General features: G+C 52.3%; 7 protein-coding genes across 20 annotated transcripts in view; 4 read left to right on the forward strand and 3 right to left on the reverse strand.

Moving 5' to 3' along the window:
• The first annotated feature begins 498 nt into the window (after positions 1–498).
• ADAMTS10 (ADAM metallopeptidase with thrombospondin type 1 motif 10) lies at positions 499–19,719 on the forward strand. Of its 3 annotated transcripts, XM_082650470.1 has the most exons (26): positions 499–553; positions 2,778–2,856; positions 4,170–4,356; positions 4,595–4,941; positions 5,292–5,448; positions 6,446–6,663; positions 8,133–8,216; positions 8,315–8,460; positions 8,866–8,909; positions 9,058–9,163; positions 9,249–9,395; positions 9,592–9,733; positions 12,570–12,677; positions 13,086–13,231; positions 13,329–13,392; positions 14,121–14,223; positions 14,455–14,588; positions 14,687–14,810; positions 15,819–15,899; positions 15,988–16,151; positions 16,247–16,373; positions 16,469–16,598; positions 16,944–17,148; positions 17,388–17,564; positions 17,658–17,817; positions 18,976–19,719. In XM_082650470.1, the coding sequence occupies exons 3-26, from the start codon at positions 4,269–4,271 to the stop codon at positions 19,083–19,085; spliced, it is 3,312 nt and encodes a 1,103-aa protein (XP_082506596.1). In that variant the 5' UTR covers positions 499–553; positions 2,778–2,856; positions 4,170–4,268; the 3' UTR covers positions 19,086–19,719. The 3 variants fall into 3 exon arrangements, with proteins under 3 accessions (XP_082506596.1, XP_082506597.1, XP_082506598.1); XM_082650471.1 differs by lacking the exons at positions 499–553; positions 2,778–2,856; positions 4,170–4,356; ... (6 more) ...; positions 9,058–9,163; positions 9,249–9,395 and having other exon boundaries at positions 9,466–9,722; XM_082650472.1 differs by lacking the exons at positions 499–553; positions 2,778–2,856; positions 4,170–4,356; ... (6 more) ...; positions 9,058–9,163; positions 9,249–9,395 and having other exon boundaries at positions 9,466–9,716.
• A 1,403-nt stretch (positions 19,720–21,122) lies between these two features.
• Positions 21,123–53,254, forward strand: MYO1F (myosin IF). The gene is made up of 28 exons (XM_082650984.1): positions 21,123–21,218; positions 29,925–30,062; positions 30,463–30,552; positions 30,636–30,730; positions 31,120–31,207; positions 31,334–31,423; positions 33,418–33,549; positions 33,715–33,849; positions 34,089–34,221; positions 34,428–34,624; positions 35,484–35,564; positions 35,673–35,759; positions 36,588–36,674; positions 37,148–37,315; positions 38,484–38,569; positions 41,895–41,976; positions 43,466–43,572; positions 44,004–44,102; positions 44,191–44,335; positions 48,485–48,599; positions 48,693–48,862; positions 49,516–49,661; positions 50,023–50,169; positions 50,356–50,504; positions 51,028–51,111; positions 51,705–51,900; positions 51,978–52,147; positions 52,870–53,254. The coding sequence occupies exons 1-28, from the start codon at positions 21,216–21,218 to the stop codon at positions 52,944–52,946; spliced, it is 3,297 nt and encodes a 1,098-aa protein (XP_082507110.1). The 5' UTR covers positions 21,123–21,215; the 3' UTR covers positions 52,947–53,254.
• Positions 53,255–57,428: 4,174 nt separating this feature from the next.
• ZNF414 (zinc finger protein 414) lies at positions 57,429–61,069 on the forward strand (the record flags this gene model as incomplete). 3 transcript variants are annotated; one of them, XM_082651063.1, is made up of 7 exons in its annotated part: positions 57,429–57,543; positions 58,251–58,560; positions 58,872–58,979; positions 59,084–59,189; positions 59,725–60,068; positions 60,149–60,199; positions 60,631–61,069. In XM_082651063.1, the coding sequence occupies exons 1-7, from the start codon at positions 57,541–57,543 to the stop codon at positions 60,969–60,971; spliced, it is 1,263 nt and encodes a 420-aa protein (XP_082507189.1). In that variant the 5' UTR covers positions 57,429–57,540. The 3 variants fall into 3 exon arrangements, with proteins under 3 accessions (XP_082507189.1, XP_082507191.1, XP_082507190.1); XM_082651064.1 differs by lacking the exon at positions 57,429–57,543 and having other exon boundaries at positions 57,657–58,560; positions 60,631–60,804; positions 60,898–61,069; XM_082651065.1 differs by lacking the exon at positions 60,631–61,069 and having other exon boundaries at positions 60,149–60,213.
• A 3,952-nt stretch (positions 61,070–65,021) lies between these two features.
• PRAM1 (PML-RARA regulated adaptor molecule 1) lies at positions 65,022–72,779 on the forward strand (the record flags this gene model as incomplete). Its single annotated transcript, XM_082650399.1, has 11 exons — positions 65,022–65,026; positions 65,203–65,311; positions 67,740–68,856; positions 68,946–69,003; positions 69,077–69,153; positions 71,658–71,715; positions 71,831–71,939; positions 72,089–72,251; positions 72,340–72,373; positions 72,458–72,492; positions 72,633–72,779. The coding sequence occupies 11 exons, from the start codon at positions 65,022–65,024 to the stop codon at positions 72,668–72,670; spliced, it is 1,803 nt and encodes a 600-aa protein (XP_082506525.1). The 3' UTR covers positions 72,671–72,779.
• A 1,268-nt stretch (positions 72,780–74,047) lies between these two features.
• Positions 74,048–139,051, reverse strand: part of HNRNPM (heterogeneous nuclear ribonucleoprotein M) — a 174,766-nt gene continuing 109,762 nt past the window's right edge. Inside the window, exons 1-17 of one of the 10 annotated variants that reach the window (XM_082650129.1) lie at positions 112,986–113,144; positions 104,258–104,427; positions 96,798–96,850; positions 95,888–95,895; positions 95,709–95,802; positions 94,553–94,591; positions 94,400–94,435; positions 93,584–93,737; positions 92,669–92,718; positions 91,726–91,786; positions 89,051–89,152; positions 87,741–87,785; positions 87,209–87,286; positions 79,632–79,685; positions 76,779–77,581; positions 76,066–76,117; positions 74,048–74,474 (exon numbers count right to left, since the gene is read on the reverse strand). In XM_082650129.1, coding sequence (XP_082506255.1) covers positions 74,311–74,474; positions 76,066–76,117; positions 76,779–77,581; positions 79,632–79,685; positions 87,209–87,286; positions 87,741–87,785; positions 89,051–89,152; positions 91,726–91,786; positions 92,669–92,718; positions 93,584–93,737; positions 94,400–94,435; positions 94,553–94,591; positions 95,709–95,802; positions 95,888–95,895; positions 96,798–96,850; positions 104,258–104,427; positions 112,986–113,098 — 2,076 coding nt within the window. In that variant the 5' untranslated portion in view covers positions 113,099–113,144 and the 3' untranslated portion in view covers positions 74,048–74,310. Of the gene's footprint in view, positions 74,475–76,065; positions 76,118–76,778; positions 77,582–79,631; positions 79,686–83,110; positions 83,210–87,208; positions 87,287–87,740; positions 87,786–89,050; positions 89,153–91,725; positions 91,787–92,668; positions 92,719–93,583; positions 93,738–94,399; positions 94,592–95,708; positions 95,803–95,887; positions 95,896–96,797; positions 96,851–104,257; positions 104,428–112,985; positions 113,145–139,051 lie in introns of those variants that run through there. The other 9 variants (XM_082650137.1, XM_082650132.1, XM_082650136.1 and 6 more) reach the window with 9 other exon arrangements.
• Positions 115,451–129,961, reverse strand: MARCHF2 (membrane associated ring-CH-type finger 2). Its single transcript, XM_082652338.1, has 5 exons — positions 129,823–129,961; positions 125,778–126,005; positions 120,180–120,375; positions 118,504–118,713; positions 115,451–116,254 (listed from the first exon to the last, which is right to left on the reverse strand). The coding sequence occupies exons 2-5, from the start codon at positions 125,951–125,953 to the stop codon at positions 116,096–116,098; spliced, it is 741 nt and encodes a 246-aa protein (XP_082508464.1). The 5' UTR covers positions 125,954–126,005; positions 129,823–129,961; the 3' UTR covers positions 115,451–116,095.
• RAB11B (RAB11B, member RAS oncogene family) overlaps positions 136,856–139,051 on the reverse strand; it is a 10,533-nt gene continuing 8,337 nt past the window's right edge. The window contains exons 3-5 of the mRNA XM_082652163.1: positions 138,986–139,051; positions 138,554–138,634; positions 136,856–137,901 (exon numbers count right to left, since the gene is read on the reverse strand). The exon at positions 138,986–139,051 is cut by the window's right edge and continues 128 nt beyond it. Of these exons, the coding sequence (XP_082508289.1) occupies positions 137,756–137,901; positions 138,554–138,634; positions 138,986–139,051 (293 nt within the window). The 3' untranslated portion in view covers positions 136,856–137,755. The remainder of the gene's footprint in view (positions 137,902–138,553; positions 138,635–138,985) is intronic.

The raw sequence follows: 139,051 nt of genomic DNA on the forward strand, positions 1-139,051 counted from the left end.
TTACCGCCCCCCCTCACTTTGCCTCCTCCTTGCCCCGCCTCTTTCCCTTCCAACTTCCCCCTCCCCCAACCACCCCCTTCTCCTCTTCCTCCATTTCCCTTACCCTTACCCAATTCTCCCTCCCTCTCTAGCCCCCTACCCTAGGCTTTCTCCCCTCCCCCCACCCTTCCACCTCTTTCTCCCCGCCCCCCCCCGCCGCCGCCCATTATCCCCGCCCCCACCGTATTTCACCCCCATCCTCCATCCCTCCCCCGCCCCCACGACTGGGCGCCTGTCCGGGCGGGGCCGCCCGAGCTCCCGGGTCCCTGGCTCGGGTCCAGCCCGCGGCCCTGCACCGGCGGCGGCGGCGGCGGCGGCGGCGGCGGCGGGCGGGGTCTTGGCGGCGCGCGGTTTGGGGGTTTTTTATAACCCTGGCAGGCTGCTCAGGAAGTGCCGTCCCCGCGCCCCCTCCCCCGGCCACGCCGCCGCGCTCGCTCCCTCCCTTCCTGCGCGTGGGCCGGCGAGACGGCGGCGGGGACTGCAGGCGGAGGCCCGGGCGGGCGGCCGGCCGCGGGTAACGGCGCGGGGCGGGGCGGGGCGGGGGTGCGGGACTAAGGGGGACTTTGTGTGTCCGCGTCGTCGCTCGGGGATGGCCGTGGGCCGCCGGACGATGAACGTCGGGCCATGGGGGTTGTGGCGGTGTGCGATGTCCCTAAGCGTGTGCGACACACAACGCGCCCCTGAGTTCCTGGGAGCGCCTGTCTGCGTTTGTTTGCTCCGTGTGTGTGTGTGTGGACATCCACGTCTGTATAAATGCCGTGTGTCTGCGCGTGTGTGGCTGTGTGAAAATGTAAGTGCCTGGCTGTGTTTGAATTTGTGTGTGATGTGTGATTTGGGTGTTATGTCTGCGGAAGTGTGAGTGTAAGCCAGTGTGTGCACGTAGGTCAGCATCTCCTGGGTGTAAATGTCTGGATGAGTGTGTCTCTCCAAACATCTGCCGGTGTGTCTCCGTGTGTGTCTGAGTTTCATGTGCATAAATGCCTGTGTGTACGTGCATCTGGTGGGTCTCAAGGTTTGGAGGACTAAGTGAATTTGTTCCTGGTCTGCTGTGAGTGTGGAAATGAGTGTGTACGTGTCTGTGCACGTCAGCCTGGGTGTGTAACTCTGGGTTGTGTGTGTATGTATGCACATACGTCTGGGGAATGTGTAGTTGTGTGTCTCGGATGTTTGTCTCAGGGTGTGTGTCCTGAGTGTTGGGGGGTCCTTTGTGGGTCTGCGGTGTCTGGTTGTTGGTCCCCAGCCTCACAGGTGTGGTCACCCTCAAGTGTGTGTGCGTGCACGTCGTTGCCAATGTGTGTCTGTGTGTCTGGGTGTGGGAGTGGCGCCGCCCATTTCCCCTGAGTTGGTCATCGGGGCCACAACTGTCTGTCTCCGAGTGTCTCCAGCCATCAGCTCAGGGCCTTTAATTAGCGGCTGGTTGCAGACCCGCCGGGTGCCGGGCCCCCTCCTCCTGCAGGCCGGGCCTTTGTCTGCTCTCCGGGCAGGGGCTGCCGCCTCTCCTGCCTGCCCGGCCAGATGTGCAGAGCCTGGGCTGGCCGGGCCTCTGCCTGGGCAGTCTCGGCCTTGGCCTCCGCAGGGAGGCTCCGCGGCCCTGTCCCCCAGCCCGGCCCTGGACATCTGGGTGTAGAGCGGCAGATCCCTGCAGGATCCCGGGGATGGGATGGAGCCTCTGTTTCCAGAGGCTGTTTCCGCCGGTATTTCCTCCCCCACCTCCAGCGGGCTGGCACCCTCCCCCACGTTGGCCATCTCCCTCCTACCTTGTAGGAGGGAGGGGCTGGAGGAGATGGCCAGGCCTGGGTACACACACACAAACACACTCTTACGGTCACACACAGGGTCACATGGGCAGACACACACAGTCACGTGGGCACACACCACACACAAAGTCACATATACACAGTTACAGCCATGCACAGTCATGGATGTGTAGTCACCCGCACACATCCCAGGGGAGACCCCCAGCTGACATCCTGTGGCCCCCCCACCCCAGGCTCAGGCCCAGTAATCCTCTACCCACCCCCAAGCCTTCTCTTCCCCCCCACCAGAGCCACCAACCTGTTCGTGGTCCCCCCAATGCCCAGAGCAGGTCATACCTCCCAGCCCCACTGTGGGCTGTACCACTGTTCCAGATTCTCTCCCCCTGGCCTCACCCTGGCAGACACCTGTACCTGTACATCCCCCCCCAGACTCCTCCTATCCTGCACCTCACCACCACCTGTGCTGGGTCCTTCTGCCCTCCCCACACCCCACTTGAGCTAGAAGCACCAGAGGCATGGGAGAGGTTGTAGGGGGGAGGGGCCCAGCTTCAGAGGACCGAGGTGAGGACTCAGAGAGCCACAGAGCCACTGAGCTTCTGCACCAGGCCTGGCAGCATGGGAAGGAGGAAAGGGGCAGGATTGGGGGGCTGGGGGGCTCCAGCCTCACTTGCAATGAGAATGCTGCCGCCTCGGCATGGGGAGGGGTGTTAAGGCAGGAGGGGGCTCGAGGGACCCCCCCACACACACACAGAAGGGGCTTTGATCCCAGAGCTAGTCAAGGATGGAATAGGGGAGGGGATGGGGATGGGAGGGGACAGAAGTTGGGAGGAGGGAGGTGGGGATGGGGAACTAGGAACAGAGGGAGGATGAAAGCGAAAAGGAGGATCACCAGGGCCGGGGAGAAGGGCAGGGTGTCCTCAGTGACCCCTGAACTCCAGACCCAGCTCTGCTCTCCTCACTGCCCCCTCCCACCCTGTCCAGGCTCCCAGAAGAGGCACTGAGGCCCAAAGAGACTCACACACAGGTTCGACACCGCGCCACCAACTGAAGACCCCAAAAGGTAAAAAAAAAAAGAGAAACCCAAGCATCAGCCCATCTGAAATGAGCACCACAGTCATAGAGTGGGAGTGAGCTCCCCATAGCTGGAGGGGTCCAATCAGAAGTGGCCGGGGACGGGGGGTGGGTGTCAGCTTCTAAGTCAGCATCTTGGAGGAAACCTGGCTCCATCTCTCAGGAGCTGAACTGCCCTGTTTGGGGATCGACTCTCAGACTTGGCCAGGCTGCAAAGAAAACAAGACAGTATGTGATTAAGGGGGAAATTGCACAGAGTAGGAGAAGGAGGGCGGAGACAGGAGGGGGGTGGAGGGTTTGGCACAGGGTGGTGGCCCAGAGTGGTGTCTGTGGCAGGCCGGCCTGGGGCAGATGCTGGAGAAACAGACCTGCCCGGCAGGCCCGGAGCTTCGAGGAGAAATGAGAGGAAGAAGGACTAGGGGCCGGGCTGGAAATGTAGGGTGGAGGAGAGGTCACAGGAAGAAAGACCACGATGCAGGGGTTTGCAGCCCCGCTGGTGGGGTGAGTTGTGCTACCCGTGACACAGAATCTGAAGGCAGGGCCCCCGGGGGAAGGGGTGCTCCGAGCACTGGCCTCGGGTTTAATATGGGTTGAAAATTCACGCTGACCAGCCTTCAAGTGTGTCCCAGGCCAGCAGCCCCTTGCTGCCCTCCTGCCCTGGCCCTTTGTGGTCCTGGGTCCACACCAAGCTCCTGCCTGCCCCTGGGCCTTTGCCCCTGCCGTTCCTCTGCCTGGACCACTGTACTGTCTCCTGTCTCTTCACTTCTCATCCTTCCCACCTCTGCTTGCAAGCCTCCTGGTTATTTCTCATGAAGAACGTGTCCTGATCTGAATTACACGTCTTTTCGTTTACTTGTCTGTCATCTGTCATTCCTGTGAGACTGAGCCCCACGGGGTGGGGGGGAGTGGGAGGAGAGGGACTGTATCCATATTACACACAGTCGCCACCCGATGAACGAATCCCCTGGGTTATTGCAGAAATGAAATGAGATGGCATGAACAAGCTTGGCCAGTTGCTGGCACATAGTAAGTGCTCACGGAGTCAAGGTCCCCGCCTGTCCTAAGAGCATACAGAGGATAGTGGGGAAGTGGGGGGAGGGGGGGGACAGAGAGGCTACTGATTAAGGAAATGCATTCAGAGTCTTCAAACCAGGGGCGTGGAGGGGGGAATGCCATGGGTATCCGTGAGGCTGGGAGTGAAGGGCTTGCTGCAGGTGTCTTTGTCTGCCTGGTGAGGGACCTTGGCACTGGCTCTGCCCGGCAGCAGGACCAGGCCCCGCTGACCCAGCTCTCCCATCCCAGGATCCCGGTGATGCTGCCCAGGCTGTGAACAGGGAAGGCAGCGCTGTGGGGGCTGCTGGCAGCCGGGGCTGGGGAGAGACATGTGGACACGTGGCCTCTATGGCTCCTGCCTGCCAGATCCTCCGCTGGGCCCTCGCCCTGGGGCTGGGCCTCACGTTCGAGGTCACGCACGCCTTCCGGTCTCAAGGTAGGAGTGGCTCGGGGGTAGTGGTGGGGGACCGAGCAAGGAACTGAGGAGGGGTCAGTGCAGCTGGGCCGGTGGTCGTGGTGGGGTAGGCGCTGGGGTCAGTGAGACCAGAGCCTTGGAGCAGGTGACCTGGATTCAGGATTCACTGAAGCCAGCATCGTTTACCCTGCAGCCAAGCGGGCAGGACACAGGGGTCCTTCCCAGGGCCCGTCCCCAAGCCTTTGACCCTCACCCACAGATGAGTTCCTGTCCAGTCTGGAGAGCTATGAGATCGCCTTCCCCACCCGAGTGGACCACAACGGGGCACTGCTGGCCTTCTCACCCCCAACCCCCAGGAGGCAGCGTCGGGGCACAGGGCCCCAAGCAGAGTCCCGCCTTTTCTACAAGGTGGCAGCACCCAGCACCCACTTCCTGCTGAACCTGACCCGCAGCCCTCGCCTCCTGGCGGGGCATGTCTCCGTGGAGTACTGGACTCGAGAGGGCCTGGCCTGGCAGAGGGCCGCCCGGCCCCACTGCCTCTACGCCGGCCACCTGCAGGGCCAGGCCAGCAGCTCCCACGTGGCCATCAGCACCTGTGGGGGCCTGGTGAGTGGAGGGTTCTGGGCGGTAGGGGGAAATGCCCACGAGTTTGGGAGTTAAGAAAAACACGTATATAGGTCAGAGAAGGAATCACCGTGGAAGTTTTTTAAGCATTTCGAGCTAATCGAAAGGATTAGCTATTTTAAGGTGCAGCTAAAGCAGTCCGTAGAAGCAAATGTGTAGCTTTAGGTCAGGCTAAAGATTAATGAGCTGAACGTCGAAGAAACCGGACAAGGAACAGTAACGTAAACCCAGTACAATGGAAGGAATTAAGTCATAGAGACAGAGATAGGGTCCCAGGGGTCCTGGGAACCAGAACCTGAGCCGAGCCCTCTGTCCCACTTCCCAACCCCCAGCATGGCCTGATTGTGGCAGATGAAGAAGAATACTTAATCGAGCCCCTGCAAGGAGGGCCCAAGGGGCAGCGGGGCCCAGAGGAGAGTGGTCCCCACGTGGTGTACAAGCGTTCCTCCCTGCGTCACCCCCACCTGGACACAGCCTGTGGAGTGAGAGGTACATACATCTTTCTCTCTGGGGCTGGGCAAAGGGGGTGCACAACATCTTTGCCTTGAGGCAGAGGTAGATGGCAGCGTCCCTCCATCCAGAAGGTCGGCAGGCAGCTACACCAGGGAGCAGTGCAGACAGTCAGCAGGGCAGCAGACAGTGGAACAGTGCATCTGTCGCTGCCGTAGTCCGATGGCCCAGCAGTGAGTGAGACGGGCAGCTGGACAGCCAGGCAGGTGCTCAGGTGTAAAGCCATCCATCTCTAGGATTATCGTCTGATCAGACAGTTAAGCAGCGGGATGGTGGTAACCAATATCGGGGCAGTTGCACAAGGAAAACACCAGGAGACCTTAGCCACCATTCGGAGGATCAGATTTACAACCCGACTTGCAGGAGGACAGTTGTAACATCAGGCATTTAGGGAATGGGAAAGTAAGGAAACTAGCTAGACAACAGAAGATTCCCCAGGACAGTCGTACAGCTAAAAAAAAAGATCTCTGTCCAGTGGAAAGGCAGAGCCACTGGAACATTGAATTAGTTGCATAATCTGAGAGTCCCAGAGTAGCACACCGTGGCAGACACACCACCACAGGGGGTTGTAGAAACAGAAAAGTGGATGGTGTCACAATTGGACAGTCGCTGGGACAGCCAAGCAATAAGACCGTCAGGCAGGTGGATTGTTTTACAGCCAGACAGTTGGCAGCAGGGTGAGTAAAAAGTTGCACAGTCAGAAGGCCAGGGAGCCGTACAAGCACACAGTTCTGGCAGCGAGGCAGGCTGCTACACACATCCATTCGAGCCGTGGAATTGTCGGGAAGTTGCACGGTCATGTTGATTGTCATGGGATGCTGGGCGGCTGTTCAACCAACCAGTTTGGCAGTGAGACAGCCACATCATTGTAGAACCAGCAGCAAAAGAATGAGCTATTTGACAGCCAGATGAATCATCAGACAGGGAGTTGGACCATCAGAGCAAGCAGCAGAATGACCAGAAATTGTCCATCCAGATGAGAAACCGTGGAAGGGGCGGCCTTGGTGGCTGCGCACCCTGAAACCGCCACCTGCCTGGCCCCTCGGGAATGAAACAGAGCGCGGCCAGCCAGGCCTGAAGCGCTCGGTCAGCCGAGAGCGCTATGTGGAGACCCTGGTGGTGGCTGACAAGATGATGGTGGCCTACCACGGGCGCCGAGACGTGGAACAGTATGTGCTGGCCATCATGAACATTGTAAGTGCCTCCCCCTCCCTGGGCGTGGAGCGCCAAGAACATAGAGCTCGCTCCAGAGGTTAGGAAAAGGGGTGTCACCATCCCCCCCATCCCTGACCTGAGGCCAGTGAAAGAGAATGGAGAGGGGACAGGGTAAGTGAGAAGGGAGGGCTTTTTGTGGCCAGGAAGGAAGAGAAGCAGCCTAGCACAGTGGCTAGAAGCATGGACTTGGGAGCAAACCAGCCTGGCCTGAAATCTCAGCTATGCCGCTTTTGAACTGTGTGCCCTTGGGCAAGTTACTTTACCTCTCTGCCTTGGTTTACCCATCTGTAAAATGGGTATAATAATAGTACTGACTTCATAAGGCTAAGGTGGATGCAGTGAATTGCTAAAGCTTAACACGGCACCTAGCACACAGTAAGGTGCCCTGTAATTATTTGCTGTATAAAAAAATAAATGGGCGACTTGCAGGTACTTGCCCAGGTTAGCAGCACACACGTTGGTGCGCATCCGTCTTCATGCAGGGCTCGCCCAAGCGCCTACCTATAAATTCATACAGGCTGACCTGGCTGACCCACGCTCAGAGTCAGCACCCATCCTAGATCTTGATCAAGACGGTGGACCTCTCTGAGCCTCAGTTTCTGCCTCTGTAAAATGGGGCTATACTAGTATCTATCACAAAAGGGTAGGAGATAGTGAGAGGGAAGCCAGCTAGAGCACTTGGCACACAGTAAGGGCTTGATGAGTGATGCTGTTGTTCCACTAAAGCAAAAAGGGAAGACAAGAAGTTTAGTGCAGACAGTTGGCCCGTTACGTTGACATAACTTCATATCTGATACCCCTGCTTTCTGCCCAGGACCCTCCTTCCTCCCTTGGGCTTCCAAAGTTCCCTAAAACCTGCCAGGGTTTCTGGGGGTTTCCACATGGGACCGTGATGGCTCAGGGCTCCAAGGTCATTGCACAGAGTGGCCTCCATCATCTGTGCCCACTCTCCCCCGGGCACTTCCTCCTCCCCTCTGACCACTGTCTCCAGAGCTTCCTGCCCCCACACTTCCACCTTCTGGTGGTGATGCTCAAATTGGTACCTTCAGACAGTATGGAATGAGGCCAGATGAGCACATCCTTTAGGCCATCTCTGGGCAGAGGCAGCCGGCGGGTGGGCAGGGAGGAAGGAGGACAAGTAGACAGACAAGCTGAGCAGGGTAGGGGTGAGTTGGAAAGAAACGCACTGGCAGACAGGCTTAGCCGGACTTGAATCCCACTTCCAGCGCCTGCCAGCTGCGCATCCTAACCAGCTGAGCATCAGTTTGCTCATCTGTAAAATGGGAATGATAATACGTACTCCTGTGAAGGTCTACGCAGCAGGCTTAGCCTGAGCCCCAGCACACAGTAGGTACTAGATCAAAGCAAGCTATTGTCCTCGTTTCACTTTTTGTTCTCTACTCTGGGCCCCTCTTAAGACTCGGTCTCTCTTGTTTCTTGGAGGTCAGGTTGCCAAACTTTTCCAGGACTCGAGTCTGGGAAACATCGTTAATATCCTGGTAACACGCCTCATCCTGCTCACGGAGGACCAGGTGCGGGGTGGGGGGGGCCCACCTTCCCCTGCACGCCAGCGCTGCCCACCTTCCCCTGGGTGGCTAGTACCCATGCACCTCTCTCTGTCCACCCTCAGCCCACCCTGGAGATCACCCACCATGCTGGGAAGTCCCTGGACAGCTTCTGTAAGTGGCAGAAATCCATCGTGAACCGTAGCGGCCATGGCAATGCCATTCCAGAGAACGGCGTGGCCAACCATGACACAGCGGTGCTCATCACACGGTGAGGGGCGGGGACGGCTCCACTAGGACTTGAGCCGGGGGACGAGCTGTCCAGGGGACTGTCCAGGTCTAAGCAGGGATCACTTCTGCCAAGAGATGGAAGAGGCCGAGACTGTGCAGCCACCCCCTTGGGGAGCCGGGGAGGGGGAGGGGCTGCTGGGGAGCCTGAGGATGTGTGGCGCTGTTCGGACACTGACGCATCCTTCACTCACTCTGTCATTCATTCAGTCGGTCATTCATGCACCCCAGCATCTCCAAGGCCAGCTGGGGCAAGAGCATGAGGCTTCAGTTCTGAGGCAGGGAACGCTTCCCAGGCAGGACTCAGCCACCAGAGACAGGCAGGATGGTAGCAGCGGGGCTTAGGGAGTCAGCCCAGCTCCCTCACGGCCCTCCTCTCCTTTCACAGCTATGACATCTGCATCTACAAGAACAAACCCTGCGGCACACTAGGTACCCGGGTCCCCTGGGTTTCAGGCACGTCTGAAGGCAGTGGGCTGGGTGACACTGGCCCTGGTGGGGGTGGGGACCTGACAGAGTGGACAGGGTCGACGACGCAGTCCCCAGCCCCCAGCTGCAGCCCCACACGCCCATTTCCCAGGCCTGGCCCCCGTGGGCGGGATGTGTGAGCGAGAGAGAAGTTGTAGCATCAACGAAGACATCGGCCTGGCCACAGCATTCACCATTGCCCACGAGATCGGACACACGTGAGGCGGGGACACGGGAGGGGGCGGGCGGGAGGAGCCTGGCAGGTCCCTCGACACCCGGCAGAGCCGCCGCTCCTCTCCCCAGGTTTGGCATGAACCACGACGGCGTGGGGAACAGCTGCGGGGCCCGTGGCCAGGACCCGGCCAAACTCATGGCCGCGCACATCACCATGAAGACCAACCCGTTTGTGTGGTCCTCCTGCAGCCGTGACTACATCACCAGCTTTCTGGAGTGAGGACCCACCTGCCTGTCCCACCCAGGGACACACACTCGCGTTGGGGGAGGGGAGGACCTCTGGCAATCAGGGCCGCTTCTGAGAAGGGTCATGTGCTCCCAGGGCTGCTCCCCGGGACCCGCACCTGGCTGGGGCCTCTGAGCTCTTGGCCTGCAGCCCTCCAGCGTGACAGCTGCTCTCTTCTCGCCACAGCTTGGGCCTGGGGCTCTGCCTGAACAACCGGCCGCCCAGACAGGACTTCGTGTACCCAACAGTGGCCCCCGGCCAGGCCTATGATGCAGACGAACAATGCCGCTTCCAGCATGGAGTCAAATCGCGTCAGTGTAAATACGGGGTAGAGAGAGCCTTCCTGCTTTCCTTCCTGGGAGGGGAGGGGGCCACCACCACCAGGGTGGGGGGGCCACTGGGGGTGGGAAACTCCATGTGGGCACCCCACACACAGGCAGTGGGGGTGGGAGAGCTGGGAAGGGAAGTGAGCCTCAGTGGGGGACGGGAGGACAGAGGTGCATGGGGTTATACGAGCGTCACGCACAGTCACAATGCTCGGGAACAAGAATGGGATCTCCTGGTTCTCCAGACCCCTGTTTTGGGAACTGAGCTGGGGAGAGCCTGGGGGTCCACCTTCTGCTGCAGCAGGACTGAAGTCCCAAGATCCCTAACTGGGCCATTTTTAACGAAACATCCAGATTTGGTGGAAATAGTTTCCCTGGGGATGAACCATCTTCCCCACTTGGCAAAAAACTGGAGAGATCCTTCTAGGGATACCCTGTCTCCATGCCCTCCTTCCCCCACTGACAAGATCTCTCGACCCCAGTCCTTAGCTGGACAAGCTCTGAGCCTCCTGATCACTCCCCACTCCCGCTTGAGGATCATACTCAGCTCCCAAAGCCCCATCCACCCGTAGAGAAGTGAGCTGGGGATGCCACTCCGAGCTCCCCCGAGGAAGCCACCAGGGACCACCGGCTCATCTGGGGTCTGCCCCTCCGTTGCCTACCTCCCCCAATTCCCTGAACACACCCCCTAACTCCTCACAGCCTCAGCCTTCGTAGCCCAGACGCAGTCCCAATTCTCCACACCCTCAAGACTCAAAAAGATCAGCTGGAATGACTTGTCCAAGCTAAGGCCATGTTAACTCAAAACAGGGAGCAGGCAGCTGTTAAAATGCCCTCGGTTTACTCCAGTGCAAGACAAGGAGACAAACCCTGGATCAATTCATGTTTACTCCACTCTCAGCACCCCACCCCACCCAACTTGGCTGGTAACTAACTACAGCTCCCTCTGATGAATTCCTAAAGAGTTCAGAAGGTACTCTTGAGCATCTGCTGTGTCCCAGGTGTCCTAACGGTGACAACGATGGCTGACATTTATTGAATGCTCACTGTATGCCAAGCATGTGATATGTATCATCTCAGTTAAACTCCTGACAACCCTATTGCCCCCACGTTGCAGAAGAAGGGACTGAGGCCTAAGGAGGATGCCTTGCCCAAAGCCACCATTCGAGAACATGACAGAGCTGGGATTGGAATCTAGGTTTCTCTATGAATCTAAATTTTATAAAGGGGTGGGTAAGTGGAGAAAGTGCCATTTTATCAAGCAAGGACCACTGCTGGCTGTATGTTGAATTGATTCTTCCTTTTATTTTTCCGAGGGACATCTTCCTGGCCTCCCTGGCAAAGGGGTAAATGATTGACTACATGTAAACCAGTTAATATGTGTAAAGAGCTGGGCCTGGTGCCTGGTCCAGAGATAGTTGTGGTCTTATTACTCAATAACAGGGTGTTTATGCAAGCCCTTTCATATCTACTCTGTTACATGCCCCTCAGCCATGTGTAGACAAGGCCCGTCTTAACAGATGAGGCCCAGAGAGGGGAAGTGTGTTGCAAGTCAGTGGTGGAGTTGAAGTCTCCATGAGTGGCCCAGGACTCATTCATATATACCATGGCACCTCCTTGTGGAGAGGAGGAAGAGCAGGACTGGATTAGGCAGTTCTCTTTAAGAGGTGTCAGAAGTGGGATCAGGGCCTGTGATATTTTTACACATGGCCAGGAGAACATAAGCCAAGTGAAGCCAGCAAACCAGGCTGAGTTTTTAGATGAGAAGTATCTTCTGAGGGAGCAGGTTTGAGAACAACCCTCCAAACTTCTCATGTGCGTGCAGGTGTCTCTCAGAGGCTAACACAGGAAAGTTCCTTCTTACCGCCATTGCTCAGTCCAATCCCAAATCTTCAAAGTTTGGAAGGATCAGGTTCTAAGAGAAGATTACATGTGATTATAAAAAGGGGACAGAAGAATCTTCACTTCTCAGAGGAAAGACCCAGGGATATGGAGCGGGATGTAGGCTAGAGGATCAAATTTGGCCACACCTGAACCCAGTGGGGCTTGTCCAGGGGTATTAATTAACCTGAACCTAAAGGCTCTGAGTGACTCCCTGGGACTGGTCCAGCCTCCTGCCAGGGACAGGACCTGATGCCAGGGTCTGGGCCAGCCCAAGTAAGACTCAGGAGGAAGATGGGCTGATTTTTCACTGGGAGAACTAGAGGAACTTTCCACATAAACCCAGCCTGCCCTTATCCCCTCTCAACCCTCCATAGATTAAAAGCTTTGGGAGCTTCCCCAGTTTAGGTGGGGGAAACAATGAGAACTACCAGCTGGAAAAAGAATTAGAGACAGGGCCCTTGACCTGAGCCATCATCAGGCCTGATTTTTCAACCACTGCTCTTGGGTGGGCTGCTTTGCCCATTCTAAAAATCCTTCCTCTTCATTTCTCAGCAGGTCGCAAGGTTTCTCCTAGAAACTTGGGAGGCGCCACGGGTTGAACTGTAGAGGGATGAGATCATAGACGCTGCGATCTAAGTTCTAGGTTAGGATCCAGACTAACCCTTAGGAGCTGTGTGACTTCTAGCGAGTGACCTTACCTGGCTGAGCCTTGGTTTTCTCATAGTAAAATGGGGATTGTGGTGCCTAAGGGAGTTTGCGGCACTCCTAGGTGTTTTATAAGTGCTGCTTACGGGCAGAGGAGAGGTCCCAGCCCATGCCCCCACAAGGGCTTGCAAAAAGAGACCCAGGAAAGGAACGCTGGGCCCCACTGTCCGCCGGCAGTGAGCGGGTCGCCTCGGTCCTCCCAAGGCAGGTGGGAGGGGGGCGAGGCTGAGCGGGCGCCTTGGCCCGCAGGAGGTCTGCAGCGAGTTGTGGTGTCTGAGCAAGAGCAACCGGTGCATCACCAACAGCATCCCGGCCGCCGAGGGCACGCTGTGCCAGACGCACACCATCGACAAGGGGGTGAGCGCAGGCCAAGAGCCTCCACACCCCCACCCCCACCCCCGACCCCTCCATCGGCTTTGGCCACGCCTACTGCTTGTAAGCCCCACCCCTGGCCTGAGGCCACACTCGCTTTCAAGCCGTGCCCTGCACGCTCGTCCCAACACTAGCTTCGCCACCCGTTCCGGACCCTAAGTTTAGGCCACGCCCCTTCTTTGAACAGTGTCTCACCCTAGCCACGCCCCCACATTACCGGACAGAATCCCGGTCTTCAGACCCCACCTCCGTCCTCCACCCCCTCCCGCTTTCGCTCCACCTCAGGAGGGCTCAGACTTCCGGCTGGGGGGCTGGGGTGGGGGTAGGGTTGAGCGCCAAACCCCAGAGAGTCCGCAAAGCCCGACTCACCCCTCCCCATCATCCCACCCGCAGTGGTGCTACAAGCGGGTCTGCGTCCCCTTCGGGTCGCGGCCGGAGGGCGTGGACGGCGCCTGGGGCCCGTGGACCCCGTGGGGCGACTGCAGCCGGACGTGCGGCGGCGGCGTGTCCTCCTCCAGCCGTCACTGCGACAGCCCCAGGTCAGCCCCCAGGCCCCGCTGCCGGGGGAGCGGGGCGGGCGGTCCTCGCCCCCTACTTCCCCTGCCCCATTTCTTTGCCGTCCACCCCCATTTCCAGGCCGACGATCGGGGGCAAGTACTGCTTGGGCGAGAGACGGAGGCACCGTTCCTGCAACACCGATGTGAGTCCCCCCAGGATCCCAAGCCGGGTACCGTTGGCCCCTCTTACACGCGGGAAAAGAAAGGCATACATCAGCTTCCAACGAGCCTGGGCCAGCTGGCCACCGTCTCCTCTGGAAACCTGCAGCGGCCACCCCCTCCTTTCCCGGATCTCCCTACACCAGCCCTGGGCCCTGTCTCCTTCCAACTCTTCACACTTTTGCAGTAGATGCGTCTCCCACCTGGAAATAACTGCTTGGCCCCTGACAACCCTCTCCAACTACACGCGTTCCTCCCTTTACTGCCCAATTTCCCCCCAAAAGCCCTGCTCCTGCCCCAAAGCTGACCCGAGCTCCCTGCCCCAAAATCCAGTGGCCAAGTTTTCGTCCCCTGCTTGCACTGCCTTCTGCCCAAAGACCACAGTCTCCTGTCCAACACTTCCGTCCACACATCCCCCACACTCGCGAAGAGTGGGCTTTGCTCCTTCCTAAGCTAGCTCTTTCAAGGCCCCATGGTCTGAGACCAGAAACCCAGGTGTTATCCTCAGCTTGCCCACAAACTCTAATGAGTCACCTCCTCCCATCTCAGACACCACGCCCCCTCCCCGGCCTCCTCCCTGGCCTCCTTGCCTCCAGCCTCACTCCTCCAACCCACCCCTGCTCAGAGCATTAGTTCTCCATCCCCAGGCCTCTGCCCTAACTGCATCCCCCCCAACACCTGGCCTCCCTACTTCTCCGTTTTTGTGCCCCAGGACTGTCCCCCAGGCTCCCAGGACTTCAGGGAAATGCAGTGCTCTGAATTTGACAGTGTCCCCTTCCGTGGAAAATTCTACACGTGGAAAACGTACCGGGGAGGTGAGCAGGGGACTCAGAAGGCCTTGGGGCAGTAACGGGACAGCCGCAGGTGGAGACCATATCATGGGGTCTGCCCTGAGCCCTCCCCTCACCCAAGGAGCCAGAGCGCCCGGGATGTGGCTCAGCAGCGCCTAGACTGAACACCGGGAGGCCCCGCTCCCTCTGCCCAACCTGCCTGTCCTTGTTGGGTCTGGGGTCTGGCCCTCAGTCTGATGGGGCCGTGCCCCCCAGGGGGCGTGAAGGCCTGCTCGCTCACGTGCCTAGCAGAAGGCTTCAACTTCTACACGGAGAGGGCGGCGGCTGTGGTGGACGGGACGCCCTGCCGCCCAGACACAGTGGACATTTGTGTCAGCGGCGAGTGCAAGGTGGAGGGGACTCCCCGCGAGAGGGGAGGGGAGAGGGGGCCGGAGGTGGAGGGGGGCGGCTCCCTGAATTCCCCCACGCACACCACTGCCCTCCCCAGCACGTGGGCTGCGACCGGGTCCTGGGCTCTGACCTGCGGGAAGACAAGTGCAGAGTGTGTGGGGGTGATGGCAGCGCCTGCGAAACCATCGAGGGGGTCTTCAGCCCAGCCTGGCCTGGAGCCGGTGAGAGACCCCCCCCCCAGCTTCCCTTTCACACTCCCCACTTGGTGGCTGGGGGCAGGGCTCGCCCCACCACAGTAGCCAAGATCAGCAACTCCTCAGAGCCGAGGGCCCACTGGGGTGTAAGGGACCCCAAAAGGTCCCGGACGTGATGCCCCAGGTCAGGGTCAGGGACTGGCTTGGGTTCTTGGTGCCTAAAGCTCAGCAATTAAAGTGTCCAAGGGGGTGAAGGCCTAAATCTCTCCCCTGCCCCATCCTGAGGGCCTCAAACCGGGTCTTGAGGGGGCAGGCGCCTGACCCCCCAAGGAGGCTGAGGGACCCTCTGTGCTAAAGCACAGAGCTTACTAGGGGTGGGGATAGCTGCAGGGTGTGGTGAACTTGAATGCCTCCCAACCTTGGGCTGAAGGGAAGAGACCCCCGTGAGGTGGGAGAGGGGAGGTGGGCTTAAGGGACCAAACACACACTGAGGGCCAAGTGTGGAGTTCAGGGGATAGTCCTGGGGTACAGATAAACTAGGGGGGACACAGGTGGGCAGGGATAGAGGGTTCACAGGGTCCCAAGATCATCCAGGTCGTAAGTGATGGAGCTCACTGCAAACCTGACTCTGACTGCTAAAACCGCCAAGTCACCCTGTGTGGGTCAGGGCCCCGCGGTGCCCCCTTCCCTCTGCCCAAGCCCAGCCCTGCTGCTTGTTGGGGGGTGGGGGGCAGGTCGGGCCACTTTGATGGTTTGAGAGGTGAGAAAGTGTGGGTTCAAATCCCAGCCCAGCCACTTCCTAGCTGTGGAACCTGAGCAATTTGTTTTGCCTCTCTGAGCCTCAGTTTTGTCATCTGTAAAGTGGGTGTGATGACACATCTAACTTCACAAGGTCAGAGCTGCGGATGAGGTGGCATGCCTCTGTACGTGCTTAGCATGGTAATGGTTAGTTGTTATCATCAGGGACCAGGAATGGGGGAGACAGGCAGGTGCAGGGAAGGGCCAAGTGGGTGACATCTGAGCTCCACTGTCCAGGGTACGAGGAAGTCGTCTGGATCCCCAAAGGCTCCGTCCACATTTTCATCCAGGACCTGAACCTCTCCCTCAGTCACCTGGGTGAGCCAGAGGTGGGAGGATGAGGACGGGGGGTCAGCAGGGGCGGCGTCAGCGTGGCTGGGGTTCTGACCCCTATGCTGTCCCCCAGCCCTGAAGGGGGACCAGGAGTCCCTGCTGCTGGAGGGGCTGCCTGGGACCCCCCAGCCCCACCGCCTGCCCCTGGCCGGGACCACCTTTCAGCTGCGACAAGGGCCGGATCAGACCCAGAGCCTAGAAGCCCTGGGACCCATTAACGCATCTCTCATCATCATGGTAACAGCAGGGCTGGGAGCAAGGTGCAGGAGAACATTAGCATCCTTGTGGGGCCTCGAACTTGATTTCCATTTGATCCCCGCCTACAACCCCAGGTGCTGGCCCGGACTGAGCTGCCGGTCCTCCGCTACCGCTTCAATGCACCCATCACCCGAGATGCACTGCCTCCGTACTCCTGGCACTACGCGCCCTGGACCAAGTGCTCGGCCCAGTGTGCAGGCGGTGAGGCCGGGGTGGGCCGGGGTGGGGCAGGTCCTGGTCACCAGGCTGACCTTCTGGGTCGGGCAGGGCTGAGCAGACCTCTCGCCCGCCCCCAGGCAGCCAGGTTCAGGCTGTGGAGTGCCGCAACCAGCTGGACAGCTCAGCCGTGGCTCCGCACCACTGCAGCGCCCACAGCAAGCTACCCAAGAGGCAGCGCGCCTGCAACACAGAGCCCTGCCCACCCGAGTGAGTGCCTGCCAGGGTGCAGGGTCGGGATGGCAAGCACTGGAGTGATGGTGCTACTGGGATCAGAGGAGTGGGTGCTCCCTAAGGTGAGGTCAAAGTCAGAGCAGTGGTGCTCCCTGGCCAAGTCCAGGTGAACTCCCCTGGGGATGATGCGCCTCCCAGCCCCCAACGTGGGTGCGGAAGAAAGTTGTTCTGAGTTCGAGGTGTGGGGCACGGGGGCAACAGGCATCCCGGTGCCAGCTTCCACAATGATGTTACCTGTTGACAAGGAGGAGGATCTGCTCGTGCCCCAGGCTCAGGGTGGCCTGCCCGGCGTCCTGTCTCAGACTAACCCTCCCCCCACAGCTGGGTCGTAGGAAACTGGTCGCGCTGCAGCCGCAGCTGTGATGCGGGCGTGCGCAGCCGCTCCGTCGTGTGCCAGCGCCGCGTGTCGGCCGCCGAGGAGAAGGCGCTGGACGACAGCGCTTGCCCGCAGCCGCGCCCACCGGTGCTGGAGGCCTGCCACGGCCCGGCCTGCCCTCCAGAGTGGGCCGCCCTCGACTGGTCGGAGGTCAGCCGCCCCTTCCCTCCCTGTGCAGAGCAGGGAGGGGCCTGGGTTGCCCATGTCGGGTGCACACTGAGGCGCCTCCCCACTCCCGCTAGCCCTAGTGAGCCCCCCGGCCCCCACCGTGACTGGTCCAAAGTTAGCTGTACCGTCCTCACCTCCCAGCGGACCAGCATCCTTCCTACTCCTTGTGTGAGCGGGGAGGGAGGCGCCCACTGAGCATGAAACGCCCCCTCCAACTGCAGTGCACCCCCAGCTGCGGGCCGGGCCTCCGCCACCGTGTCGTCCTTTGTAAGAGCGCAGATCACCGCGCCACACTGCCCCCCACGCACTGCCCGCCCGCGGCCAAGCCGCCGGCGACCATGCGCTGCAACCTGCGCCGCTGCCCGCCGGCCCGCTGGGTGGCGGGAGAGTGGGGTGAGGTAGGCGGGCGCGCCCTGCAGGGCGGGAACCAGGGCACGGGTGGCAGGGTGGGTGGCCGCGCTGGGCTGCGGCTCATCCGCGACTCCCCACAGTGCTCCGCGCAGTGCGGCTTCGGGCAGCAACAGCGCCCGGTGCGCTGCTCCAGCCACACAGGGCAGCCCTCACGCGAGTGCGCGGACGCCCTGCGGCCCCCCGCCACGCAGCAGTGCGAGGCCAAGTGTGACAGCGCGCCCCCCGGCGACGGCCTGGAAGGTATGTGAGGCGGGGAGGGAACCAGGAGGGTCCTGTCCAGAGGACGCCATAGATAGGAGAGCTGGGGCTCCAGGCCATTGGCCCTAGAGCTTCTGCAACCACGGAAATGCCTTTCTCTGTCTTCTCCAGACCATCTTTCACCATTCCCTGCCTGCCAACATGTATTAGGTGCCACTGTGCGCCAGGCGTTGTAGGCACCTGATTTTTCTGGGGGCCCAAACTCAGGTCATTCCTCCAGCCACCTCCATGACCTTCACCTTGATCATCTCCATGTATAACATTATCTGCCCGATATTTTTCTTTAAATCAGTTTCTCAGCCTCAGGCACTATTCATGTTTGGGGCCAGATGATTCCTTGTCACGGGGGCTGCCCTATGCATTGTAGGGGGTTCAGCATCCCTGACCGCTACCTGCTGCATGCCAATAGTACCCCTCCTCCCCGTGGTGAAAACTGAAAAATGTCTCCAGACATCACCAAATGTCCCCTGGGAGGCAAAATCGCATCTCCTTGAGAACCACTGCTTTAAATATACCCATTTTTTTCTACCTAATTTATGTTTCATAGAGAGCAATAGGTTACTTACTGAGGGCACCGGAACCAAACTGCCTGGATTCACATTCCACCTCTGTGCCTTCGTATTCTTATTTATCAAGAGGCGTTTAATATATTCACTTGAGGGAGTGCCCTGTTAGGGAGAGGGACTAAAATAATCCACGTGAAGCCCTTTATTAGCACCGGGCCCTGTCATACATCATTAACTGCTAACTGGGAACCCTGGTCCATTGTCATGAACAGACTGTCAATTACCCTGAACACAAACTACACAAATACCCTGAGAGGAGTGACTGCTCTGGAGCTCAAGGTCCTCAGTCTGTTACAAAGGGAAACGAGCAAGGATTACAGCTCCAAACAGATAACTGGAAAAGGAACACTTTTCTCGTGGTGTAGCACGGTGTCCCAGCCCCAGACCTGCACTTCCCTCCCAACATCCTCAAAACAACCTAATGACATAGTTACTGGTATAAGTCCCCTTTGAGAGGTGAGGAAACCGAGGCACAGAGGAGCTAGGAAGCGCTGTGCAGCCTGCGGTCGCGCCGCTGCCAGAAGGGGTGCTGAGACCTGATTCCCCTCACCTACTCTTCTCCCGCCCCCTCCAGAGTGCAAGGATGTGAACAAGGTCGCCTACTGCCCCCTGGTGCTGAAATTTCAGTTCTGCAGCCGAGCCTACTTCCGCCAAATGTGCTGCAAAACCTGTCAAGGCCGCTAGAGGGCGCACGGTCCTCGGAGCCAAGGCTGGGGGCCGGCTGGGGATGGGGGTGGGGCGACCAGGCCTGCAGCTGGCCAGCCTGAAGGAGCCCGAGGGGGGCAGGAGCTGGGAGTGAAGGGTGAGACGGAGCCGGAAGTTATTTATTGGGAACTCTTGCGGGGCTCCTGGCTGAGGGGTATGGAGAGGGGCTGGCCACGCCCACGGCCCCTCCTTTTCCCGTCTCCCAGTTCAGAATGAGACCCCCTCCAGGGTGGGTTTGAGGTGGGAACAACTGTTCGCCCTAATGCTCTTGCCACCCACCCTTAGGGAGACCCCCAGCACAACCCCCGCCTTTGATCGGAATATGTACTGTGAAGAGTGGGGGTGGGGAGGGGGTCAGCCGGTGCCCTGCCCCCCGCCCCAGCACTGCCCTACCCCTCCACTCTGAGCTGGGGGGGAATCTATGTCCGCCACGGGGGAGGGGATTAGCACGACCTCCCTGACACCCTCCACCTAACCAGACCAGCTACAGGGGGAGGCAGAGCTGGGAAGATCCACCCCATCCTGTGCCCTGCCTGCCCCAGGGGGACCATGTCATCCAGGCCACCCCCATCATGGTGCTACAGGCCCTGCCCTGGGGCCCACACACCCCTCGCCAGGAAGCCCTACATCAATAAAGTTCTGTCTTGTGTAGATTTCCGTGCGTGGGGGGGTGTGTGTCAGTGAGACTGGGTCACATTCAGCTGTCCCCTACCCCCGATCCTGCAAGCGACCACAGCCCCCCGCGGGTCGGCCCCAACAGGCCAAAGGGGACTTGTTCCAACACAGACTAGAAACCAGTGATTTTAGGTCAAAAATACAGCTTCTCACCGAGACGCTCTAAGCAACACAGCCTGGCGCCTGCTTTTCCAGCCACCACACTCCCTGTCACTCTGCAGGCTCCAGTCACGCTGGACTCCCGGAAGTCCCTCAATCTCCCTACCCTCTTCCCATCTTGGGACCTTTGCTAGAGCTGTTTCCTCTGCCAGGTGTACTCTCCCCTTCCCTGTTCACCTAGTTAACTCCAACTCACCTCTCAGCACAAACATCGCCTCCTCCCAGAAGCCTCCCCTGACGCCCTCAACGAGGTGGGGGTCCTCCAGACTCTTCACTCCTAGTGGCTGGAAGCATTGCTGAGGTTTGCGGAAGCCAAGCCAGTCGGTTGAGCAAACTTTCGCAGGAGGTCCAGGGAGAAACGGGCTTCTCCCCAGATGTGGCCACTAGGGGGCGCCGAGGCGTGCCAGCCTCTAGGCAGGGTGTGGTGTGCTGCCGGGAGCCCAGGGATACCCCTGGTCACAGCCCTCCCTGCCAGGCTCACCCAGGGTCGGCTTCTGCCCCCGCCACCTCCTCGATGTGTATCAGATGACAGCCTCTAGGAACTGCCGTTTCCTGCTGGTCTCCCAAAGATCCGGAGATGGGCCGACCCTTGGATCCCACGTGTGCCAGGTGCCGCCGTTCTACGATGACAAAATGGGGAGATCCGGAAGTAACAGAGCTGGGGGTCATTAATTCCAGGTGTGACATCCGAAGTCTGGGACCTTCCAGGTGCTCTCAGTTCTTGGTACCCGCCACTCCCGCTGCCCTCCCCTTGACACAAACACACCTGGCTCCCGAGGTCCCTTCTGGAGGAAGGACCAGCCGAAGCGGCTCTGGAGGTGGGAGTTTGCTCGGGGATGCCCAGAGGAGACATACATCTGAAGTGGTTTCGAAGCCCAGGAAGGAGCAGTCAGTCCTGCAGCCAGCTGACCTGCAGCGCAGTTTGCTGCAGCCGCGTCCCAGAGGAGTTGGAGAAGCGGCTTTCTGGGGTCTGACAGCGGCTGTCATCCATCCTTAACCTCTCCCTTCAGGCTCAGAGCCCCAAACAACCAGCTCCCTCGGCCCTGCCTGGGCTCTCTCCCCGCCCCCCAGGCCCAGCTTCCCTCCCCTCTAGTCGCGGCCCCTCCCGCCAAAGGAAGTGAGAAGGGGGCTGTCATAAGAGGAACTAGGTCTGGGAGTCCGCTGAAGCAGCAGGAACAGGGCCATGCCCAAGCCGCCCCCTGGGGCCCCCTGAGCCTGCATCCCTGCCACGACCCATTCAGACATCCCCCAGGGACCCAGACACCAGCCCCCACCATGGTAAGTCCTTCAGGGTGGGCCCTCAAGTGCAGGGGTGGCGGCACCAGCCAGGTGGAGGCACCTAGAGGCCACCATCAGAAAGTGGGATGATGAGAATGGGCACAGCAGACCCTTTGGGGTCCCTCTGTGCAGCTCAGGTGCTGCCAGCATCCCTCACAGGGGACCAAACTCCCATCGGCTGGTGGACAGGATGCCAGAATGGGGATGGGGCACCAAAGGACGGAGCAGTAACTGGAGGACAGAAGATGGTCCTAAGGGATCACACAGTGCCTGCAGGGACAGGGACAGATCCCTTTCCTGGGGCTTAGGGAACCCAGTTCCCAGCCGAGTTTGGTGCCTCACCTTCCTGTGTGGCCTTGGGCAAGTCACTTCCCCTCTGTGAGTCTCAGTTCCCACATATGTCATATTTGGAAGTTTGTCAAGATGTGGAAGGTGTCGGGGAATCTCTCCACTGGAACGTTCAGAGGGTTTGGGATTCAGCCCCTCTGCGTCCACAGCTGGGAGGGGAAGCTGTGTCAGATGGGTCACATGGGCGGTGGGTTGCAGTGATGGTGGCGTGACAGCATGCTGGTGTGGGCGACGGGGTGGTCTGGCTGTAGCAATCACAGAAGCAGGAGTTGGTGAGATGCAGCATGTCCGTCCCACCACCGGTACCCTTCTCCGGGAGGGTGGCAGGGAAAAACACTGCAGCCAGAAGCATTGCCACCTGGGGAGACTGAGGTCTGATGATGACTATGGTGACAGGGTTGGGGAGACTGTCATGGTCCTGGGTCTAGATGCAGTAGCATCATGTCACACACATCAAGAGGGAGCCTGGGCTGGCTATGTCACTCCACGACTCCGTGCCTCTGCAAACCACTTCAGCTTTCATTTTTTGTCATTCTGTTAATGAGGGTGGGTGGCTGGGACAGTCACAGAGCTGGTGGTGACATCTGTAGTGTTTCTGGCAGTTGCGGCAGGCGGCTAACCAAGGTGGAGGCAAGGATTGCCTTAGCCTGAGAGAGAATGTCTTATTTCAGAAAGTCAGTGATAAATTGGGCATCACTGTCCAAGGACCCCTTTGATTAATTCACAAGCAAACCACCAGCTAGAGCTCTGGGCTTGGGATGGAAACTCTTCCCAGACAGAGCCAAGCCAGGTAGACTCCTTGATCAAAAGAACACAGGAAATGATTTGCTACTTGAGAGAAAAGCAGCCCCTCTTGAGAAAGCTGTGTGAAATGCTTAGTCAATGATTTGCTTGGCCAACCGTGTCTGGGAAGGGAGAAACTCATGCAAGAGGACCACAGAGAGAGAAAAAAAAAAAAGTGGAATCCATCCATGAGGCCAATCCCTCTGTCTAGGGGTGCTGACATCTTCCCGGAGGTGTCATGGGTGCCAGGAAGAGTGTCGAAAGATTCAGTGAAACAATGTTCATAAAGTGCTTTAAAGGGCACATAATACATGCTCAATGCACGGTAACTGCCGCTGTGGGTGACGCTCATTCACGGTGGGGCTTAGCGGTGGTAGTGGATGGATGTGCCTCCTTCTTGGTTCCCGTAGAGGAGTTGGGTTGTTGGTGCCATTGGTTGTGATGGTGGTCATTGCTGTCAGTTGTCCCAAGTTGGTGGTGCCCACGGTTCTCGTGGGTGGGTTGGTGATAGTAATGGTTGCTTTTGGTGCTGGCGAGTGTTGAATGTTGGTGGTTGGCGGTTAGTTATTTTCAGCTGGAGGGTTGATCTGTGGAACGATGGCAGCTGGCCATCATTTGAAGTTAGGTGGTCACGATGATGTTTGTTTGCCGTTGGTCGTTCATTGCTGATTTGGGGTGACGGTCTTGGGACTAGTGGTGGTGCGTCCCTGGTTTTGGAAAGGGGTATGGTTGACTGCTGGGTCATGTGGGGTTGTTGATGGCTAGTATATTGCGATCGCGGTTGTTACTGTCAATGGTGGTTGGTTATTATGGGTTGTTGGTGCTGGTGATAATAAGTGGTGATGGTGGTGAGTGATGATGGGGAAACAGGTGGTGGAATCCGTCAGTGTTTTTCTGTCTGATGTGAGCTGGTGGTGCTGGCATTGAGGTTATCAGCAGTTTCTGTTGGGCTTTGGTTGGGGGGGGCAGGTACAGGCAGCCATCTGTTGTCCTCGGTTGATAATGGTGGTGACCTGAGGGTAATCGTGGTTGTTCTGAAAGTACAGATATAAAGCAGGGAGACCAGTGATGCGGCTGCTTGACCGAGGGGCGGCGGCCATGGGGATGGATGGAAAAGGCTGGGAGGTCAAGAGAGAATTAGGAAGACAGACTCTAGAAGGACAAGGGTCCCCACATGTTGGAGAACGGCCTCTGTTTAGGCCAAAAGAAAACTGAGACACCCCTCCCAAGGGAGGGGGAGACCTGAGAGCCTTTAGAGATGAGAATGTTGTTTGCATGGTGTACAGACACATGGTGTAGCCCCAGAACCCCACTGAGTAGGACCAAGGCTCCAGGGGCGCACCGGGGGGCCAGGGCGTGGCCAGGGCTGGAGAGCAGCTTCGCCTCTGCCTCTCTGCTGGCTGGCAGCCACAGTGCACAGGACCCCAGCGAGGAAGGAAGTGGCTGTTTCGTTTTTTTCTCCAGTCTGGGGCTTTGCTCATCACCACCCAGGAGCAGGGAGGCCAGAGCAGTTAGGGCAAGTTGCAAAACCCTCATCCAGCCCTTCCTCCTGACCCTGTGCCCCGTGCCTGTGGGATCGGCCAGCTTCAGGCTGCCGCTGCTGCTGCTGCTGCTGATGGAGGGAAGCTAGTGTTTCTTCTTGACAAGCTTGGCCTTGTTGAATCTGCACAACTGCCCCGTGAGGTCCATGGCCCTCAATATTCCCATTTGCCCGATGAGAAAACAGAGGCAGAGAGGTTAGGCGAGCTGCCGTACAACCCAAAATAGCAGAGGATTTCAACTCAGTGATCCCCAGGGTCACACTTTTAACAGCCACCTTGACCTACAACCTCCTCCTCCTCCTTCTCCTGCCAGGTAAGAGGCCACCTGGGGGTGTGGGCTGACCCCCATACTCTCCAGGCTGCCCACCCCTGCCTCATTCTCTATTCCAAAGAAACTAGGATCCTGGTGTCCCACACACACCCAAGGCCTTCCTGGCCCATGGCTCCTGCTGCCACCCCTGACACGGTCTGGGACGTTCATGTTGCAAAGCCTGCCTCCTACAGGAAGCCTTCTCTGATTGCCTCAGCTCTCCTTAGCACCGTCTGACTGGGATCACTGTCTCCTCTGGGCAACTTGCTTCTGAACTACTCAAGGGCAGAGTCTAGGCCTGGTCCCCACCTACTTCCGTGCACAGTAGGGGCTCAGGAAGTGTGTTCACTAGAGGGCCCCAATGCCCCAGCCCCACAGGAGCCATCACCTTGGCCCTCCCTCCTTTGGCACCAGGGAAGCTCCACCCCTCCACACCCTCTGCGGTGGGTTGAGGGGAGCCTCTCTGAAGAGCTGAAGTTAGAATCTACGTCCCCACTCCCATCCCAGCCACCTCTGACCCCTGACTATCTTTCACAAGAACCCCAGCCAGTTGAGTCATCCTTGACTTGCGGTCAACTATGACCACAACCTCTTTGTGGTACCCTCACCCTCCAAGGAAGGAACAAACAGCTTCAACTTGACGATTGGAGACTTGGGGGTCACAGAGAGATGGACACCCATGACACAGGGCAGGGGGCAGTCTCATCCCAATGATACTTCGTTCATTTATTCATTCAACGAGTTTACATCGACCAGCTCCTCTATCCTGTCAAGCCACTGATCACTTCTATTAAGTGCTCTTGGGGCCACCGGCTGCCATTTCCTGAGGCACCCCAGTGCATCTTTTCTCAGCACTGGCTCATTTATTTCCCCTAGCAAACCCACAGAGGAGATTTATTATGGAATCCATCTTACAGATGGAGCAACTGAGGCTTGGAGAAATGAAGTGGCCTCCCTGGGGTCAACGGAGCCGACTGTTAAGCCAGGCCTCACACCCAATCCATCCCTTGCCAAAATCGTCGACTCTCCTCCCTCACACTGTACCCTCTTGAGGAAAACCTCTCGCTCTGCCACAAACAACCCCGTGGTTTTTGTGATCACATAGAGCTAGGATGGATCTGGGGGTCCCGGGTGCCTGGGGCGGGACACAGAGGGAGAGATAACAGGGACCACTAGAGGCAGAGGCCCACTCAACTGGGTGGGGGAAGGAGGAAGGGACAGGAAGAGGAACCAAGTCCTCGGGGTCAGGAGAGCCAGCCAGACACAGCCAGCCTCGGGGCTTCTGACCTCAGAGAAAGGAAGTGGTCTTGAGTCTCAGGTGAGCCTGAGGGTCCCAAGAGCATGGGGACTGGGGTGACCCCAAAGGGGAAACCGTGGACAGGACCAATCTTGTCTTCTCCTTGTCCTCATATGACCTGAAGAACAAACCCCGGCCACCCCCCAGCCCCGACATAGACCCGGCTTCCCTTCCTGCTGTGTGACCTTGCGGAGGACACCTAACCTCTCTGGGCCACAGTTTTCTCTTCCGCAAAATGGACCTAATCAGAGTACTGACCTCGGCATGTGCCCAGAGGATGCAGTGAGGTAATTCACTGAAAAAAGCTTAAACCAGAGTCTGGCGCAGAATAAGTGCCAGTGGGGTGTGAACTATTGTTATGTATGGTTCTCGGTTACCATGGTTACCACCCAAGCCCCACCCCTTGAGGTCTCCAGAGAGAGAATCCACTTCCAGTTCCCCCTACACACCCCTACCCAACCTCCCCACACCAACTCAGGGAACGAGCAACCCCACCATGTCTGTGAATGACACCACTTCACCCCTGAATTTCGAATTACATGGGTTCTTCTCACCAACACACTGGAGAGCCTCCCCATCTTGAAAACAGGAAATACACTCCCCTGACCCTTCCTCTCCCCGAAGTCTCTTTCCCTCTTCCCCAAAAGCAGTCCTCTCTCCCTGACCTCTAGATCTGACTTCTGACTCTGAGGTCAACAACGCTCTCCATGGGATCCCTCTGAGTCTCCAGTGAGCGTGGAAGTTCTTCAGCAGCTGGGGGTCTGGTCAACAGTTCCCTGCTTCTCCCAACCAGCCCCTGTCACCTCCAGGCCTCCCCAGGTCCTGGCTTCCTCCAACCTCAGCCTCTGCCCTGGGCACACTTGCCAACACCTCCGTCCTCCTGCTCTCACAACCTTGTCTTCCCACCACCCCACCCTTCCCACTGCATCCTGGGGTTCTCAGAGCATCACATCCAGCACCCCCTTCTTATAACAAGCATCCTGGCAGGTGCCCTTGAAATGCTGAAATGGAATAGTGAAACACACAGACTTCCATCTTCCGAAAACACTTAATGTGGCCCCCTGCAAGGCGAGGAGAAAGTTATTTAGAATAAAATTGCATGGAAAGATGAAAGTGCTCAGGCCGGTGGCCCAAGAACGTCCACTGGAGTGGCCAGGTGCTCACACCTGGACACAGGTGCGTCTCAGCGAGCGAGACAGCCCCCCCGCCACAAGCAGGACACGTTAACCTCACTAGCAGCATGAGCTTCCGAATGCTGGACATTTCTTAGTGAAATCTGAACAAAACTAAATCCTCCCTTGCTACGCAATAGCAACTTTCCTGTAAAATGCAGTGGGTATCAACCATGCAAAAAATACATAGGTCTTCTGTTTATACATAAAATAGGTTTTGGTTCTCGGTTCCAATGGTTATAAACAGGTTTGTCACTTACATGAACTTCTGCTGGGTTGGGGTGGGGAGCTGAGGGCAGGACGATTATGTATTTGTAAAATAATGTAATTAGGTACATGTGCAAATTTAAGGGGACCTATGGCCCCCTTAAATGCCAGCCATGTCCCCAGCCATGTCCCCATCCCTGGAACAACCAAATATGCTCCCACGATTCTTTTTCCTTTGGCCGCGCCTTGCAGCATGAGGGATCTTAGTTCCCCAACCAGGGATTGAACCCCTGCCCCATGCAGTGGGAGTGTGGAGTCCTAACCGCTGGACCACCAGGGAATTCCCCCACAATTCTTAAAGTGCCCCCAGGAGCAGTACAGCCCAGCTACTGTGCATGACGTCCAGAACGTGGATGGGGCTATGGTGAGGGATGCCTGGGGGCTGGGGGGTTCCGAGGGAGCACCTGACCTGTCCTGGAGTCAGGGAGGTCTTCTCGGAGGAGGCGTCCCCTGAGCCAAGCCTTAAGGCATGGGTTGGCATTAGCCAGGCAGGAAGGGTGTTCTGGGCAGAGGGCTCAGCCTGTGCAAAGGCTTAGAGGCAACACGGTGAGGCACTGAAAGAGTTCCTCCCAAAGTCCTAAGTTACCGGCACAAAGTAGGTGCTCAGGAATTCTTTGTAGAGTGGATGCATGGAGGTGGCAATGATGGGAAGCCATAGACAGAGAAATGAGATGGTATTTGTCATATGAAAACCTCACTCTCAATATTCAGGCTGGAAGCAGTCTCAGGGGTTTGAGCCCTGCCCATCCCCCTCCTCTGAATTCTCTTCCTGCTTCGGTCACACCTCTGCACATTTGCCCAGGCAGTTCACTCTGCCTGGTGAACCCTTTCTCCCTGCTCTTGATCAAAACCTTTCTCGGGGCTTCCCTGGTGGCGCAGTGGTTGAGAGTCCGCCTGCCGATGCAGGGGACACGGGTTCGTGCCCCGGTCCGGGAAGACCCCACATGCCGCGGAGCGGCTGGGCCCGTGAGCCATGGCCGCTGAGCCTGCGCATCCGGAGCCTGTGCTCCACAACGGGAGAGGCCACAACAGTGAGAGGCCCGTGTACCGCAAAAAAAAAAAAAAAAAAAACCTTTCTCGGCTTTCACATCCCACCCCAAACACCCCTTGGGTCGCAACCGCTCATGAGCATGGATGCAAGAACCTAGCCTTTGCTGTCAGATGGACCCAGATTCGAATCCCACATCCTTGGAAACAGTTTCGCTGCATCCTTGGTCAAGGGTCAAATACTTCTCAAGTCCCAGTCTCCCTCCTAGCCTACACCACACTGAACTGCTGTGAGGATTGCCAGTAATACTGGTGACACCTGCCTCCAACAACAGGCAGGTTGTAGATTCTTGGTGAATATTAATTCTGTCAAGTGTCCCTCTGCCCGGGGATCATCCTCCTACCCCACTTTTTTCCCCAAAGCCATTAATCCCTCACATCAACCCTGGGAAGTGAGGCTGCTTCTCACATTTTCCAGATGAGGCCACTGAAGCTCTGAGCACTGTTAGGTCACACAGCCAGGATTAGAACCCAGATCTACTCCACACCAAAGACTGGGCTCACTTAGTGTCTGTGGGTATTCTTCCACGAATGCCCCCAGGGTTGTCAGCATGTCCAGAATTTGAGCAAGCACCTCCCCTGCTCAGGAACTTTCTGTGGCTCCCCAGTGCCCCCAGGTGAGACTGGCTTCTCATCCACCTCTGCCCTACAGTTGCCCATGCTGACCCTCCTGCTCGATCCCTGCCTGAATTCCTTCCCAGATGGGCCCAACGCACCATCTCCATTCCCCAGAATCTGCCTGGCAAACCCTGGTCATCTTTGAAGACTTGACTTTGGTTCCCAGCATCTTTGCTCTTGGGGGTTTTTCCTCTGAAGCTGGGTTTCTTTCTTTGCCCTTGTCCCTTGTTTGTTCGATAGGTCCTCCCTGCTGGGACTAGTAAGGACTCAATCCCAATCCCTGCCCTCCAGGAGCTCCAGGTCTGGGGCGGGTAAGGGGCTTCCCAGAGGAGGGACATCTTGTCTGAGCATGAGTTCACCAGACAGGAGAGCTCCAAGCCACCATCACTCTGTGTGCTGGACTCCTCCATGACAGGGGTATATTGAATGGAGGCAGAGGGGGCCTGAGAGAGCCAGTGTGCTTGAGTGTTTTAGGCACTGGATGAGTTCATTTGGGCTGAAAGGAGAGAGCATTCCTGGCAGGCTTCCTGGAGGAAGGGTTTTGAGGAGCGCCTGTGTCTGAGTCTCCTCGTTGGGGCCTAAGGAAGGTGTCACCTGAAGAAAAGCTGAGGGAGGAAATGAGAAGGCAAAGTGGGAGCCTGGGAAGGTGCAGGAGCTGACTCTCTGAGGATGGAGAAGCCCACGGCAGGGGTGGTGGGAAGGCTGTGTGAGCTGAGGACCAGAGTCCCAGCCAGGCACAGAAGCAGAGATCACAGACACATGGTGGCTGAGAGAATCTCAGAGGGATGGGCTAGGATGACCCCGAGGGAGGAGGATGGGAATGGGAGGAAGGAATCCATCTCCAGGTGGAAGGGGTGGCAGCAGGTCAAATGCCATGGAGAAGTCAGGGACTCAGCCTGGGCCAAGGTAGGGAGAGCGGGGCTGGGGACGTGAGAAGCAGGGTGGGGACTCCGCCATCAAGACTTCTCTGATACCCTCCTCTCCTCCCACAGCCACCAGAGTCCCAAGCACACTCTGCCCTGCTGGGCCAGGCATCACTGTCTCCTCTATGGCAACGGGATACTAAGTGGAAGCATGGAGGGACCAAAAGAGAGGGTTGAGGGATGTATCCGAGCTGTCATTCTGTCTGGCCTCCTCCTTTGGGACTAGACCTTGCCTGCCTCTCCTGGTGTCCCGGAGACGCAGAAGAAGGAAGGGAGGTGGTGGGGAAGGGGACAGCATCAGAAGCTGATGATGGAGGTGAGCCAGCAGGGGTGCTGAGGCACCATCCCCCGCCACGCCCCCTGCAGGGGCTCACCGCCACTCCGCGGCCCCCACCCCCAGGGCAGCAAGGAGCGTTTCCACTGGCAGAGCCACAACGTGAAGCAGAGTGGTGTGGACGACATGGTGCTGCTGCCCCAGATCACCGAGGACGCCATCGTGGGCAACCTCCGCAAGCGCTTCATGGACGACTACATCTTTGTACCCTGGGCCGCGGGCGGGGTGGGCAGACGAAAGACAGAGGGACAGGAGGATGACTGACCAATGGATGGAGAGATGATGTGCGGATGAGAGCAGAGAAGGATGGCAGAGGGACTGAAGCATGGAAGGGACACACATAACTGAGCACAGGAATGGGGTGGGGGGATGGGCAGTAAGAGCGCTAGGTGTTAGGACAGGGGACAGCGGAGTGACAGCAGGGCCCCGGTTGGGGGTGGCCCTGGCCCTCACTGCTCCCTCTGCCCCAGGGATAGCTCAGCCACAGCATATTCTATTCTCCCCATTCTGGATCCAGATCAGTTTTTTCCTAAGAGACCCAGGGTGCATCTGAGGGACAAAGCCTGCTGGGACACTGCATGGCCCTTAACCCTCCCCCAACCAGACCTACATCGGCTCCGTGCTCATCTCCGTAAACCCCTTCAAGCAGATGCCCTACTTCACAGACCGTGAGATCGACCTCTACCAGGGCGCGGTGAGGCCGGGGCCGGGTGGGAGGCACAGCCCCAGGACCCCCAGGGCCCTAGCCCTAGGCTGAGCCCAGACCTCCCCCGCCAGGCCCAGTACGAGAATCCCCCGCACATCTATGCCCTCACAGACAACATGTACCGGAACATGCTCATTGACTGTGAGAACCAGTGTGTCATCATCAGGTACGGAGTGGGGGTCCCAGACCCTCGTGGCCAGGTCCCGCTAAAACAGCATCATCACCCCAGGGAGGGGTACTAGGAACTCCTGATCCAAACAGAGCCTTGTTGCCCCTCTCCGCCTCTGGCCCTGCTTTACTTTTCTTGTCACCATCTGATCCATGATATATTTTATGTATTCATTCTGTTATCGCCCATCTGTCCCATCTAAATGTCAGGAAGACAGGCACTTGGATCTGCCTTGTTCACTATTGTATCCCCAGTGCCTGGACTATTGCCTGGTACACAGTAGGTGTCATTCATTCAGTGAATGAATGAATGATTGATCAGACAGTTGAAAGAGCAATTCCCCCACCCCCTGGTCACTCATGACTCCTTCCCTCACCCATCCCCAGTGGAGAGAGTGGAGCTGGGAAGACGGTGGCAGCTAAATACATCATGGGCTACATCTCCAAGGTGTCGGGCGGAGGCCAGAAGGTCCAGGTAAGGCGAAACAGAAAGAAGGGCTGAGTCTTCCCCACTCTGCACGGTATTTCATCCCCCCCACCCTGAGCTCCCACACCCCCGTCAGTCTGACCTCTTCCCACCCCCACCTGCTTCTTTCCCCAGCATGTGAAGGACATCATCCTGCAATCAAACCCACTGCTGGAAGCCTTTGGCAATGCCAAGACTGTGCGCAACAATAATTCCAGTCGCTTTGTGAGTCTCTGCAGCCTGCTTGGAGCACATGCTCCCTCCACACTGACTCACTGACCTCTCTCTCTCTCTCTCTCTCTCTCTCTCTCTCTCTCTCTCTCTCTCTCTCTCTCTCTCTCTCTCTCTCTCTCTCTCTCTCTCTCTCTCTCTCCCACCTGTATTCTCAAGAATACAGGAAATACTGCTCCTTACTGGGAGACTCATTTCCTGTTCATGGTTCATCTGAAAAAGAGTCCCCCATCAGCATATCTGTGGAGGCCATGACATGTCTGTGTAGTGTTCAAGAACACTCCTCCCCCAGCTGCAACCAGGCTACGTCTGTTCCTATTCACATTTCAGGTCCCATTTATTCCCTCGTTCATTCTTTCTTTCATCATATGGTTCTTGGAGTCCTTCTTTGTGTCAGGTCCATGCTGAGCCTAATGGAGGACAGAGTAGGTAAACGGATTTGGATTTGTCATCAGTTTCTGTCACGGCTTAGACAAAGAAAAACAATGTAACCTTGTGGGGCTCCTCTGCTGGGATGGGGATGATGTTAATATCCATCTCATAGACCTCGATAATTTCAGTAAATGCCTGAACGTGGAACTGGATTAATGAATTACGACACTAATGATATTTTTTAATTTCCCTAAATATTATTAGTTACAGTTATTAGCTCTATTTTTATTTTCTAATATATTTTATAATATAATTATATTTGAAGTATCTTTCCCAACATTTTATTGTAAAATTTTTCATATACATGGAAAAGTTGAATGAATACTACAGTGAACGCCTGTATGCCCATCTCCTAGATTCCACCACTAATAGTTTACTATACTTGCTTAATCGTATCTCCATTCATCCTTTTTTTTTTTTTTTTTTTTTGCGGTACGCAGGCCTCTCACCACTATGGCCTCTCTCATGGCGGAGCACAGGCTCCAGACGCACAGGCCCAGCGGCCATCATCTTTTTTTTTTTTTGATGCACTGCAAACTAAGCTGTAGACATCATACCTTTCCCCCCAAACACTTCAGCATGTAGATCATTAATTATAGTCCAATATAATTTTGCAGTTCTCTTTTATTTCTTTTAAAGTAACAGCAAAATATATAAATCTAACGGGGACCATTCACTGAGTTTGGACAAATGCATACACCTGTGCAACCCACACCCCTACTGATATACAGAACATCACCATCTCTCCAGAAAATTCCCTCTTGTCTCTTTCTAGTTGATCTCTACTCCTACTTTACCCCAGAAGCAACCACTCTGATATTTTCTTTTTTCACCGTGGATTAGTTTCAGCAGTTCTAGAACTCCGTATAAACGGAATCACAGAGTCTGTGTTTTCAAACTACTAATGCACACCAAAACATGAATGAATCTCAAAAATATGTAATCCTATTTGATTTTATATAGTTTTATTATACAATAGAATAAGTATTTGTCATACATTATAGGTGTTTCATTGTGTAGTATGATGATGTCATTTGTATTGCAATTGGATGTAGGTGGCAGAAAGGAGAAATAAGGGGCTTGTTTGCCTTCCAACCTCCAGCCAGAGTGGAACCCAGATGGTGTCAGAGACCAAAGATGGTGTGGGTCCCTTGCTCTGGGCTCAGGGACAACATATGGGATACACCCAGGATCACTGGAACCAGTAGCATTCCACGGAGACATGGAGGCCTCTGTGTTATGGTGAAGGGACTGGGGAGCTGTCAATAAACTGTGATACTTCTCTGTGCCAGGCACAGGGCTAAATGCCCCAAGTGAGGGCTTGAATCATCAGAGAGGGAGGAAAAGGCATTCCTGGCCCAGGACACAGTTTAAGCAAAGGCTGGAGGGAAGAGCTGGTGAAAAGAACAATAAGTGGGAGGTGAGGAGAGGAAAGCAACTTGAGGTCACGTGGCGAAGAGCTACAAAGAGGCCAGGCTCATAAGACCGATCCCCAATCCTTCCTCACCTGCAGCCCTGGGACCCTGGGAGGGCTGACGTGACTCTCTTGGGTTCAGGGCAAGTACTTTGAGATCCAGTTCAGCCGCGGTGGGGAGCCAGATGGGGGCAAGATCTCCAACTTCTTGCTGGAGAAATCCCGAGTGGTCATGCAGAATGAAAACGAGAGGAACTTCCACATCTACTACCAGGTGCACGGAAGGGGGCCGTGGGGCTGGGGCAGAGGGAGCCCCACCTGGAGCCCGGGGGGAGACGGTGGGAGGGTCAGCATTTGGAAGCCCATGACAGTGAGCCTCGGGGATTACGAGGGCTGTGCCGGTCCATCACCACATGCGTGAAGATCGTTTGCCCTCCAGCTGCTGGAAGGGGCTTCTCAGGAGCAGCGGCAGAACCTGGGACTCATGACCCCCGACTACTATTACTACCTCAACCAAGCAGACACCTACAAGGTCGACGGCACCGATGACCGGAGCGACTTCAGTGAGACTCTGGTGAGCGCCAGCTGCCCCTCCAGCCCCAGGAAACTTCCCGTGTTACAAATTGGGAAACCAAGGCCCAGAGAGGGGAAGGAACTTGCCCAAGGTTACAGAGCCAATGAGTGAAAGAGCCAGGACAGAGGCCCAGGTGTCCTGACTCCCCAAGTCTGTGCCATGGCCCCCAAAGCCCAACCCAGGGGGCAGGCTGGAGGTCGGGATTTGTGGCACAGGCTCTGCCCCTGTTGTGCCCCCAGAGCGCCATGCAGGTCATCGGGATCCCAGCCAATGTCCAGCAGCTGGTCCTACAGCTTGTGGCGGGGATCTTGCACTTGGGAAACATCAGCTTCTGCGAAGATGGGAATTATGCCCGGGTGGAGAGCGCAGACCGTGAGTGTGGGTGCTGTGGAGGGCGGGGTGGAGGCGTGTATGCCTGTGTGACCTGCTTCCTCCCTGGGTGGCCCCCTGGGGGTAAGGTCCCATGAGGACAAGATCGGTGTCACTGGGCATCATGGGGAGAGATGGGAGGCGCTCACACGAAACCCAAGAGCCCAACCGACTGCTCCCTTCCCCCCACCCGCCCCATCACCTGGCAGTCTTGGCCTTCCCCGCCTACCTCCTGGGCATTGACAGCGGGCGGCTGCAGGAGAAGCTGACCAGCCGCAAGATGGACAGCCGCTGGGGCGGGCGCAGCGAGTCCATTGACGTGACCTTGAACGTGGAGCAGGCGGCCTACACTCGGGACGCTCTGGCCAAGGGGCTCTACTCCCGTCTCTTCGACTTCCTCGTAGAGGCAAGTGGGGCTGGTGGTGGGAGAGGAGCTCGGGGATGGCACCAGGCCCTGGGCTTGGACCAGCCCAGCGGCGGGGCGGGGGGGGGGGGGGGTGCAGGGGGCGGGGCCGGCGTCTGGACTGTCATGACCAGTTGGTGGGCATGACCTCACCAATGCCCAGCCGTAGGAGGCATCAAACAGGGCAGGAGGTGATCTGATGGGAGATTTAGGGGCTTCCTGGCTGTGGCGTGGAGCCCAGGAAGGAGGGGTCTATTGGAAACGTCCAGGCCTGGACTGAGATGGGGGCTGTTGGGATGGACAGGGGTGGGTGCATTTGAGAGCCACGAGGTTGGGGGGGGGGCCTGTCAGGAGGACAAAGTGATGGACTAGACGGGGGTGAATGAGAATGGGACGCGTCAAGGTCAAGAATAGTGACTGCAGTAGCCAACATTCCATAGCATCTAATGCGTGTCCGCTGTGGTTCTGTTTTCCATGCATCAGGTCAAGGTCAAGAATAATGACTGCAGTAGCCAACATTCCATAGCACCTAATGCATGTCCGCTGTGGTTCTGTTTTCCAAGCATCAGTTTATTTAACTCTTAGAGAATAGACCTCTAAGAGAGTTGCTACTGTTACCCATTTTAAAGATGAGAAAGTAGAGGTGCAGAGTGGTTAAGGGGCAGAGCCAGCTCCCAAGGCAGGAACCCGGATGTTCTAACACCTGGCTTTCTCATAGGAATGACCGATGGGGATATGGGTATGCACAGAGGTGGGGAAGGCAGGAGAGAAACTGGTGGGAGGGTACCCAGCCTGTGAACATGGCTAAGAGCATTTCAAGAGAGTGGCAGGCCACTCACCTAGTGTCCCCACCACATCACAGGCCATTAACCGTGCCATGCAGAAGCCCCAGGAGGAGTACAGTATCGGTGTGCTTGACATCTACGGCTTTGAGATCTTCCAGGTACGTATGACACTGCCACCGGCCCACGGCCACTCTAGGGTGGCCCAGTGGCCCCGGAGCCTCCAGTATCAGCCCACTTAGGGAAGCATTCTTTCCCTCTCTTGGCAGAAAAACGGCTTTGAGCAGTTCTGCATCAACTTCGTCAACGAGAAGCTACAGCAGATCTTTATCGAACTCACCCTGAAGGCTGAACAGGTGGGCAAGGGCATCCAAGTGGCCAGGAGCAGGGGACACTGGGGGTGGGGGCAGGACCATGAAGGTTGCCAAGCAACCGGGGACACCCCAGCCCCACACTGGCACCTGTCTCTGCTGACCTGTCCAAGCTCCTTCCTTCAGGAGAGATTTTCTGCCTCTGAAGGTTTGACAAGGGCTAGGGAATAGCTTCTTTGTTCACACCTTCACACCTCAATTATTTATTGAGCACCTGCTGTGTACCAGGCACTGTCTGCAGTGCTAGGGAGACCTCCATGAACAGGACAGACAAAAATCCCTGCTGTTTTCATTCAACCCGTCCCATAGAAGCAGAGCCTGAGACTAGGTTTCAGGGCAAATACCAGGACGTGACTGAGGAAGTGAGAAAGGGAGTTTTTTTTTTTTTAAACCACCATTCTTTTTTTTTTGGCCACTCCATGTGGGATTTTAGTTTCCCGACCAGGGATGAAACCCATGCCCCCTGAAGTGGAAGCGCAGAGTCTTAACCACTGGACCGCCAAGGAAGTCCCCAGAAAAGGATTTATTTTTAAAGAGCCAAATAGGATGTATTCATGAGAAGGTCACACTTCAGGCAACTGGGGCTCAATTCTCGGACCCCTGGGGAACCTTCTGACCTGCCCCACACGGGGGAATGGGCTTTGTTATCTGAGACAGTCCTAAGTGATGAGATGGGAAGAGGAGTTATATGGGGGGTGGGGGGGAACATCTGTCACACCTCCTTCACCCATCCTCCTGAAGCTCAAATTCTAGAAACACAGGCACCTTTGCCCAGACACCTGGTCCCATCCCTGCCCCCTTTGCCGCCACCAGGAGGAGTACGTACAGGAGGGCATCCGCTGGACCCCCATCCAGTACTTCAACAACAAAATCGTCTGTGACCTCATCGAAAACAAGCTGGTGAGGGCCAGGGCAGATCTGGGGGTTCTCACTGGGCCCCGGAGCTGGGCTTGGGAGAGCTGGGAGAGCCGGGGCGTTTCCAGCCCCCGTAGGCCCTTCTCACCCATGCTCCCCCTTGGGCAGATGGAGCCCCACTGACGATACCTGTCGGCCACCTTGCCCATTCACTCTGCTTACCTGCTCACCTTTCACTTATTCACTCAACAAACATCCCCCCAGGCAGGCTGCTGGGGATAGAGGGGTCAAAGCTGACGGGTCCCCCCACCATCTCAGTCTGGGGAAGGGATACAGGCATGGGTCCCTTATGGGGTCCCCCACCCTATCCTGCACCAGCGAGCTGGGCCCCCCACCAGCACCTTTTTGCTCGTGTATTCGGAAGCCTCTCCTCTCCCTCCCCAATGAGCGAGATGGGGGCAGGGCCGGGCCAGGCTGATCCCTGCCCCGCCCACCCGACCCGACGCCCGCTCCCGCAGAACCCACCGGGCATCATGAGCGTCCTGGACGACGTGTGCGCCACCATGCACGCCACGGGCGGCGGCGCCGACCAGACGCTGCTGCAGAAGCTGCAGGCGGCCGTGGGCACCCACGAGCACTTCAACAGCTGGAGTGCCGGCTTCGTCATCCACCACTACGCGGGCAAGGTGCGCCCCACCTCCGCCCCATGGGCCCCAGGGGGATTCGGTCCAGACCCCCAGCCAGGGCTGAAGAGCTCCACCGACCCCCTTCTCCAGCCCTCCCCCGACTGGCCAAAAACACAGACCCCCTCCCACTGACCCCCAAGAACTGGCCTGTCACCCCAACCCATGGCCCTTCAGCCAGGGCTGTGGAGCCCACTGGCCCCTGATCAAGCCCACAGCTCTCGCAGCTAACAGGACAGCGCCCCCCCTTACAGGACACAAACTCCCCCCCCATCGACACCAAATTAAGCAGCAGACCCCCAAGCCCCAATCTGAGCTGTCAGCCCCATTATCCCCCTGAACCAGGACACAGCCCCCCTCCTTCTGATCTCAACTTGGAGTCCCCAGGGCCATGTTGCCAGCCACTGCCTGCACGATAGGCTGGAGCCCCCTACCTACAGACCCCTAGCCAAGGCTTTCGAAATCCAGTGGCCTCCGACCCTGGCCATGGTCCCCCTCCCCAGCTTACAAGACTGAAGACTCTCCCATTGACCTTAACATGGGCAGCGAAGAACCTCAGGGGTCCCCTGGCCATACTGCAGCCCACCAATCCCTGAAATGGGCTGGAGCTCCCGTTTTCCCTCAGCAGGAAGTAGCCCAGACAGGAACTATGCAGGGCCCCCCACCCTTGGGGATGGCAGACCCAGCCCACAAGCCTGGCCAAAGCCCCCACCACCACCAGCCCCCAGCCAGTGCTGTAACCCTCCTGACACAGTCCCCCAGCCCCCTGCCCCCCAACCAACCCCAATACAGATGCTCAATCTGACCTTTTGACACCAAATTCAGTCGTGGAACCCCGGGGCCCACCCCTGCCAAGATTGCAGCCCCTCACCCCCCAGTCTGAGCTCTAACTGTCACCTCCCCATCCCTCGGATCCAGCCTGCAGCCCCCGCCTCCTAATCTGGACTGTAACCCCCATCTTCCCTCACCTCTGACCTAGACTGTAGCCCTAACCCTCCAACCCCACCTTGAACATCAGACCTCCAGGGCCCCCAGGTCCATGCTGCCCCCGACCCCCTATTTTGAACTGTAGACACCACCCAGTCCTCTCACCCCAGAGCAGGCCCCCACAGGACGCCCCCCCCGACCCTCTGCCTAAGTCCCTCACTCCCGCCACGCCGCCTTCCTCCAGGTATCCTATGATGTCAACGGCTTCTGCGAGAGGAACCGTGATGTCCTCTTCTCCGACCTCATAGAGCTGATGCAGACCAGTGAGCAGTGAGTGGTCCCAGGCGGGAGCCTCTGGACAACTCCTCGTGGGGACGGGGGAGGCCCAGAGACCACCCCGTCTTCCCCAGAGCTCCCATCACGCCATAAACTTTGGGGGGGGGTGGCTGTGTTTCTAATGACTGGTTCTGATTAAACAGTAGCCCGAGGTCCACAGGGGGAGCCCTAGCAGCAGTTCCTTATGGCCCTTCCAACGCTGCCCTCTGCAAACCCAAGCATCTGTGCTGCTGTGGACAGCTTCCCTTTTTACGCAGTGAAAACACATCTCGCTATGCATTTTTCTGTATTAATATGTATGGATTCATCTCCCTGATCACAGCAGCATACCGGGTTCCATCTTTTTATATCTCAAAATTTTATTCAAGCGCTGCTGTGTACCAGGCATCATTTGAACTTTTGGGGGTAGAGGACTGAACAGGTCAGAGAACACAGCTGCTCTCATCAAGCTGACAGCCAAGTGGCGAGACAGACATTGAACTAGAGGGAAAAAAAGGCAAATAGAGGGCTTCCCTGGTGGCGCAGTGGTTGAGAGTCCGCCTGCCGATGCAGGGGACACGGGTTCGTGCCCCGGTCCGGGAAGATCCCACATGCTGCAGAGCGGCTGGGCCCGTGAGCCATGGCCGCTGAGCCTGCGCGTCCGGAGCCTGTGCTCCGTAATGGGAGAGGCCACAACAGTGAGAGGCCCGCATACCAAAAAAAAAAAAAAAAAAAAAAAAAAAAGGCAAATAGAATATAGCATGAGTGAAAGTTCTAAGACAGTGGTTCGTATAGTGCTGAAAGTGTGGTTACTAGACCAATAACGTCAGCATCCTCTGAGCTGATTACAAACATAGAGCCTTAGGCTCCACCTCAGAGGGACTGAATCAGAATCTGCATTTTAGCAAGACCTCAGGAGTCATGGGTACATTAGAGTTTGGGAACCACTGATGTAGAACGATGCTGTCCAATATTATTCCACATCCAATAGAACTGAAGCCACACACGTAGTTATTTTTAAATGGCCTGATTCAGGTATAAGTTACCTACCATTAAATGCATCCATTTTAAGAAATGGTTTTTAGTGAATGTTCAGAGTTGTACAGCCCTCACCACAATCCAGTTTGGAACACGTGCATCGCCCCAAAAGATCCTTCATGCCACATTGCAGTCAATCCCCATTCCTGCCACCCGTGTAGTTTTAAACTTTCTGGTAAGCACACTTAAAAAGTAAAAAGGTGTCGCACGACAATGTAAATGTACCTAATACCAGTGAATAGTACATTTTTAAATGATTTAAATGGTAAATTGTATGTTGTTTTGTGTATTTTACAAAAGAAAGAAAGAAAAAAAGAAAGCTATGTGTACCTAACAAAACACATCTGCTGGTCAGATTTCGTCTAGGGTTTGTTCTTTTTAAAAAACAGAATTGTAGTAAGAGATTTACCATAGAACTAATTGTCTGTGGAATATTAAACGGTGAAAGAATTTTTTAAGAAAGTAAAACAGGTGAAATTTTTTTAATGTTTTCTTTAGCTCAGTATACCCAAAGTAGCATTTTAATATGCAATCAGTACTAAAAACTTATTGATGAAATACTTACATTCTCTTTTTCCACACTGCGTACTCTTTGAAATCCAGTGTGTGTTTCAGCACTCACAGCATATCTCAATTTGGACAGGCCACGTTATAAGGGCTTCAGGAACCACGTGGGACCCATGGCTGCCGTATTGTAAAGCACAGAGTTAGAGCTGTGGTTCACAAAGTGGGGTCCCTGGACCAGCACCCTCAGCATCACCAGAAATTATTGTTAGAAATTATTGGCCCCCAGCCCAGACCTGTGAATGAGAACCCCCAGGGGCGAGGCCCAGCTATCTGTGTTTCAACAAGCTTCCCTGGTGATTCTGGTGCCCACTGAGGTGTGAGAACCACTGGGACGAGTGTGAAGAAAAACTAAGTTGGTAAGGGGTAGACAGTGAGAAGGGCATCGTTCTTTCATTTTTTTTTTTTTTTTTTGCTTTCTTTTAATTGTGATAAAATACACAAAATATAAAATTTACCTTTCTACCCGTTTTAAAGTATACAGCTCAGTGGCATTAAGTATTAAGTACATTCACAATGTTGTATGACAATCACCACGATTAGGTTCAGAAACATTTCATCACCCTAAACACATACTCTGCATCTATTAAGCAGTCCACTTCTTCTGGGTTATGGTGGTTAGGGAAGATCTCACTGAGAAGGAGGAAGAAGCTGTGAATGTAACAATGTTACCAAACTGCACTTGGGCCCCTCGCTCAATGCGCAGCAAAGCCAACCCCCTGACACTAAGTGGTGGTGAAGGAGAGTACAGCGTTTATTGCAGGGTCAAGCAAGGAGAATAGGCAGCTCATACTCAAAAGACCCAAACTCCCTGATAGCTTTCAGGGAAGGGTCTTTAAAGACAGTGTGAGGGAGAGGGTCACAGGGTGTGTGATCAGGTCCGTGCACAATTTTCTGATTGGCTGATGGTGAGGTAACAGAGTGATGTTTCTGGAATCTCCATCATCAACCTTCTGGTTCCAGCCAATCTGGGGTCTATGCACTGGTGGTCAGCATATAATTACCTTCTTCTACCTGATGGGGGTTTTAATATCTGCAAAACAACTCAAGGATATGGCTCAGGATATTATCTATGGCCCTTGAGGAGGAACTAAAAGTCCTTCACTTTGTTTTACGGCTGAACTATTATTATTTTGTCTTGCTTGGCTGCTTTCCTTTGTTTCTGCATGTTCCCACTTTCCTGATTAAATTTGCTCAGAGAAGGCCTGGGAGGCTAAAGCTTTTCTAAAAACAAGAGGCAGGGGACATGGCGGGGGATTCTGTCTCCGGGAAGGCCCCACAGGGTCCTGCTCGGTTTCACCAGAGTGAATTTAACAGATCCCCTGTTGATGGACACTTAGGTTGTGCCCATCTATGGTTATCACAAACAGAGCTACAGCGACAAGATCCTTGTCCCTATTTCTTTGCACACACGTGCAAGCCTGTGCCTGTAAGACGGTTCCTCCCAGGGGACCTGCCCCTGTTGCCCGAGATGCTGCATCACTTAGCTTAACTTTGTTCTATTTTACTTGCTACCCAAGTCATACATGGTCATGGAGGAAAAAGTAACAGTACAAATAAATCAAGGAACCAGAAGGACAAAACCAACTTTCTGATTCTCACCATCACACCCTCTAGCATTAAGGAAGAACCATACTGTACAGCATGTCCTCTGCGTCCCAGGCACCTAGACAGCCCACCTCTGGGAGGGCATCCAAGTTCTAGCTGCACCTCCGACCTCCCCTCTATCCCTGCCCAGGGCCTTCCTCCGGATGCTCTTTCCCGAGAAGCTGGATGTAGAAAAGAAGGGCCGCCCCAGTACAGCCGGCTCCAAGATCAAGGTGGGCATGGGGAGGGATGGGTCCATTTCCCTCATTCCAAGGTCAATCCCTCCCCCATCCCAGGGCCTCTTCCCCTCCCTCTGGCACCCTCTCTCTGTTCACCAGGGCCTTCTTCCAGCTCTGGGGTTAAGGAGCTTGGACTAGCTTCCTTAATGTCCTCCTAACTCCCTAAATCCAGAAGTGAACCATCATCCTAATGTTTTTTGTTTTTTTGGTATTTTGGTCATGTCACTTTTTTCTTCATTGTGGTAAAATATACATAAAATTTACCATTTTAACCATCTTTAAGTATACATCTCAGCAGCACTAAGTACGTTTGCATTCATGCCACCACCCTCACCATCCATCTCCAGAACTTTCTCATCTTCCCAAACTGAAACTCTGTCCCCATGAAACACTCACTCCTCATCCCCTCCCCCAGCCCCTGGCCCCCACCATCTAGTTCCTGTCTCTATGGATTTGACCCTTCTAGGGACCTGCTATAAATGGAATCAGACAGCATTTATCCTTTTGTGACTGGTTTATTTCACTGAGCATATCTTCAAGGTTCAAGCATGTGTCAGAATTTCCTTCCTTTTTAAGGCTGAATAATACTCCATTTACGGATATACCGTTTTTTCTTACCCATTCCTGCACTGATGGACACTTGGGCTGTTTTCACCTTTTGGCTATTGTGAATAGTGCTGCTATGAACATGGGTGTCCCATCCTAATAATGTTTCAATAACCATATATGGGGCACTTATCAGTGCTGGCAGCAAACACAAGACATTTTACAGACGTGGGACTTAGTCCCATCTGGCAGATGGCAGGCCAAGGCTCAGAGAGGCGCAGTCACTGGCCCAGAACTGTGATCACACACCGGGGTCTCTCCTGCTGCTCCCCTGATCCTCCCACCTGGAATAATTTCCTTTCTAGTCTCCCCTGAGGGACTAAAATGCACAACCCTAGCCTCTCAGACACACACACATGATTCTCTGCTTCCAAAGTACTGTGCCCCAAAGGACAAGCAGAAATTTCTGGGCAACATGTTCCCGCATGCTCAGTTACTCCATCAACAAACGTTAAACAAGAGAAGCCACCGCAAGGAGAAGCCCGCGCACCACAAACGAACAGTAGCCCCCGCTCGTCACAACTAGAGCACGCCCGCATGCAGCAACGAAGACCCAACGCAGCCAAAAATAAATTAATTAATTTTAAAAAAAAGTTCACTGAGCACTTATTATGTGCCAGGCTAAGTGGTGAATATGGCAGACATGTGAGCTCCTGGTTTTCGGTTTGAGGGCCAGGTAGACGCACGATATCAACCCCATGTGATATGTGCTAACAGAGTCACACATGGAATGGACCAGGGACACCTGAGCCCGTGGTCCGTCAGGTGCCACACACCCAGCCAGTGTGTCCTGTCTCTTGTATTCAGGGTGGGAAGAGAGAGGGGCCAGAGGGTCCCATCTGTGCTCCCCACCCCCACTTTCTCCCCGCTCCCTTAGAAACAAGCCAACGACCTGGTATCCACGCTGAAGAGGTGCACCCCCCACTACATCCGCTGCATCAAGCCCAACGAGACCAAGAGGCCCCGTGATTGGGAGGAGAACAGGTGACACCCCCGCCCTGCCTGGGCCAGTCCGCACCAGCTGACCCCCAGGGTCATGGGACCCATCAAAGGGCTCACCCAAGCCGACCCCTAGGACCAGTGCAAAACCCCTCAGGGCCCCAGGGTTATACCTAACGCTGATCAAGACCCCAAGGGAGGACCCCAGACTGTCTGTAGGATGCCCCAGGGACTAACACAGTCCTCCTCATTCCCCAAACCCCACGTGCCACCCCCTGAAACTGAAACTGACCCCCGAACACAGATCCCCCAGAACCGAGGCCCCCCCAATGCACAAAACTAACTCTCAAGCAGGCCCCTGTGTCCAGCAGTGAACCTCCCTCCCTAAACCTCAGAACTCACCCCCTAAACTGCCTCCAGCACGAATCCAGACACCCCCCCCAACTCCCAGGGGACTCAGGCTGCCCTCCCTCCAGGGTCAAGCACCAGGTGGAGTATCTGGGCCTAAAGGAGAACATCAGGGTGCGCCGGGCAGGCTTCGCCTACCGCCGCCAGTTTGCCAAGTTCCTGCAGAGGTGAGGCGCCCTCCACCACACACACCCTGGCCCCAACACCCAGCCGCCCTGCTAGCTGCTCAAACCCTCCCCTGCTCTCCCCCTCCAGGTATGCTATTCTGACCCCCGAGACGTGGCCGCACTGGCGTGGGGACGAGCGTCAGGGGGTCCAGCACTTGCTGCGGGCGGTCAACATGGAGCCAGACCAGTACCAGATGGGGAGCACCAAGGTCTTCGTCAAGAACCCTGAGTCCGTAAGTGTGTGTGAGAGACAGACAGACAGACACCAGCATCACCTGCACGGTCCTGCTCTTCAGGCCCCTGTGCGACTGTGGGCATGCTTCCTCTCCCCTCCAAGCCTCAGTTTCTCCATTTGGAAAGTGGGGAGAGTCATAGCCACACCGCAGGATCAGGGCGAGGATTAGACAAAACAGAAAGTCCGAGGCATGGTGCCTGGCATGTAGTATGTGCTCAAAAAAAACTAAATTAGCTGAACGGTCCATGGTGGCCAGGAAGCAGGTGAAGAAACGCATGGCCGCCTGTGCTGACATCCCTTTGGAGGAGATAAGAACTCACAGCTTATCCAGAATATGTCTTTTTCTATATATTTTTTTTGGCCGTTCCATACAGCTTGCAGGATCTTAGTTCCCCCCCAGGGATTGAACCCGTGTCCCCTGCAGTGGAAGCATGGAGTCCTAACTACTGGACCGTCAGGGAATTCCCAGCTCTTAGCCTTTTATGAAAAGGCTAGAAGCACCACTGACATTATGCCACCTCTGCTTCCAGGGGCAAAAGGAAACAAACAAAGCAGCAATGACAAAGAAGTTCTGGGGATCTAATGTACAGTGCAGTGATTACGGTTGACAGTACTGTATTATATACCTGAAATTTGCTAAGAGAGTAGATCTTCAATGTTCTCACCACAAGAAAGACATGGTAATTATGTGACAGGACAGAAGGGTTAGCTAACCTAGGTGGTAATCATTTTGCAACATATATGTGCATCAAATTAACTCATGTACACTTTAAACTTACACGGTGTTATATGTCAGTTATATCTCAATAAAGCTGGCAGGGGAAGTTTTTTAAAAAGCAACAATGACAAGAATAACGAAAAAACAAGGCTAGGAATCCCCTAAGGGCCCATCTGGCCCCCTGCTTCAGTGCATGGATTGGAAAGCACACAGGGAAATGGTCGTCTCAATGAGCTGTACTGGTTCACCAGACTCCCAAGGGAATCTTAGGTTCCCCAACCCAGGACAAGCTGTAGCACCAGGGAAAGGTATGCTGGGGACGTGGGCCAGGCCCAGCTGGGTGCCCATCACCTGCATAATCATGGCACCTGCTCTATAGCATCTCAGGGACTTTATGAAGACAACCAGGAGATTGTCTGCATGATTCCCTTGATGTTACTGTAACTTCCAAGTAACTATTCTCACATCAAGCAAAAACATAACACAGTGGGGTGGAGCCTCTACAGATTTCATAGCTCCAAAAATAATCTATCTTGGGAGGTCCAGATTCTTCATCCCCCAAATGTGACTGCATCTACCTCCTAGAGCTTTTCCCTACGGAGGCGCTTTGCTCCAAGAAATAAAAACAGTCTAGAATCAACAGCATACAATGTAGATATTGTTAGCAGTAGAAACTCAGCACAAACCAAAATTGTCCAAGGCTAAAACTGCACCTGGAAGAATTTAAGTGGTAATAGATAAGAAAGAAAGGAAAGAGGGAGCAGAAGGGGAAAAAAAAAAAAGGAAAATTGGAGGGAAAGAGAGAGAAAGAGAATCCATCTCGCTGGTTACTGGCGGATTGCAGTATCTGACTCTGAAAGGAAAAGATAAAAATTGACACTGAAAAAAAACAGACAAAATAAAGCTAGCGCTGCCTAAGACGATAGAAGGTAAAATCAAATGTTGACCAAAATTGCAGTCTGCACATTTTGAGGTGGAGAAGGGGAACCAGCTGGAAATAATGACATTCACAAAGGTAAAAGCTTGCTGGGAAAGTTTTATAAGGAAAAAGACTGAAATTTTGCACAGGAAAAAAAACCTGATCCTGATGAGAATAATTTTAGTAAAACGGAAACAATGTAACTGCGCTAGATCAAAAATTGATCAAAGAATTAAATTACTTAATGGAGTTGGAGCCTTTCTCAACTAAAAAGGCACTTATGTTAGATTTGGGTTTTGTTTCTTCTAAACGTGGACTCAAAATACCTTGAATGCTTTACACACCTATCGGCCTTCATGGCCCATCATCCCAGGTGTATTCGTTTCCCAGGGCTACTATAACGAAGTATCTGGATGGCTTAACCCAACAGAAATTTAATTTCTCACATTTCTGGAGGCTAGAAATCCAAAACCAAGAGCAGGGCCACGCTCCCTCTGAAGTTTCCAGGAAAGGATCCTTCTTCGCCTTTCCCTCACTTCTGGCGATCGCCAGCAATCCTTGGCATTCCTTGGTGTGTGGACGTATCACCTCTACATCCTTAGTGTATAGTCTCTGCCTCTGGCATCACATGGCCTTCTCCTCTGTGTGTCTGGGTCCAAATTTCCCTCTTCTTATAAGGACACCAGTCAGACTGGATTTAGGGCTCACCCTACTCCAGTATAACCTCATGTTATCTTGATTACATCTGCAAAGACCCTCTTTCCAGATGAGGTCACAATCATAAGTTCCCACTGAGTGGATAGGAGTTTTGGGAGAACGCTATTCAACCCAGTACACCAGGGCCAAGCTCAGATTTGGGGCACGCCCACCCCTGCCTGTCCCAGCGTAAAGAAGATGCCGTTAAAACTCTGGAGACAGGAAGATACATTTCCCAAACTGAAAACACATCCTCTTCACTGGGCAGAAATCACAAGGTTGGAGGACACTTGTCCTGGTTGACTGGCCCACCCCCAGTTCTGCATGGCTGGTCTCCCTTTACTTGTAACTGTCCTTCCCTCGGCAAACCACAGAATGCATTTACGTGCCCTCCAGACACCCTATACAAGGCATTACTTGAACGTGCTTTGCACACATACCCATGGACCCACAGAGTATTGGTCTGAGAATCAAAAGAAGATGTAAATGCTAGTCAACTCCCGGCAACCTGTGAACCTGAGATTTTTTTTTTTCCTGGTGAGAACTCTCCACTTTTTATGAACAGTTATTAAACACCCGCAGCTTTAAAAGTCCTTCAAGGTATACATTTTTAAAGTGAGAATTCTTTTAGTCCTGGCAGGGAAGCCTGGGGTTTCTGGGAGACATCAGCCACCTTGGTCAGCAAAGTGGCAGCCATGCTTTCAGCAGTGATGTGATATTTGTGTATTTGAGAAACCCCTCTGGGTGAAATGTCAATTATTTTTCTAAATAAAGCCCGACTTTATTTTCAATACTTTTCCCATTTTCACTGATTGACAATGCTGTACCTTCTGTCACTAAATTTCCATTTGAATTATGACATTTCCCCATCATCCATCCTGGTCCAACTGGTTGTTCTATTCTTTGACCAGCACCCCATTGTTTTTATTACTGCAGATTTGTAATATTTTCATATCCAGTAGTTTTCTTTCCCTGATATAGTCACCAGTTATTATTCCAGATGACCTGCTCTAATATAGTTTATTCTCTAAGTCCCCTGTGGGTGGAGACTCTTAAAATTCAAAAGCCTTGGGCTTCCCTGGTGGTGCAGTGGTTGAGAGTCCGCTTGCCGATGCAGGGGACACGGGTTCGTGCCCCGGTCCGGGAAGATCCCACATGCCGCGGAGCGGCTGGGCCCGTGAGCCTTGGCCACTGAGCCTGCGCGTCTGGAGCCTATGCTCTGCAACAGGAGAGGCCACAACAGTGAGAGGCCCGCATACCGCAAAAAAGAAAAAAAAATTCAAAAGACTTTTCTCTGCTTTCTATGAAAGCTTCCTTTCCAGGGCTGCCACGGATGGGTGTGCAGGTTGTATACTGCACAACCATGTGGTAGCCGGTCACATCCCAGTCCTATCCATCAGATTTTCACATCTGCAGTACTTTGTTGGTTTTCCAAGATGCACACGGGTTTGCATTTCTAACATCTCTGAAACTGAAGTGTACCTCACATGGATGACATGCCATAGCTTAATTAGCATGAGAAACCATGATGTTATACCGTTTCCAGTAAGACCACACAGCTAGTAAGTGGCAGAGCTGGGATTTGAACCCAGCAAGACAAACCTGCAGTTATAATTTAATGCAGAAGATTGTGCCCCATATTGGGACCCTGGGTCCGGTCATTTGGAGAAAGACAAAATTTTTTGCCCACAGTGTAAGAGCATGTGTGCGGGTGCCTGTCAGCAAGAGCACGTGGGTGGGGTGGGCTCGGGGGAAACTGGAGACTGTGTTCCCCGGGGAGATGCCAGGACCCACCGGCCCTCCTTCTTGCCCAGCTCTTCCTTCTGGAGGAGATGCGAGAGCGCAAGTTCGATGGCTTTGCCCGCACCATCCAGAAGGCCTGGCGGCGTCACGTGGCAATCCGGAAGTACGAGGAGATGCGGGAGGAAGGTGAGAGGCTGCAGGTGGGAGGCTGGGGCTGAGGACAGAGGGGCCTGGAGGAGCCAGGCTGTGATCTCTGCCCCTCACCCTGTGTCGCCGCAGCTTCCAACATCCTGCTGAACAAGAAGGAGCGGAGACGGAACAGCATCAATAGGAACTTCGTTGGGGACTACCTGGGGCTGGAGGAGCGGCCGGAGCTGCGTCAGTTCCTGGGCAAGAGGGAGCGAGTGGACTTTGCTGACTCGGTCAACAAGTACGACCGCCGCTTCAAGGTGAGGCACTAGCAGGCGGCCACATCTGGGACCCTGACCCCAGCCTGGCCACCCCCCACCAGAGGTACACCCTCCCCTGGCCCAGACACACCTGCCCACAGGTGTAGGCTCAACTAATGTAGATACAGCTGTCCATCAAATACGCCCTCGTGTAGCCCAGACACACCTGTCCATCAGATACATCTTCACCTGGCCAGACACATCTGTCCATAATTACACACTCACCTTGTTCAGAAGCCCTGACCACAGATTCACTTTCCCTTATCCTGGACATACCTATCCATTAGGTGGTACATTCTCACCCAGTCTAGACAGACCTCTCAGTTAGACACACCTTCACTTGGCTCAAATGCACCTGTGCACAGGTAAACTCTCATCGGTCCTGGGCGCCCATGTCCAGCAGGCACACCTTCACCTACCCTGTACCTGTTCACTGCCCAGAAACCCCTTTCTAGCCAATATACCCTTACTTAACCTCCTGTTTCTTATATAAAGTAACCACTCATGTAGCTTCACATGGAGGGACCCTCACCTGACCTGTCCTTCACCTGACCTGCCAGCGCTACCTCTCTGCCTGGGGTTGATCCCCTGGGGCCAGGCTGCCGATGCCCGGGGCTCCTGCCACCAGTCTCTCTGGTTTTGCATCCTCATAGGCCATCAAGAGGGACTTGATCCTGACGCCCAAGTGTGTGTATGTGATCGGGCGGGAGAAGGTGAAGAAGGGACCTGAGAAGGGCCAGGTGCGTGAGGTCCTGAAGAAGAAGCTGGAGATCCAGGCCTTACGGGGAGTTTCCCTCAGGTGGGGCTCCCACAGGCACCCCCGCCAGCCCCCTTCATTCTCAGCTGCCCTCTTACTTGTTACCCCATCTGTCATCCTGAACGTCTTACCTGCTGCTGTACCTGCAACCTTCACTTGATCCTACCTGTCACCTTCACCTGCCCTCGCATTCATGATCCTTATTTGCCAACAGCACCTGTCCCCTCACCTGACCCTTACCACCTTTTCCAGCTCCTTGCCACCTCTCCCGTTTCCCCCCACCTGTGTAACCCCTCACTTGCCCCTTACCTGACCCCTGACCCTACTCTGTCGCATCTCAAATGTCAGTCCTGCCAGCCTCACCTGTCACTCGCACCTGCCCTTCCTCCCGCCCCTCCCCCAGCACGAGGCAGGACGACTTCTTCATCCTCCAAGAAGACGCGGCTGACAGCTTTCTGGAGAGCGTCTTCAAGACCGAGTTCGTCAGCCTCCTGTGCAAGCGCTTCGAGGAGGCGGTGCGGAGGCCCCTGCCCCTCACCTTCAGCGACACGTACGACCCTCACCTCCTGCACCATCCTCGGGCTGGGCACAGTGCTTCCTCCTCCGCCTCGCGGATCGGCCGAAATGCGCCCGTGCCTCGCCCCCTCCCACCCCGGGTCCGGAAAGGATGGAATGGGGAGGTGATCCCCTCTTGGGGGGAGGTGGGGACCCCCACAGCTTCCTCCTCTCCTCACAGACTACAGTTCCGGGTGAAGAAGGAGGGCTGGGGCGGAGGTGGCACCCGCAGCGTCACTTTCTCCCGTGGCTCCGGCGACGTGGCGATGCTCAAGGCTAGCGGTCGGACCCTCTCGGTCAGCGTGGGTGATGGACTGCCCAAAAGCTCCAGTGAGTCTACGCCGAACCGGGAGACGGAGACTAAGAGGCGCTCAGGAAGAGGCGGGCCCCGAGGGGCGGGACCATCCATAGGGACCAATCAAGGCTGTGGGGGCGGAGCCAGTGGCGCGGGCCAAGGGTGGGTGAAGGCCATGGAGGGGCGGGACTTGAGAGACCTAAAGAGAGAACACGGCCGTGAAGAGGGCAGGGCTCGCGAGGTGACCAATGAGTGGGCGAGAAACATGGACGGGGCGAGGCCAGGGAGTCCACCCTTGAGCCGGCTATGAATGGGGAGAGCCTTGGAGTGGGTGGACCCAGGAGCCAATGAGAGATAGGTTCCCGGAGGGGCGGAGCCAATTATTGGGCGGAACCAGTGTTCCAGTAACTAAGGGGCTCCCTCCTGGTAGGAGAGCCGGTGAGCCGCGGGAGCGGGGACCGGGGCGGAGCCACAGAGTGGATTGGACTTGTGGGCGGGGCCAAGAACCTTGTCTGGTCATCACTCAAATCCCTACATCTTTTCCCCTTTCCCTTTCAGAGCCTACACGGAAGGGAATGGCCCAGGGAAAACCCAGAAGGTCGGCCCAGGCCCCTACCCGGGCAGCTCCCGGGCCCCCTAGAGGTGAAGAGACACCCCCCACTAAGTGTCTTCCTTGCCTCTTGTGGGCTCCAAGGCCTAAGCCAGACCTCTTGTCGACAGGATTTAACAAGCAGAGATGACCATGCTCTTCTTTTCTGTCCAGAACTCTCCATAGCTCCCCATCTCCCAAAGAATAAAGCCAAAGCTTAGTTTGGTATTCAGAGCCCTTCAGAATCCGAACCCAGCTAACCACTGACCTCTTCTCTCCTCCCACCTTACACTCCTGTCATGCAAGCTACATCTTATTTTGCCAACTTACCAAATTTGTTCTTACCTCCAGGCCTTTGCTTGGGCTGTTTGCTCTGCCTGTCTCCCAAATTCCTGCTCCACTTGAGCTCTTATTCATCCTCCAAGACCCACCCACAAAAGCCCTCCTACAGAAGAGGGTAGGGGAAAATCTTACCCCTTCAGAGTCTCCCTCTAGGGCCTCCTAGCCCCAGGGTCTCTCTCTCCAGGCCATTCCTTACCATACTGGGTTAAGAGTAGCTGCCTCTTCCCTCAGACAGGGAACTTGGAGCCAAGTCCCCCCAAATCCTCCTAGCACCACCCTGACAAATGCCCCCATCTCATTGCAGGCCTGGATCGCAATGGGGTGCCTCCCTCTGCCAGAGGGGGCCCCCTACCCCTGGAGTTCACATCCAGACGGGGCTCCCAGAAGCCACCACAGGGCCCTCCGTCCTCAGCCTTGGGGGCCAGCAGACGCCAACGGGCACGGCCTCCCTCGGAGCACAACACAGAATTCCTCAGTGTTCCTGACCAGGGCATGGCTGGGTAGGTGGTGTGAGAGGGCAGCCCCAGGAGGTGGGGGAGTGTCTGGGGCTATGACGAGTGCCTCCATGTGCCCACAGCATGCAGAGGAAGCGCAGCATAGGGCAGAGACCTGTGCCCGGTGTGGGCCGACCTAAGCCCCAGCCACGGACACACGGCCCAAGGTGCCGGGCACTGTACCAGTACGTGAGCCAAGATGTGGACGAGCTGAGCTTCAACGTGAACGAGGTCATCGAGATCCTCATGGAAGGTGTGTGTGCCAGGGCAGAAATGGGAGGAGCCAGGGCCTGGAGGTCACCTCCTAAGCCACCCTGGGAGCCTGGCCTCACTTGTATCGTACCCTGTACCCCAGCCTCATTCTTCTCACCTGTCAAGCACTAGGACTAATAGCGGAACCTACTTTGTGAGTAGGAAATGGGCCATGTCTGGATGGCCCAGGCCTCCAGACCTCCTACCTTGCCCCTGGGTTGCCCCTAGAGGAGCCTGGGACTCAACAGCACCCTCTGCAGGTGGGTAGGGGAACCCTTAGGGGTCATTCCTGGTTCCTCCAAGGGGATTATGGGGAGGGACCTATAGGAGGAGATGGATGAGGGACGAGCACAAGTGAATGGTCAAGAAAATGTCAGCGTGTGAGCCAGTGGCAAGGAAAACCCACGCGTTGCTCCCTCCCTTCCTTCTGTCTTCTCTTTTTTTTTGGAAGTCCCCTAAAAGACATGTTTTTTCTTTGCCGCACCGCTCAGCTCGTGGGATGTTAGTTCCCGGACCAGGGATCAAAACAGGGCCCTCGGCAGTTAGACCGCAGAGTCCTAACCACTGGACCGCTGGGGAATTGCCCTTCTGTCTTCTCTTTTCAGCTTCTGCCTTATGCCAGGCCAGTGCAGACGAATGACAGAAAGACAGACACAGAGCCAGCATGAAAGGCTTTCTCCGGAGCGGGCTGGGCTCAGCCTCACGCTCTCTTCTCTCCCACAGATTCCTCAGGCTGGTGGAAAGGCCGGCTGCATGGCCAGGAGGGCCTTTTCCCAGGAAACTACGTGGAGAAGATCTGAGCAGGACAGGGGCCTGGGATCCTGCCATCCCACCTGCCTGCCTGGATCCTGCCAGGAGCCAGGCCCTGCAATGCGGGTCTCATTTCCCTTGGCTGCATTGGCCAGAAGGTCCAGTCCTGGGGCCTCCAGCCCAGCCTAGCCCAGGTCCTGGGTCTAGGGATCACCACTTAAGCCACCCCCGGGCCCTGGCTTCCCCCAAGGCACACCTGTTTCCTCCTGTGTCAAACAGGGCTAACAGCAGAACCTACCTCCCAGCTGCCTTGTGAGTAGGAAGTGAGCTGTGTCCTGCAGGCAAAGTGCCGGGCACAGTCAGGGGGACCTTGACAAGCTTGACTTCCCTCCTTTTCTCACCACTGAGGCAATAAATGTTTGCCGAGTGAAAACATGAGTTAACTTACTGAACAAGGACCACCTTCTCACAACCCTGTGGGGTGGTAGCAGTGAATATCCCATTTTACAGATGGAAAAATGGAGGCTCAGAGAGGTTTAGTCACTCACCCAAGATTGCACAGAGCCAAGTCTTGAACTCAGATATGCTTCTGCCCCTCACAAAGCTTGAATTTGTCTCACCTGCTAGCTTCCAGAACCTGCATGCTAGCTTTCCTGCAGCAAATGTTCCAGTGGGTCCTGTCAGCTTTGACTCTGCACCCCCTGCCAAACAAACTGGGACCCTACTGGACCCTGACAAAGGAGGCAGGTCCCACATGGCCCCCCATAATTCACCCTGAATCACCCCTGAACCCTGACCCCCACCCCATGTCTGTGTTTACTTAGCCCTCACTCACCTGGCGTCAGGACCAGTTCTGACATTCGAGGGCCCTGGCCTTCTGCACTTATTGTCATGGTGAAGAGGGGGTCAGCCTAGCTACCAGTCCCCTCCAGCTGTCTCTTGGTCCCCGCAGCTGTCTCCAAACCAGTGCCGGAGTCTGAGCCTTTCAGACCTTTCCAAATGAACAACCGCTCTGTGCTCAGCCCCACGAAGAGCAGTCAGTCTGGGAGAGATGGAGCCAGATGGGTGGGGTCAGGACTGTGCCAGAGAAGGGACAGGGCTTGGAGCAGGGGAGGGAGATGCAGAGAGAGTGTGGACATTGCTGGAGGAGCCAAGAAGGATGAAAAGAGTCAGCAGACCTTTTTTTTTTTAAAATTTATTTATTTACATATATTTTTTGGCTGCGTTGGGTCTTTGTTGCTGTGCGCGGGCTTTCTCTAGCTGTGGTGAGCAGGGGCTACTATTTGTTGCAGTGCGCGGGCTTCTCGTTGCGGTGGCTTCTCTTGTTGCAGAGCATGGGCTCTAGGCACGCGGGCTGCAGTATTTGTGGCGCACGGGCTTAGTTGCTCCGCGGCATGTGGGACCTTCCCCGACCAGGGCTGGGAACCCATGTCCCCTGCATTGACAGGCGGATTCTTAACCACTGCGCCACCAGGGAAGCCCTGGGTCAGCAGATCTTGATGGCAAATACCACACAGAGTGATCTATACTGTGATGGGAGGACTCCAGGCAGAGGACACCTACCCACCTGGGGGATGGGAGATGAGGTATCAAAGAAAGACTGGTCAGCAGAGCCTTCTGTAGAATCTACACCTACCTGGGAAGCTGAGCGTAGCTGGGAAAAAAAAAATCCCAATTTTGCAACTGGGTCTCAACAGCCTTTTTTTTTTTTTTTTTTTTTTTTTTGTGGTACGCGGGCCTCTCACTGTTGCGGCCTCTCCCGTTGCGGAGCACAGGCTCCGGACGCGGAGGCTCAGCGACCATGGCTCACAGGCCCAGCCGCTCCGCTGCATGTGGGATCTTCCCGGACCGGGGCACGAACCCGCGTCCCCTGCATCGGCAGGCGGACTCTCAACCACTGCACCACCAGGGAAGCCCTCAACAGCCTTTTATTAGCCAATCACTATACAAAAGCATTTAACCAGTCCCTTGAATGTCCCTGGTTCTCTGCATCTCTGATTTTTGCCCCTCCACTGCCCAGTCACCACTGTGAGTGTCTCTCTGCAAGACTTAGATTGGGGGACAGAGTCGGGGAGGACTGTGTGAGCCACAACCTCATCAGCTGGGCATTTCCTGGTGCTGAAGGGGAATGAGGGCCTCTGTCTCCCTTCTCTGCCCTAGAATTCATCATGCAGGCTGCCCCCCCTCCTGGCACTTTGGGGTACAGCCCTGTGGCCCCACTGCCACAGCAGGCACCCTGTTTGCAGGAAGTGGGGCCTTCCGGGCAAGACTGGTGGGTGAGGTTTGGGTGAGGCACTGGGGGTGAAGAAGGGAGTGGGTTTGACATCTTCTAACAGACAGCATCTCACATCTAGGTTATAGCATCTTCGGACTGCAAACCTCAGTCAGCTTGGTCCCCCCCACTCAGCAACATCCTGTTGACTCTTTTACAAAATTTCTTAAGTTGGGCCCCTCCTCTCTCTTTCTTGGTTCCCTGTCCTTTCTGGGACCTCGCCCCACCCTTCCCCAGATTGCACCAACCTCCCCTGCACACACACACACACACACACACCTCCACCCTGTATCAAAATGATGTTTTTTTTTAATTAACGAGTTTTTAATACAGTTAATGAGTTTTAACTGTATTAATGATAATCAAAAGAAAACAGTTTTTTAAAATTCAAACAGCCCATGGGAATTCCCTGGCTGTCCAGTGGTTAGGACTCCGCGCTTTCACTGTGGTGGGCCCGGGTTCGATCCCTGGTCGGGGAACTAAGACACAAGGAATTTTTTTGGCCGCAATGCACAAGCTGCGTGGTGCGGCCAAAAAAAAAAATTCAAACAGCCCAAAAGTGTGAAAAATCTGTCTTCCCCTCATTCGAAAATTCCTGTCCCCCCCAATTTGTTAATGTCCATCTCCTTCCAGTGGTATTCTTAGCGTATAAAAGCAGATAGGTACATCTTATGTATATATAGATGGAAATACACCGTACGTAAAGCCTAAACTTGCCTAGAACTCAAGAAATACTTCCTGAACGGTTAAATAATGTATTATAGAGATCTGAGATCAAAGATCCACTTTACCGTCCCCACAATGACCCATCCTCCAAACGACAACCGGCGATCAGATGGTGTACCTCCCCCTGCTAAAGATTCAAGGTTAGAATAGAGATCACATGCCTCTCTTTCCATGGTTCACAAGGTCCCTGCATGACCTTTCTTGCACCATGTCCACTTTCTGACCTCCACTCCCTGCCTCCACTCTGCTCCAGCAGTGAGCTGATCACCTCATTGTTTCTTGAAAAAGACAAGCTTGTCCCTCCCCAACTCAGGCCACTTGCACCAGCTATCCATTCTTCCCAGAGTGCTGTGGCCTCCTGACCTTCCATTGGCTCACTCCATCCTGACCATCAGGTGACAGCTCAGAAGTCACCTCACAGGGCTTCCCTGGTGGCGCAGTGGTTGGGAGTCCGCCTGCCGATGCAGGGGATGCGGGTTCGTGCCCCGGTCCGGGAGGATCCCACATGCTGTGGAGTGGTTGGGCCCGTGAGCCATGGCCGCTGAGCCTGCGTGTCCGGAGCCTGTGCTCTGTAACGGGAGAGGCCACAACGGTGAGAGGCCCGCGTATCGCAAAAAAAAAAAAAAAGAAGTCACCTCACAGAGAAACTTTCCTGACCCATCACCATCACATCCTTCTGGGGTTTTGTTTTGTTTTTCCTTTGTAGCACTTAATATAACGTAAGATCGTTTGCTGCATGTGTTGATTCATTGTCTCTTTCCCCATTTTAAACCGTGAGCGGACTCTGGGAGTGGGGATGTTGGTCTGTCCTGTTCATCTCTGGGTCCCCAGCGCCTAGCACAGAGTAGGCACTCAAGAAACGTAGGTTGACGCGCAGCAACGAAGACCCAACACAGCCAAAAATAAATAAAAACAAAAAAACAACAAAAAACAGTAGTGTTAAATTCTAGAGTGACTTTCTGAGATGTAGTGACACTTAGTGAGGCTGTATTAAAAAAAAAAAGAAAGAAACGTAGGTTGGATAGGTGACTCATTCCACGCCGGTATACCCAAGGCTCTCCATCCATCCTCCTGAAAACACGCACCTCTCCATCCTTAGGCTACACCCGTTCCGGGTGTCCCGAGGACGGACAGTAGGCTTGCTTCCCGCCCTTGGCTATCTCAGCAGACCCGTTCCAACGTCAGAACTAAGTGCATTGAATATTTTGACGGCCACTGCCAATTTCCCTCCAAAGACGAGGCTCTCTAAACACGACCTCTTCAAAAAAGAGAACCGCTGTTTATCCCCTTTCGAGGTATGGTGACGGGACTGGAGAGGATGAAGATGCTCATTTTGCAGAGAAGAACACAGAGGCCCGGGGAGATTTTAATCCTAGATCTCTGCCTGCAGATTCTTTGCACCCCACGACTGCCCTCGGCTTGCAAATCCACCACGGCGCACGCTCCGCCATCCAGGACAATCCCGGATCTCAGGCCCCGCCTCCTCGCGGAGCACTGTGCACAGGCCCCCTCCTCCGTTCTCGCGAGACCTGGGAGGCGAAAAATGGCGCCGACGTGAGCGCGAGCTTGCGGCCACCGAAGGAGTCACCGCAGCCTTAGCTGGAGCTGCCGGAGCCGCGGGAACAAGAAGCCGAACCAGGCCGAGGATGGTGAGCGCGGCGCCGGGGACGCGGACGCGGCGAACCAGCGGGGACTGGCGGGGAGCGGCCCTGTAGCGCACATAGCCTCCGGCCGACCCCGCCCCCACATCCGGGCACTCGCCCGCCGCTGGCTGTCACTCGGGGAGCACCCTACCCCCTACTTCTGGGCCTGGTTTCGACTGGGCCACGCCCACAGGGCTCGGGCACCGCCCCAGATCTTCATACGGCCGGGGCCCCAGCACTCCCAGTTCGCCTGCACAGCTCGAGCCCACCTGGTAGATATATCTCCGTGCTCGAACAACCCACTCGGCCACTTTTGGCCTCTCCAGCATCTTCCTATCCGCGCCCGGTTCAGAGCCCCGCCTTTGCCCCGCCCACTCCCTACGGGCCACGCCCCTGCCTTGTAGGGGGCCTCCCACCTTTCCAAGTTAGGGTCAAAGGCATGCTTCTTTCATATAGATGATTCTTAAAAAGGTACCCCCTTCTACATTTGGAACACCTCCAAGCTCCCTCCCAGAGGATGGGGACACAGGAGGCAGGAGCTCTATCCACCCTCACCCCCTGCCACTCCTTAGGATGGGGGCTGACTGGGTGACGTCTCCGGGGCATTTGCTGCTTCAGGAATGCCCAGTGGTCTTGGCGGGGTGGAGTTCCCCTGGCTGGCCCAGGCAGACCCTGGGCCCAGAGGGGTTCTCCCCACCTCTTCCTTCCACCAGGAGGAGGAAACCTCGGGTCCCAGCCCGGACATGCCGGGCACTGCAGAGCCCAGCTCCAGTGAGACCGACAAGGAGGTGTCCCCAGTTGTGGCTGCTGTAGCCACTTCCTCTTCCATGGGGGAGGAGCCAGGCTCTGACCAGGCAGCCACACCCCCAGTGTGGGAACGTGGAGGGCTTGGAGGGACCCAGCAGGGTGCCTCCCCAGCCCCAGACAGTGGCCATGCTGGCCCTGGACCCGGCCTTGGCCTGACCAGCACTGTCTCCGGAACCAGTGAGGACCTGCGGCCTCCCAGACGACGCCCACCACCAGGTGACCCGTGATGGGGCCTTCTGGGGGATCACAGGCCTGGAACGATAGAAGTGAAGAATACAGAGTATCTCCAGACTTGGGGCCCATCTAGAGGGAATCACCACTTACTGAGCCCCAGGTGTATGCCAGGCTGTGAGCCAGGCCAACTCAGCCCCAACCCTCTGTTGGGGGAGGCAGAGGGTGAAGGCCCCAGTAAGAGATCATAGGGTAATTGCAACCCCATACATGCCTCTCTGGGGTAGGGCCCTGGACAGCGTGGATGGAGAAGGGATGGTGACACACCCCTCCCCTCGCTTCTGTGCGTCCTGCAGGGAAGCAGATACCCTGCTCCAGCCCTGGCTGCTGCCTCAGTTTCCCCAGCGTTCGAGACCTGGCACAGCATCTGCGTACCCACTGCCCACCCACACAGTCCCTGGAAGGTAGGGCCAGGGTAGGTGGTGGGGAGGCAGGTTAGGGCGGGAGGCAGGCAGAGCCGACTGGCCACCCCTCTCCACTCCTCTGTCCTTCATCCCTGCCCTGCCAGGCAAGCTCTTCCGCTGTTCCGCCCTGAGCTGCACCGAGACTTTCCCCAACATGCAGGAACTGGTGGCACACGGCAAGCTGCACTACAAACCCAATCGCTACTTCAAGTGAGACCCCGTCCACCCCCACGTCTGCTGGCGCTCGGTGACCAGGCAGCTCCCCCCACCACTGATTTGACAGCCACTACCGGGGGTCCGGGCTTTTCTCCCTTCCTAGTCCAGGGGGTTGGGTCGGGGAAGTGGGCATGAACTAGGGCAAGCCTTGCCCTTAACCTGCCCAGAAGAGACATTGGTCGCTAGAGCAAGTTCCAGGGACCCCGAGGGCGGGGCTCGGAAGGGGTTTCGGGGGGGGGCATTCTTGGCGCGGCTCCGCCCAGCCCTCTACCTCCCAAGAGGAAAAGCGATCCCCTAAGTCACAATTGAGACTTCCTTCCTCGTCTTCCCAGGGCTCCGACCTGGAGGGGTCCGGAAGGGTCGCGACCACAATAGGGGGACGCTTAGGGCAGACTCCTCCCCCGCAGATGGGGGATCTGTTGTTTGGGCCCGGGCTCCCTTACCACCCTCGAGCGGCTCCGCAGGTTACTACGGATAGGCCCCTCCCTTGTCCCGCAGGAGACCCAGCCCAGCCCTGTGCCGCCCCCAGGTGTGAGAACTGCCTCCTGCGCTTCCGCACGCACCGCTCCCTCTTCAAGCACCTGCATGTTTGCGCCGAGCATGCGCAGAGCCCAGCCCCGCCGCCACCCCCCGCCCTCGACAAGGAGCCACCAGCGCCCGAGCGCCCCCCGGAGTCCGACCCTGCGTTGGCGCCTGGGCTACAGTTCCCGCTGCTCGAGCCGTTCACGACCTCTGCCCCTGCCCCCACCGGGCCCTTCCTGCCGTACTTGAACCCCGCGCCTTTTGGCCTAAGCCCACCACGCCCGCGCCCCTTTCTGGCCGCCGCTCCCGGGCCGCCCGCCTCCAGCGCCGCAGTCTGGAAAAAGAGCCAAGGTGAGTGTGGGGGCAGGGACGCCTGAAGGGTGGGCTGGGCTCCCTCTAACTTCTGACCTTGACCCGCCCATTTACCGCAGGTGCCGGCGGCAGCCCGCGAAGACCCCAGGGCGGCTCCGATACGCCCTCAGGTGCGTGCAGGTGATCACCGGGGAGGGTGGAGGGGATTTCTCCCCTGCGGGGCATAGGGGATACTGGGAGGCAGCGGTGCCCACCCCCTTCCCAGGTGGCCAGAAATGTCACCCCCGAAATACAGGATTTTGCCTTAAAAAATTACGGCCCCTGCTCTTTATCTGCGCCGGCGTTTCCGTGTAAAACTCTCACCCGGTTCCCGAGTCCTTCCCCCTACGTTGGTTCAGAGGATGGGAGAGGGTTCAGAGGATAAGTCAAGTTTGGTGCCCCCAAATACATGGGGAAACGCCCAGGACAAATGGATCAGCCGTTCCAGAGCCCCGGCGCCTGGGAGCTGAGGGGGAGGCGGAGAGAAAGGTACGACCCGCCCTCGCCCCGGTCCTCGCCCTCGCCCAGGGCCCGGGGCTGACGGGGTCCCGCCTGCCCGCAGGGCACGCGGCCCCGAGCCGCATCGTGTGGGAGCACACGCGCGGCCGCTACTCGTGCATGCAGTGCGCCTTCTCCACGGCCTCGCGGCCCGCCATGACCCTACACCTGGAGGACCACCGCCCCATCGCCCCTGCGGCCCCGGCGCCCGGGCAGCCGCGCCCCGACGCGCCGGCGGGTAAGGCCCGGGAGCGCACGGGTGGGGAGGGCGGGGGCCCTGAGGCGAGGGGCGGGGCTGAGGCTCAGGCGCCCCCTCCTCTGCTCCACCCAGACCCGGCCCCGCTGGCACCCAAGGTGTCGCCGCTGCTGTCAGAGGGGGAGTGTCCGGTTTTCTCGCCGCTCTGAAGCACGCCGCGTTGCGGGTGGGCTGTGGGTAGTTTTGTAATTTTAGGGGGGCCTGCGATGGGCGGGGTGGCGGGACAATAAAGGAGGCAGATGAGCCAGCCTGTGCTGTGTCTGGGTCCCATGCCCCTCCAGTGCAGTCCTGGGGCGCTCCCACCTCGGAAGGGGGCAGGCCTCCCCCTCACAGCCCACCTGTGTCCCACCTCCCCTGTCAACCTCAGCAGTGGGACAGCTGTAGATGGTCCTCTTTCCTGTCGCACCACTTCCAGAAACCATATGAGACGGAAGTTTTATTTAAAAACTTCCAGGAGTCAGGAGCGCCCGCCCAGCTGGAGCCCCCCAGGTCCTGAGGCCAGCACTGACTCTCAGGGAGGTGACAGGGTGGTGGGGCAGTCCCAGCAGTAGAAGGGAGGTGCCAGGGCCCCCAGGGCTGGGCACTCTGGCAGGCGGGAGCTCAGGCCTCATCATCATCCTCCTCACTGTCTTCGGCTGCCCACTTCCCCTCCTCCCCCTGCCCCAGCTCTGAGGAGGAGGGTGGGTCAAGGCCAGCCCTGGAGAGCCTGGGCTTCCTCCCTTCTCCCCTCTCCCCCATATAGGTCCTCTCCTTCCTTTCCTTCCTGGGAAGTCAGGTTGGGGGCAGAGTTCAAAATCTGGTCCCACACTGCTGTCACCAGAACCTGAGGGTCAAGCCTCCAGGGTATGGAAGTCCCACGCATTGCTGGCAGCCACCCCTCAGGCCGGCTTTACTTCCTGCATCTTGCTCCCTGCCAGCCCAAGCTTCAATCCCGCCCGCCCGCCACCCCCTCACCCCGTTCTGGAGCACCGGAGGCAACCACCCCCCCGCCCTTCCCCCCAGTCTGAACACCTCTGGAAACAGGGAACTCTTCCGATCGTGCTCCTCCCCTGCCTAGTACCCCCACCGCTCCCCACAGCTCCCTTCAGCTCTCTGGATGAAGATCCTGTTCTCCTAGTAGCCCACAAGGCCCCATCTTGAACCTCTCCACCTCCTCTTCTCAGGACCACACTCAGCATCTCTCTCCTCTTCCTCCTGGGGAACATAGACATCCTGTGAGCAAGAACCCAAGGACCAGGTCCCCAGCCCCACCCCACCCTGTTCATTCCATATCTCCTCCATCTTCCAAGTCATCAGAGTTGTCCTTTATCTGCGGCCAGCAAGACATTAGTCACCCCTTGGGTGGAGTCCCCAGGCCTCACACCCCTCACCAGCCTCCCATCTTCCCCTCGCCCCCCTTACCATCCTCCCCCTAGTCCTCCTCAGAATCTTCGTTCCCCAGCATGTTGGCCTCAGCCTCAGAGTTGAGCAGGGTCCCCAGCATCGAAGCCATCCAGGTAGCCAAGCTCGGGTAATGACTCAAAATCCTGCTCCGTTAGCGCAGCTGCTGTGACTCCTCGAAGCTGAACAGCTCCAAGTTCTGAAGGCCCTTCAGCTTCTCCTGGGAAGGGCAACAGGGAGATCTGGGCACCCTTTGGACCTGTCCCACCTGGACCCAGGAGCCGGCCTGCCCGCCTGCCTGCCCCACTGCCCTCAGCCTCACAAGGGGCTTTAGGGCTCCAGTGTCCTTGATGGGGTTGCAGCTGAGTCGCAGGTGGCTCAGGCCAGGCGCCCACTCTGCTAGCACCTCCAGGCCCCCACAGAAGCGGCTGTCACTGAGCACCTGCTGTAGGGCCAGATGGGCCGTCAGGGAACCCTGGGGCTCAGGCCCCCTGTGAGCTCCCCTCCCCCTTCTCAGCCAGAAGCCTTGGAACCACAGCTGGGTGATCCTGGGAAAGACAATCTCTCTGCGTCTCAGTTTCTTACTCCTTAAAATGAGTGTCATGAATGCTCATCCTTTGGAGTTCTTGTGAGGATTCAAAAGAGGGATGGGGAGCGAGGGAGGGGGCTTGGGAAATGTTTGCAGGTGGTTGACATCACTCCAACCACCAAGCCTGTGGCCGGCTGCCTGGGACCCTCTCAGGAACCTGGGGAGGAGGTGGGTCCCGGGGCCCACTTTACAGATAGAGGTGAGGCTAAGAGGGTAAGCTGACTGAGACCTGACTCTAGCCGGGCCCGGTTCCAAGTCACCGATTCTGCACCACCCCAGAAGCGGGGCAGTTACCACTGATGAGAAAACCCAGGCAGCAAGGCCCAAAGGGCACTCTCTCCTTTTCCTGCACTCACAAGGCCCCTAGACACCCTTGGGAATATGGCTCTAGGCCCATCCCTTCCTGCATCTTCAGGGCTTGGTGTCCCATCTCCAGCGTACCAGGGTCCCCCAGCCCCTGGAGTTTCCCCCATCAAGTCCCTCATTCAGGCACCCCCGAATCTAGGCAGTGCCACTTCGCAGTCTGTCAGGACCTTCCCAGAGAGACCCAGGTATCTTGGTCCAGGTAGGTGCCGCCCCCCCCAACCGCGTCACCCACAAAGATGCAACAGCCCCTCCCATGGGTACAGTGGGTCCACAGTCCCCCCTGGACCCCTCGCTGCCCTCTGGAGCAAGCTGAAATTGCCCTGAGGCCTAGGGAGTTGGCTCACTCTGAAAACTGACCCCTACCTTCACCCCCTCCCAACTCCCATCCAACCTTTGTCTGCTCGCCTGGGAAGTCTTACTGTTCCCACTGTCCCCTCTGGGCTCCTGCAGCCCCTGACCTCCCTCTGGCCAACCAAGCTGGGAGCCCCACAGAGGGTCCCTCCACCGCACCCCAACTCCAGGATGCCTGAAAGCTGAGTCCTCTTAGGGCCCCGGATCCGCCCGGCAGAGGGCGCCCAAGAGTGTCGGTCTGAAGGGAGAATGAATGAGGGGCCGGCGCGTCCAAGCAGGCACCCACCTTACACAGCCGCCCCAGAGTGGGCAGGTTGGCCTGAGACTGCAGGCTCACGTTGAACAGGCTGAGCCACTCCAGGACCCAGACCTCTTCATCATCCCCAGCCTCCTACTCGGAGGCGGACCAACATCTGGAAATGTGACCCAGCGCGCATGTCTGTCCGTTCAAGGACAGGGATGCACGGGCACAGAGGCTCCAGAATCCCCAAGCTGTGCTCTTAAGAGCAGACACAGGCAGAGTCACTGCCGACTGCTGTCTGTGGCCTTCATGGCAGCGGCGAGTGAAGGGCTCCTGCTGGGATGCAATGCCCAGCCTCCGTCCCTGTCTCCTGTGGATCTTCCTGGAGACTTCAGTACATCTCTGTTACTCTCGCTGTGATCCTTGGACCAGCAGTATGGGCCTCACCTGGGATGTTTCAGAATCTGAGGCCCCACCTCAGACCCGAGACACAACCCACACTTTCTCGGGGTCTCAGGGTGACTTGTGGGCACCAGTGCTCCTCAGCGGCACACTAGAATCCCCCTGAGGGTGTGTAAGAAATCCCCAGGCTCAGGCCACACCCCAGACCAATTAAGTCAAAATCTCCAGGAGCTTCTGTCTTTCTGTGATCTCAAAGATCCCGGTGGCATAGCTGAACTGAGAATCGGGGCTCTGCACTCTCCCACTGGGTGTTTTCTCCCTTTCTCTATGAGCCCGAGGTCACTGACTTCCTGGGGACCGAGCCCTGCCATCAGGGTCTCCCTTGTCTGGCCTCACACCCTGCACCCTCACAGCTCTAATCTTGCCTACCACCTTCACCCCCTCTCTGCTGGCCTCCCAGCTGTCCCCATTTTCCTCCTCTTGTCCTCTGGGAGCCTTGGACATTCCCCACCCACCCACCACCAAACGTGCCATCCCACCTGGGCCCTCGGCCCTTGTTACAGTTGCCCCTGTAACAGGGAAGTCCTAAGTCCTGCTCAGAGCTGGAAATCAGGCTACAGGGAAGTGTTGAAATGAGGAAGGCGGACTGAGGCAACAAGAGCCAGCAGGAGGGCCTCACCCGTCAGGCTCGCTCTACTCCTGGGGTCTCACGGCCCGAAACTGGCCGTGCCCCTTTCCCGCTGAGAACTACCACTCGCCTCCCGCAGAGGCCCTGGGAGGAGTTGGCCTTGGCCTGCCTCTGTCGGCAGGAGGTCCTCAGGGCCTGGCGTGAGTCCTTCCTGGAGTCCGGAGGTCAGCACACAGCAGGGCATGGGGTGGGAGAGGGGGGGCCAGCAGAGTCGAGAAACGAGTGACTGTTGGGTGTCTGCTGAGAAATGCACAAAGCGCAGCGCAGGACAGGAATTCAAGAAGCTCCCAGCAGGACCTGAAGACAGGCTGGGGCTCTCCCCCCTCCTCCCCTTCCTCCTCTGCCCTCCCGCCTGGCCAGTAGACCCCACCCCGTGGGGCCCGTGGAGCAGAAGCTACAGTCACTTCCTGAAGGCAGCAGCCCTGGCTCAGGTCCCACTCGCCCTGTGGCCCGTCACCCGCCTGCAGCCATGGTGAGTGAGCCCCCAAGCCCTTGGAGAGCCCCCACTGGCCGGAGGCAAGGGATGCCACAGGTGGAAACTGGAAGGCACATTCCAAGAGCGGGCCGGCAGAGGGGCAAGCAGGTTTTCAGGGTTGTGACCGACACAAACGCCCAGAGGTAGGAGGCAGCCAAGACCCACCTCTGGGACAGCTCAGGCTCCCGAGGGGCCTGTAGCAGAGGCTGAGGCTGCGACTAGAAGGGAGATGGGTGGCACTGCCCAGACGACCCCCCCCCCCGCCATGAATAGCAACCCGGTAACAGGCAGCCAGGGTGAGGGGCAGGGCCTTCCTGGGGGCGACAAAGCGGGTCACGCACACGCTGCCAACCCCCCACCCCAGCAGCGCCCCAAGGCCTGACCTGCTGACCCCGGCTTCTCTGGCCCCCTGGGTCACCTGGGAGCCTTGCCACAACCCACCAGTTAGGGGGGCTTCCACAGAGGCGTCTCAGGCCCCGGCACCTTTCCTTGTTCTCTGGATCAGGGCAGAGTGAGGCACAGGCGGGGGCAAAGTTCCTGAGGTCGTACCCTTCCCCTCCCCGGTCTCCTCGACCCCAGGTAAAGCCAGGCCTGGGAGCTGTGGCAGGGCCACCTCTGGGGTGACCTGTCGGTCAGAGCAGCCCTGGCCTACTTGTGCATCTCCTGTGTCCGTGACCAAGGATGTGGGGCTGGTCAAGACCATACCTGGGACGGACTTCCTGTGCCAGGGGTGGTGCGCGTGCCCACGCTCGGGAGCCTGCCTGCCGGGCCTGGTGGGCATCCCTGACCATCAGTCGGGGTGTCTGGGACTGTGGGGCCCTGCCCTCAGGTTTGCCTCTAGGTCTCTTAGTGTCTCTCCACGTGAGTCTGTGTGAGAACGTGATGGTCAGGCCGCCCATATGCCTGTCTCTGTGTCCTGTACGTTCTTTATTTCAACAAAGAATTACTGAGCATCTTAGCACAGGCCAGGCACTAGGAGGACAGCAATGCACAAGACAAGCTACTGCCCTTGGGGCGCTGACAGTCCACAGGGGCTGGGGAAAGGAGGAGGAGAGAGACCAAAACAAAACAAAAAAATCCCACAAATAGTCAAAACACATTTAAAAAACAAGTATTGGAACCTCCCCGGCGGTCCAGTGGTTAAGACTCTGCACTTCCAATGCAGGGGGCGTGGGTTCAATCCCTGGTCGGAGAACTAATATCCCACATGCCGTGAGGCATGGCCACCGCCGCCCGCCCCCTGCCCAAAAAAAAAAAGTATTAAGTAAAACAAATAGAATGATACAAGGTGTCAGGTACTAACTAAGAGAAACATCAGGCAGGTTGGGGAGGATAGAGAATCCTGGGAAGGGGGAATCCAATCTTCTCTTTTTAATTAGGGTGGTCTGGGAGGAAGTCCTCTCTAATAAGGAATATGGGAGCAGAGACCTGGAAGAGGAGGAGAGCCATGCAGTGGGGAGAGTGTCCCAGGCAGAGGGCAGGAGATGGGAGAAGGGGAGGCCAAGGAGGTGACTGGGTAGGAGAGGTCGAATCTATCGTTCAGGGCCTTTGTGAGATTTTTTTTTTTTTTTTTTTTTTTTTATTTGGCTGCACTGGGTCTTGGTTGCAGCACGTGGGATCGTTAGTTGTGGCACGCGGGATCTAGTTCCCTGACCAGGGATCGAACCCGGGTCCCCTGCGTTGGGAGTGCGGAGTCTTGGCCGCTGGACCGCCAGGGAAGTTCCTCGTGAGATCTTTAGCTTCTACTGTGGGGAAATGAAGGAACACGGCCAGATTTTGAGCAGAGGTGCACAAACTGACTCTGGGTTAACTGGCCTCCTCCGGCTGTTGTGAGGGGCCTGACCAGGGATGGGGACGCGGGGGCGGGGGGCGGGGGCGGGCAGGAGACCAAGGAGGAGCCTATTAAATGATCCAGGCAACAGGGGATACTGCCTTACCCGGTTGGGCTCCTCTGGGCCAGGACAGTGGTGCAGGCGGTGAGAAGTGGCTGGATTCCGGATATATTTTGAAATGAGAAAAGAAGGGCCTGGGGGCATGGCGGGGGGGGGGGGGGGGCGGGGAGCTCGAGGATGCTCCCCTGACTGAGGGGGCGGGGCGGGCTATGAGAGCAGCAGGCCCCAGGGGCCCCAGGAGCTCGGGTCCAGAGTGGGATGAGGCTGGGTGCGCATCCTGGTCCTGAGTGGCGAGGTCAGAGGGTGTGGTAGTTTAGGAGGGCCTGCGACCCACCGGGAGGCTAGAGACACAAAAACGTGGGAGTCTATGGCCAACAGAGATGGCGGCCAAGGGCAGAAGGTGGGGGAGAGGAGCTAACTGAACAGGAGCCAGGGGAAGGGGGTGCGTGTCCGTGACCATGTCCGCTTGTCCCACGTCCGTCTCTCCACCACCCGCATGTGTCTGAGTCCCTGCCTGACTCCGTGTCCCCTAGGGGAGTCATCAGGACTTTCGGAGCCTTCAAGCAAAGTTCCAGGCCTCTCAGCCCGAGACCGGCAAACTCCCTCAAGTATCTCCAAAGCCCGAGTTCAACAAACTCCTCAAAAAGTTTCCACAGCCTGAGCTAGGCGAGCATCCCAAGAAGCACCCCCAGCCCGAGTTCACTGATCTGCCCAAGAAGCCCTGCAAACTTGAGTTCAGTGAACTCTCCAAGAAGGTCCCACAGCTCAAGGCCACTCCGTTCCCCAGGAAGCCCCTGCAGCCTGAGCTCAGCCACGCCCCAAGGCCCCCCACAGGGCCCAAGTTCGGTGCATTCCCCAGGAAGTCCCAGCAGCCTGAGTCCAATGAGGCCACCCTGAAGCCCCCCCAGCCCAAGTTCAGTACCGTTCCCGAGAAGTCCCAGCAGCCTGAGTCCAATGAGGCCACCCTGAAGCCCCCCCAGCCCAAGTTCAGTACCGTTCCCGAGAAGCCCCCGCAGCTTGGGGTCAGTGGTCTCCCTGAGAAGTCCCTGCCGCAGCCCGAGTCCACTGAGGTCCCCCCAATGCCCCCTTCAAAGCCCGAGTCCAGTGAGCCCCAGCCTCACTCCTCACAGCCCAACTTCAGTACAGTCCCCGGAAAGATGCCACAGCCTCCGCTGAGTGACCTCCCCGAGAAGCCCCCGCGGCCCGAGTGTGGTGACCTCCCCAGGACGTCCTCGGGGCCCGAGTGCAGCCTGCTCCCCAAGGAGTTTCTGCAGCCCGAGTGGCGGGGGCCGCCCTGCAAGTCCTCCCAGCCCAAGCCCAGATCTCTGCCCAGGAAGCAGGCAGAGTTCTTCGGTGACCTCCCTAGAAAGCCTCCACTCCCTGGCTCCCGTTCAGAGAGCTCACTGCCCACTGCCGTTGCAGGCTCCAGCCCTAGGTTCCCACTCAGCCCAGGGTTTGGAGCCAGGCAGCAGAGATCTGGAGCCCTCATTTGCGGTGGAGGCTCGAGGCTGGGCCTCAAACCTGGCCACCCACCCCGGCGGAGGCCTCTCCCCCCAGTCAGCAGCCTGGGCGCCCCTCCAGCCAAGCCCCCACTGCCCCCAGGCCCCAGGGACGTCCAGAGATTTCGAAGGACCTTGGCAGCAGGCACAGGTGGGTGAGGGCGGCCCAGGCAGAAAGGAGGGTGTGGAGGCTCCCTGGCAGTGCCCGCCTCCCTCCCTCCTGTTCTCATCTCCCCACAGCTCTGCCGAGGAGCTTTTCTGCCGGCTTCCTGGCTCGACAGCCTGAAGACACCCCACAGTGAGTAGGAGTCAGGGGGTACAGGCGTGGGTCACGGGACCGAAAGAGGCCCTCATCTCAGGTATCCCCGCAGGGACCCAGATGAGGCCTACAAGCTGTACGAGGACGTGGAGCCCACAGACGACTCCAGACCCAGCCCCAAGGGCAGAGGTTTGTTGGTGACAGGGCCAGGCCCTCAGCCAGACCAGTCTGCCAAGGCACCTGGGGAACATTTGTCACAAGGGTGTGTTCTGCCATGTTGCTAGCGTGACGCCAAGTGGCAATCCATATCCCTGATGGATTGAAAGCAGCGCCAGGGGAGGAAGCAGAGAGGAGGGGCCTTTCAGAAAGGTCACACCAGCTCCTGGTGGGTGGAACAATGTGAGTAAGGGCAGCCCAGAGGCCAGCAGCCTGACCAGGGTGTGGCCAGGGCAGGGGTGTGGGCCAGTGTGGTGGCAGAAGACATGGAGAGCAGTGGAAGGATCAGGTACAAAGCAGCAAGAGGACTTGGTGGTGCATCACCAGGGACGAGAGCGAGCTCATGACAGGGTTGAGGCCCAAATGTTGAGCCTGCACCTGAGTAAGGGACCCGTGGTGTTGGAGGTGCCTGAGGGATATCCAGGCAGGACTTGGGCCTGAACTCAGAGGCAGGGGCTGGAGACAGGGTGTGGCCGACCCTCCAGGTCTGCAGTCCCAGGCAACTCTCTCTCTGTGCTCTGGGTTTCCAAGGATGCTTCTTCTCTCCCTTCCACACCTCTGCTCCTGGAGAGCAGGATGAAGGCCAAGCAGGCCCAGCTCGCGGATGATGCATTCACCAACCCCACGTGAAAACACCAAGGCTCCCATGCCAGCACTTCACCGAATGTGCACAGCCCACCACCCCCGAGGCAGTGTCCTGCCCATTTTACAGGAGTGGAAGCTTGAGGACAAGCTTGAGGCAAGAAGTGACTTGCCCCAGGTCGCACAGCCGATACACAGGAGCCCAGACCCTAGGCTCCCGGGCTGCTTCCCTGCCCTGTCTTTGGAAGGGTCTCCTGCAGGGGAACGTTTCATCAGAGGTGCCTTTGGGATCCCCAGCTACCGCTCCCACCTCACCAGCCCACCCTCCAAAGTCTGCTGCCTATACAGCTGTTACTCCTTCCCCAGCCCCTTCTGCTTCTCCTGGGCTTTCCCCAGGGGCTGCTTGCAACACCTCTGTTAGCACAGAGCTTCCTGACAGGGCCCCTCCTGCTTCCGCTCCAGTTAAGCTCTGTGGCTTGGGTCTGGGGGGCCTCTCTTGGGGATGTGGACGTGGGGAGGGAGCACCTCTGGCCATCCACTTCCAGCAGCTCCGCAGGCATGGCCCACCGCTTCCCCTTCCCCAACCCCAAGTAGATGAGGCACTTTCCTCCCTCTGCTCACCGTCCCAGCCACTGGACAACCGCCAGTCATTCTTCAAGGTTCTGAGCCGATACCACATGCTTCCCCAGATCTCCCCGCTTCTCGAGTGGGGCTCAGTGATTGTCCCAAAGGCAGCTCTGCCCTTCTCAAGTCTGTCCCCAGTTGGAAGGACTCTGGGCTCCCCCCTCCCACTCTCTGCCTCACTCAGAGCAGTGGCGGCTCCACTAGAGGCTCCCTGCACAGCTGGGGGCTCCTCTGGAGGGGCCGGGCCCAGCTCTTTCTCAGGAGCTGAGGGTAGCGTGCTCAGGATCACACTGCCAGAAAGCTGGGGACACAGGGCACCAGGGTCTGCCCCGCACTGCCATGCCCAGGGCTGCACTCTCTGGCTGCGGCAGGTCTGTAGGGGCCCTGGGGTGAAGTCAAGGCTGCTCCCAGCCGGGTGACCATCTCCGGCCTGGGCAGCCTCTGGTGGCACCGTTACCCGAGCACCACCCAGCTGAGGCTGGAGGCAAACTCAGTGTCTGAAGGGGTGGAAGGGCCCCATGCAGATGCCCCTCGGGCAGCTTGATGGAAGGGTCTGCTGGCCTAGAAATGTCCAGAGCAGCACTTCAAGTCATTCAGAGAGGACTGCAAAAAGCTAGGGGCTTCAGGTTCTGGATCCTTCACTCCCCTTGTGTTCACAAGGCTCTCACTGTAAGCCACACCCTTGGCCAACAGGGCTCATACCTGGAAAGCTGGTCATTTGAGGGGTAGTCAGTCCTCACCTGGGAGACCCCTCACAGTCCAGTCTCATCATCAGCCAGGCCAGGCAAGAGTCCCAGCTCAACAGCCCCTTCTTAGAGGGAGACTTCTTTGCTTCCAGGAAATACTTTTCTTCGCCTTACTTTTTGACCCAAATCTCATCACAATTCCCAGAACCCCACCTGCTCTACAAGGCAGGCGTGAAATGGCCTCAAAAGCCTACAGAGAAATCCTGCCTCTACCATTTAACAGCTGGGTGACCTGGGGCAGGCTGTGTTACCTCTCTGAACCCTTAGGTCCTCCTCAGCAAGCAACTTGGGATGACAGTCAAGACAGCTGAAATGAGTGGTAACGTTTCTGCCACGCCTGTCCTGCGACAGGAGTTAAGAAAATGAAAGGCAATCCACTAGAACTCACAACTCATGAGAAAGGCCTGGGCAGCGGGGTGGGGAGGGGACCAAGGTCCTGAGAACTGACAAGGGAAAGAGCAGGCCGCCAGATTCAGAGGCCGAACCAATGGTCCCTGCCCTAACTCAGCATTCTGACTGTCCCAGATGAAGTGCTGTCTACCCAGCAACCCCCCAGGAGGCCACCACAAGACCAAGAGCCCAGGTACCAGAGGGCAAAGGGAGTGGGACAGGGTGGGGCTGAGCTCTGGGAGGACGGTAAAAGGGGGTCCCTGAGAAGCACGTCTTGCTCACGAGCACCCAACTCCCCGGGGGCTCAGGAAGGAGAAGGGCCCCCAGCCACAGCAGTTGCCGCCCACGGACCTGAAGTCTCTGAAGCAGATCCGGAAGGCAGAGAAAGCTGAGCGGGAGTTCCGGAAGAAGTTCAAGGTGTGAACCCCAAGCAAAGCAAGAGTCCTGGGAGGGCTGTGCTCAGCCCCAGTTGACCAAAGCCCCACAAATTCCATCCTCAGAAAGAAGCCAGGCAGGGGTCCTCGGGGTGGCAGCATGACCAAAAGCTCTGATGTCTTCCTCCCCAGTTTGAGGGGGAGATTGTGATTCAGACAAGGATGATGATTGACCCCAACGCCAAGACCCGTCGCGGGGGTGGCAAGCACCTGGCGCTTCGGCGTGGGGAGATCCTGGAGGTGATAGAGTTCACCAGCAAGGAGGAGATGCTGTGCCGGGACACCAAGGGCAAGTGTGAGTGAGCCCAGCAGGGGCAGCCCTGGGAAGACGCCAAACACCAGGGAGGGTGGAGAACTCACCCACCCCCGCTCTCTCCTTGCAGATGGCTATGTACCCAGAACAGCTCTACTGCCCCTGTGAGTGCTGGCCCTGATGGGGTGGGGGATTTAGGGGGGAGGGGTGGGGTGACCCTTACTGACCTTAACTGCGCTCTCAACCAGGGAAACAGAGGTGTATGACGACGTCGGTTCCTGGGGTATGTATGGGGATGCTCCGGGTGGACTGGAAGGGACTACAGTGTCTTGGGAGGGGGTAAGGTCCCATCCCACTCCACCAGGGGCTGCTGGCTACCTGCTTATGGGGCAAGGGTCACTGGAAGTCACCCCTCCTCGGCAGATCCTCTGGATAACCAACCATTCCCCGGGGGACGATAAGGCCTACAGGGGTGGGGACCCAGGACAACCCACCAATCCAGCCACCTCTTAACCGAAGGAGCCCTGGATCCCAGTTTGGCCGTCACAGAACTGCCCAGGCTCCTGTCTGACCACGGACACAGACCACATAAAGCCCCTCTTTTAAAGCAATTCCTGCTTCTTGTCTTGTCTCTCCCTCCTGATGGGCACCACACAGTGGAGCCATGATCAGACACCTGGGGGAATCTGTGGGGTCACCCCCCTTCTCCAAGGTCACACCCCTCAAGGATATAGGCCAGAAAGGAGAAAAGTAGGGCAGGAGAAGGTAGCAAGGGAGCTGGCACCTTGCTAGACTTAGAGGTGGGAGTCCCCGTGATGGTACCCCGTGTCAGCCGCCAGCCAGAGTGAAGACCCTCCACATCCAACGTGACAAGCAGCAGCTGCAGCTTCTCACAGGCTACACAGCCCAAGTGGACTTACGTATGAGATCACATCTTGGGGGGAATGTGACCCAGTTCTGATAAGAGTCCAGGTATCAAGTTCAGCCTAAACCTCTGACAGGACAAAATATGCTCAGAAACTCTCACCCTACTTGGTCTGTTTTAGCAAAGAAAAGCTGCTATGGACTGAACATTTGTGTCCTTGCTGCCAAAAACAATTCCTGCGTTGAAAACCTAACCCTCAACATGATGGTACTAGGAGGTGGGGCCTTTGGGGAGGGGATTAGGTCGTGGCAGCAGAGCCCTCATGAATGGGATTTGTGCCCCTACAAAAGAGGTCTGAGAGTTCCCTGGCAGGCCAGTGGTTAGGACTCTGCACGCACTTTCACTGCTGAGGGCCCAGGTTCAATCCCTGGTGGGGGAACTAAGGTCCCACAAGCTGTGTGGCGCAGCCAAACAAATAAAGCTAAAAAATTATTTTTTTAAAAAATAAATAAAAGAGGTCTGAGAAAGTTCCCTGGCCCCTTCTGCCATGTGAGGTTACAGCTAGAAGGTGTCATCCACGAACTAGGACCGGGCCCTCACCAGGCACTGAATCTCCCAGCGCTTTGATCTTGGACTTCCCAGCCTCCAGAACTGTGAGAAACAAATGTTTGTTACAGCAGCCAGAGCAGACTGAGACAAAAGTCTAACTGGAAACGAGCCTGATGCAGCATCTGTGCCCTACAGAACTGCACCAGGGGAGACAGGATGGCTCCGACAGCCAAGTGCACCATTAACGAGCCCTGGGGGATTGAGGTCCACTCAGGATTCCGTTTCCACAAAATTTTTCTGAAGTGGCTGGGGCCAGTGGCCTCCCAGCCCAAGGGTCCACAGCTCCAAGGGTAGAAAGGAGACTGAGCAGCTCTAGCTCCCCCAAACTCAGGCGGTTACCCCACAACACACACACAAAAGCAAGCAGCTTTCAGGAACTGGTATTTATTATCAAAGTCATATTCGATGTCAACAAGATGCCACAACTACAAAAAAAATTGCGCACATTGCAATCTCAATGCAAACAGTCAAATGGAATCCCAGTCATTAAAAAAGTAATTCAAATTACCCCAAAAAGCAACTGAATTTTTTAAACATCTTTATACATCCAGCCAACAAATTAAAATGGTTAACAAGAAAAAATACAAATTCAGAGGTCTGGTATCGATGTTTAAAAAAGGCAACTGCTTAAGCATTTCTATCGATTCGAACATCAATCTCTCGGCCACTCAGCTTCATCCCATTCATCATCCGGCAGGCTCTCTCAGCCACCTCTGGCGACTCAAACTTAACCACACCGCACCCCTTGGACTTCCCATTCTCCATCTTGATGTCGGCATACAGCACGTGGCCTGGGCACAGGGAGGGAAGAAGAGACCACAACTCATCAGGCAAACCCAGAGCTCAGCCTCAGTCTGGGCTCCACTCAGTCCAGATCACCTGTTGGATTTCGGTTGACAGAGTCAAAAGGGAGGGTGGCCCTCACGCCTGGCGCATGAATGCTCAGAACACAGCGGCTGGAACCCAGCTACTATGGCCTTCAGCCACATTGCCATTCTTCTGCCACAGGACAACAATCTGACCCACCATGAGCATTCCTGGCGGCTTCAAATGCACACTTTTACTCTCAAGAGTTATAAAAAGACGCTGTGTGAAGCCAGCTTTACAGGCAAATTTCACAGAGGCTTCACTTATTTAATACACTGCTCCACCGCATTTACAAGGCCAATGCCAATACCATGGACACTTCTGTACTGTCCAAATACAAGCTTTGTAATAATTGGCAAACAGGTTACAAATATTCATTCAAGCTCCGGTTAAGCATCCAGGTATGTGTCAAGCACCATGGAAACAATCTACAAGGGAAGAGCCACAGAAACACAGGGCCAAGAACACACAGTGTAACTGGTGCTGGCACTCACAATTCTAGGGCCATCAACTCTGCTTAAGAGGTCAACATCCTGGAGGGCTTCTCACGGGAAGGGTCTAAAACAGCTTAGGGTGACATTAAGTCGTACAGGGGATCGTAGTTTGGGCTTTCTCTTGACAGCAGAGGGACACCTCCGGGCATCTGTGGCAGGGGGAAGTGATCCAATTTGACTTTTCAGAATATCCACTACAACTTGGGAACTAAGGAGTGGAAAGAGGACAAGAACAGGGCAAGAAGGCAGGGCTATGGCTCAACAGTCGACCCAAGAGAAGAACCAGGAGAAGCAGCAATTGTGGTGAAATCTGAGTCACTGCAGCAAAAGGAAATGAGAAAACACTGAGGAAACCTTGATCCAGGGAGCTACCCAGACCTCTGGCTTAGGGCTGGGGCTCCCAACTTGACACGGTTAAAAGAAAAGAGGTGGTAGGCGTGAGGGGCAGGGCCTCAACCGGAGACAACTTCTTTTTGGCCACAAAGTGACCCTTCCAGAATGGCTGCCTGGTGTGCCAGGAAACCTCTATCAGAGACCCTTAGCTTCATCGCACACAAGCTACTGTGTGCCCAGAGCCTGTGAAACCTCACCCAAGGGACCTGCTGGGCGAGTGCTCTCTGAGGCGCAAACCAATAGTGCTATTGTGGAAAACAAGCTTGTCTCAGATGTATTTATTTTATTTAGCTTTGTCACTTAGAAGCCATGTGACCTTGGGAACATGATTTGGCCTGACTGTAAAATGGGGTCAACACTACCTCCTTTCAAAAACCGGAAGGGGGAAAAAAAGAGAAAAACAAAGATGAAATGAGAACACAGGTGAAAAAGTATCTGACACATAAAAGGAAACTCAACAACCTGCTTGAATATTTGCACAGGCAGAAAAATGGCAAGTCCCATCCATCCTCCAGAGTCACGGAAGGTGTCTGTGAAGACTAGGATGGAAGCCTCGCTGCATGACTCCAATGCAGCACCAACAAGCCACAACACAAGGAAGCACCTAGAAAGCCTCTCAAATACTTACCACATTCGTTGAACTTGTCTTTTAGCATCTTCCATGTAAAATCAAATGGGAGCTGAGGGAGAAAAAGGAGACTGGTGAGTGATTCAACCAAATCCTAATGCACAAACATCAACTGTCTCAGAGTGCCTTTAAAACTTATCACACAGAGAAACTGGCTGACCTTCACACTGAGATTGATCAGCAGAGAACAAAGAGTCTGTCTGCGTGAGGTTCTAAACTAGCACAGCAAGTTCATTCCCTCCTGTCTGCATCTGTCTGTGGAAGCACCATGCACAGAGCAGAACACACAGCTGCCTGTGGTGAGCAGCCCACAGAACCACTGAACAGTAGCTAAAGGTGGTCAATCTGGTAAAGATAATTCAGATACAGCCTTTCCCCCCCACCCCTGAACTGTCGTGCCATGTCATTTAGCAGCTCATCAAGCTGACAGTTCAAGAAACTCAAATTCTTCAGATCACTGGCTTTTCCATCCAGTAGTCAGAGAAGCTTAGGATTTCACAAAACCCACTATTTCTGCTGCACGAGTATTCACGAGCTCTCACATTCCCTCCTCATTCTCCCAACACCAAACTTCGGGGAAAGTGGCAAAGGGCCCTTGCACGCTACTCAGCTCTCCCTCTGACTTCGACCTGTTACCACTCGGTCCTGCTGGCTTCCTGCCCCCTCCTCCCTTGTGCATACAACCCCTGAGAAGTTCCTGAGGAGCCACTTACATTTCTCACAAATATCTGGCAGGCCTTCCTGGCCACCCCAGGAGCATGGCCTCCGGCTCCACCAAAGGAACCTGCGAAGCTTCCTCCAAAGTTGCCACGCTCCATCTCGATGGCACGGTCAAAGCTGGCACCGCCACCACCACCCATGGCCAGGCCCATGCGCTCAATGCCAGCGCCCAGGGCCGGGCCCATGGCGGGACCCATGCGCTCCAGGCTGTTGGCGCCCATGCGCTCCAGGCCCATGCGCTCGAGACTGTTGGCGCCCATACGCTCCAGGCCCATGCGCTCCAGGTTGTTGGCGCCCATGCGCTCCAGGCCGGTGGCCATGCGATCCATCACAGGGCCCATGCGCTCCAGGCCTGCCCCCATGCCTGCGGGCACCATGCGCTCCATGCTCAGGCCCATGCGCTCGATGGCAGGGCCCATTCGCTCCACGCCAGAGCCCATGCGCTCGATGGTCTGGCCCACACGGTCAATGGGTGCGGCCATACGCTCCAGGCCAAAGCCCATGCCGGCACCCATGCGCTCCACACCAGAGCCGATGCGCTCCATGGTCTGGCCCATGCGCTCGATGCTGGAGGCCATGTGGTCGAGGCCCAGTGGGCCCATGCGCTCGATGCCGGAGCCCATGCGCTCGACTGAGCCCATGCGGTCCATGACCAGGCCCATGCGCTCAATCTCAGAGCCCACACGATCCATGCCGTGGCCCAGGCCTGCACCCATGCGCTCCATGCCGGCACCCCCAATGCGGTCAATGCCGGGGCCCATCCTCTCAATTCCAGGGACACTGCCTCCACCTCCACCTAAAACAGAGACATGAAATGTGTCAGGCATATGTCAGGTACTTGAGGATCTGTGTGCACACCATGCCAGGAGGGTTCCCTGGGTGCAGAGGCCTGGGCACTTCACAAGCTCAATCACGGTTCAGAAATTTTAAGTCCCACAATAAGTTATCATTAGATATCCTGCAAATGTTGACAACTGTTAAAGCTGGGTAGTGAGTACATCATTCTTCCTACTTCTGTGCCACAGTTAATTTCCATAATAAAATTTAAAGAGGGAAAAAACCCACCCCGAGAACTTTGATCAACAATGTTCTCCACATTACTTCGAAAGTGCTAATACTTGTGACAAGCTTTGTGAGCAACAGGCATCAACTCCTTGAGAACTCTGCAGTTTCCCCACCACCAGACATTGATAAAGGCTCTGGGGGGCGGCGGGGGGGGGGGGAGCGCGAGGGACAGAAACCCCACACTCAGATGGTCACCCGACATAATGGATTACATGGATTATAATGGGGACAATTAAAATTGCTCACAACCTCTATCCTCTCCCAACTTGTCCCTCTACAATGCCCTGCTGGTAACCAGTCTGGCTGCATTTCCTTAGCACCTCCACGGCATAAGTAAGTTATTACACAGCCATGTAATCAGGCAGAGATAAAGAAAACAAACACCAACACCAATACAGATCCTCATGTACAAATGAACACAGCCAGCCACTTCTAGGGAACCTTACTCTGTCACGGAAACCGCCAACCGACTTTGCCGTGTATAACTTTGCTAGCTTTGGAGGAAAAAAATCTGATGGCACTGCAGAGCAGATTTAGTAACAGGCCTGGGATCAGTCCCTCACTGTCATGGTTCAGCTGGACACACGCTGGCAGGTCAGCAGTGCACAGCCGACCCTGTGATGCTTACAATTCTGGAGAAGGAGGGTCTGGCTCCACCACCAAGGCCACTGGCCAAGTTTTTCCACATGCAGAGCCCGAGAGTCCCCCTCACTCAAGCTTCACGACCACCACCACCTGCCTCTGAAAAATGGGCAGCTGGGCCCTCAGCCAGCCCATTCTTGAATCAAGCAGCCCAGGCCAAGATGCAAATTCCAAAAGAGGAAATTCAGCCGTTTCTTTGATTCTCTAACTGACCAAAGCTGTGACCTCGCACGAGTCATGCCACTTCTCGGTGACTGTTTCCTTGGCTGAATAACAGTGCACCAAGTGGCAAAATATAAACACAATTTTAAGAATATTAAGCTTTCACAGCAGAAATATCTCAGCAACTATAAAAAATGTAAGAGACCTAGAGAGGGTGGGTAGCATCCCCAAAAGTACCAAAAATGAGGGTGACACTCCAGATGCCAATAGCAGCAGAGAACTAGGAAGAAACGGTACCCACATGGAGTTCTAGAATCAGCCCACCACAGAAATAAATCCAGCAAGTGGAGTTACCAAGGAAATGCCAAGATGCTCAGAGCCATGAGGAAAAAAAAAAAAAATCAGACTGAATTAAAGTACATTTAGTTTTAGGTACCCCTTAAAAAAAAGTGTATTAATGGGAAAATATATTCCAAAATATTTACAGCATTCATCGCAGGGCAATGAGATTTAAGGTATTTACTTTCTTCATAATGTTCTGAATTTTTGTGAGTACACGTGTACATAGGAAACATATGCTATGATTAGGTGGTGTACACTTTTATAATCAGGTGAAATATTTACTTTTAGCAATTTACAATTTTATAATACTAGAAACAAGAAAGCCCCCAGATTACACAGACATTTTGACAATGGCTAACGTGTACGCAGCACATACGTAGGTCCTCTTTTATGCATTAACTCATTTACTCTACAGAACAACCCTATGAGGTAGGTACCATTATATCCCCATTTTACAGTACGAAAAACAGAGAAGTTCAGTAACTTGCCAAATGTCACACAGCTAGGAGGAGCCAGAGCTGGTTCCCCACCCCAGGCAGTCTATTTTAGAGCCCATGCTTTCACCACTACACTACTATCCCCGGTAACACAGGCCTATTCTAAAAATCAAAACATCAAAACTAAGCGTTTCCTACCTCCTCCCTGCTTTGCAATGATCTCTCCTCTCTTCAGTGCATTACTTAGGATTTCTAAGGAAATCAGGAAGAAAAAAAAATTAGCCAAATTCCTCTATGGTAATAGAAATTTATTACAGATTCCAGAGCAGGACTACTACTAATTAAAAAATAAAAAAGGAAAGGGGAAGGGGTTGAGAAATATACACACAGACAAGGTCATTTTACTGGAAAACTGTAAGGGTCCTTGATGATGGGTCATGATGCTAGAGTTCCATGTAGCTCCAGAGTCTGAGGCCCAGTTGGCAGGGCCTCTGGTACTGCACCCACGAGCTGAACTTGGAAGGTTAGAGCAAGAATGGGGCCAGTAGCACAGTTTTCTAAAGCTGGTCCAGACACTCAGTACTCACAGACTGAAGCGTGCACTCACCCACCCAGATCCAATCAGCACCTCACAGTTACCCTTCAACAAACTACCGCTGTAGCTACACTTAGAGCCCAACCCCAGAAAACCAGTAGCAACCGCATGCAGTGCTGGAAATATGACCTAATCAACGAGCCAGGCAAGGGAAGACTGCAGCAAACTGAGCCTACAAGCCCTGCCTGGAAGGAGCTAAATGTGATGGTAACCAAGTGACAGACAAAGCCTCAGGTAAGCAAAACCCCAACACACTCAGCTTTCCAAAACAGCAATACTGCTGCTTGCTGGCTGGCAGTTCATTCAAACCTCTATTAAGTTTGTCTAATGCTATCATTAGTGTTAGCTTTTAAGTTTCTTCTGGGTCTTTCACTATATAAAAGAAACTTGTACCCACCCCCTCTCTGGTCCTGAAGTGTGCTGAGCAACATGGACAACAGCCACAGAGCACATATCATATTTTGACCATGACCGTGAGAGATTAAACCCTAGCCCTGCAGCTGTTTCAAGTATTACAACTACCTGCTAAAGGAAGGGGATGGGAAAGTACACCAAGAAAACAGACCTCCAGCCAGGAAGCAAGACCGGGGCTTATTCTTCCATGATGCCTGGGAGCCTACTCAGCACGCCCAGGCCTAGGTTCTAGCTCCTAAAACAGCACTTGGATCAAACCATTCCCTGGCAAAAGACTTCACAATCAGCCGACCACCGATTTGAAGAGAAAGGCCAAATTATTTTCATGGGTGTTCACAGGGCCCCCTGCTCTGACCTAAAACTTTATAATCTGTTCTGTTCTTCCCAGCCCAAATAGACTGACATCTCCAAGCCTCTGCACCTGATGCTGTCCGCCCTCTCTGTGGGCCAGTACCCCACTTCTACCTATGCTGAAGTCCAGCCCCTCCAGCGTGAACTGCATCTCCTGCATGGTCTTCTTACACCCCTGCCTGGATCCTGTGTTCTCTGAGCAAAACACTTCTATCAAGCATCTAGAGCAGTGCTTTTTCAAATCTTAACACAGAAAATGATCACCTTTGTGTGGTGCTCACATAGCTGCCGAGAGCCCGGGAATCAACATCTCCACTGGCTCCCTCAACTAGGCCACTTCTACGTGCTGATCTCTGGTACTGCCCCAAGCCACTCTGAGCACCGTCTCCTCAGCTACACCACATCCTTCAAAGTTAAGGATCACATATCTATCTATAGCCCTGGAGCACCAAGTACAGTTGTTTGCACAAAGAACTACTGCCTTGATAGGAAAGAAGGGATACTGAATAGGGAGAGCACTACAAAATAGCACACCAAAATGATCCAACTGTCAAGTAAATAATACAGAAAAAAAAGATCAAGAACTGAATCTGAAAAAAAAAAACAATCCAGGCAACTACTCTGAAAACCTGACTTAAAGATTTTACTTGGTACAAAGACCATTTCACTAATTTGAGTCTGATCATAAGTAGCAGGAGAACAAAAGCTCCTTGCTCTTGCCCATGGTCACTCTGGGAAGCCTCAGGACAAACAGACCATGGTCTCAATCAGAAAGAAGGTGCCAAAGTAGCAGGAGATAGGCCTGCAGATGACCTTCCTATATTCAGGTCAGGACAGGACGTGTTTCCTGATGCCACGTGAAATAACCTCACCAGTCCACCTCTTGTGCCTCCACAGGATCTGGGACAAGGCTGACAAGCCTCATCACAGAGGTGAGGTGAGAGGACCCAGAGCAGCAAAGGACTGAAGGCTCAAGAGCAGCACAAAGTGCCTGTGGGAGGAAAGTCACGTGCCATTTTGTTCTTCTCACCACAGGTATCCATCCACAAATTAGTATTTGCAGCCAAATGACAATAAATTAAAATTTTTTAATACCCTACCATTTCAAGACACAAAAAACAAAGCCAGTCATGGCAACAAGAAACTTTTAACTGACCTAGTCACATACAGATTATGAACTCACCCCCAAATTCTAAAGCTCTGGAACAATCTAGAATAAAGCTACAGTCATATCAAGTAAGTACAGAAAAAGTAAATCTTCAGTACCAGCTACTTTTTTTCCTCTTTTTTTTCCTCCTTTTTCTTTTTTTTTTTTTTAAAGAAGAAAGCAAAGCTAGTTTTGATGCAAGAAAAATCACTTAATTATCCTAACCATGGTCAGGGGGACAAATGAAACAAAAGCCAACAGTCTACTCTGAGAGAAACAGTTCCTAATAATTCCTGGTTTCCATGAAGGAAACAAAGAAGATAGGATTCCTGGAGATAAATACAGCTCAGCTCATACAAACTAGACATAAAAAAGCTTAAAATCCTCACAGCTAGCCCAAGGTGTCCCATAAAGACAGGCTGAACACTCTTTGAGGTTATCACCTAGTAGCCGCCTATCTGCACAGGCTGAGAAGCTGATGAAGATGGAGGAGGGGGTGTTGGGGAGAGAGTTATCCATGCTCTAAATCTCCTTTGAGAGAAACAAACTTCAGAGCCCAGGAATAGACAATCTCCTTATTCCAAACTAACTAAGAATCAGGCTGACAGATTCTCAGAAACGTCTAAACTCCAAACAGGGGAAGACATCCATGGAAAAGTAAAGAAGAAACTGCTTTGCAAACTAACCAAAACTACATTTAGACAGACCAAATACTCCAGGCCTTCCAACATTAGGAAACTTCCCTGTTCACCAAGATCTCTTTCAATTGCATCAGCAAGCACACCGTCATCCTTTGTTAACTGGAACACCAGAGGCCCCTGGACTAAGGAGACTCACACCCCCACTGAGCAGGGCCTTGAAGATCTCTACCGTGACTGCACAGCCACAACGTCATGTAAACACAGCAGTTTTTAACTCCACAGCAAGAAAACACCTTATACCAATGTGAAAAAAGCAGCCATCTGAAAAGACTAAAGACAAATGGTGCTGTTGATACCAATAAAAAAATTCAAGGACCAAAAGTTCGTATCTAGACCTAGAAAACATACAATTTTTTTAAAGCCTAAGGAAAAATAGCTGACTTTGCCTAAGAACCTCCCGACATCAGGGTGAGCCTGCACCCCCGGGGGGTTGACCCCGCCCACATAGGGGCCCATGGGGCCTTCTTACCCATTCCTCTGCCAAGGGGCTCTCCAAAGCTTCGAGACATTCCCATTTCATTTCTGGCAAAGTCTCTCTCAAATCCTCCACCCATGCCACGCTCCATCTCTGTGGAAAAAAATATTACCCTAGGCCTTTCCAAGAATACCATCATGTTTTAGACATTAAAAACAAAAAACTATAAACACAAAACAGCTACCAGCAAGTCAGCATGTTTTAGTTTTTCTATAGGAAACCATCGTTCATCCTTTATTCCTTAAAAAAGGAAGTCACCTCAAATGAATCCCTGAAAACAACCCACCTTTAGTCCATTAGACTAATTTCCAGCTTACACACAGTCACACAATGGATACACCAAGCACCCAGTACTGCAGTAACTGGTGTGGGGAGGCTGCAGTGCATGAGGCATCAAAGGTAGGCTGCAGGAGAGCCTGCCTATGTTACAGCAGCAGCAGGTACCACTTCTGGGGCACCTCCCACATGCCCTGCCCTGCCCAGGGCTTTATATGTGCTATTATTTCATGGAATCCTCACAACCAGACTGTACACCTACATTACCCTCCATCACCACTGCCCCTTTACAAAGAAACTGAGGCTCAAATGACAGCATCTTGACCAAGGTCACATGCCTGGTAAGGAGTGAGGCAAAGGCTGGAACCTAACTCCAATACAAAAACCCATGTTCCAATCACAAGCACAGCCATGAGAACAGAGAAAGACGCCTGTGTGCAAACAACATGACTTCTCTACTGACAACTGGAGTGGTTTCATCTACATAATGGGGTTTGGTAACTTCATTATTTTTTTCTATGCTGATTGCAGTAGTATTTGTTGTTTTTCAGTGTCTTTTTTTTTAAACAAATTTATTAATTTACTTATTTATTTTTGGCTGTGTTGGGTCTTCGTTGCTGCGCATGGGCTTTCTCTAGTTGCGGCGAGCGGGGGCTACTCTGTTGCGGTGTGCGGGCTCAGTAGTTGTGGCGCACGGGCTTAGCTGCTCCGCGGCATGTGAGATCTTCCCGGACCAGGGCTCGAACCCGTGTCCCCTGCACTGGCAGGCGGATTCTTAACCGCTGCGCCACCAGGGAAGTCCCACAATGTCTTTTAAAAACAAAGGTCTTCGGACTTCCCTGGTGGCGCAGCGGTCAAGCATCCGCCTGCCAGTGCAGGGGACACGGGTTCGAGCCCTGGTCCGGGAAGATCTCACATGCCGCGGAGCAGCTAAGCCCGTGCGCCACAACTACTGAGCCTGCGCTCTAGAGCCCGCAAACCACCACTACTAAGCCCACGAGCCACAACTACTGAAGCCTGCGCATCTAGAGCCCATGCTCTGCAATGAGAAGCCTGCGCACCGCAACGAAGAGCACCCCCACCCGCCGCAACTAGAGAAACCCCGTGCGCAGCAACGAACATCCAACGCAGCCAAAATTAAATAAATAAATTTATTTAAAAACAACAACAAGGTCTTAGCTTCTGTGGGGGAAAAGCCCCGCCACAGCTGTCACCTGTTTGAGAAACCCTCTCATGACTCCTGTCACTGGCTACTTCTTTCCTTGTCTATTCATCTAAAGCAAGACTTAAAATGTGCATCACACTTTGTCTCCTTTCCATACCGAGAGGTCCCTGGAAAACCCAGTTAGTTAATCTTGCTCCTTAGAAATATCAGGTATACATGTGCTACATAATGGACATCTTTTACTGCACAACTACAAAATATGCAGCTGGAGCCCCTATACTTTGAAAGAAGTAAATGAGTCTATTACAAACGTGGAAGCGGACTAGCATTATGAATTAATAAGAAGATGCAGCAGATGACAATGGTGGACTTTACATTCATAGCTTGAATCCACCCAACTGAATCCCATAGGTTGGTGGCATGCTATCTGCTGGAAATATATCTAACTTGTGCGAGCCTGTATATGCAGAACAGAAATCCCAGAGTGGCACCGTAATGGATGGGGGCTCTCCTGCACTCCTTTAATCCTTACCGTAAGCCCGTGAAGAAGACACCCCCCACACACATTAGGAAGTCACATGCAGGCAGTAATTTGTTGGCAAAGGCCTCAGAATTTATCTTCCCAACTGTCAACAGAGTGTAGAGTACAGGGAACCAACCCTGTACGAACTCCAATGTACTCCCCACCGACACAAAAAAGAGAGCAAGAGAGACAGAGAAAGAATTTTCATTGTCAAATATTGCATCAAACCAGTCATCATTTAATATTTGATGATCTTTCAATTTAAAATTTTTGTACCCGTTCTATAAAGATTTGACCTCTACTGGTTGGTTGACTAGCCCTGAGAATCTGATTTCTAATCAGTCTAATGTTGTCAGCACCTGTGACTATAATGTGATGCATCATGATAATCAACTAAACATCAAGTTAAATCTGAAACATCCCTATCAACTTTTTCCCAGTGATCAAAACCTTCCTTGGACGCAGCACCCAAGGGCTCTAGAGCCAATTCCACCCAAATCTCAAAACAGCTCCAGGGCAAGGAAGGCCCTGTTCTCTGCTGTAGAGGATGGAGAAGGAGGACTCTGAGTATCTATCTGTATCAGAGAGCAACTAATAAGCACACAGCGTAAGAACACATCTTCCACTGTGGCTCTTCAGGACAATCAGCACTCTGAACCTTGAATCACCAGGCTCAGAAGCGTGACTGCTGCATTCCACCTGACAGATTACCAAAGACTTTGTCCCCGTGGCTCAGCACAGTTCCTACCCTCGTTTCCATCTACTTCTAAGTCTCATCACTAAATTCCTCAGAGCAGCAACCCAAATCTCCTTTCTAATGGCTCATCTGTTCTGAGCAAACACTTTATTAAGCCAGACCTCTCCAACTCTCACTTTTTATTAAAAACTCCATGCACACATGAGCTAAAGGCAAGCCTGAAAGCACACTGGAAACACAGACCTTTGTCCCTTCATTCCTTATTAATGGTAAGAACCTTCCTGAATCTCTTCATCATCATCTAGAACAAGGCACTCCATGAAGAAGGGCAGCTTATTCATCAGGAATGTCACTCTTTGCAGTTTGACAGTTAATATCTATCCTAGTAAGGTTCTTGCTTGCTCTGTACCATCTTCACATGATATGTTACTACAGACCAGCAAAGAAACATTTAAACCCAAGTCCTTATGTGTATAACTGAGTCACTTTGCTGTACAGGAGAAATTAATGCAGCATTGTAAATCAACTATACTTCAATTTAAAAAGGAAAAAACAAAAGAAACCCCAAGTCCTTAGTAACTTCCCATTCCAGAAAAGTCTGTGTATAAAAGCAGCAGCATTCCCACAGGTGTGGGTCAGAGTCCACCCACACCCAGAGGATTTAGAAAGACAGATTTTCATAACAGCAAGTTTCTCCTGGCATTTTACAGCCCTGCTGGTGGGCGTGGGCGTGGGCGGGGGGGGGGGCGGGGGGTGACGCCTGAAGGCAATTCTAAAAGGCAGAATCTCAGTGTGATTAAGAGCCAAGCTCTGGAGCCAGACAGCCGGGGTCCATATCCCACCATTACTAGCCATCGGACCTTAGGCAAGTCACTGTGGGCCTCAGTTTCCAATGAAATGGGGATAACAGTACCTACACGTCATGCGGTTCTTGCGAGGACTAAATGAAATAACACAGTGTTACTACTACAAGTGATATAATTATATTTCGGTTATTAAGTTGGGAGGGCTGGAAGATTTAAATAATAGTATGCCAAATTTTGCATTATATAAATGCTAAATTAAACAAATGCCTCTGCTCACAATTTGGAGACATCAGAGCAGATGGACAAGAACTCACCCAGTCCAGCACTCCAGGGGAGACAAGTGCTGGAGGCAACAGGAAAGCTTTAAAGTTTTATTGGACAATTATTGGGAAGATCTGAAACACAGAAAACCTCAAGAATTAAGTAACTAAGAGAATTAACACTTCCCTGCCCTAAGTCTAGCTTCTGGAATACAAACTATTTAAGGCAATTCAAAGATATCAGATTCAGTACAGAAGTGGAAGCGAGAAATCACTTATTAAAAATGGGTCTGCTGCCTAAAGGTCACCTGAGAGCCAACAGCCAACAAAGGTAGGTATAAGCAGGAAGGAAACACAAATCTTACCGTTTATTCTGCCCATGTTCATCCCAGATCCAAATCGACCCATGTTTTCCATACCACCACCAAAGGGTCCCTCCATGCCTGAAAGAGACATTCGCATTTTAGCACCAGCCTAACAAGACCTCAGACTGAACAAGCAAAGAAAAATGTTTTTACAAGTTTCACCTACGGCACTGTCTGCCAAAAACTCACTTAAGGGCTTTGGGAGAAAAAAGGCTAGTGCCTTTACTTAAAAATCACTATCTTCAAAAGGCTGATCTGATCCAACCCCCTCAATGAAGAGACAAGCAAAGAAGGCCCAGAGAGATGGAGTGATTTGCCCAAGGTCACAGAGCTAGTTAGTGAGAAAGCCAGAACCAAAGGCCAAGACACCCACTAGAAGGATCAACAGGTAAAAGTTATTTCTAGACTCAAACTTTTTGGAAACCTAAGTGAGAATTTCATGCAGGGCTTAAGAGAAAAGGAAGGGGGCAAAAAAAGAGGGAAAACCATACCTAAAAGTAATTACATTTGTACTTCATTTTAAATTTCTTACCTCCCATTTTATTTATTCCAAATCCTATGCCTTCCATTCCCATTCCTTAAAAAGAAAAAGTCAATGCAAACTAAAATTATGTCAAAGCAGTAAAGTTTGAACTTAAAAAGCACAAGAAATTCCACACCAGCAAATGAGCAAAAATATCCCTGACTACAAATATATTTTAATTGCCAAGTGCAAAAAATGGGGTGGGGGCTCTTCCATTTCAACTGTCAAACTAGTACATTCCAGGAAAACTATTTAAGCCTTTAACAAAATAATCACCATGTGACTCAAAATTTTATAGTGTCCACATAGTTTCATTAAATGCCCAAGGTAGACAGTTTTAAACATGAAATATAAATATCAGGTACAGACTACGGAACAGAAGTAGATTTAAAACTCCCTTTTAAAGGTAAAATGCTCTAAATAAAAAGCAGTTCCTCAAAACGCTGAGGCTTCCCTCCCCGCCACCCGCAGCCTTTCCTCTGAGGTATCAGGGGATGTGGTGTTCAGACTGGCCACCCAAGGTGATGGGCCAAGACGTTTTGGTCAGTTCCAGAGTTTAATCTGGGAGGGAGTCAAAGGATATGCAGAACTGACAGTAGTACGGTAGAGGGCATCCATCTTGCAATTCAAAGAATTTCAAGAAAGACATAGGCCTGAGGTTATAAAAATGAAATATTTTAAAATGATATACGAATACTTCGTTGCATGAAAACGAAAATGCTAAAAAGTGAAGTTCAAAGTTTATTCTACATGCCAAAGCTTTTATTCATTAGCTATTTTTCTTCTTAAACAAAGACAACACTGTGCATCATTCGTCCTTGTGGCCTATGACAGCTATGCGGTCATGCAATGAGGCCCTCCATACCTTTCTGCATCCACCAACGCCCCTACCTCTAGAAGCCATGTCAACACCAGGTGAGAACCCAAGGGGGTCTGGGTAATAGACTGTGGCAGTGCTGTGGTCCCAGGATCAGGAGACCTACAGTTTCTGTCACTAACTGATAGTGTGACCTTGAGCAAGACCAACCCTCTGGCTTGCCTCCTTTTACCAAAAGGTTTAACTGAGTACCTCAGCTCAGAAGGTCTCGTGAGGATAAAATGCAAGCATAATAGCTTTAGAAAAGAATACTCAACTTGGTAAAAATACAAAATACTGTTTTTATCAAAATGCATCAAAGATAAATAAGGAGGGAATTAATTTTGTCCCAATTAAAGCCTCATTCCATTTGAACTACTCAATGTCCAATTATCCCAATAGTTAACTTTAATAACTTTAACTTCCCCAAAAATCCCCAGTCGAGGTACACCGTATTTCTCACCTGCGGGTCCTATGTTGCCCATTCCAATGCCTTTATTCAAATGATTGGCGTCAATAGGCTGCCCTCCTGGTCCTAACCCCATGCCAATACCACCAAGTCCATCTGAAAGGAGAAGAGAAAGTCAGAGTATTGATTCCACTTACTCAGGAAACCATGACTCTCAAAGCCAAAAAGAGCCTTGGTTTACCGTGTAGCTGTTATGCTTATCCCACCGCCCACCTCCACCAGCAAACCCAGGGTCTAATCCATGAGTCAACAAGGGCGCATTTAGGAGCTCTCCCTTTTAAGGCATAAGCTCTTATACAACTTTACGGATTAGAGTGTGAGGTATGTATAAAACAAGGGCACCACGTGCCACAACTACTGAAGCCCATGCGCCGAAAGCCTGTGCTCTGCAACAAGAGAAGCCACTGCATGAGAAACCCACTCGCCGCAACTAGAGAAAGCCCACGAACAGCAACAATGACCCAATGTAGCCAAAAATAAATAAAGGAAAAATAAATTTTAAAAAATTAAATTAAATTTAAAAAATAAAACAAGGGCAACTAAAAATCAGTTCACGTGAAAACTACAGAGTAGAACCATGAACAGCCCACTCAACGAGAATTGTGAACACCGATTTGTTTCCCTAAATCGTGAACTGAGAAATGTTTAAAATCAAAACAGGCAACTGGAGACATCAGGTGGCAAGCGGTACACATATGCCCAACCCACACCTCTCAACCTGCAGACCCAAAGGACTTTTCTCACGATAAACAATGTCATAAACCAGCCAATTAACACACTGGGCTTACACTATTCTGACTCCGCTGCAGGCAGTTTTAACAACAATGAAGCTAGTGTATTCAAAGAACATATCTTCTACCCAGAAAGCTTCCTAAGGCGTGCATTGTACCCAAACCACCTTCAACTCCCTGTTCCACAAACAGGGAGCAGCCAACAAGGCCTGACAGCCTAAGACACTTACAGTGCTCTGGGTCACCATGGGTCGGAGGCTTAAACCAAGACCAGGTGAGATTTCTGAAACGGGAACAAAGTTCACTAAAACAACCTGACACTGGTTCCCAAATATTTAATCTGATTAAAATCCCTGTTCTTAAATTGCATAGAAACAGCAGCAAGAGCTCACCAAGGTTACTTACTCCCCAAAGCACTGAAGACTTTGAAGTCAACCCTCTGAAATGTGCTGGGGAGACCAAAAGCCACAGATAATGGGCTCCGTGGAGCCCAGTGTGCCAGACGAGGCTGCCAAGCAGCCCTCACCCCCCTCCTCCAGGCCCAAAGTCAACAAGAGCCATCGCCCTGTTCCTGGGTAATTACTGCAAGTGATCACACTGACTATGACAAGGAAATGGGGTCCTTAACTTTCAACAGATAAGCCATCTCCTATTCTTGAAACCACAGACCTCCGCTCAAATCTGCCTCTATGATGCTTCTACAATCCTAAAGTGCGAAGAAGAGTTAGTGTTCTAATCTAGGCTCCCATTCAGTTCAATCTCCCACAGCTGAACCACGGCTCCAGACAGGAGGGACTGGCCAGCCCTCCAAACAACTCCACCCCAGCAGCCTCAGTGGGGGAAGTCCTCCCTAGCACAGCACAAGCAGATTTTGCCCTTACCCACCACCCAGTCTTCCTTCTACAGATTAGTCCTGCCCGCACCGCAGATTCCCCAACCCTCATGCTACAGCAGGCCCTCACCCCCACTCCCTGGGCTGTCTGTGCTCAGGCTCTGCTGCTCTCTGTGGGCCTGCCAGAGGGAGTGCCTAGGACTTCACTACTGTGCGCTGTTTCCACCCACGCGGTGACGAACCAACCAACAAGCCTTCCCTGTCCCAGGATAGATTTTCACCTGCATGTTGCAAATAACACTATGTAAAACTTCTGGTTGCTGTACTTCACACACCATAAAATTCGCCCATTTAAGTGTGCAGTTCAGTGATTTTTAGTATATTCAGAGTTATACAACCATTACCACTATCCAATTCCAGAACATTTTCATCACCCCCAAAAGAAATCCCATCCCCATAAGCAGTCACTCTCCACTCACCCCTTTCCCCAGCCCCTGGCAACCACAATCCACCTGTTGTGGACTCGCCTATTCTAGACATTTCTCAGAGATGGAATCAAGGTTCATCCATTCTGTAGCATGCATCAGTACTTCACTCCTTTTTACGGCTGAGTACTATTCCACTGTGTGGATTTATCACATTTTATTTACCCATTCATCAGCTGGAATCATGCTGCCATGAACATCTGTGCACAAATTTCTGTGTGGATGTTAAGTTTTTAGCTCTCTTGTAGTATACCTAGGAGTGGAATTGCTAGGCCACATGGTAATAACCAATCTCTTTTGAACCAAAGTGCAACCTGGCTTTAATTCCCTTTGCAGTTTGTTTCTTCCCAACTACAGCCTCTACATCCTGAGTAGCCTGCCTCACACCACAGTGTAATCCTAACAATCCTTCCTAAGTTGTGAATCTCTCTACTCATTTTTTCACCCAGAAAAATCTACAGGGCAAACAAACAAACAACCTTCTTGAATGTTTTACTCAAGAATGGTCAAGATAACTGACACGGCACAAGAATGACATGGCACAAGTTCAAAGGTAATTGCAGTTTTCTGGTTAGAATAAATCAAATTCAAAATTTTAGCCATAATAACTGAGACACTTACGGGGAAGTTGTTGTGGACGCTCAGGAGGGAAAAAATCTCCCTTTGGTAAGGCCCTCTCATCCTGAAAGAGAAAATGAATAAATCTCAGTATTCCCTGCAGTACTGTTAGCAACAGCAAAAGATGGAAACCATTTCTATCAACAGAGGACGGGTTAGATGCATTACGATACACCCATGCCACAGAATAACATGCAAGTATAAAAAGAATATGTGAGAGTTAGTTGCTACCTTTTATGTACAGGGGGAAAGATTTAAAAAATATACATTCATATCACTGTAGGGGATGGATGGAACCTGGGCATAAAGTAAGAACAAGACTCCCACACTGAATTTTTCATGCTTTTTGACTTTTGAATCATGTGAAGCAATTATCTATTCAAAAAACTAAACTGAATGTTTAAAGGAACTAAAAAATTCCTTTAGAGCTCCTTTTATGTCCTTCCTGATTTGGAACCCTAACTAACTAGACTGCCCTCAGCACGTTCTGGTCATGCTTGTATTAATACTGTTATCTTTGGCATCTTGGGCACAGCCATAGCTGGGCTAATGTTTATACTGAAACGCTTCAACAGAACTTTAAAGGCTTTCTGAATCAGATTTAATTATGTTCACAATAGATATGATGCTAATTAAACATACTGCAATACTCTGAAAACTGGCAACCTATATATATAAAACTATTCTGTGAAACTGATCACTTGCTCAAGCAGGATATGCAAGTGACCTCCTGACCATGCCAGTAACTGTGCAAAGGAAAAACTATCTGAGGAGGTGCATGAGCAAAAAGTTATTTCTGTCATAAATTTGCTCAATGTGCTGTACCCTTTAACTTGGACTGATCCATAAAGAAAGTACAGTGGCTATGTGTATGTATACTCTTAATAAACCCATGTTTTTGCTAAACTTATCTGAGTATATTAAAGGAAAGATCCTATTAACTTACCATTTTCACGTGCATTGGTCTGTCAAATAGCAGTTGGCCATTAAACATAGCTGATATTACAATTAAGGCTATTTCCTGCAATTCTAGAAACATGCACAGCATAACAGAAATACCTAAGAGAAAAATACTCCAACTGCTGCTACCAGTCCCTCTAAGTGGTGAATTTATGAGCAATTTTGATTCCTGTTTATACTTTCAAGTATTTATTCCTACAGTAAGCATTAAAGGGACAATAAATAACACTCAAGGGGAAAAAAAGGAAACCTCAGCTTACTCCTTAGGTGTGGCGCGCCATTCATAAAACCTTACACTTCTCACCAAACCATCCTCCTCTTAAATTAAGCACTGACATCAGTTTTCTGTGTGTGTCCAATAAGCCAGGTGTTCTACCATTTTTTGGAGTACCATGTTTTCCGGGTAATACACTCAGTGACAATCGTGCCTGAGTTTAGTGACAGTGTTCATGTGTGGTATTCTCCCTGTGACTACAAAGATGTAACTCGGGTGAGTAGGGTGAGCAGCCTAGGGTCAGAGAGAAGTGCTTCTTCCAGAATGTCAATCCACTGAAGAGATAGGGCCCTATAAGGGCTTACATATGAAATAACACTGAATTTCTCTCCAGGGGCACATTCTTTGGACTTCTCCCTTCAAACCAGTCTCCTCTAAAAAGAGACAATGGAAAAGACCACTCATGGATATGTGCCTGTTTTCTAACCATCTCTTCTATCTACATAAGTACAATACTATGTAGATACTTTGTATTCCCTTAGTAATATCCATAGTAACGTATTCTCTCGAGTCACATAGGAAATACTAATACACAAAATCACCACTTCCCCACACAAACCTGTCTTACTAATACAACATTTAGACTAAACTAAATTCACCAGGAGTTGAATTCCGATCAAAGGATACATATAGCTTGCACAGCTTCAATGGACTGTTCAAAAGTAACAGTGCCTATTCCACGACTTTTTCCATCTTTATCCTCAAGAATGTCTGCTCGGACCACCACACCAGCCATACTAAAAACTTCCTTCAGTTTCTTCCAGCCAACTTTATAATCCAGCTAACCAAGAGAAAGGAGAGGAAAATCTCATTGTAAACATTTTTACTACATGAATGGGACATGCTCTGGTTGGAAAACAAGCATTAGAAAATGTCACAAAAATAATGTCACAAAAATATGTCAGTATAATTTTTCAAACAGGATTACCAAAGTTTGCCTTCTACTACTTACTCTTTTCTCTGAAATAACAATTTAAGTCACCTCATACCTTTCAAGTTAATGCTTATTTTGTGAATACTAAAAAATGCTGTTCCCCAGATAAGGTTTACCATCATCCTCCCCAATCCACTTTCTTTTAAAAATACTTCCCTGTGCAAATGGCAAAGTATTACCATTCACCCAGACATTAACAGGAAGAGGGAAATGTCAATACACAATCTCTGCTCATACACTTTACCCTGCACCTACTTTTATACACACCAGCAAAACTCCATAAACATGGTCCCAAGAGGATCATGGTCAAGCCTGTGTGACTTATGACTGCAGTGGTCATTAGGGGACAAAGCCAAGCCCAAGGATGATTTTTTAAATAAATCAAGAAGATAACATAACCCTCTTTTAAGTTTTTCTTCTCAAATGTCAGAACTACTTTTATAACACATTGACAAGATTGTCTAAAGTAGAAAATCAAACTTTATGAAACAATGTTTCCATTTACTTACATTTGCTACAAATACTGTGCTTCCAAGTCTTCCAGCCTGTAATGCATGGATAATCTCATTTGGGATGTTAGGATTATTTAGGATACTGGGTGGGATATTAATCATTCCTGGGCCACCTGGTCCCATACCCATCCCACCAGTCGTAGCCATCACCTTTTGCATTGCTCTCCTGGCATGTTCACCATCAGGATCCTAAAACAAGCACAAAAGGGTTACATTTAACTGACCCAGTGACAATTAAAACCATGCTCCCACAGTAAGTGATACCCCCAAAACTTCAGAGATTGAGAGGTTGTTTGGAAACCATTTCTCAAAATCTGTAACAAAAAATTCAAATGAAGTAAAACTAAACCACCAGGCCAGGAACAATTCTAGCCAAAAGAATGAGGAAGAAAGAAAGGGTGTAGAATTTAGCTCTCAATTAACTAAGTAAAAAAACAAAAAAAGGGAGGGCGGGGGGATGACATGATTAAAACTTCCAGGTTGAAATAAGATCTTCAAGGGCTTGGTACAATTGAACCTCACTAACTCAAGGGGGTTTTATAATTTCTGCAAACCCAACTGGTGATTTTCCCAAAAGTTTGAAAACACAGCTCTAGACCACCAAGGTACTCCATCCTTCAAGTATTCAGGCATTTGACTCATGTGTAAAGTCTGGAAAGGTTTATGCATCTCTGGTGTTGACAATATTCTTAAACTCTTTGCCCTTCTGCGTGCTACCTTCACACAAGAGAACTTAAGCGCTACCATGCTTTCCTCTCTGAGCTCGCATATACTGATCTTCCTCCAAGAATAAGAGGTAAAAATAAGTCAAGGAAGGATTGAATTAACAAAAAGTCTCCCACTTCCCTACAGGGAGAGAAGATACCTGATTTGGATTAGCTATGAAAAAGGATTTAAACTCATTTTAAAAAAGAAAAAAGATGGGCAAAGAACAGGGTTCAGACTGAGTAAAACTGTAGATGTAGAATACCTTAAAACAAACAAACAAAAAAACAAACACACACACAGTAAAAAAAAAAACCATGGACTCAGTTTGACTGCCCCTGAGAAAACCAAGGCAGGCTGGCCTAATACAAATCAGAGATGTTAGGAAGGCAGTCAGCAGTGGCTCAAGATGTGCTCAGCCACTATCCCAAAGTGCTTACAGGAATGACTGCTGAAGCCTGTGACTGACCCTCCTCGTTAACGACAACAGGTTGTTCTGCTCCGTAAAATGTCATCAAGGACTATTCTGTCTTTTCCTAACTCGAAACAGGGACACTCGACAACTACAAATGGTATCCACCACGGTGTTTCATGAGCTTACTTCTTTGACTTTCAGTGGTCTTCCACTCAGACTATGCTTGTTTAGAACTTCAGCAGCTTTTTTCATGCTCTCTTCCATCTTGAATTCAACAACGCTATGAAGAGTCAAAAGGAAATAAGTGAAACCAGTCCTACAACTTAGAAGGCTCAAGTGCCAATAAGTAACTAGACAATACTTACGCACATCCCTTTGGAAGAAGCCACGGACAGTCAGAAGAGCAAAGGGAAAAAAAAGAAAAGAAAAAAAAATAGTAAATTTCAATGACAGTTATAAATTAAAAATATGATTTATGTAACAGTTTTTAAATTAACCCTTCTAAGGGGAAGCTGACAGAAGTGTCTTGCCTAGCCTTCCTTATTAAGAGCTCAGCTCCTTGGTATCTCCTCTTCCTTCACATTACCAGCATTGCACTATAGCTGCTGAAGTTATAATGAGCAGACCTAAATTCAGGTTCTCCGAGAAATCACACAAACTTTAGATCTGCTTCTCTCTGTACTCAATCAATTCCTTAACATACTCCTCCTAAATCCATCCCTTCCATAAATTAAGCTCATCCTTTTGATTATTCTAAGCCATTCTATTGCACGACAGAAAATAGTTAATTTTCTCTTTAAACTAGGCCAATTTTAAACGTTCAAGTTTTAGTATTTGTTTTACAATTTACTGGCACAAAGGCAACTTTTCAGAATCTTTGGTTCACACAACTTTCAAATACAGCAAACAACCAAAAGTAACATTTTCTAGACAAGAACACACGTTTTACATTAATATACCACCGCTAAAATTCCATGCATAATTCACACACAGCCAATTCCTCTGTTAACAAAGAGACAATGCTGCTATTGGTCCCCAGTTATCCAAATTGGGCATCCAAACAGAATACCAAAAAGCTCTTTGCCCAGCCATTTGGAAAAGCGGGACTCCCGTTTGCAAATCCCCTCCCACCCCACTCAAATGTTTGGCAAAATCAAACATAGCTACTATAACATGAGCACTCACTGCCTTCCTGATTTCATTCGATTCCACGCCACCATACAGTTACATTTTTCATGTAGTAAATCCACAGAAGAAATTCTCTCAGACACTTACCCTTGACTTTCCTTCAGCGTCCATTAAGAGCTCCACGTATGTTACCTCACCAACTACAAATCAGTTTCCAGACGACACATAAACCAAGGGAGAAAAGCCAAGAAAACAATGGGAATTTAGAACAATCATCAGCAACCTTGTATGGAGCCTCTGCCTTATAAGAAAGCCCAGAAACACTCCATATTCTCTAAACCACCACACTAGGCATTACAGGTGTGCAGTAAAAGTAGGTGAAACTTGTTAACAATGTCCTTGATTTTCCTCCCACCTCAAACAAGCTATTTCCACAGATTTCCATATCAATTTCCCTGTCTGAAATACTCATTCATGACTAGAGGCAATCCAAATCTACAGGAAAGAAGTCTGCGTGATTCACTTTTTTGGGGAAAGAGGAAAACAATTTTACAAATACACTCTTAATATTGCAAGAAGGTGAACAGCACACAAATTGCAATGCCACTGAACTGAGCTCAAATGCTAACTACAAAGACGCGTATATGTATAATATATATCCTCAAAGGTGCACACACGGCATGGCCGGCTACGTGGGTGTGCAACCTGTCCAATCGCATGGGACTTTGCACTGAGGGCCATGCACTTGGGTTTAATGCTCTGTTGCTGTCTTGAAATTCTCAGTAATTTTTAAATAAGGGGCCCTGTGTTTTCATTCTGCACTGGGCCCCACAGATTCTGTGGCTGGTCCTGCACACAGCACTAGGCTCCACAACCGTCACAAGTAGGATGTGTAAATATTCTATCACAAAACCAGAGCAGCATCTGGATTCTCTTCAGTGAATTAAAATTAAGCCAGGCTGTATTCTTGCTGCTCTCTCAACCTTCTCATTTAAGGACACAGATAAATGCAAACTCAGAGCTCAGTTTGCATCTAAACAGCTACACAGACTCACTTAGGATGCTAATCTATACAAAAGGGGAAAAACAAAGCATTTCAAAAGGTTCTGCAGATTTTCCTCAAGGTTTGGATTGCCAATTCATGACCACCACAACCAGATGTTAGAACCCACCTAGACAACCACCAAAATGGCTGCTGAACTTGAAGATGGCACACAGACACCAAAAAACCCCCAGAAATTTAAGTGTTAACTTTGTGGAAACAATATCTAAGCAGGCTCTCCAAAGTCAAGAAAGGGCTTTTGTTCTAAGAAATACTTTTTCTTTTTTAACGATTATTTTTATGATGGTAAAGCCTTCTCTCATTCAGTTTTCAATTTGGTTTAGCAGCCAAGGGTAAAAATAACCCTCTTAATGGGCCCAAGTCCTTCCTAGTCTAATTCCTTTGTTCAAAGGATATTAAAATTATTATGAAGATTTTAAAATTAATACACCAAGGAAAGACTGAAATGTAAAGTAAATGTATTTTTAAAAATTTGAAGGGCATATTTATTAGTAGTATATTTGCATGGCAGTTGACAGCAAGAAGGCCAAGTGTTCAAAGTTTAACTGTACAGCCTCACCTCCCTTGTCCTTTCCTGAAATATTACAAACCAAACCAGCACTTTGCACAAAACAGGAAGGAGAATCAGTGCAAAGAAATGAAGAAACGAATTAGGAGGGACTGGTATAGTTTAACTTTTGGACTATGTACAACTGAAAAATGATCACAGCCAAGGGACAGTCATACAAATTGGCCTTCTGTTATCCTTACAAAACTAAAGCAATTCCCAAAATGTTGTGGTCATTCCTGAGGCCATGTTAAAAGCCATTTGTTTCAACAGCAGCAGCCATTTGAGGACCAACAGCCCCTGTCTCCACGTTGATGAAAATGCCAAGTAGTGTCAAGACAGTAAAGAGACCCAACCCCAAGTTTACTTCCTAGAGCTATGACTACCGCCTAATAACCTTAAAAATAACTAAAACAATCACAGTATCTAACTGACAGCTGTAACTATGTTGTCAGAATTCAAATATTGTTGCATTTTCAAAGTTTCTAGTTTGTGCCCATAAAGACACTGATTTATATCAAAAAGCTGTCATTGCAACCCAGAAACCAAGCAAGTCCAAACCAAACTTTTTTCCATGGTCATAACCATTTTTACAAAAAGCCAGGTTTAGAAATTAGGACTTTTTCTACTTAACATTCTAGAGACAGCACAAATCCAACTTCAATCCTCTGCACCAATACTCTGCTTAAAATGTTCCCTCTTTTTCCCCAAATGGTATAGTTTATTAAAAACAAAAAATTACATTTAAAAAAGCCTCCAACCTATCAGTTTAGCCATAGGTTAGGCAAGCCTTGCGGCTCTACCACGAGTAGTGTTGCTCCCGAGTATCATCAATAATGACCATGCTCCTCATGAATTCATAATTTTCTGATCTCTACCCTGAGAGACCACATCAATTCAGAGATGTAAGCAAATCACTGTTACAGGATCTGCAACAGTTGCCAATTCATACTTCCGTACAGGAAGAGAATAAGAAAACCTTTAAAAGACCACCTCTCTTTTAGTTCTACATTATTAAAGCAAAGACCTGTTTAGTATAGTCAGTACAACTATCAACAAAACTTTGAAGGCAAAATTTACCAACTATTCATAGTCTGGTCACATTCAATGAAATGAAGTTTAAAAGAGCAAATCAACCAGAGCAGATCAGTTAGGATTGAGGCAGAGTTAACAAATTGGCAGTAGCAAGTCTCATAGACACGGAATTCACAGGTATTAATGAAAAATACTGCTGCTCCTCTCATTCCTGAACATGGATGGAATCCATGGAATCCCAAGAGCAGGCTACTAAGACAAATTCTATTGCAGCTTTAAACATCAAAATATCTAAATGAAAAAACTAAGACTCTGAAAAATCTAATGCCAAATGTCATCACCTACCTTTATTTTATTTTTTTTTAAGGTAAGATATTTTAATATTTATTTATTTGACTGTTCCGGGTCTTAGATGCGGCAAGTAGGATCTAGTTCCCTGACCAGGGATCAAACCCGGGCCCCCTGAATTGGGAGCACAGAGTCTTAACCACTGGACCACCAAGAAGTCCCTACCTTTACTTTAAAATGCTCAAAGAAAATTAACCGACATTTAGGTGGATTATTAAAACTACCACCCCAAGAATAAAACATATCATGAGGGTAAGATAATGAGCAACCCCAAAAGAATTCACACAGTCCCTTGGAGCTACTTTAACACTCCTGCACATACTTATATCACAAAGAGTATTTGTTTCTGTATTCTCATTTCATTTACTGCTCAAGGCTGAAACAAACACGCGCACGCGCACGCACACGCGCGCGCGCACACACACACACACACACACACGAGTACAGGGGCTAAAGCTTCACTGAAAATAATTCAAAGGGGGGTGGGGGAGTAGCTCCAAAGCAGGGCATGCTCTAATGGAGGGGTGCAATGGAATAAATGCATATTTTAACTTGGAAAGCCTGTTTCTTTAATACACAGACAACTTGAAACACGGCAAAATAATTATACTATACAATGATTACTCAATTTATGGAAAAATTAGAAAATGATTAAGCACCTTCTTGCTCCTAATTCCATGGACGAGAACAGAATTCTGCCTCTCTAACTCGACGAAAAACCAACAAATAAGCCAGGCAGGCTGCACTATTAAGGTTCAACCCAAGTACCCACAGATATGAATGCTTTAGCATCAACAGGCCTTTCCAAAACGCAGGCTGAATTTCCAACAAAGGAAACTATGAAGGAGCCAAACAGACTGTGAGTAGGGATTTTTACTTAAATTGAAAATAAAGTTCTGCTCCACAGGCCCACAATGTAGATGATCTTCGAGAGCCAACAGAGACTTACTACTGGACTATACTTGCCCTCTGGGCCTCAGTTTTCTGTCAGCTGGAATTTGAAACTGACTTAAAGTGATGTATTCAATAAAAACAGAAGGATTAAGTTCTTAAGAAATCTTTGCTTACACAAGTTAAACTGACTGCTGCTAAACTTGAGACTGATTGAGAGTAAGCTGTATCACTGACCCTCCTTTCTTTCCTCCTCAAACTGTTCTCCATGTTTACTCACTGTTCCTGCAGCTCAGTCCTGCCTAGGTAGCAGCTGCCCCACCTCAATGCTGCTGGCTCCCTGGTTAGGCCACGAGAACAACAGCCCGACGACGAGCTTTCTTCATCCACACAGGACTTCTCAGTAATGCAGCACAACACTATTTAAGTTTAGAATTCCCAAGATCAATCACCTTTTGTTCACGGAAGTCTTAATTTTTTGCCCAGACCTTATGGTCAAACACTTTTGAGATGTGTATCCCAATATCGATCCAGTGATGAAAATGAGGTAGCTGTTGAGACTGTTTACTTTCAAACCTGGTTTGGCAATCTCCAATTCAAATTTCCTATTACACTGGCTCTCAATTTTTGTTTCAAATCCACTCTTCAGTGTTCACAGCAGTCATTTGTTCCATGTAGTATCTCCGTTAAAAATAAGCATGATCAAAAGGACGGACAATAGAAACCTTTCCTTTGCTCCATCAGACACTTAGAGCAGGAAGGGGAAAGCTCAGGGAAAGCTCAAGCTCAATTCTGCAGGCTGTTTAATCCGTGTCCCTGAATGATGTGATGGGGGAGGGGGCGGGGGAAGCACCCTGGCACAGAACTAAACAAAGCTCTCAGTACCTTTTCTCTTTAAAGTCAGCAATGCTGATTTCATGATAGTGCCACCAAACAAGCTTTGTGATCCCATCCAGGGGAAAAGGCATAAGTGGCCTGTTCACATAATACATGCGTTATTAATAGGATCTCCTAGAAGGCTGTTAAATGCTAACAAACATGGAGAATATACACTTGGTGTCCAAGGAGGGGGAAAGATCGGGAACTAGGAAGGGGTACATGAGGCACTCTCAGGCATGATTATCCTTAGGGAAAAAACTCGTCTTGCCATCTCAAAGCTACTACTTGAGTTCTGACAGGCAGCAATTACAGGCAGTGCTGCAATGACAGAGCATTTTTCAGATCTTTAAGCCGAGGACAACTAATTCTAGCTATTCCACTAGTTTCCTGAAACAACAGGACTATGATTTCATCAGGAATAGACTCTTGAAATGCAGACTGATAAAGAGTGGTTGGATTATAACAGCCCAAATCTCTGTGGTTTGCCCACTTCAGAGACTATCTTGAGACTAATACTTTTAGAGTGAGTGCCTCTATCCGCAACTTTTTTCCCTACGCAACAACAGTCTTCAAAAACCTTAAAACATGTGCAACGCATTTCATGTAAATATTTCAGATTTCAAATAATCATTGAAACATATTTTTGGTATACCAAGACATGAATTAAAATATTTTTTAAAACCACATAATGAAAATAAGGACATTTTTAAGAAACCGTACGTATGTAAACAGTAAATTTCTTTAGACTTCACATACTGAGTATAAGATTTACCATAAAAAGATTACCTTTCTCTTATGCATCCCTTTAACCACAATCCAATACTTCTAATAATTTAATTAAACAGGAAAGTAATTAATTTAACCTGTACAGGGGAGCTCTAAACAAGAACATTTTAAGGTTTGTTAAGAATAACTGATTTACTGCACACCTGTAATTCTAAATTACACCACCAAAAATACACTGAAAGGGCTGAGCCAGGGCATTAATAGCAGTATGCCAAGGGAATATGAGAACCAGTTTGGAAGTATCCGAATAAACCACCAGGCTGGCTCCACACTTAATACAGTGCAAAATAGGAAATTGAGGTGAACTGCTTCTACATCCAGAAACGTCATGGCTGCTGCTGCTACCAGCTTTAAGGCTTCCAAAACTGAATTACTGAATGGTAAAGCAGTAAAAATGTCACCTACTTTATCCATCATGTCCCAAAACTGGTTCACACACTCTTAAAAATGGAAAAATAATTTGGCCTGCAATCTCTTACAAAATTCTAACAATTGCATTTTCAAAGCCACATTCCTGGTTCTTGGAACTACTATACCTTATTATCAATGGAAGTATCAATTCAGCGGTTCAACCAAATCACGAGAACACAAATTTGGGGGTTATTCCAAAAACTAATTCGAATGAGACCCAACTGTACTGTAACAGAAATTCTAAGCTTTATTGAAGCAGCAGTCCCAAAAACCAAGAACACTGCATCTGGGATGCCACATGACACGCCCTTCAGACAAAAAGAAGAAACTTCACTCTTGCCCTAGGAGCATTGGCAGGAATGATTTGGCTGATCAAGGCAGGAAAACAAATCTCACACCAAAACGTTTTTCCATCCATGTTACCTGGAGAAATACTACATGGGAGCAGCCTACATGACTGTACAGAGGTTCATGGTGCCTAGTGCTTCTGGCATGTCATGGTTGAATTAAGTGATGGGACAATGATGGCAGTGGGCCATTCATAATTTCAAAACCCAATGCTGGGAGCACCAGTACACATACCAAAATGGCCTATCCAAGTGGCATCTGTCACTGAAATGTTAATCATTTGACAAATCAAGCTCAAATCTCTTTTCATTATGAATGCTCCAGAAAAACCAGTACCTTTCAGTCCTTCAAAAAGACTCCATTTAAGAATAATTTGATTCTAGGTTTCCCTTGGGGTAGGGGTGAGGGGAGACCTCAACGCATTACACAAATGGTTCTCTATCAATAATTTTGTTTAAACCTGGGCTGAGCAATCTCTTTAGCCCTGTGTGCCACCAGCAGGGCCCAGAATCAGGAAAAGAAGACAAAAGAAGCAGAACAAGAGTATGAAAAGAAAGACACACGTGGTGTGCACGGGGGTGGGGGTGGGGGTGGGAATGGGGGGTGGGTAAAGCAGAGGACCATGGGGGCAACCAACCCCCTAGGACCTCCTGGTGGCAGCAGAGCTTCATTCAGTTGCTTCCTCTGCCCTAGGCCAGACTTTAACACCAGGGCTGTGAACGATGTGTGCCTAAAGGCACCAAATTACACAGCAGATGCTTTATTTTGAGCTATCCAATTGCCAATCTACTCTGTGTTTTCCTCCCCAGGGTGGGGAAGCTTAACAGTTTAAATACAAGCTACGGTTTTATAATTTAGGATCTGAGCAGCACAAGTTCCAGCTACCAACTTTTGATCCCAGGAAGACAGCCACAAAATTTAAACAAACTACCTTCCCGCCAGAACTTTAAAACAAAAAGGAAAAAGAAAAAATTTCTCCCACCTCATATGAAGAATTCAAAAAATTTCCTTAACACAAAGAGGCTCCCCTCAAGCTTAATCAAAGCCCTATTAACCATATTAAGCCAGTAAAATCATTCATAGGCCAAGGGATCAAACAAACAACCTGTTTGACACACAAGTGCATGACCACAAAAAGTAAAAATAAAAAAGTAGGATGGGGGGGCTTCACTCTCAAGCCTGGAGAGAACACATGCTCTACCCAGAACAGCTTCACTGACAAAAAAATAACCAAGGAATTATCCACAGAAAAGATGACACACCAACCTTCTGACCCTACTCAACCACCAGTACCATTACCTTTTTCTTTAACCAGGTCTTTAAGTGACTGCCATTTCACATCAAAAGGTATGTTTGTAATGAAGGCTCTGTATCTTTTAGTTGGATTGGCATACGGCTCAAAGCGATTGCCTCCTCTTTTTATGTTTTTCTCCTTCCTCTTCTCATTCTGAGCTGGTCGTTCTCCTTCACTGAATTCAAAAGAGAGGGGGAAAAAAAGTCCATATGTTAGCACAATACTAAAGACAATATTTGATTTTCCAGGTTTACAATCCCACACAAAGTTACATGTAACACAAGACTAATATTGATTCTGATTTGAAACAAACTAAAGTGGTCCATACAGCAGAATATTGCAGTAGTACGCTCCTTAAAACCCACCTATCAAAAAAAATCATTCCCAAGACAAATGTGCTTTCCTAGGCCTTCACACACTCCTGTGGGGCTCTAACAGAGGTGGGGGAGACAGGCCAACTCCCTGCCCAAGGTGCTTTAACGCCAAGACAGAAACAGGAAAAGAGAAAGAAGATTTATAACATTTCATGGAACAGAAATGAGGTGGTACACATAGGTCCAACCAATCTTAGCTTTACAAATAAAAGTGTCTTTCATTGTGGGCGGAAAAAAATTGGACTCAGGTACTTGTACACCATTAGCAGCATTATTCACAATAGCAAAAAGTGAAAACAACCCAAGTGTCCACCAACAGATGAATGAAATAAACTAAATGTGGTAGATCCATACAATGGAATATTACTTATTCAGCCATAAAAAAAGAATGAAGTGCTGATACATGCTTCAACACAGATGAACTTTGAAAACATTATGCTAAGTGAAATAAGCCAGACATAGAGACAAAAGGAATAGAGGTTACCAAGGACTGGGGAGAGGTGGGAATGGCGAGTTACTGTTTAATGGCTAGAGTTTCTGTTTGGGATGATAAAAGAAAAAAGTTCTGGAAATGGCGAGTGGCTATTGGCATAGTGTACAACACTGTACCTAATGCCACTAAACTGTACACGTAATCATTTTAGAATGGCAAAATTTACATATATTTTACCACAATTTTTAAAAACAAAATTTTTAAGGGAAAGAAACCATTCTCTACTCAACCCTATTACTTTGAGGCTAGGGAAACTGAAGTCTGAGCAACGCTGGTAGGTAAAAGACAGCACGCAAACAATTCCACCTTTGGCAAAGAAGGGTGGATTCGTTTTTCTGACATGGCCTTTCCTGTAATCCTCTTTACCTTTGTGTGTTAGGTGCTTCCATGGAGTTAACATTTCTAAGCTCTACAGGTATGAATCTGGCTTAAGAGTGGGCAGGAAAAGTTTCACAAGAAACGCAGGCTCCCAAAGCACAGAACAAGACAGGCTGGAAGCCCAGTCCATAGCCCAGGAACCGGACAGGGTGTGCACAGCAGGGCAAGGCCCTGTGCCGGCTGCGTGTGGCTGTTCCGAGCCCCCTTTGACCATAGGCAGACACCTGTGAGAGCTGACCAGGAACAACTGGGGAGGCAGCAGCCACAGAAGTCCTCTCAGGGCACTAAGTCCAGCACTTTCTGCTTCCCAAGCCCTATGCTTTCCACCAGTGAGAATCAAGGGACTCCCAAACTACAGATTCTAGCAGAGACTTTGTGATCCACAACAAAAATGGAAAGAAAACAAAAAGTCAAGATTACAGCATTGATGATTTATAAGACCACCTTCTTTAACGTAAAGGGTTGATCTTTATTCTAAGATATGTCTTCCCTGTGTGGGGGAGGGGTATTGTTCAAACATCAATGGTAGCTGGAGGATTTTCAGTGTACTTGGAAAAATTTAAGTCAGCAACCTTTTGTAGTCCCCAAAGTATTTTTTTCTACTGGTCCCTCATATCCAAACACAGCCGTGCCAAGTGGTAACCCAGTGAAGTTATCACCCTAGGCAAAACTAAGGAAAGCAACTTCCTCTATGATCTGAACTATACCAACATGCAATAAACAGACCTTCACATGGGTCGGCAGATGGGGGAGGGGGAGTAGGGCCACACCAATCCCCAGATTCCTAGAATTCTTCACTCTGTCTACCCAGGCTCACAACAGACCCTCCTCAGGCTGACTGCACACCGCAAGCACAGTCCACCCATCCACTCCATATGAAAGCCCTGCACCCGTCTGCCAGACAGAGCATGCATCTCACCCTCCCTACATAAGGAGGAAGTGTGTTACAACAATTCATAAAATGTAGATCAACCTACATTTCATGGGCCTACAGAGGGCCTGTGGGTAGGAATATATTTTAGAATTGGTTTCTTCTGAAACCCAAATATTCTACAATCTACATTAAAAAACATTATTCTGACACAGGGTTCATGACACAGTAATGCTTCCAGCCTGGGTTTTCAAAGACTGCCCAGCTCACCTTATTAGTTACAAAATGTATAAATAACGAATTACAAGACACAGTAGGTAACAAAGTGTCTAGGCCATATTCTGCCATGCATCATTACTGCTAAGAATAAACTACCCAATCTAACCCCAGAAGCTGGGGATTTGGTTTGGGGTTAATCCACCTCACATGGCTCATCATCAAGAAAGCAGCTCAAATGGGTTATGGCCAAGGTGTGAGCAAAGCACTACTACACCCAAGTCTTTCTCTGGCTAATCATTTCCTCTCTCTGAGAAGTTTCCTCCTATCTCATCACTTCCAGTTTCTTAAAAAATTGACCTTTTTGTAACTCTAATAATCACCATCAACTCTATTCTTGACAGAATTGTAGAAAACCACCCTCAAAGAAACCTCACGTGACGCATGTTCAAGTATAGATGATGTGACAGTTTAAGAAAAGCCCATTTATTAAATGTTTAATTCAATTTTCTCACTTACCTTCGGGATAAAATTAGGGGAATATGCTTCTAGCCCTAAAATACATATAACACTTAACTGTGAAAACCTTTTAGAAGCACATTTTTATAGGTAGATTATAATTTAGCTACACTGATGAAATAAACTGCTTTATCCTAAATACCCCAAATTTAGATTATAGAATCTTAAATGTTAAAACACACCTACCATACATTATCCACAACTAGATACTTACCCAGAAGAAAATATATCCATACAAAAATTTAGACCCGAATGCTCATAGCAACATTACTTGTAATATCCCAAAAGGAAATCTAAATGTCTACTAACAGGTAAATGAATAAACAAACTATAGTATATCCATACACTGAAGTACTACTCAGCAAAAAGTAATGAACTACACACAACGTGGATGAATCTCAAAATACTTACACTCGAAATCAGACAAAAGAGGAGTACATATGGTAATATTTCATCATATACAACTATATTTGAGAAAATCTAATCTGGCAAACTAATCTATAGTGGGTTTTCTCAACCTCAACACTACTGATATTTGGGGGTCAGATAATCCTTTTGTTGTGGGAGGCTGCCCTGTACACTGTAGGATGTTCAGCAGCATCCCTGACCTCTACCCCAGAGAGGCCAGTAGCAGCCCCATTCCTCAGACTTGAAAATGAAGACCAAAAGTATCTCCAAGACACTTCCAAACGTCCCCTGAAGGGAAAGAAGAAATCACCCCACTGAGAACCACTGATGCATACTAATGGCCTGGGGGTGGGGAAAAAAAGGACTCAGAGGATTACAAAGGGGGAGCAAAGGGGGTTATGGTTGTATTTATTATCTTGATTCAGTGAGGGTATCAAATCGTACACTTCCAACTTATTCAGTTTATTGTGCCAATCATACTTTTTTTTTTTTTTTTTTTTTGCGGTACTCAGGCCTCTCCCGTTGCAGAGCACAGGCTCCGGACGTGCAGGCTCAGCGGCCATGGCTCACGGGCCCAGCCGCTCCGCGGCATGTGGAATATTCCCAGACCGGGGCACGAACCTGTGTCCCCTGCATCGGCAGGCGGACTCTCAACCACTGCGCCACCAGGGAAGCCCCAATTATACACTTTTTAAGTTTCCACTAGTTTCTTAAATTTCAAACCTGACCCCAATATAACTTGACTTTTAACTCCTATATAAAGTAACAAATTTGTCATCTTTCAAAGAAACTGAAGCTACCTAAGCAAGCTAAATGCCTTACCAATATTCTCCTTGCTAAGTGGCTCCCAATTCCCAATGAACACCCCATCTGATTCTGGCACCCAATCATCTACCTGAAGTTCTAAATAGACCCAATATGTTAAAAAACTTTTTCTGACATTCTGTCAACCTAATTCATGATACATCAATAAAGATAAGGCCAAAGTATCTGCAAGAACCTCTCAAATCATTAAAATAGATTATGTTTAATATGGCTTTGGAATTGTTTCACTGACTGCATTCTTTGAAAATTGATAATTTAACATGTCACTGCTCCACCATACTAGAATTATACTGTACATAAAGATCACAAGTAAAAAGATTGAGTGCCTGCCTACTTCACCAAGGGCTGCCACATTCACCATGTAAAACAGTGAATCCCTACCCTCCCTTACGCCTCCATGGCATTCCCTCTCACATATAATACTCTCATTATTCTCACAGTTTTTCAATCAAGTGTAGTTTGAAACGGCAACCCCGATACCTTGAAATCCTGACCACATCTCCTGAGGGAAAAGACTCCCCCACCCCCCATATTCCCTTGAGAACCATCCCTTATGTAAAATGACTCTTCACAGAAACCCTTTCAATCCTGAGTTTCCCCTAATGCATTTAAGATGTGGAGAGCACTATTCACAGCACTATTCTAGCTCCAGGTCCACCTCTTCACTACCCACGTGACTTAAGCGCTTTCCGTCTCTGGTTCTTTACCAGCAAAACCAGCATAACCTGTATCCATGTAGCTCACAGGGATGTCTTGAGAATCAACAATCAGCCTAACAAAAAGCAGGTTGGTAAATGTTAAGCACAATACCTAAGGGAGCAGTACTACGGGTGACTAAGAGGTAGGGTTATCTAGGTCTGAACCCCAATGTCACCAACTCTTTGTCAGGCCTCAGTTCCTTCATCTGTGCAAGGAGGTTACTTATCCACCCTGACAAGTTTAAAGGAGAGACTTGGCACACTAACTGTGGCAATGATATATTTTTGTACCAAAAATTTTCTGGAGAATGATTCACTCCTTGCCTTCTACCATTGCACATACTGATTAAGCTTTAAAATAAGCCCACTGGGGCCGTGGCTGAGGAAACCTAGGCACTGTACTCATTACAGACTACCAAAGGAGCAATTCAGCTTTCACCTCTATGACTGCAAAACATGGTAATGGGAGAGACCATCTGCAAACTCCTAAATGAAACAAGCAACCTAATCTTTGCAGACTAGCATCTCCCTGCCTAGCCATGAATAAAATCAAAGAGCAAAGTGAAAGCAAAGAGCTGGCAGCATGCATTCAAACAACCTACAGCCCCTATTCTAATCTTGAGCTCACAATCAAATGTGCCTCAAAATTATTATCAAGTATACCATCACTTTTTAAAGTACAGCAAACACTCAAATCATTGCAAAGCACGGAGAATCTGGTTAAAAAAAAAACACTTTAAATAACTGTGTTCAGTGAGAGGTTACCAGGGTGGTGTGTGGAAGCAGCAAAGGACCTGGAGTCAAGATGGCCTCCCCCAGATTCTTTGGGTCAATTTCCTTAACCTGGGTCTTCTCAATTGTTTTAAAAAAAAAAAAAAAAAGTTTTTCTTGACTGTAAAACAGTGTCAACACTAACATTACATCCCCAGGAATTTATACTAAATACAAAGTTTCATTTTTAAAATAGCCTCTCTCTCAGTTTTCTGATTCAGCCACAAGGTTACTCTGAAAGTGGAGTAGGTTAAGTCACTGATTTTAAATGGACAGTGCAAGCTTTATTTTTAAAAAATAAAATTTTAAATTAAAAAAAAAAATCAAACCTAAGCCTACATAGTCCTCTAAAATGAACGCTTTTACCTCCTGATTAATATACTCTAACTCTGAATCTTGATTATTTTTTTTAACTTCAGAATTTATTTTTTTAATTTATTTTTTTTTATTCATTTATTTTTGGCTGCATTAGGTCTTGCTGCTGCATGCAAGCTTTTCTAGTTGTGGTGAGCGCGCTTCTCACTGTGGAGGCTTCTCTTGTTGCAGAGCACAGGTTCTAGGCACGCGGGCTTCAGTAGCAGTGGCAGCTTGCAGGCTCTAGAGTGCAGGCTCAGTAGCTGTGGTGCACGGGCTTAATTGCTCCACGGCATGTGGGATCTTCCCAGACCAGGGATTGAACCCGTGTCCTCTGCACTGGCAGGCGGCTTCTTAACCGCTGCATCACCAGGGAAGTCCCTTGACTGTCTTTAGATGGAACAGATTTCTCATCAAAATAAAACAAATCCTCCTCTTATACCCAGAAGAAAAGTAACTGCAAAACAAGCTGTCCCATCTGGGGTCCTCATCAAGCTTGCTATCTCACTGCCTTTTTGGTTTACAGCACACTCCACTCCTGGTGGAGACAAAGGTAAGAAGAATCCAGTCTCACTCATTTCCCATCCCTCAAAGGCTTTCAAGATAAAAATCTAAATTCCTTCATCTGGAATTCATTGCCCACCAGCTGGCCCCCAGTGCTCCAGCAATTTGGGTTCTTTATAAATACATATCAAATATATAAATATATAAAAATCCCTAGTCTTTGGACACTCTCCTGTGCCTCTCTCTATCATCTTTCATCCTCCTCCCCCTAGAAGAACACCTCTTAACTGCCCCCAGCTGGTTAGGTTGGGGGGAGGGGAGCCCCTCCATGCTCCCTACCTAGTAACTCCTTTTACTAATACCACAGAATAATTACTTTACTACAAAAATATTCCTTGGCCTTCCCTGTGGGGGTAGGGGGGTTGTTTTCTAAAGAACTCTGCTTTAAAAACTCTGTGATGTAAAAAAAACACAACGAACACTAACTTTTCCAATGGCCCTCCCAAACAGATCTGAGTGTTCGTAACTTTCTAAAATAGTCTCTACTAAGCAGTCCTAGACTTTGAGGTTCTTTCCAACAAGGGCTCTTTTAGCTCTGAAACCTTCAGATTCTTTCTAATAGCCCATGTGTTAACGTTCGTCACAAAATGACTATTTGGAATCAGTCACAAAATGACTATTTGGAAATGGACAGTGGAAAATGGGAAATTTGAAAAATGTACCCCAGATGCTATAATCTATAACTAATAACTTCTCACCTAGCACGATTCTAGCAGCACTCCATCCTGTGATAAAGAAATAAAGGAAATAGGTAATGAAAAAAGTTTAAATGAACACATCCCTTTCCAGAGTTTTCAATAATAAAGGGTTGGGAATACTTCTAAGATGCCTTTCTCTTGATTTCCAAGGACCAGTAACCACGGTATTTTGTTCCTCCCCACCTATGGAGAGAAAGTTCAACAACATAGCTAGTATTTAGTGAGTGTTCATTAACAAAGCGTTTTAACTACATTCACTTTTAATCCCCACGAACTCCAATTAAAAATTTGTGGGAAGGCAAATTCATAGGAGACAGAACGTATAACACAGGTAACCAGGAGAGGGGGAGAAGAGGAAGTTACTGTTTAATTGGCATGATGAAAAAGTTCTGGATGTGGATACTGGTGATGGCTGCACAACACCGCAAATGCAGTTGACGCCACAGAATCGTACACTTAAAAATGGCTAAAACTGTAAATTTCACCTTACGTATGTTACCACAATTTTAAAAAAACGTATGTGGCAAATCAAATGTGTGCCCAGCCTTCCCCTGTCCTCCCCCCGACAGCTGCCGGGAGGAGGCAAAACGTCTCTCCATCTTTCAGGCGCCTGTAATCAGAATGAATGGGGTTCAAGGGGACATAAGGTGATGCTTTAAAGCTTTATGGAAACTTTAAAAACCGAGGACCCGAGACAGACCTCTAACCAGGACTGAAAGGGTGACGGAGTTTGGAAATGGGTGAACCCGCCTGATGATGGAAAAATCTTCCCCTGGAACACGGAAGAGAATGTTTCCTTTTTTTTTTCCCCCTATAGTTTGTTTCTACGGCTGAACATTGAGCAGTAGGTCCGATCTCTCCACAAATACCTACTGCGCACCTGGGGAGGAGGTAAGGGACTTGAGCCGTGGCCAGAGCGTGGAGCGAGGGGCGGTTCCGACAGAGGCACTTATCGCGGGGACGGGGGAGGGGGGGCTGGAAAGGAGGGGAACGGCGCGCGCCGGGGAGCGGGAGGGGGGAGGAGGCTCCCGGAGCCGGCCTCGCGGTCCTTCCCGATACCCACCCGCCTCTGCTACCGTTTACCCGGACCGACAACGGGCGAGATCCTGCGTGCGCAATCCCTCCCCTCCCCCCACTTTACCGATCGGGAAACTGAGGCCCCGGGCCATTGCGGAGAGACGTGAAACCACGCGCCCAACCAAGGTCACCCGACAGGCGAGCGGGTCGCGGACTCCGGGGCTCATCGGCTCCGTGGCCCGCGCGCCATTATCCCCGCGCGCAGAGGCCCAGCCTGAGGCCTTTGCGTCGGGGTCGGGGTCGGACCCGGCCTGGAGGGACCGGGGGAGTTGAGGCCCGAGACCTGGGAAGAAGGAGCTGTCCTAGAGGCGCTCCCGGGGCCGCCCGGCTTCATCCCTCACGGCCTGGGCGGCCCCCACCCTCGGCAGACCCTGAGGGGAAAGCCCGGCCGAGGCCGCGCCGGTGGGAAGCCGCCAAGACCTAACAGAGCCGCCGCCGGCCGCCGCAGAAGTGCCCGGCCAGGGACAAGGAGCCGTGGAGTACTCACCCTTTCGGGCCCGGAGCTCCGTTGCCACTCGGCACGCCGGGCGCGCCGCTCTCCTCCTCCATTTTGGGCTCCGTCGCCGCCACCTCGGCTGCCGCTTCGACCCCTGCCGCCATTTTCTCCGCGTCTGGGCTTTGTGTGAGCGAGCGGGATGCGCAGCGCTGCGCCTGCGTGCTCACGTGATCCAGCTCGACCAGTAACGTCTGCTCGCGCCGCGGCGGCCTCCCGCCTCCTTCCCTCCAACCCCGGGCCACGCCCCTGTTCCGGGCCACGCCCCCGCCGCGCGCAGGCGCGCATCGTCAGCTGTTACTAATTCATTCTCGCAACTAACTTGCGTTTGGCGCCTACTGGATACTCCATCCGCTCTCCAGGTCTGGTAGAGGCACCATCTCTCCACCCCCCCACACGTGGACCTCGTCACTCCCAGCTTTCTGTAATCACAGCTAGGGCAGAAGGGCAGCGAAAGTTCTGTTTACTAGGCTAGAAAGGAGTTAGGCAGGCAAGGGTAGGACACTGAAAGACCAGGCCGTAGGACAAATGTGTAAAATGCTCTCTCTCTAAGCAAGTATCGTCCTGCACCAAGAATATCTGGGCTCTATCCGACCTGTCTCCCCACCACTCTGAGAAGTCCTGGGCGCAGAGCCCATGGCCTAGGTCTCTCTCACTAACAGCCGTCAACAACCAGACGCCTAGCTGGAGACTTTGAATGTGTTTATGAATGTTTCTTGAGTGAATGAACAAGCAAGAAGCCAAACATGGTGATAGAAATCACACGATGGAGGCTCCTTCCTGCCTGACCGTGGGTCCCTCTGCCCTGAGAGCTTGGCCCTGTCCACAAATGGGTTTTCAGGGCTGTTACAGGACCATGTCCTGGGACAGCCACAGTGGCCTGGGAAGAGGCCAGAGCCCCCAGCATTCAGAGGTCTCAGGCTCCCTTACCCAGCAGCCACCCCTGGTCTCTGTTGTCTCTGGTACTTTGAAATAAATGCTTCACTGGATCTTGAAGAAGTTCCCATCTAACCACCAAACTCTAAGCTCACAATGGGAAAAATGGGTTTTTTCCCCCCTATCTCACAAAATAACTACATTTCATCAGGCTCTGAGGAACTATCTCACCTGCCACACCTTCCTCCAAATTAAATACTTAATCCAGCCAGGCTGAGAACTCCAGGCCCGGAGAATAAGTCCAATAGCCCAGGCTAAGGCAGAGGATAGGCCCCACCCTCTCTTTCCAGCTCCCATTCCCAAGAACTTCCCAGACTCACCTGTCTCAGAACTCCTTTCTCTTGCCCATCTGCAAGCCCCTCCTCTCATCTCCACCCACCCACCCCGCCTCCTCCCCCCGGAAATCTCTGATCTACTAAAATCCCCTGTGCACACCAACCCTCTTCACATGGTCCCACTGGAATCTATCTCAGTTTCCTTTCCTCCCCGTTAGACCTCTCTCTCTCTCTCTCTCTCTTTTTTTTTTTTGGCCTGGACAGCCAGGGAAGTTCCCCCCTCCCCCTTAGATCTCTCTAGACCAGAGGGGCCCCTGGACCAGAAGAAGCCTCATGAATCTCTGAATTCCCTCGCCCAACAGGGCTCAGAAATGGCGGAAGAGGCCACAGCAGTCTGTCAGAATCATGGAGAGGAGGCCGAATACAAAGCAGCGGGGACAAGAAGGCACCTTTTCTCTGATCCCTTCTCCGGCAGTGGGTGTGACTGGAGATGAGCCACAAGCCAAGCCCAGGCTGAGGAGACAAACTTTCTACTAGGCTGTTCTCCTCTATAGGCTGGTTGATTTAATCCAACACTGCCCAGATTCCTGGGTTTAGCCATTGCCTGCACTATTAATTCCTTCACTCTTTCCTGTAACTGACACTTTATTTTCTTTAAAAGAAGGATGTTTTGGGAATTCGCTGACGGTCTGGTGGTTAGGATTCTGCCCTCTCACTGCCAAGGCCTGGGTTCGATCCCTAGTTGGGGAACTAAGATCCTGCAAGCCTCCCAGTACAGTCAAAGAAAAAAAGGATGTTAAAATGTTGCTTTACCTCACAGCCCACATTGAAACCCTACTATAAATAGCTTATTGTAAAAAATAAATAAGAGAATGATGCTGTTAAAGTGTAAATTCAGTCATACGCTCTGTCAAAGGATCTGAGTCTAAGACTTGCTCTCTCTCTGCTAGGGTTAAGGGTCATGAAAGTCAGCCTAGCACCAAACTACAACTCAGGACTTCCCTGGCGGTCCAGTGGTTAAGACTCTGTGCTTCCAATGCAGGGGGTGAGGGTTCGATCCCTGGTTGAGGAGTTAAGACCTCACATGCTGCATGATGTGGCCAAAAAAAAAAAAGTACTGGGCCCTCTTCAGGGTGACCCTTGGTAAGTGTGGACATTACTTGTGAGTGAGCGTAAAGGGCCCAGCGGGGTATCTGACTCACGGGAGACACACAGGAAGTAGACACTATTCTTATGTATATTTATTTTAAATCATTTAATACATAGCCTTGCTACCTGCTCTTCACTTGAAAACTCGCACTTTGCTTCTAGCCCTGTGATCCCTCAAACCAGCTGAGAGCATTGGTTGTTGCTGCTGTTACCTCTGTGTGGTCCTGACTCCCCTCGGTCCCCGTGCCCTCACTTTGAGGCCTCAGAAACGTGACTGACAGGTCCGTTTTGTCCAGCAAGGGCTCCTTTTATTCATTGGGGGTGGGGTGGGGTAGGGGGGTGGGTTTTGAAACACGGTGCAACTTTATAAAGTTGAGGGTGCCGGGAATGTGAGCCTGCCAGGTGCAGAAAAGTGCAAGAAGCTTGCGGAACCTCCCAGCTCGATGGGTGCCCGCGACTCGCCTCTGGCCATGGCTGCTGGCCCAGGAGGGGCCAGGTAGACCTCAGAATGAGATCAGGGTGCCTGCTCCATCCGAAGCTCGGGACCACGTCCGTCTGTTCTCCTCGTGTGTAAGAGTGTGCAAAACGATCTGAGAATAGCTTCACACGGGAATCACGGAATCAGCTCCACTTTGGCATCTCTTGGCCTAAGAAGCATTCCAGCTGTGCGGAAGTGTCGGGCAGTTTCTGTCCTTCCAAACACCAGGGCATCGCCAGCTGCCTCTGGCCCTGCCAGCCCGGCCTTCACACAGGCGTCTCCTCTGCCACCTTCTTCAGGAGCCCAGCTGCCAGAGAGGAGTGCTGGGTGCCTTCGGGGCCATCGGTGGCCCGGATCTTCAGGCGCACTTTCTGGTTGGTCCTTCTCCACTCGGAGTACAGCTGGCAATGGTAGCGGAATGAGACCTGCAGGGCAGGGTGGAGATGAGTGGGAGGGCCAGCCTCTGGCCATCCAGCCTCTACCCCCAAGAGAGGAAAAGCGGGCCCCTGAGGATCTGCCTCGACCTAACCAGGACCAGGCTCCTGCTTGCAGAAGCAGGGGCAGCATCCAGGCATTTCTCACACAGACAGTGCACACACACCCATTCCCTCACCTGGGGAACCTCCCCACCAGCACTGAGGGCCCTGCAAAGGTGAGAGAGTCTGTGTGTGTGTGTGTGGAAGGGGGGGGGGGTCCCCTTCTGTCTCTCAGAGGGTGGCAGTGAAGTGATAAAGCCTCTTGGAAGGGGCCAAACGTCAATGGATCATAACTGCCAAAATGTGGAAGCAACTAAGATGTCCTTCAGTGGGTAAGTGGATAAATAAACTGTGGGACATCCAGACGATGGAATGTTATTTGGCACCAAAACGAAATGAGCTATCAAGTCATGAAAAGACATGGAGGAAGCTTAAATGCATATGACTAAGGGAAAGAAGCAGATCTGAAAAGGCTACAGGGAATTCCCTGGTGGTCCAGTGGTTAGGACTCGGTGCTTTCACTGAAAAGGCTATAGACTGCATGATTCCAACTATAGGACATTCTGGAAAAGGCAAAACTATGGAGACAGTAAGAGAAGCAGTGGTTAGCAGGGCTTGGGGGAGGGAGAGATGAACCGGAGGATCACACAGGGGTTTTAGGGCAGTGAAAATACTCTGTATGACACTCTAATGGTGGATACATGTCATTATACATTTGTCTAAACCCACAAATTGTTCAACACCAAGAGTGAACCCCTAATGTAAACTATGGGCTGGGGGTGATGATGTGTCAGTGTTGGTTCATCGACTGTGATAAATGCACTGCTCTGGTGCCCTGCTGATCGTGGAGGAGGCTCTGCAGGTGTGGGGGAGGATTTTGGAGAACTCTGTACTTTATGCTCCATTTTGCTGTTTAACCTCAAACTGCTCTAATGAGTCAAATCTATTAAAAAAAAAAACTTTTTTTTTCCAATAAATGTCAATGGTTCATACTCTTTAACCAAGCCAGTTCCAAGAAACATTTGCACAGGTGGCATCCAAAACACAGTTTATAACGGCAAAAAAAAAGAAGGGAAACAAAAAAACAAACCAACAAAAAAAAAACATTGGAAATGATCCCAGTGTCCATCAAAAGGGATTAGTTAAAAAAATACAGCATGCCCATACAATCAAGGATTGTTGGGTGGCTGCCTTTTTTTTTTTTTAAAGGACATTAGCAAAGTGAAAACAAGCAGACTGCAAAGCAGGACCTATGATTTCATCCTACTTGTATTAAAAAACCTGCTTGGGGCTTCCCTGGTGGCGCAGTGGTTGAGAGTCCGCCTGCCAATGCAGGGGACACGGGTTCGTGCCCTGGTCCGGGAGGATCCCGCATGCCGCGGAGTGGCTGGGCCTGTGAGCCATGGCCGCTGAGCCTGCGCGTCCGGAGCCTGTGCTCCGCAACGGGAGAGGCCACAACAGTGAGAGGCCCGCTACCACACACACAAAAAAAAAACCTGCTTGGTGGATGTGCTGGGAAACAATTCTTGAGGAGGGAGTGCCCCACAGCTGGAGGCCAGTGGTTCTGTCTGAGGGGCCAGACTCTGGGGACCTTTCCTCTCTGAGTGAGGGTTCTCATGCCTGCCAGAAGCCGGGGACAACACCCCACTACACTCCCTCTCTCTCAACCCCAGTCGTTTTCTCTCTCAGCACCCACCCCACCCCCGTGTGGGGCGATCGATCTTAGTTCCCGGACCATGGATCAACCCATGCCCCCTGCAGTGCAAGCGTGGAGTCTTAACCACTGGACCGCCAGGGAAGTCCCTTCTCTGTCTCTTGATGGTCCTCTCTCTCTGTCTCTCTTTCTCCTACTCTTTCTTCCGCAGCCTTTTGGTGTCCCTCTGCCTCTCCCCCCCCAACCCCCTCACCCGCCCTCCACCGCCAGTACAGTCTTGGTGGAGCTCGTGGCTGGCAGGGCCTGCACTCAGCAGAGGTGATCACGTGCCCTTGTATCCTTGGGGCAGAAGGTTCACGCCTGGCTCCCTGGACCTTGGACCAGCTTGGAATCTGGAGCTCCATGAGATGCTGGGAATTGCTTCCACCCGAGGGCCAGCCACAAACCGAGGCAGGCAGGGCGCCCCCTACCCCCTCCAAGCCACTGACCAAACCCCGGGCCTGACTGCTCGCAGATGCCTGCTCTGTGGCAGGCAGCCACTCACCAGCGTCCAGAGGACGTAGATGGTAAAGAGAGCAATGGTGAGGGCGATGAGCCCCACCGCCTCCAGCCGGCTATGGAGCCTGAGGTGGTCCTGGGCCCCACGCAGGCACAGCCAGCCTGAGATCGCGGCCAGAGGCGTGATGAACAGGAAGCACACCATGTCGCAGCACAGTGTCCTCTTCTCTGTCCGAGGCCCTGGGTCCTTCAGCCACTGCGGGGAAGAAGGGAGGGGGAGCCGCTGAGAGAGACCGTCATGCACCGCCCTCCCTCGAGCCTCTGCGGGGGGATGGGGTGCAGGACCGCCAGGCCCTCCGCCCCTTCTGCTGATGCCCATCTTCATCACTGGGCCCTGCAGGACCAGCCTCCTGCCTGGCACCTCCCTGCGTTCATTCCTTCTTTCAAATATTTATGGAGACGATGACGATGACAGGCCAGGCCCGGATAGGTGCGGGGCACTTCTGCCCCTGTTTTTTGTTTTTTGGTTCTTTGGTTTTTTTGGCCATGCAGGGGATCAGACGCATGCCCCCTGCAGTGGAAGCACGGAGTCTTAACCACTGGACCGCCAGGGAAGTCCCATGACCTTGTTTTATAGATGGGGGAAACTGAGGGCACAGAGAGGCTGACCCATTTGTGCAAACTCATATGGCTAGTCGTCCACAAAGCCAGGACTGGAGCCCAGGAAGTCTTGTCCCAGGACCTGTGCGTCTTGGCCTCTATGCTACACTGCCTGCCACAGTTGATGGCAGGAAAAAGTCCCTGCCCGTAGCTCCCATGCTAGTCGGGGGAGGCATGAAACAGGGTGAATGATCCGGATGGGGAAGGCTATGCCGAGGAGGTGGCACCACAGAGAACCAAATGAGCAGAAGGGGCCTGGTGAAGAATGGGGGGGACAGCGCTCGAGGCTGCAGAAAGAGCATGTGCAAAGGCACTGGGGTGGGAGCGTGTCGGGGGGAGCGGTGCAGGCAGGCTGGCTCTCCCTCCAACTGTTCTCCTAAGAGCCCAATGTCCCGGGTGGGCCAGGGGCATTTCCAGGAGCCCACACCTCGGCACAGTGACATCCCCCTGCAGCTCTCAGCTGCCCCATGCCAAGCCAAGCTGGGCAGAGAGGAGCCTGGAGGGCACCCGGGCAACCAGCAATGCTCTGGAAAGCCATGTGGCTCCCGTCATGCCTGGGAATATCCCATCTCAACCCCCACCCAGCACACTCAGGCTACAGTCTAAGCTCCCAGGCTTGGCCCACAAAGCCCCCCGGCAAGGCCACTACCCCTCCTTCTGGGCCACTCTCCTCCTCCTTTAACTAGCTCCACTCCAGCCACGTGGGCTTTGTCAAAAACACCAAGCTTCTCCTGGCCTCAGAGCCTTTGCACTTGCTGTGCCCTCTGCCAGGACTGCCCTTCCTCAGGTTGGGCACTCCCTTCTCATTCCTCAGGTCTAAGCCTTAGGGTCACCTGAAGTGATCAAAACAGGGAGGAGGCACAGGGTCTGTCAGGTCTGGAATCTCAGGCCCGGTTCCCCACCCCCATCAGCAGAACTGACCCTGGGGACAGGAGAAAGGTTCCTCCCTATAGAGAAGCTGCTTCCCCAGCCCCCCAGGATCCTCCAGGGCAATTCCCTCCTCCTGCCCCACGCCTACCTTCTTCCCCTCTGCCCACTCCAACCTCAGACTCCCAAGCATACCTCTGTGAGGGGCCGGGGCCTCTTCTCCACTGCAAACTCCGTGTGGCACAGCTCGCAGTAGCTGGTATTGGATGAGGAAAGCCATCTCTCCAGACAGCTCTTGTGCACAGCGCCCAGTGTGCCGGTGCAACCACATGGAGACAGCAAGCTCTCCCCATTCGCTCCCTCATGGCAGATCCTGCAGAATGGACCATCGCTAGACACAGAGATGGGACACATGAGTAACGATCAAGTTTCCTGTCTATGCCTACTTCACATGCACTGGATCACAAGCTCAGCATCACCCCTATATGCTGCTACTTGGCAAACTCCTACTCATCCTTCAACGCCCGGCTCCAAATATCCTTTCCCTTGGGAAGTCTTCACAGACTCCCACAGGTGGAGTGATGTGCTCCCTCCCCAAGTTTCCCGTGGCACCTTTTTCAGCCCAGGGTGAGCATCACTTGTACCTGCCTGCCCAGCGTCCACTCCTCCTTCTCCTACAATGCCACCATGATTGTACTGGGCAACCAATCCACTCTCAACTCTTGGTCCTCAAGACGACACCCCTAATGACCTCAGGCCTGACCAATCAAAACACCACACGTCCCTGGTCACAGGGGCCGATTCAGGGAACAGCATGTGTGATGCAATCAGAGCCACTGGGAATTGATTCCTGAAATTCTTTTTTTTTTTTTTTTTTCCCTAAACTCCAGAACTACAGGCAGCATGGCTGATGTAAGTCTGGAGCTGCTGGCAGCAGCCTGGTCCCCACATGGAGTCTGTAAATGATGCCAAAACAGAGGGAAACAGAGGAAGGTGGAGCCAAGAGATAAGGAGAAGCAGAGTCTCAAGGACACCATCAGAAGCTCTGGATCCAGCCGCACCTGAAGGCCATGCTACCTAAGAAACCTGTGCGTCCAGGGAGAAGAGCTCCCTGGCTCTTCTGCTCTAGTGAGGCTCGGAAAACAGACATAAAAAGCGTCTGCAGGAAGCTGCTTCAGGGAAGTCTCGGCCCCAGCTTGGTCTCTGGGGATGCTGGGTCCTTCCTGGGGCAGCTCAGGGCCAGGGGCGTGGCCTTGGTGGCCCCAGCGGCTGTCCAGCACATGAGTCATTGTTTTCCACACATTTCTGCCCAGAGAGAGGACTTCGGGAACACACGGAGGAGGCGGAGCAGGAGAGCTGTTTTCCAGATAACGCCAGTTTCCCCTCAGAAACTTTCTATCCTTTTCTCAGTGTCTCCTGCTGTGGGACGGGGCCTGGCTGCTTTGAAACCCAAGAGCTGAGCTGACCCCTCAGGTCTGCTTTCTGGTCCTCAATCCTGTGCCTGGGCTGCTACTTTTTCCTCCAAGGTCAAAAGGGCATGCCCGGCTCCCCTCTGCTCCCACACTCCCCACACACATCAAGTGAACAGGAAAGGGATCCCTGCTCCGGAAACCAAGCCGGGAAGTGGAAGTGACGAGGACCTTGAGGGAGAGCCACGTCGGTTTTGGGGTTTGTCCCTGAAGAACCCTACTTCAGAGGTGCAAGTTCAGAGAAAACAAAACACAAGAAAACAAAGCACACACTGATTTATGATTGAGCACTGATGAGGTCCCATGCACAATTTGGAGGGCAACATCTGGGTTAATTTTTCTCATTCTCACAGGGAGCCGGGGAGGAAGGTGCTCTTTTTGCCCCTGTTTTACAGACAGGGAAACTGAGGCATCGAGGGGTTAACCTGTTTGTGCAGAAGTCACACAGCCAGTCGTCGGGCACAGCTGGGATTGGAACCCAGGAAGTCACTCCAGGCCTGTATACTCTGAGCCACTAGGCTGCCTGCCACCGGTAGTAGGGCAAGAGAAATGGGCTTTACTCCCGAAATTCTGGGAGGAAAATTATGCAAATGATACAGTTGAGGAGGAGATGGGACGGGGGAGCGGGTGAGACATCCACAGATCCCAGTGGAGCTGACCAGAGCATGCTCCATGGGCAGAAGGGAGATGGAAATGGAAGCCATGGGGAATCGGGCAGCGGGAGGAGGCCAGGTGGAAGGGCTGGGGGGTGTGGAAATGCTCAGGGCAGCTTCCAGGAGGGCCTGGCTCACAGACCAGGGGGCGGAGAGAATGGATGCCTCACAGAGGCCAGAGGGGCCCCAGGTGCTGGCCCTCAAGCCTTGAGCCTTTGTGGATTGTCCTGGGGCCTGGAGATACCTCCTGGGCCTTCCTCTTTGTCCTCTGAAGGTTTCAGGGTCCAGAACTTTCTGCCCCACTTGGGGTGCCATGCGCCCCCAGGAATCAGGGTCTCCTCTGAAGTGAAATGGAAGGCTTGATTTTATGGTCATGGAACCAGCCAGGTTCTGGGGACAGTATCTTTCAGCCCCACCCTTGCTGCTCCCAGATGGCACAGGCTGGCTGGGAGGAGGAGTTACAGGGTGAGTGAAGAGAAGGAGGGGGACAGTGACCTGCTTGTGTGGCCTCTGCCGATCCCAGCACCTCCCAGCAGTGGCAGTGGAGGATCCTCATTTCCTCCTGGGGAGATTGGCCAGGAGGCTGTAAAGAGGGCCCCATCCCTGGATGATGACAACCCTCTGGGAAAACAGCAGCCCTCTCTCTAGGAAGGGTTGTTCTGCCCTGGCCTTCAGTCTGGGCAAGTTGGGATTGAGCTGAATCAAAAGGCAGAGGGGGGCTTCCCTGGTGGCGCAGTGGTTGAGAGTCCGCCTGCCGATGCAGGGGACGCGGGCTCGTGCCCCGGTACGGGAAGATCCCACGTGCCACGGAGCGGCTGGGCCCGTGAGCCATGGCCGCTGAGCCTGCGCGTCTGGAGCCTGTGCTCCACAGCGGGAGAGGCCACAACAGTGGGAGGCCCGCGTACGGCAAGAAAAAAAAAAAAAAAAGGCAGAGGGGGGACTTCCCTGGCGGTCCAGTGGTTAAGACTCCGTGCTTCCACTGCAGGGAGTACGGGTTCGATCCCTAGCCGGGGAATTAAGATCCCACATGCCTCACGGTGCAGCCCAAAACCAAAACAAAACAAAAAGGCAGAAGAGACAGCCGTCAAAAAGAACGAAATTTTGCCATTTGCAGCAACACGGATGGACTTGGAGGGTGTTATGCTGAGTGAAATGAGTCAGACAGAGAAAGACAATTACTATACGCTTATGTGTGGAATCTAAAAAATACAAGAAACTAGTGAGTATAACAACACAAAAAGCAGACTCAGAGATATAGAGAACAAACTAGTGGTTACCAGAGGGGAGAGGGAGGAGAAGGGCAACGTGAGGGTCGGGAAGCGGGAGGTACGAACTATCGGGTGTCAGATAGGTTACAGGGATGTCTTGTACAGCACCGGGAATAGAGCCAATATTTTGTAATAACTGTAAATGGACTGTAACCTTTAAAAATTATATAAAAAATTTAAAAATTAAAAAAAAAATAGCACTACCATACAATCCAGCCAAAAAAATAAAAAATGGCAGAGGGGCAGATCAGGAGGGCCCTGCGGTCGGTCTCAGTGGGCAGAGCTGTCCTGACCACCAGCTGCCCGCGGAGGGGCCGCTCTGGTACCGCTGCTTGCCTGGGTCTCTGAGGGCTGCAGGGGAGGCTGATGGGACCGAACAGGCTTCTCCTCCTGCCCCCCACACCCAAGGGGGAGCCCTAGGTTCAAGCCTCAGCTCTGCTCAGTGACACTGGCAGGGGTCCAGCTCCCTCTGGGACTCGGTTTCCCCAGGTGTAAAAAGGGAGGGTGGGGCAAGGTGACGTCAACTCACTCAGTGGCCCCCAGGAACCCCATGGAGGGAGACTTCCTCCCTGCCCCCCACCCCGGCAGCTCTGGCTAGGAGGCCCCTGGGCCCACCAAGGGTCCCCTTGCTCCCAGCCTGGCTCAAGCAGCACAGACCCTGTCCTGACTTCAGGGGGTCTGATGGAGATGCAGACATAAAAACCAAGACCCTGGAAGAAGCCCAGAAGGAGAACGCCAATCTCATCTGGGCTTAGGCAAGGCTTCCTGAAAGAAGTGATGCCAGGCAAAGACTTACAGGGTGACTGGCAGTGGGCTCCCTCCAAAGCACTGCAAGGCTTCCATCTGCTTCTTTTTATGTTTTGAATGAAAAGCTTATGAATTGACTCTGACACCTGCTACAACACAGATGAACCCTAGAGACATGATGCTCAGTGAAAGAAGCCGTCACAAAAGGACAAATACTGTCTGAGTCCACTCACAGGGGGTCCCTACAGGAGTCAGATCCACAGAGACAGAAAGTAGATGGTGGGGGCCGGGGGCTGGGGAGTGAGTGTCTAATGAGGACAGAGTTTCAGTTTTGCAAGATCAAAACAGTTATGGGGTTGAATGGTGGTGATGGTTGCACAACACTGTGAATGTACTTAAAGCCACTGAACTGTACACTTTTAAATGGCCAAGAGGGCTTCCCTGGTGGCGCAGTGGTTAAGAATCCGCCTGCGAACGCAGGGCACACGGGTTCGAGCCCTGGTCTGGGAAGAACCCACATGCCACGGAGCAACTAAGCCCGTGCGCCACAACTACTGAGCCTGCGCTCTAGAGCCCACGAGCCACGACTACTGAGTCTGCACGCCACAGCTACTGAAGCTGCGCACCTAGAGTCCATGCTCTGCAACAAGAGAAGCCACCACAATGAGAAGCCCGCGCACCGCAACGAAGAGTAGCGCCTGCTTGCCACACTAGAGAAAGCCCGCGTGCAGCAACGAAGACCCAACACAGCCAAAGATAAATAAATAAAATAAATAAATTAAATAAAAATAAAATGGCCAAGAAGCTAAATTGTGTTATATCGTAACAATAAAAAAAAATTGGAAAGAAAAGCTTATGAATTAACTTGTCTCAAGTAAACATCATGAAAATACATTAAACTTGAAAAACTGGTGGCCAGATTAAATCTTAATGAGTTAAAGTGGATTTAAATTTGTGTGGGGTTTCCTTAAATCTCTTTTCCTTGGAACTGGTGACAAGTTGGTGAACCAGGCAGACTCAGCTCACACGTGGGTCTGGAAGGCTGGCACGGAGGTTTAAATACATTTATCAACTGCTTAGGAGGCGGCAAAGCCCCTTGCGGGCACTTTATGTGGACCACGGCCACGTACTCTCAAAACAACCCAGTGAGGAAGGCGTCCCCAGTTTAGAGATACGGGGTGAAGCAACTCTTCCCAGGTTGTACAGGGAGAGAGGCTTCTACTCAGGACCCGAGCCCAGGCACCCTGAGCCCACAGCCAGCCATCTCCTCAAGCAGCCCCCCCAAGACGTGAGCTACTCGTCAACATCGGACCTTCAGATTTCACCCAGTAATCTGGAGTTTCTGCTTTTCATGAAGAATCAGACCTGGCTAGCCAGTTTCCACGTGGTGATTACTGGTTTATTTGCCCACCTGGCCCCTCTAGGTGGCTGGATTTCTTTTTTGTTTTTGTTTCTGGCCCGCGGCTAGTGGGATCTTAGTTCCCCGACCAGAGATCGAACCCAGGCCCCGGCAGTGAAAGCGCCAAGCCCTAACCACTGGACCACCAGGGGATTCCCGCAGTTGGATTTCTGACCCCAGGCAGGGCTGGGAGGAAATCCCTTGGGCCCGAGAGCGAAGTGAGTGAAGGCAAAGATCCCTGCTTGGCCACCACTAACCTCGGTGTGTCCAAGGCCCGGATGACAGTTGAGAGGAGCCGGCCGTCCCTTGAAGTCACCTGTGCCACATACTGGGGTGGCCCAAGGCCCGTGGCCTCCACGACCTTGGAGAAGGCGGGGCTGTCGGAGCAGTCGCACAGGGAGCCAGGGAGGTGACAGCAGTCACCCGTCGTCATGGCCACAGGGAGCCCCGCGTCCTCAGGGCCCGAGGCCCATGGTCCCAGGAGCCTGGGGAGAGGCCGGCAGGAAGATTAAGGGCAAGGTTAGCAAGCCACACACCGAATCCAGCTCTCTGAGCCTCGGTTGCCCAATCTATACAATGGGGCTTTGGAGGGGGCTGTGAGGATTCAACAAGGTCACACATGCAGCTCAGCCCAGGCCTGGCACGTCTCAGGGGCTTGATTATATTACCTCTGACCCTCCTAAGAAAGGCCAGCCCGGCCCAGCCTGCAAAGCATGCAGGTCACCCCCAATATCACCTTTCCAGACATAATAACAGCACCTAACAGTGACTGAACACCTTCTGTGTAGCAGGCCCTGTGCTTGGCGCTTTCCAGGAACAGAACCATGCCCGCCAACCATGTAGAGACTGTTCTCCATGGACTGGATTGCTGGACCTGGGCTCACGCCCACCTTTGAGTGGGCCAGAACTGAGCTAGAAACTTGGCCCAGCAGACCAGGATGGTGAGTCACATTGACCCTCCTGGTTGACGGCCTCTTGTGGGGCTCTGAACTCCTTGATAACTCAGGCTATCAAGGAAGTGGCCCAGGCTGGGGAGGACCATGACAGTCTCTGTCCCCACCCACCAAAGCAGCTGCTCTAACCCATGCCTCTGTCCCCAAGGAAAGGCCACCAGAGCAATCTGGAGTCTGCTCTGGGTGGGAGACTTCAGCAGGATTCTGTCCCCCACCCCAGGGTCTGACCTGAAAAAAGGAACCCTTGGCAAGCTCTTCTTCCATCACAGAACCAGCCAGCGAGTCTTGTGTGTTTCCCTTGGAGAATTTCATGAAAGTAACAGAGGCCTCTTGAAGCCAATACAGGTGCTCTGGAGCTAAGGATCTCTGTCCCAAACTTGTCTCATACTCCACCGTTTGTCCCTAGGAACTATGATCCAGAGACCCCCGAAACACTCGCTGAGGTCCCCCCACAATTGTTTTTTACCAACCCTTGCCAGTCAAACTCTGAGACCCAAAGAGGGGCGGGAGGGAAGCAGTGTAAGTCATTGGCTAACTTTTCGCACCAGGACAGTCTGCTGCCAGATCAACAGTCTCTGAACAGCTCAGCCAGAAGACCTCCAGGCTCAGCAGGCCCTTCTGAGCCTCTATAGTTGGGCTGCTGTTGGCCACATAAGCAAGTGTCAGCCCAGAGGCAGGAGGAGGCTGGGAGGAAGGCTGCATGACTGAGATAACATCCTCAGGGCAGTGGCCAGGCCTGCCATGTTGTGTACACTGCTGTCCCTTCCGAGTGCCTGCAACCAGAATTTCCAGCTCAGAGGCCAGCAGGGAAGTCGCTGGGTTACCCAAGGGAATGCAGGCAGAGGGGAATCCACTCCTCTTGCCCCTCCAAGGATTGGCCTTCACATTTCTGCAAGTAATTGGGCATCACAAGAAACATCACAGCTACTGTATATTAAGTTCTATCATTTCTTTTACTGTCAAGGGAAAAACAAAAACACTGGTAAAATCTGCTAATGCAAGGCCTGCAAATCACCAAAATAATAATAGCAGCTACTGTTTATTAAGTACCTACTGCAAGCCGGGTACTGTTCTAAGCTTACTGAACTCAAACAGTTGTTATAAGTGTCCCCTTCAAAGGTCACCTCCCCAGAGAGGCTTTCCCTGACCACTCTGGTCAAAGTGCCATTGGTGTCCACATTATTGCCCTTACAGAATGTACCCCTCTCTGAAATGCTCTTTCCTTTTTATTTTGAGAGGCCAATGCCGCCTTTATTCCTGAGTCAGCAGCTACTGGAGAGGGTGCTCAGGCATACGGCCGCAGTGGGCTCCCTCTCGATCCATCCAAGAACCGGGCAACGGCCAGACCCAGGGGGTCCAGTGACTCAGCGGCCTTAGGAACAGCGCAGAAGACTCTCTGCCTACGGGCCTGAAATGCCCTTATTTCTTTCCCTTTTTTTCTTTTTTGGTCGCACCGCACGGCTTGTGGGATCTTAGCTCCCCGACTAGGGATTGAACCTGGACCCTCAGCAGTGAAAGAGCAGAGTCCTAACCACTGGACCGCCAGGGAATTCCCATGAAATGCTCTTATTTCTTCATCTACTGGTTTAACCACGTCTGTCTTCCACTCATCAGTCTCTCCAGCACCTGGCCCTGTGTCTAGTACAGAGTTCCTGCATTAATTTTTCAGCCCCTCCTCTGTGTAAATGCAGGGTTGGGAGAGCCAGGTCTCTTGAGCCCGCCCCCCAGACCCTGGTCTGCCAGCACCCATGACGGGAATCAGAAATATTTAGAGGCTAGAGATCTGTGCAAAGCACAGAGGCTTGGGCTTGCAAGAGGCCAAACTCGAGGCTGGATGCAAGGATAGGGTGGCTGCAGCTCTGGGGCTGCTGGGATGGCAGAGCGAGCCAATGCCTCAAGCAAACTTGGCCCAGTGCTTGAGAGATGGATTTCACTGAGTCTTCACAACAAAACTATGACGTAAGTCCAATAATTACCCCCACTTGACAGGTGAGGAGACTGAGGCTCAGAGAGGGGCAGCTTCTTGCCCAAGATCACACAGCTAAGTCAGGACAGTGCCAGGATTTGAACTTAGTCCAGTGGGTGGGTCTGGGACTCAAGAGATCTGGGTTCTTTTAAGTCCTGACTCTGTTACTAATGCTGTCTGTCCTGGGACAAGACACTTGGCTTCTCTGGGCCTCATTTTTCTCCTTTGTCAAATAAGTTGATGAAGCTAGTGGACTGTGTCTGCTGAGGGCTTCCTGGGAAGGAGCAGCCAGGCTCAATTCCTCCAGCGAAGCTCGCCCTTGGCTAGGCTTGTCTGGGGTGGCGCTGGGGAACCACAACCTTTCCACACCTACCCAGACTCCTTTTTTCTGAGGGCAGGAATCCAAGGGAAGAAGGGCCCTAGCTCCCCACAGTGTCATCTCAGTCCAGCTGCTTTGCTCTCTGGGCCTCAGTTTTCTCTTCTGTATAATGGGGGTCCCAGTGAAACCCAGCTCATACATGCATAAATATGAGAAAGACAATAAATATTAGCTCTATTGATAATTACCGTCATCAGCTTATAGAGCTGTTGGTAGGCTTTGATGAGACAAGGCACAGCCAGTGCCTGGCACACAGTAAGCACTCAACAAATGCTCACTGTTATTATTTTTTAGGATAAACATGGAGCCTGTCAAATGCATTCATTCCTCTTCACTTACCACAGAGAGGCTCCTGTATGCCCTTCAGTACTTGAATGGCCCTGCACTGAAGGCCAGGCTCTAATCGCAGCTCTGATCATTACTCGCTGTGTAGCCCTGTGCAAAAGGCTTGACCTCTCTGAGCCTTGATTCCTCATCCGTATAGCAGGGAACGTTTCTAGTACTTCCACTTAATATGGTCGATAGAGGACTAAATGACCTAATCCTATAAATTCTGGCTATCCCGTTTTGAGCACACACGAACAGGCAGGCACTCTGCTAACCAAGTGCCTGGGTCATTATATTTACTATTTTCCTGGCAGAGCCCCTCTGAGGAGGAGGTTGGGGAAGGTGACTGGTCATTTACTGACCGCCTACTGTGTGCAGAGCGCTTTCCTCATTTGCCACCTCCTGATTCCTCCCAACAGCCCAATTAGGTTGGTACTAGGATGACCCGGTTTCACAGATGAGGAGACCGAGGCTCAGAGAGGCACCTACTGTGTGCCGGCCCCCAGAGGACCTCCTGACTTCTGCAAAGACGGAAATTGCGATCACCTAGTCCCTGGGAAGGCTGAGGCCGACTGTCCGAGCCCGGCCGTCCCGCCTGGGGGCCGGGCTCGGGCCTCAAACTCGGGGCCGGCCCGCGGATCGGCACCCTCCGGCCCCATCCTCCCGCCCGTGCCTACCTGATCCGCGGCCGGGCCGGGCGGCCGCGCAGGCCCCTCCGCTTGCCCCGGCCCTGGTCCCGGCCCGGCCGGTCTCGTCAGCGCCGCTAGCTCCGCTCCGGCCGGCACCTGCGTCGGGACACCGCCCGCCAAGCAGACGGCGCCACGAACCAATGGCGACCGCCTCTCGCCTACACTGGCCAGTCGCCGTAGAACTCCCGCCCTGGGAGGCGGGGCCAGAGGCGACGAGGACGTCCTGGGCCGCACAGGCCCGGCGGCGCCGCAGCTGCTGGCCCCGCCCCTGCTGCGTCCTGGCTCCACCCCAGTCTATGCCCCGCCCCCATCCCTGGCCCCTCCCCATGCCGACTCGGGGCACGAGCGGGGCACGTGGCGCCACCTGCAGAAGACCAGTTAATAGATACTGTTACAGAATTCAACGCGAGGGAGGGTGGGAGGGAGCGAGACGCAAGAGGGAGGAGATATGGGAACATATGTATATGTATAACTGATTCACTTTGTTATAAAGCAGAAACTAACACACCATTGTAAAGCAATTATACCCCAATAAAGATGTTAAAAAAAACAAAAAGAATTCAACGCGACACTAGCGAAGGGATTTGTAAGTGTTCGTCACCTCTCTTAGGCTTCTCGCCAATCCTGGGGGAGGGATGAACCGTCCGATTACATTTTACAGAGAGGAACTACAGAAGTCTAGAGAGGTTAAGGGGCCGTGGAAGAGCATAAAGCCAACATCATTTATTTATCATTCACATTCATTCATACATACAACAAATTCATTCATTAGATGTAATAAGCATCAATAAGAGGGCCTATTATGAGCCAGGCACTGTGCTAGGCGCTGTGGACACAATGTTGAGTAAATATTGCTGCTCTCATGGACCTCAGTCTAGGGAATGACATAGACATTAAGCAGTCAATTATGTAATTCTTAATTTCAAAGGTGATAAATTATAGCGAGTGAGGGAGGCATATCATGGAATATTTGGAAAGTCCAAAAATATTTCCCTAAAGAAGCAATGGAACTGACAATGGTGAAGAGCTTGAGGTGGGATGCAAAGAGCTTGAGGTGGGGATGGAGAATGGCCTCAATACTCCTTTCTTCCCCTGCCTTTATTGAATATGTAGATCAGCTCAATTACCTTAATCAGATTCTTCTGTGCTGTACTAGCTTACATTTTTCAAAAATGGAACAATAAGGGCTTCCCTGCTGGCACAGGGGTTGAGAGTCCGCCTGCCGATGCAGGGGACACGGGTTCGTGCCCCGGTCCGGGAAGATTCCACATGCCGCAGAGCGGCTGGGCCCGTGAGCCATGGCCGCTGAGCCTGCGCGTCCGGAGCCTGTGCTCCGCAACAGGAGAGGCCACAACAGTGAGAGGCCCGCGTACAGCAAAAAAAAAAAAAAGAAAAGAAAAGGAACAATAAATCATAACAGCTTTTAAAAGGTTACCTATAGAGGGAAGGGGTAAAATAGAAGGGACAAAGATAGAAGCTAGATTTTTAAAACTGTACCTTGTTTTGGATATCTGACTTTACAACCATGTAAATATTTTATATAACTTTAAAACAAAATTTTAAATATAAGATATCCCTAAAAACAAAAATAAGATAAAACAAATTAACCTGTGTATCCAGTTGGTGACAAAACAACGCAGAGATGAACTAATGACTTTAAAACTCCACAGTTTGATTGTACATACCACTATATTGGTGGTGGTGGTGTTAAAATTGTTATTCTGAGCTTGTTGCACATTTAGTCTGGGATAAAGAAAAGGAGTGATTATGTTGGTGTCAAGAACTGAGCTTTTCAGAGGGAGTGAAGGAGGTACAGATGTAAGATTGATCACATTAAAGAAAAACCCTGTGGTCTTGAATTTGAATTGGGAGTATCATGATATATTTTATCTTTATAAAAAGCAAACATTTCCTACCTCTGTCCACTGAAAAAAAGTCTGAAACAAAGACCAACCTTCTTAATAAGCACCCCATAAGCCCAGATCGTGGTCTCTAAATACCATTTCCAGTTGAAAGAAGCCAGGAACACTGAGGAAAAATCTGATTCTGAGTCAGGGGCAGGAAATGTACAGACAAAAATGGCACATCTTGATGTACCAGAAAGGGAGTTATCAAAGACATTACCTGGTGAGATAATGTCAATGGGAGCCAATAAGAAGCTTCCATTGGCCACGAACTGGACAATTTGATCCTCAATAAGGATAATGATTGCAGATCAAAATGCATCAAATGTTCAACTTTGTGCATTTGGGTTTTTAATTTTTTATCTTAAAATAATGTCAAATTTACATAAAAGTTGCAGAAAGAATGCAAGAGCTCCCATAAACACTTTGCCCAGATTCCCCAATTGTTAACATTTTTGAATCCTTTGAGTAAAAGATACACACATGGTGTCTCATTAACCCTTAATTCTTCAGTGTTTCTTTCTTTCTTTGAGGCAGGCGGGCTTCTCCCTAGTTGTGGCAAGTGGGCTCAGTAGTTGAGGTGCACGGGCTTAGTTGCCCTGAGGCATGTGGGATCTTAGTTCCTTGACCAGTGATCGAACCCACATCCCCTGCATTGGAAGGCCGATTCTTAATCACTGGACCACCAGTGAAGTCTCTAGTGTTTCTTTCTTTCTTTTTTTTTTTAACCGATTGGTTTTCTTAACTTTTTAAAATTTATTAATCAATTAATTTTTATTTTTGGCTGCGTCGTGTCTTCATTGCTCCCCTTGGGCTTTCTCTAGTTGTGGCGAGCAAGGGCTACTCTTCGTTGCGGTGCACGGGCTTCTCGTTGCAGTGGCTTCTCTTGTTGCAGAGCACGGGCTCTAGGCACGCAGGCTTCAGTAGTTGTGGCACGTGGGCTCAGTAGTTGTAACTCGCAGACTCTAGAACGCAGGCTCAGTAGCTGTGGCGCACAGGCTTAGTTGCTCCACAGCATGGGGGAATCTTCCCGGACCAGGGCTTGAACCTGTTTCCCCTGCATTGGCAGGCGTATTCTTAACCACTGCACCACCAGAGAAGTCTCAGTTTATTCCTTTTTTTTTTTTTTTTTTTTTTGCGGTACTCGGGCCTCTCACTGTTGTGGCCTCTCCCATTGCGGAGCACAGGCTCCGGATGCGCAGGCTCAGCGGCCATGGCTCACGGGCCCAGCCGCTCCGCGGCATGTGGGATCTTCCCGGACCGGGGCACGAACCGTGTCCCCTGCATCGGCAGGCGGACTCTCAACCACTGCGCCACCAGGGAAGCCCCCCAGTTTATTTCTTAAGTAAAGCACATTCTTCCACATAATCACAGTATGATCTTCAAAATCAGGAAATTAATATGGATCCAGTATCACCAGGTAATTCCCAAATCCCATTCAGAGTTTCAGTAAAGTTCTTTAAATCTCCAGCATCCGTCCCAGGATCACATGTTGTATTTTGCTGTCTAATCCAGTCTCCTGCAGTCTGGAACAATTCCTCGTTCTTTCCTTGTCTTTTATGACCTTGATATTTTTGGAGATTACTGGCTAGTTATTTTGTAGAAAGCCTCTCAATTTGCTTTTCTTTAATATTTCCTCATGACATGCATTTAGGACAGAAACCACAGAAGTGATGTTGTGTTCTCAGTGCATGTATCAGGAGGCAAAGAATGTTGATTTCTTCCACTACTTATAACCTACCCTAATTATATTAACCTGATTATGTTAAAACGGTGTCTTCCAGGGACTTCCCCTGAGGTCCAGTTGTTAAGACTTTCCCTTCCAATGCAGGGGGTGTGGGTTCCATCCCTGGTCGGGGAGCTAAGATCTCACATGCCTGGCAGCCAAAAAACCAAAACATAAAACGAAGCAATATTGTAACAAATTCAATAAGGGCTTTAAAAATGGTCCACATCCGCAGTGGTTAAGAATCCACCTGCCAATGCAGAGGACAAGGGTTCAAGCCCTGGTCCGGGAAGTTCCCACATGCCCCGGAGCAACAAAGCCCGTGCGCCACAGCTACTGAGCCTGCGCTCTAGAGCCCACGAGCCACAACGACTGAAGCCCGCGTGCCTAGAGCCCGTGCTCAGCCAACGCACTGAGAAGCCCACGCACTGCAACGAAGAGTAGACCCCGCTCGCCGCAGCTAGAGAAAGTGCGCACGCAACAAGGAAGACCCAGCGCAGCCAAAAATAAATAAATAAAATAAAAATGGTCCACATCAAAAAAATATATATTTTTTTAAATTAATTAATTAATTAATTAAATGGTGTCTTCCAGGTTTCTCCAGCATGAGTTCATGTTGCACTTATCAGTAAGTGCCTTATTGGAAGATACCATGAAACTGATTAAATATCTGCTCCTCAACAGACCTTCACCCACCAGATTTAATATTCATTGATGATTCTTGCCTGAATTAAATTTTGTTGCTGTTGTTAGCAAAGAGGGTTTTATGTTTATTTACAAGAATTCTGGAGGAGGATGGCTGCTGGCATTGATTTGGTCAAATGATATTAGGGTTAATGACCTAGATTCTCTTGGCCTTTTTCTCATGTAGCTAGATGGCTGCTGTGGCTCCAGGCAGCACATCCTCAATGAAGGCAGGAAAAAGGGAGTGGCACGGAGGTGTCCACCATGTCTGTCTCTTCTATCAGATAATGGTTGCTAAATGATGATTGTTTTCTAATTCCATCTTTGGCACTTCCTTCCTTATTGGCTCAACAAGATGCTCCAGAGTGGTTTTTTCTTGAAATTTTACCGGCCCCAGCTCTGGACTCCACCCTTTCTCCAAGGAGCTTTCCTTCTGTTTAGTGGGGAATAATATTTAGAAACCAAGATCTGGGTGCCAGGTGGGCTCATTGCTACCACAGTATCATTATTTCTTTTTTTTTAAAAAACAAATTTATTGATTTATTTTTGGCTGCTTGGGTCTTCGTTGCTGCGCGCAGGCTTTCTCTAGTTGCGGCTAGCGGGGACTACTCTTCTTTGTGGTGCGCGGGCTTCTCATTGCGGTGGCTTCTCTTGTTGCTCTAGGCACGGGCTCTAGGCATGCAGGCTTCAGTAGTTGTGCCTCACGGGGCTCTAGAGCGCAGGCTCAGCAGCTGTGGCGCACGGGCTTAGTTGCTCCGTGTCATGTGGGATCTTTCCGGACCAGGGCTCGAACCCGTGTCCCCTGCATTGGCAGGCGGATTCCTAACCTCTGCGCCACCAGGGAAGACCAGTGTCATTATTTCTTGCTTCTCTCAATGTAATATGTTACAATATGTCCCTATATTATCTTATGTCTTTAAACGCATGAGTGCCCACCAATATCTCTAATTCGAATTCAACACCAAGGTTTATTCCAGCCGCTTTACATGTTTCTAAAGTCCTTCTGTGACGGTGAAAAACCTGGTTCCCGGGGCTTCTCTGGTGGCGGGATCCAAGGAAGATCCCACATGCCGTGGAGCAATTAAGCCCTTGCGCCACAGCTACTGAGTCTGCGCTGTAGAGCCCACGAGCCTCAACTACTGAAGCCCGCGCGCCTAGAGTCCGTGCTCCGCAACAAGAGAAGCCACTGCGATGAGAAGCCCCCACTCACCGCAACAAGAGAAAGCCCGTGTGCAGCAATGAAGACCCAACGCAGCCAAAAGTAAATAAAATAAATTTATATATTTTTTTAAAAGTGCCTGGCACAGAGAGAACACGCTGTGCTTAGTAAATCACTGACTGTGGAGTAATTGAAACAACATCGCTGTACTGTGACCCCCCAAGGGCACAGGGTCACATCATTCTTGTTCTCAGGTATATGCCCCAGGGCTGGCCAATCACAGAGGCTCCAGAAAGGTTTGATTTTTTTTTTTTTTTTGGCTACGCTGCAGGGCATCCGGGATCTTAGTTCCCCTAACCAGGGATGAACCCGTGCCCCCTGCAGTGGAAGCGCAGAGTCCTAACCACCAGACTACCAGGGAAGTCCCAGATTTCATCTTCTGACTGCTTGAAATCCTTCAGGGTGCCTCACCACTTTTCCTGGCCCTCCCGACCTCTCCTTCCACCACCCACCCTCTCCACGCCCTGCCCTGTCCAAACCCAGAGGAGTCAGTGCCCCCAAGGGCTGTTATGAACGGCTCCCACCAGACCCCCAGCTCTCCCACCAACGTCCTTGGCCCAGGATACCCCTTTGGCCTGGACCACACACCCTGACTTACTCCACCCCCCTTTTCGGAACATTCCCTGTGGCTCTGAGCTCCTCGGGAGAGATGTATCTGGGCTCGCCCATCCCTCCAGGCAGGGCAGCCAGTGCCTGGAGGGCGTGCATCCCCCTCTCTGGTGGCTCTCCTAGGGGTCAAGGTCACAAGTGGCTTTAGCCAGAGGCTGGAGCTTCTAGAACAGCTGCCGGAACTCAGGTGAGAGGAAACACACATTGGGTCATGTGATCAGTGCAGGGTAGGGTGGAGGGCCCATATAGGCCTGGGGGGATGGCTATAAGCCTCCTCTGCAGTGGCAAGTGGCCCTCAAGCCAGCCCTGCCACCCAGACCAGCGGGAGAAGCTGGGTCCTGAGGAGAGGCAGAGCAACAGTTGCCCCCCGGCCTGTGCGCTTCTCCTCTATCACCAGTGTCCCCCCCCACCGTGGGCCCTCCTCATAGGTCAGTCTGGGATGGAGGGAGCAGGGGTGGGACTGGCATCGCCAACCTCCCTGGGCAAGGTGACAGGTGAGGTGGTGGCTAGGTGGGTGGGCAGTGGATGAAAGCAGTGAACCCCAACCGGGGGGGCTGAGAACAGGGAGCAGCGGGCACAGCCCACCCCTTCCCAAGGGGCACCCTCTGGTCTTAGGGCTGGCTGTCCTAGGGCCAGGGAGTTTACCTGCCCAAGCCCTCGCCTTCCCTTCCTCCTTGCCACACGGGCAGCAAGAAGAAGGTCCACCCAACAACACCCTCACCCACCCCAGGACCCCCGTGGTCAGCTCAGGGTGCTCCGCGTTGTCCGCGGGGCGGGGGTGGGTGGGGCTGAGCCAGGGCTGCTGGAGCTTGCAGCGACGGACCCTGGCTCGGGAGCGCCGCCTGGTGGAGAGAAAGAAGACAAAGGCGCAGCGGCAGGTTTCTGTACAGGAAGTCGGATTATACATTTTAGTAACCGGGCGAGAGAAACGAGGCATCGGGGCAACAGTGCAGGGGCCACAGGAAGAATAAGAGATCGAGAGCTAGGGTTTGGCATAAATCTTACAAAGTGTATAAAGAATCTGTGTTTCTCTACAATAACAAAAAAACCAAAGGCTACAAGAGCGGTTGTATATACAAAACACGGAGATATTGCTTCACTTGCAAACAGGTTCCTGACCAGACAGGGAGACAAGACAGAGAGAAGGGCACAGGGAGGGGGTGGTGGGTGGAGAGCGCGCCGCGTGCAAAAAGGAGGGTAAGGTGGGGAGAGGGTCTTCTCCCAGCATAAATCTACAGGCAGGAGCTGGAGTTGCGCACGCACGGGAGAGGTCGAAGGCATGTGCGCTGCTGGCTGCGCGCGGGGGAGCGGGATGCCAAGAGCCAAGAGTGTCCGTCTGCCTGGCCCCTGGCGCCTTGCTCTTCGGGCTTCAGCCTGGAATGGGGCTCTGGGTGGGGACCGGGGGCCAGCTGGGCCAGCTGGCCAGAGAGGGAGGGCGGCGATGGCTCCCCGGAGGCTACCGTGGAAAACTGGAGAAGCCTGCTCGGTGTGCCCATCCTCTTGGCCTCTGGCCGGCCCGGTCCATCCTGCCACCCTCCCCTCCCCGCCCCGCTGAGATGCCCACTGGGACCCAAGGACAGCAGGTGCAGCAGCCGGGGCTTCTAGCTTTCCTTGGGCGGGACAGGAGATGCCGCTCAACTCCTGTTCTTCGTGCGGAGCTCGATGGGAGGGCAGGAGCCAGTCACAGAGGGGCGGAGGGGGTGGGCAGGGAGGACAGGGCAGTGAGGGGTGGGCGGAGGATGAGCACGTGCACGCACGCTGAGACCAGGCGCGGGGCGGTCACAGGTTCTGGCAGCACTGCAGCTTGTTGGGTTTCTGTCCGTCGGTGGTGGGTGGCACGCTGATGTCCACCACGTTGTTTCCGGGGGACTCGTCGTGCGCTGCGCGGTCCGCGATCTGCTTCTGTGACACGATGCGGTAGATCTCTGCGGTGGGCGGGGGCGGGGAGAACGACACAGGGTGAATGCACTGTGTGCCCCCAATCTCGGTTACCTCCCCCTCCCACAGGACTCATCTGGATGTCACCTCCTCACGGTAGCGCCCTGGATGCTGAGTTGGAACCCCTTCCAAAGGCTCCCACTGTGCCCTGTGCGCCCCCATCACGTCAGGGGGAGCCATGCCATGGGCTGGGCTCCTGGAGGCTCCCTGCCCATCCCCAATGCTGGCTGTGTACTCAGCAAGGGAAGGACCCATATCTGTTTGCAGATGTAACTCCCAGCACAGGTATCGCATTCTTTAAGATCAGAGGCCCTCCTCCCTCAGGAGAAACTCCCAGAAGCCCAGCGGCTCTGGGACCCTGAGGCCACCTGCCTCCCCAGCTGTGGGCTGTTCTCTAGTGAAGCCATGGCAGGGCCCATCTACAGGAGCTGGGCTGAGAGGGTCTCTGTGCCCTGAGTGCCAGCAGGGGTGGGATCTGGCCTCACGCTGTGGAAGGTGCCCTGTCTGTCCTCGTGTCCAGACTGAACAGCAGTTTTAAGGAAGGAAGGTTCAGGGGCTGCGTTCTGGAGCACGTGACCCGTGTGGCTGGTGCCCTTCCCACGCCCACCCTCTGTGATCCCCGCTGGGCCCTGTGACCACCTGTGAGAATGTTCTTGAAAGCTTCCTCTACGTTGGTGGAATCCAAGGCTGAGGTCTCAATGAAGGACAAGTTGTTCTTTTCTGAAAGAGAGAATATTTGCCCAGGTGAGTCAGCTGGTGGAGGCGGGGGAGGGTGGTCCCCTATACCCTCCTCTTGGGGACCGTGGCTGCCTGTCTGCTCACCTGGCCCAGGAAATGAAGGGCTGGGGCCGAAGGGGTAGGATGGAGATTCCCACCCCTGCAGCCATGGGCACGGCCAGGGAAGATGCACCTGGTGCAGGGGAGCTGCCTGCATTCCAGATGCTTCTCGGATGCTTCAGTCAGAGTCTTGCTCTCAGAAGTGTGGCACCTAGAGGCCCTGGCCAGAGCAGATGGCCCGGACTGACACCTAGCAGCCCTCTGGCCGTGCCCTCTGGCCCGGCGTGCGCTCACCTGCGAAGGCGCGGGCCTCATCCGTGGGCACGGCCCGCAAGTGGCGCAGGTCGCTCTTGTTGCCCA

This window comes from Grampus griseus, assembly GCF_964374135.1.
Source record: "Grampus griseus genome assembly, chromosome: 3".
Classification (NCBI taxonomy): Eukaryota; Metazoa; Chordata; class Mammalia; order Artiodactyla; family Delphinidae; genus Grampus; species Grampus griseus.

What these genes read in the sequence shown, in the direction of transcription:
- MYO1F (XM_082650984.1), top strand. An exon ending in TCGACCTCTACCAGGGCGCG is followed by an intron (nt 30,553 to 30,635) that starts GTGAGGCCGGGG and finishes CTCCCCCGCCAG; the next exon opens with GCCCAGTACGAGAATCCCCC. An exon ending in TCCACCACTACGCGGGCAAG is followed by an intron (nt 37,316 to 38,483) that starts GTGCGCCCCACC and finishes GCCTTCCTCCAG; the next exon opens with GTATCCTATGATGTCAACGG.
- MARCHF2 (XM_082652338.1), bottom strand. Translation starts at nt 125,953, where the DNA reads ATGACGACGGGTGACTGCTGTCACCTCCCTGGCTCCCTGTGCGACTGC. An exon ending in CGGGCCTTGGACACACCGAG is followed by an intron (nt 120,376 to 125,777) that starts GTTAGTGGTGGC and finishes CTCTGTGTCTAG; the next exon opens with CGATGGTCCATTCTGCAGGA. An exon ending in GGCCCCGGCCCCTCACAGAG is followed by an intron (nt 118,714 to 120,179) that starts GTATGCTTGGGA and finishes TCTTCCCCGCAG; the next exon opens with TGGCTGAAGGACCCAGGGCC.
- ADAMTS10 (XM_082650470.1), top strand. Translation starts at nt 4,269, where the DNA reads ATGGCTCCTGCCTGCCAGATCCTCCGCTGGGCCCTCGCCCTGGGGCTG. An exon ending in CAAACCCTGCGGCACACTAG is followed by an intron (nt 8,910 to 9,057) that starts GTACCCGGGTCC and finishes CCCATTTCCCAG; the next exon opens with GCCTGGCCCCCGTGGGCGGG. An exon ending in GTGTCAGCGGCGAGTGCAAG is followed by an intron (nt 14,589 to 14,686) that starts GTGGAGGGGACT and finishes TGCCCTCCCCAG; the next exon opens with CACGTGGGCTGCGACCGGGT.